At 48.0% G+C, this 144,179-nt stretch overlaps 2 protein-coding genes and 1 long non-coding RNA gene across 5 annotated transcripts in view; 2 read left to right on the top strand and 1 right to left on the bottom strand.

Annotated features, from left to right (window-relative positions):
• Positions 1-5,966, bottom strand: part of ccdc117 (coiled-coil domain containing 117) — a 21,067-nt gene extending 15,101 nt beyond the window's left edge. The window contains exon 1 of one of the 2 annotated variants that reach the window (XM_038792280.1): positions 5,846-5,966. The gene's annotated coding sequence lies outside the window, so the exon portion shown is untranslated. The remainder of the gene's footprint in view (positions 1-5,845) is intronic. The other variant, XM_038792305.1, reaches the window with a different exon arrangement.
• On the top strand, positions 5,941-16,800 carry LOC119963333. Its single transcript, XR_005460081.1, has 2 exons — positions 5,941-6,078; positions 16,287-16,800. It is a non-coding gene; the product is annotated as an uncharacterized LOC119963333 (long non-coding RNA).
• Positions 16,801-49,800: 33,000 nt separating this feature from the next.
• Positions 49,801-105,634, top strand: tcn2 (transcobalamin II). 2 transcript variants are annotated; one of them, XM_038792255.1, is made up of 10 exons: positions 49,801-49,946; positions 57,931-58,006; positions 72,367-72,553; positions 76,673-76,815; positions 79,187-79,318; positions 81,294-81,490; positions 94,332-94,503; positions 97,240-97,435; positions 99,767-99,888; positions 105,052-105,634. In XM_038792255.1, the coding sequence occupies exons 2-10, from the start codon at positions 57,949-57,951 to the stop codon at positions 105,111-105,113; spliced, it is 1,269 nt and encodes a 422-aa protein (XP_038648183.1). In that variant the 5' UTR covers positions 49,801-49,946; positions 57,931-57,948; the 3' UTR covers positions 105,114-105,634. The 2 variants fall into 2 exon arrangements, with proteins under 2 accessions (XP_038648183.1, XP_038648194.1); XM_038792266.1 differs by having other exon boundaries at positions 49,938-50,146.
• Positions 105,635-144,179: the final 38,545 nt, after the last annotated feature.

Here is a 144,179-nt window from a genome sequence, read left to right as displayed (position 1 = left end):
CCTCACTATCCACTGGTGTAGTACCGGATGATTGGAGGGAGGCGAATGTTGTTCCCCTGTTAAAGAAAGGGAATAGGGAAATCCCTGGGAATTACAGACCAGTCAGTATTACGTCTCTGGTGAGCAAAATACTTGAAAGGATTCGAAGAGATAGGATTTATGATTATTTAGAGAAACACAGTTTGATCAAAGATAGTCAGCATGGCTTTGAGAGGGGCAGGTCATGCCTCATAAGCCTCATTGAATTCTTTGAGGATGTGACAAGACACATTGGTGAAGGTCGGACAGTGGATGTGGTGTATATGGATTTCAGGAAGGCATTCGATAAGGTTCCCCATGGCAAGTTCATTCAGAAAGTCAGGGGGCATGGGATACAGGGCAATTTGGCTGTCTGGATACAGAATTGGCTGGCCGAAAGAAGACAGCAAATGATAGTGGATGGAAAGTATTCTGCCTGGAGGTCAGGGACCAGTGGTGTCCCACAGGGATCTGTTCTGGAACCTCTGCTCTTTGTGGTTTTTATAAATGACTTGGATGAGGAAGTAGAAGGGTAGGTTAGTAGTTTTGCCAATGACACGAAGGTTGGGGGAGTTGTAGATAGTGTTGAGGGCAGTTGCAGGTTACAACAGGACATTGACAGGATGCAGAGCTGGGCTGAGAAGTGGCACATGAGAGTTCAACCTAGATAAATGTGAAGTGATTCATTATGGAAGGTCAAATTTGAATACTGAATACAGGGTAAAAGGCAGGATTCTAGGAAATATGGAGGAACACAGGGATCTTGAGGCCCATGTACATAGATCCCTCAAATTTATCACCCAGGTTGATAGGGTTGTTAAGAAGGCGTATGGCGTGTTGGCTTTCATTAACAGGGGGATTGAGTTTAAGAGCCGCAAGGTTTTGCTGCAGCTTTATAAAACCCTGGTTAGACCACACTTGAAATATTGTGTCCAGTTCTGGTTGCCTCATTATAGAAAGGATGTGGATGCTTTGGAGAGGGTACAGAGGAGATTTACCAGGATGCTGCCTGGACTGGAGGGCATATCTTATGAAGAAAGATTGAGGGAGCTAGAGCTTTTCCCAATGGAGAGAAGAAGGAAGAGAGGTGACTTGATAGAGAGGTACAAGATGATGAGAGGCATATATAGAGTGGATAGCCAGAGACTTTTCCCCAGGGCGGAAATGGCTGTCCCAAGGGGACATAATTTTAAAGTGATTGGAGGAAGGTATAGGGGAGATGTCAGAGGTCGGTTCTTTACACAGAGAGTGGTGGGTGCCGAGAATGCATTCCAACGGAGGTGATGGAGTCAGGGTCATTAGGGACATTTAAGCAATTCTTGGACAGACACATGATTGAAGGGGTGTAGGTTAGGTTGATCTTAGATGATGATATGTGGTTGGCATAACATAGTGGGCCGAAGGGCCAGTACTGTTCTATGCCGAATGCCTTCTTTACCACCATGTTCACCTGTGACTCCACTTTCAAGGAGTTATGAACCTGTACTCCTAGATCTCTTTATTCTGTAACTATCCTCAACACTTAACCATTAACTGAGTCGGTCCTGCCCCAACTCGATCTTTCAAAATGCATCACCTCACATTTATCCAAATTAAACTCCATCAGCCATTCATCGGCCCACTGGCCGAATTGATCAAGATCCCGTTGCAATCCCTTCTTCACTGTCCGCTATGCCACCAATCTTGGTGTCATCTGCAAACTTACGAACCATGCCTCCTAAATTCTGATCCAAATCATTCATATAAATAACAAATAACAGTGGACCCAGCACTGATCCCCGAGGCACATCGCTGGTCACAGGTCCAGTTTGAAAAACAACCCTTGACAACCATCCTTTATTTTCTGTCGTCGTCAAGCCAATTTTGTATCCAATTCAGGAAACAATTTGATTTCCAATTGATCATTGATCCAGCCGGGATTTGTAAATAGTTGGTCACATCTGTCAAACCCGCTGCTTGCTTGTTTATTTTTGAAGAAGTGACTGAAGTCGTAAACAGGGAATGTTTATCAATGTGATTTATACAGACTTCCAGAAGGAATTTGCTAAAGTCGCTCATAACAGATTGTCAGCATAAGCTGAAACTCATGCAGTCAAAGGCAAATTATTAACCTGGTTAGGAAAACTGGCTGACAGGCAGGAGGCACTCTAATTGGTAAGATAAAGTCATAGAAACATAGTAATTAGAAGCAGGAGGAGGCCATTCGGCTCTTTGGGCCTGTTCCATCATTCATTATGACCAAGGCTGATCATCAAGTTAAATACTCTTATCCCGCCTTCCCCTCATATCCCTTGATCCCCTTTAGCCCCAAGAACTATATCTAATCCCTTCTTGAAATTACATAACATTTTGACCTCAAGGACTTTCTGTGGTAGTGAATTCCACAGATTCACCAATCATTGGGTGAAGAAATTTCTCACCTCAGTCCTAAAAGATTTACCTCAAACTATGACCTCTCGTTCTGGACTCCTCCACCATCGGGAACATTCTTTCTGAATCTACCCTGTTTAATCCTGTTAGAATTTTGTAAGTATCGATGAGATCCCCTCTCTCTCTTCTAAACTCCAATGAATATAATCCTAACCGATTTAGTCGCTCTCCATTTGACAGTCACGCCATCCCAGGAATCAGCCTGGTAAACCTTTGCTGCACTCCCTCCATAGCAAAACCATTCTACCTCAGACAAGGACACCAAAACTGCACACAATACTCCAGGTATGACCTCATCAATGCCCTATACAATTGCAGTAAAACACCACTATTCCTATACTCACATCCTCTCGCTATGAAGGCCAACATATCATTGGCTTTCTTTACTGCCTGCTGTACCTGCATGCTTACTTTCGGCGACTGATGCATGAGGACACCAAGGTCTTGCTTGAGTATCCACCTCTCTCAATTTACACCCATTCAAATAATAATCGGCCTTCCTATTTTTGCTCCTGAAGCGAATAACTTCACATTTATCCACATTATACTGCATCTGCCATGCATGTGCGCACTCACTCAGCATATCCAAATCCCGCTGAGGCAGCTCTGCATCCTCCTTATAGCTCACCCTCCATATATATATATATATATATATATTTATTTATTTTTTAAATTTATTTTATAAATTTAAAGTACTCAATTTGTTTTTTCCAATTAAGGGGCAATTTATTGTGGCCAATCCACCTAACCTGCACATCTTTGGGTTGTGGGGGTGAGACCCACGCAGACAGGAGGAGAATGTGCAAGCTCCACACGGACAGTAGCACAGGGCCGGGGTTCGAACCTGGGTCCTCAGTGCCGTAGGCTGCAGTGCTAACCACTGTGCCACATGCCACCCTTGAATCATTAATATATAAGGCGAAGTTAGGTACCAGCACAGATCTGTGATACCCTGCTAGTCACTGCCTGCCAATTAGAAAAAGGCCCATTTATTCCAACTTTTCTTCCTATCTGCTAACCACCTTTCTAAGACACTACCCATAATCCCATGCACTTTAACTTTATATATTAATCTGCTATGTGAGACCTTGTCAAAAGTCTTCTGAAAATCTAAATAAAACACATCCACCAGTTCTCCCTGGTCAGCTCTAGTAGATTTGTCAAGCATGGTGCCCCACAAAACATCTATGTTGGAACATCAACTATTCACCATATTTGTTAACTGCTTAGATGATGGAACAGTAAACCAAGTATTTAAATTTGCTGATGACAAAAAGATAGGCAGAATACAATCACAATGATATTGGTTGATTATGTGTATGAAATTTACTTTCCATACTTTTGCCTCATGTGGGCAAATGTGAGGTCACCCATTTTGGACCCATAAAGAAAATGGTGAATAGCTAGAAACAGTGGCGGTATAAGAGACTTGGGGGACCAGGTGCATAGATCATTAAATTGTCATTTTCAGTGACAGAAACAAATCGAAAAGGCGAATGGAATTCTGGCTTTTATATCTGAAGGGTATAAGTCATACTGCAGATGTACAAAGGGCTAGTTACACCACATCTGGAGTACAAGTGGGCACCATATCTTAGATATGATAAATTGGCATTGGAGGGACTATGGGGTTGATTTAGAATGACACCGGGACTTCAGTTTAAATTACAAAGAGAGATTACACAAATCTGCCTTTCCTGGAGTTTCAGAAGTTGGGGATGCTCGGATCAAAGCTTTCAAGACATTAAGGAAAAACAAAAACAAACTATATTAGGGAGCTTCCTCTAAGAGTTAGAGTCAGATCTTTCAGCAGTGAATTTTGGAAGCTTCTACACATCAAGGGAGGTAGAAATTTAGAATACTCTTCCACAAACACCAACCGATGCTAGTTAGTTTTAAAATATGAGATTGAGAATTTTTTTGATATCCGAAGGTAATAAGGATTATTGGATAAAAGCCAGTTTGCAGGTCAGCCATGGACTCACTGGATCGTGGAACAGACTGGAGGGGCTGAGCCGTCTACTCCGGTTTCCAATGCTTGCCACAAATCAGTGAAGTCTCCCAAATGCCTTTAGCCAGTTGTTATAACCTGCCTGCTTACCACTGGCTGGGGACTAATGACAATCCCACAATCCTGTGGGAGTATGAGGTTCCCCAATGAGAGGGGGGGCAGAGAAGTCATTAGCAGACTCCCTGCATAAATAGAGCTGGCCAGTTTGGATCCAACCAGAGAGAGGAGTGAGCAGCAAGGGAAGTTGCTGCTGCTGTTGTGTGTATATATGTTACTGTAAATAAATGTAATTTCTTTGTATCCTTAAAACTCGTGCTGGATTCTTGGGTGCCCTCACAAACCCAGTCAAACATTTGTTGAAAAACATAAAATATTAAAGCGCATCGGGAGCAAGACTGGACGAGATGACCAGGGGGAGAAAACTACCTCGGGTGTATACTTGGTAAACAGACCAAGTGATCGGATTTCTGCGCCGTCACAAGATGCTTTGAGGTCTGCCGCTCCAAAACTGTCCGCTGTCCCTTTAAACGCTAACACTACAGGCAGAAGGCTTGCGTTCTGGGTGACAGGGGTGCATTATGCGCATTAATTTCAACACAAACATCAAGTCAGTCATCTTTCACTAAGCGCCGATCCATAACGTGCTGATGGATCAAAGCGGCGTGAGAAATTGGTTTTAAAAATTGTCAAACGGGATGGATAGGGGGGGGGGGGGACACAGGAAAAAAGGGGGGGGACACAGGAAAAAAGGTGGGGGACACGGCGGCATTTTAAACGCCTTTTGCAAATGGGCGGACACCAGGGCGGCGGACACCGCCTTGCTCCAGAAACATCCAGACGTACCCCCACCCCTTCAATCTTGCACTATATCGCAGCAGATGGAGGGGGAAGCAAAACAAAACTGAATTTAATGAACGTAAAACCACACACGCAATCAGCCATCCGGTTGCTCAAAAAAAAATACAACTTGCGCTGCCATGCCAAACGGCAGTTTGCCAGCAGGGCTTTCAGGTCGGTGGAGATCAACGTGTTTTGGCATACATTGGAATATAAACTAAAACAAAATGACGAGGAGCGGAATTCTTAAAAAGTGCACAGAAAACCGATCAACGGGAACTGTTGTACTGCCAGGGCCACACGTGTTCTCAGGGTAGTTGCTAATTGATAATAGTGTTTGCAGACAGTGCAGATCCGCACAGTCTCCGGATGTGTCAGGAACCAGCCGGGAGGCAGCAAACGCTGCAGCGGCAACCGGCGCGCGCCAGCAGCCCACAAGTCCCCGGAACCCGCGCGACGGTCTCAACCGTCACTTCAAACACCTGTGGCCTCAAGCGACCGCGGTGCCGTCGTCGTCCCCTTCTCCGTGTAATTGTATTTTTAACCTACCTCACCGCCCGCTCACCTAGACATGGACTCGAACTCCGATTCCCGTCCTCGGTTTATCTCGCCGTTTCGCCTTGACCTTCACGTCGTCCCGTCATCGCAGGAATGATCCGAGACGTAATTGAGTGCCCGCATGCGCAGCAGCAAACCCGAGGCCCGTTCTGGAGGGGATGTATTCGCCATCTTTGTTAGGGGCAAAGCAAAGGCTAACATCGCGGGGAATGACGGCAGGACAGGTAACAGGTATCACAGTAGCACCATTGATGGCATTTACAATGGCAGCTGGTCTGGACTTTGATGTCTAAACTGGTCTTCTGTGCTCGGGTCATGAAAGTTCACTTTTTTTTTTAAGAAGGAAAGACCCAAGGCCCCAAACGCCTAACTATACTGAGGGAACACCAGGTTTTTAAAAAAAATGTCTTAAGTTCAGGGAAAATCAGTTTTTATTTTAAACCAGGACACATTGGTGAACAACAGATTTTATTTTAAAGCAGGGCAAATTCATTCAGTGAACATCAATTTTTATTTTAAACCAGGACATATCTGGGAAAAACAGATTTTGTTGCAACAACCACAGGTTTACACCCCATTTGGGACGTAGAGGGTGGACAGAAGGACACTGAGAGTAAGAGACATGTAAGTGGCATAGGGAAACTCACAGAGAGGCTCCAACTCCCCAAAGGGAACAAGCTCGGGTACCTACAGCCCTGCAATTTTCTTCTGCACGTGTTTGGGTTGAGGGGGCGAAACCCATGCAAATACGGGGAGAATGTGCAAACTCCACATGGACAGTGACCCAGAGCCGGGAGATCGAACCTGGGACCTTGGTGCTGTGATGCAGCAGTGCTAACCACTGTGCCACCGTGCTGCCCTGTTTTGTGTTACCTATACATAATAATATAGTGTCACTGAATATTGTTGAAGTAAGGTGACTGTAGAAGTAAGTAAGCATGCAATCTGTAAAATTACAGCACAGTGAAGCAGTATTTAAATTGTGTCTTGAAGGTTTGAAGTGTGTTCCAGGGAAGAGATATATTGGGTTAAAATTAAACTGATTGTGCACTTCTTGGTGACTTAAGATCTGCAGTCTTAGGTTCTCAACTCTGGCTGGACATATTCTAGGACAGTAATGTACTGCTCAGGTTCCTCTTCCTGCTCTGATCCATAATGATCTACATTCTCGAGGCCTTTTTCCAAGCAATAGACAATATTACCACTGACGCCCACGGCCGAGAGAGTGAGGGGATGGGTGAAGGAGCCAAACATGGAATAGGTGAGGATGGAGAAGTTCTTCTGTACAGGAACGACCCTTTGGGTCCTTACCATGACAGCACTCCTATCCCTGCCAGTAAAACACTCAACCAGCCCAGTAGTAGGAGCGACACCGAGAACCTGGAACCAGATGAGGCAGCACTTAGGTCTGACCAAAGTGTCCATCATGGCCCCCATCTGCGCCAATCTCAAGTTTCCACTAACCATGCTCGAGGCCAACTTTAAAGAGGTGGAGATCAGACAGGGAGACACTGACAGTTAGAGACTTATACACAGGAGACAGACTGGCGACTCTAGAAGAGCTGACTGAGATACTAGAACGACTGAACGGACAGGAATTCCGACATCTGCAAATCAAGAATTTTCTCAGCAAGGAGATAACAAAGTTAGGGGTAGCATGGTGGTTAGCACAAATGCTTCACAGCTCCAGGGTCCCAGGTTCGATTCCCGGGTTGGTTCACTGTCTGTGCGGAGTCTGCACATTCTCCCCGTGTGTGCGTGGGTTTCCTTCAGGTGCTCCGGTTTCCTCCCACAGTCCAAAGATGTGCAGGTTAGGTGGATTTGTCATGCTAAATTGCCCTTAGTGTCCAAAATTGCCCTTAGCGTTGGGTCGGGTTACTGGGTTATGGGGATAGGGTGGAGGTGTGGGCTTGGGTAGGGTGCTCTTTCAAAGAGCCAGTGCAGACTCGATGGGCCGAATGGCCTCCTACTAAACTGTAAATTCTATGAAAGTACCCAAGGGTCCCGAGAGATGTAATGTTCGAGGGGTTTCTGGACATGGACAGTGTGGTAAAGGGGAACTGCGGGGCCATGGCCATATACGGACGACTTTTAGAAATGACACACTCCGCACTGGATGAAACAAGGGAGGAAGAGCTAGGGATGGAAATAGGGTGGGGACTCCAGAGCAAAGTACTGAACAGGGCCAACTCTACCTTGTCCTGCACAAGGCTAAGCCTTATGCAGCTAAAAGTGGTGCACAGGGCACACCTGACAATAACCCGAATTAGCAGGTTCTTCCCGGAGGTGGAGGACAAATGTGAACTGTGCCAGGGAGGCCCGGCCAACCCCACCCACATATTCTGGGCATGCTCGAGACTTGTCGGGTTCTGGACAGCCTTCTTTGAGACAATGTCCAAGGTTGTGAGGGTGGAGCCGTGCCCGAGAGTGGCATCTTGAGTGGCCTGTGAATATCAGGTAAGTTCTTCCTTTCTTTTTCTTGTTTTATCTCGAGGGGATGGCAGGGAAGGCAGTGCAATGTTCCTCCTGCAGAATGTTTGAGGTGAGGGATGCCGTCAGTGTCCCTGTTGATTTCATCTGTGGGTAGTGCAGCCATCTCCAGCTCCTCAGAAACCGTGTTCTGGAGCTGGATGAACTTCGGATCATTCGGGAGGCAGAGGTGGTCATAGATAGAAGCTTCAGGGACGTAGTTACTCCGAAGAATAAAGATAAATGGGTGACGGTTAGAGGGGCTGGGAGGAAGCAGTCAGTACAGGGATCCCCTGTGGTCGTTCTCCTTAGTAACAAGTATACCGCTTTGGATACTGTTGGGGACGACGACTTACCAGGGGTAAGCCATGGGGTACAGGTCTCTGGCACAGAGTCTGTCCCTGTTGCTAAGAAGGGAAGGGAGGAGAGGAGTAGAGCATTAGTCATTGGAGATTCCATAGTTAGGGGGATAGATAGGAGATTCTGTGGGAACGAGAGAGACTCACGGTTGGTGTGTTGCCTCCCGGGTACCAGGGTCCGCGATGTCTCGGATCGTGTTTTCAGGATCCTTAAGGGGGAAGGGGAGCAGCCCCAAGTCGTGGTCCACATAGGTACCAACGACATAGGTAGGAAAAGGGATAGGGATGTAAGGCAGGAATTCAGGGAGCTAGGGTGGAAACTTAGATGTAGGAAAAACAGAGTTATTATCTCTGGGTTGTTACCCGTGCCACGTGCTAGCGAGACAAGGAATAGGGAGAGAGAGCAGTTGAACACGTGGCTACAGGGATGGTGCAGGAGGGAGGGTTTCAGATTCCTGGATAATTGGGGCTCATTCAGGGGTAGGTGGGACCTCTACAAACGGGATGGTCTACACCTGGACCAGAGGGGTACCAATATCCTGGGGGGGAAATTTGCTAATGCTCTTCGGGAGGGTTTAAACTAGTTCAGCAGGGGATTGGGAACCTGAATTGTAGCTCCAGTATACAGGAGGTTGAGAGTAGTAAGGTCGTGAGTAAGATTTCAAAAGTTGCAGGAGTGTACCAGCAGGCAGGAAGGTGATTTAAGGTGTGTCTACTTCAATGCCAGGAGCATCCGGAATAAGGTGGGTGAACTTGCGGCATGAGTTGGTACCTGGGACTTCGATGTTGTGGCCATTTCGGAGACATGGATAGAGCAGGGACAGGTGTGGTTGTTGCAGGTGCCTGGGTTTAGATATTTCAGTAAGCTCAGGGAAAGTGGTAAAAGAGTGGGAGGGGTGGCATTGTTAGTCAAGGACAGTATTACGGTGGCAGAAAGGGCGTTTGATGAGGACTCGTCTACTGAGGTAGTAAGGGCTGAGGTTAGAAACAGGAAAGGAGAGGTCACCCTGTTAGGGATTTTCTTAGGCCTCCGAAAAGTTCCAGAGATTTAGAGGAAAGGATTGCAAAGATGATTCGAGATAGGAGCGAAAGTAACAGGGTAGTTGTTATGGGGGACTTTAACTTTCCAAATATTGACTGGAAATGCTATAGTTTGAGTACTTTAGATGGGTCCGTTTTTGTCCAATGTGTGCAGGAGGGTTTCCTGACACAGTATGTAGATAGGCCAACGAGAGGCGAGGCCATATTGGATTTGGTACTGGGTAATGAACCAGGACAGGTGTTAGATTTGGAGGTAGGTGAGCACTTTGGTGATAGTGACCACAATTCGATTACGTTTACTTTAGTGATGGAAAGAGATAGGTATATACCGCAGGGCAAGAGTTATATCTGGGGGAAAGGCAATTATGATGCGATGAGGCAAGACTTAGGATGCATCGGATGGGGAGGGGAAACTGCAGGGGTTGGGCACAATGGAAATGTGGAGCTTGTTCAAGGAACAGCTACTGCGTGTCCTTGATAAGTATGTACCTGTCAGGCAGGGAGAAAGTGGTCGAGCGAGGGAACCGTGGTTTACTAAAGTAGTTGAAGCACTTGTCAAGAGGAAGAAGGAGGCTTATGTAAAGATGAGACGTGAAGGTTCAGTTGGAGCGCTCGAGAGTTACAAGTTAACTCGGAAGGACCTAAAGAGAGAGCTAAGAAGAGCCAGGAGGGGACATGAGAAGTCTTTGGCAGGTAGGATCAAGAATAACCCTAAAGCTTTCTATAGATATGTCAGGAATAAAGAATGACTAGGGTAAGAGTAGGGCCAGTCAAGGACAGTAATGGGAAGTTGTGCGTGGAGTCCGAGGAGATAGGAGAGGTGCTAAATGAATATTTTTCGTCAGTATTCACACAGGAAAAACACAATGTTGTTGAGGAGAATACTGAGATACAGGCTACTAGACTAGAAGGGCTTGAGGTTCATAAGGAGGAGGTGTTAGCAATTCTGGAAAGTGTGAAAATAGATAAGTCCCCTGGGCCGGATGGGATTTAGCCTAGGATTCTCTGGGAAGCTAGGGAGGAGATTGCTGAGCCTTTGGCTTTGATCTTTAAGTCATCTTTGTCTACAGGAATAGTGCCAGAAGACTGGAGGATAGCAAATGTTGTCCCCTTGTTCAAAAAGGGGAGTAGAGACAACCCCGGTAACTATAGACCAGTGAGCCGTACTTCTGTTGTTGGCAAAGTCTTGGAAAGGTTTATAAGAGATAGGATGTATAATCATCTGGAAAGGAATAATTTGATTAGAGATAGTCAACACGGTTTTCTGAAGGGTAGGTCGTGCCTCACAAACCTTATTGAGTTCTTTGAGAAGGTGACCAAACAGGTGGATGAGGGTAAAGCAGTTGATGTGGTGTATATGCATTTTAGTAAAGCGTTTGATAAGGTTCCCCACGGTAGGCTATTGCAGAAAATACGGAGGCATGGGATTCAGGGTCATTTAGCAGTTTGGATCAGAAATTGGCTAGCTGGAAGAAGACAAAGGGTGGTGGTTGATGGGAAATGTTCAGACTGGAGTCCAGTTACTAGTGGTGTACCACAAGGATCTGTTTTGGGGCCACTGCTGTTTGTCATTTTTATAAATGATCTGGAGGAGGGCATAGAAGGATGGGTGAGTAAATTTGCAGATGACACTAAAGTCGGTGGAGTTGTGGACAGTGCAGAAGGATATTACAAGTTACAGAGGGACATAGATAAGCTGCAGAGCTGGGCTGACAGGTGTCAAATGGAGTTTAATGCAGAAAAGTATGAGGTGATTCATTTTGGAAGGAATAACAGGAAGACAGAGTACTGGGCTAATGGTAAGATTCTTGGTAGTGTGGATGAGCAGAGAGATCTCGGTGTCCATGTACATAGATCCCTGAAAGTTGCCACCCAGGTTGAGAGGGTTGTTAAGAAGGCGTACGGTGTGTTAGCTTTTATTGGTAGAGGGATTGAGTTTCGGAGCCATGAGGTCATGTTGCAGCTGTACAAAACTCTGGTGCGGCCGCATTTAAAATATTGCGTGCAATTCTGGTCGCCGCATTATAGGAAGGATGTGGAAGCATTGGAAAGGGTGCAGAGGAGATTTACCAGAATGTTGCCTGGTATGGAGGGAAGATCTTATGAGGGAAGGCTGAGGGACTTGAGGCTGTTTTCGTTAGAGAGCAGAAGGTTAAGAAGTTACTTAATTGAGGCATACAAGATGATCAGAGGATTAGATAGGGTGGACAGTGAGAGCCTTTTTCCTCGGATGGTGATGTCTAGCACGATGGGACATAGCTTTAAATTGAGGGGAGATAGATATAGGACAGATGTCAGAGGTAGTTTCTTTACTCAGAGAGTAGTAAGGGTGTGGAATGCCCTGCCTGCAACAGTAGTGGACTCGCCAACACTAAGGGCATTCAAATGGTCATTGGATAGACATATGGATGATAAGGTAATAGTGTAGATAGGCTTTAGAGTGGTTTCACAGGTCGGCGGAACATTGAGAGCTGAAGGGCCTGTATTGCGCTGTTATGTTCTAGTGGCAGTCTTCGTGGTATAGGACCATCCAGAACTTCATATGAGGAAGAGGGCTGACACCTTTGCCTTTGCTTACCTAATTGCCCGCCAGAGAATTCTGCTTGGTTGATGATCAGCAGCACCATCCACAGCTGCAGGCTGGCTGGCAGACCTATCAGAATTTCTCCACCTGGAAAAGATTAAGTTCACCAACGGAGGGCCGGAAGATGGCTTCCACAAAGCGGGGGGCCCTTCACCAACCTGTTCCAAGACCTGTTTGAAGCAAACACGGGGATTGGAACCAGAGCTATGGATCAGAGGATAGGGTAGCTGTTGAACAGGCAGAAATAGTATGCAGCAAGTCTGTGAGGAAGGATAGGCAGTTGATGGGGCAAAGTTGCACTCAGTGGAATGGGCTAAAGTGTGTCTGTTTCAATGCAAGGAGTGTCAGGAATAAGGGAGATGAACTTAGAGCATGGATCAGTACTTGGAACTACAATGTTGTGGCCATTACATAGACATGGATTTCACAAGGGCAGGAATGGTTGTTAGATGTTCCGGGGTTTAGATGTTTTCAGAAGAATAGGGAGGGGGGTAAAAGAGAAGGGGGAGTAGCACTGTTAATTAGGGAGTGCATCACAGCTGCAGAAAAGGAGGTAGTCGAGGAGGGTTTGTCTACTGAGTCAGTATGGGTGGAAGTTAGAAACAAGAAAGGAGCAGTCACTTTATTGGGAGTTTTCTCCAGACCCCCCCCAAGCAGCAGAGAGATGGAGGAACAGATTGGGCGGCAAATCTTGGAAAAGTACAGAAGTAACAGAGTTGCCGTCATGGGTGACTTCAACTTCCCTAATATTGACTGGAACCTCCTTAGTGCAAATGGTTTGGATGGAGCAGATTTTGTCAGGTGCGTACAGGAAGGATTCCTGACTCAATATGTAGATAGGCTGACTAGGGAAGAGGCCATATTGGACTTGGTGCTGGGCAACGAACCAGGTCAGATATCTCGGTGGGAGAACATTTCAGTGACAGTGACCACAACTCCTTGACTTTTACCATAGGCATGGAGAGGGATAGGAACACACAGTATGGTAAGGTATTTAATTGGGGGACGGGAAATTATACTGCTTTTAGACAAGAGTTGAGGAACATAAAGTGGGAACAATTGTTCTTGGGGAAATGCACAACAGTAATGTGGGGATTGTTTATGGAGCACTTGCTGCGAGTGCTGAATTGATTTGTCCGGCTGAGACGAGGCAGGAACGGTAAGGTGAAAGGAGACTTGGATGACAAGAGAAGTGGAGCTTCTAGTCCAGGGTCTAGTCTAGCTCCAGGGTCCCAGGTTCGATTTCCGGCTTGGGTCACTGTGCGGAGTCTGCACGTTCTCCCCGTGTGTGCGTGGGTTTCCTCCGGGTGCTCCGGTTTCCTCCCACAGTCCAAAGATGCGCAGGTTAGGTGGATTGGCCATGCTAAATTGCCCTTAGTATCCAAAATTGACCTTTGTGTCCCGTGGGGTTACTGGGTTATGGGGATAGAGTGGAGGTCTGGGCTTGGGTAGAGTGCTATTTCCAAGAGCCGCGCAGACTCCTTGGGCCGAATGGCCTCCTTCTGCACTGTAAATTCTATGATCTAGTCAAGAGGAAGAAGGAAGCTTACGTAAGGTTGAGGAAGCAAGGATCTGACTCGGCTCTAGAGGGTTACAAGGTAGCCAGGAAGGAACTCAAAAATGGACTGAGGAGAGCTAGAAGGGGACATGAAAAAGCCCTGGCGAGAAGGATTAGGGAAAACCCAAAGGCGTTCTACACTTATGTGAGAAATAAGAGGATGATTAGAGTGAGAGTAAGGCTGATCAGGGATAGTGGAGGCAACTTGTGCCTAGAGTCTGAGGAGATGGGGGAAGCCCTAAATGAATACTTTGCTTCAGTATTCACTAGAGAGAGGGACCTTGAAGCTCATGAGAACAGTGTGAACCAGGTTAATAGACTCAAACAGGTTGATATTAAGAAGAAGGATGTGCTGAAAATTTTGAAATGCATCAGGATAGGTAAGTCCCCTGGGCCTGACGGGATATACTACGGGAAGCGAGGGAGGAGATTGCTGCTCCGTTGGCAATGATCTTTGCGTCCTCACTCTCCACTGGAGTAGTACCGGATGATTGGAGGGAGGCAAATGTTGTTTCTTCATGTTCAAGAAAGGGAATAGGGAAATCCCTGGGAATTAAAGACCCATCAGTCTTATGTCTGTGGTGAGCAAAGTACGGGAAAGGATTCTGAGAGATAGGATTTATGATTATTTAGAAAAACATAGTTTGATTAAAGATAGTCAGCATGGCTTTGTGAGGGGCAGGTCATGCCTCACAAGCCTCATTGAATTCTTTGAGGATGTGACAAGACACATTGATGAATATCAGGCAGTGGCTGTGGTTTATATGGATTTCAGTCAGGCATTTGACAAGGTTCCCCATGGTAGGCTCATTCAGAAAGTTAGGGGGCTTGGGATACAGGGAAATTTGGCTGTCTGGATACAGAATTGGCTGGCCGAAAGAAGACAGCGAGTGGTAGTGGATGGAAAGTATTCCGCCTTGAGTTGGTGACCAGTGGTGTCCCGCAAGGATCTGTTCTGGGACCTCTGCACTTTGTGGTTTTTATCAATGACTTGGACGAGGAAATGGGAGGGTGGGTTTGTAAGTTTGCCGATGACACAAAGATTGGGGGAGTTGTAGATAGTGTTGAGGGTTGTTGCAGGTTACAGCAGGACATTGACAGGATGCAGAGCTGGGCTGAGAAGTGGCAGATGGAGTTCAACCTAGATAAATGTGAAGTGATTCATTTTGGAAGGTCAAATTTGAATGCTGAATACAGGGTTAAAGGCAGGATTCTTGGAAGTGTGGAGGAACAGAGGGATCTTGGGGTCCATGTACATAGAGCCCTCAAAGTTGCCACCCAGGTTGATAGGGTTGTTAAGAAGGCGTATGGTGTGTTGGCTTTCATTAACAGGGGGATTGAGTTTAGAGCCGTAAGGTTTTGTTGCAGCTTTATAAAAGTCTAGTTAGACCACACTTGGAATATTGTGTCCAGTTCTGGTCGCCTCATTAGAGGAAGGATGTGGATGCTTTGGAGAGGGTGCAGAGGAGATTTACCAGGATGCTGCCTGGACTGGAGGGCATGTCTTATGAAGAAAGGTTGAGAGAACTAGGGCTTTTCCCAATGGAGTGAAGAAGGCGGAGAGGTGACTTGATAGAGGTGTACAAGGTGATGAGAGGCATGGATAGAGTGGATAGCCAGAGACTTTTCTCCAGGGTGGAAATGCCTGTCACGAGGGGACATAATTTTAAGGTGATTGGAGGAAGGTATTGGGGAGATGTCAGAGTCGGTTCTTTACACAGAGAGTGGTGGGTGTGTGGAATGCACTGCCAGCAGAGGTGGTGGAGTCGGAGTCATTAGGGACATTTAAGTGACTCTTAGCCAGACACATGGACAGCAGTAAATTGAAAGGGTGTAGGTTAGGTTGATCTTAGATTAGGATAAATGGTCGCCACAACATAGTGGGCTGAAGGGCCTGTACTGTGCTGTACTGAGAGCTGGTGGTGGGGGGGTGACACAGGGAAGCCACTGGGACCACAGAAAGCAGACGGAAACATGAGGGGGAGAAACAGGGGAGGAGAGAACGAGGAAACAGCAAGGGGGAACTCGAGAGAGAGACCGCGATGGAACCAGAGGGCCCAACACAAGACCACATGAAAAGTAACCCCCAAAAGACAAGTAGATAACAGGAGGGGAAGAGCAGAAAAGAAGGGAGGGGAGGATAAGCGACAGGGAGAGGGAAAGGAGAAGGAGGGCACTGCCCACAGGCAAACACCAAACAACCACCCACAGGTGAACCCGGAAGGAGCGGAAACAACCCGGAAACAGCAGAAATGGGGGAGGAGGGGAAGGGAAGAGGGGGTGGAGGGGTTGCCGAAAAGAAACAACATGTCAACTGTAATCGTTTCATCTATCTTTATGTTCAGTTTAAAGTTGTAAACTTTAATAAAAATATTTTTAAAAATATATATTCTAGCAGTGTTTTTCAAACTTTTTTCCCAGGACCCACTTTTGCCAACTGGTCAACCTTCGGGACGCAAGCCAGCTGACCTTCGGGGCCCACACCTGGTGACCTCAGGACCACGCCAACCCAGTCTATTCTAATTCAAGGCGGTGTTTGAGACGCTACAGTTTTCTTGCCCCAGGCAAGGTGGGGGGGGGGGGGAATAAATCATCTAATTTTCCTGTTCTTATTCACTATCCAGTAGCCTCTGGTGTATTGCATTTATGTCAACATTGAATGAGGACCGGATCATTTATGTCTGTGATGTCCTCCCATCTATAAAAGTTTACTGTTCAGGGTCACATGTTACGCATGAGAGACACCGGAGTGCAGCCAACAATTGTTAACCTGCATTGAGTGTGGGACACTGCCTTGAGCAAACAAAGAAGGGAAGGAAGAAGACTGCGGTATGGAGAAGAAAGAACAGATATCAGTGTGAGAGAGCCACATGTGGTAAACAAAACAGCTATAAATCTGAAGATAGTGATATTAAATCTTGATTTATAATTGCCTTAAATGCAATAAATTATTTGATGCAAGTTTATTCAACTTCACCGATATTGATGAATCCTGACCCAAAGACAACGGACAAACTAACTGTTCTGGTTGTCATTAATCAGACAAAGTTTCCTCAAATATTCATTATTTTCTCAGGTATTCAATCATGGCATTGTGATGTGCACATGTCTCCCAACCAGATGAAAATCCATTGTAGTCACTTCACGGAGACAATTGTCTCCAATAATGGCAGTCGATTCCCTCCTACTAAATGTGCCTCCATGCCGTCGCTGTCACACACACTTCTGGCCCCTCAGCAGCAGCCACACTGCAAGAAGATCTGCAGAAGATTTTCAAGCTATTTGTACGGAGACGTTACACACACATACACACAGAGGTCCCCTGTCCAGGTTTATGCTCACTCTCCAGGGGCTCTGACACATTCTGGCTCTTGGATCTGCTGAACTTGGCTGTGAGTTCTCTGATGGTCTCCTTCTGTTTCATCGAATCATCATAGAATTTACAGTCCAGAAGGAGGCCATTCGGCCCATTGAGTCGGCACCGGCCCTTGGAAAGAGCTCCCTACCCAAGCCCACACAGCCACTCTATCCCTGTAACCCTAACTAATCTTTTTGGACACTAAGGGCAAATTACCATGGTCAATCAACCTAACCTGCACATCTTTGGACTGTGGGAGGAAACCGGAGCACCAGGAGGAAACCCATGCAGACATGGGAGAAACGTGCAGACTCCGCACAGTGACCCAAGCTGGGAATCGAATCTGGGACCCTGGAGCTGTGAAGCAATTGTGCTAACCACTGTGCTACCGTGCTGCTTCTTTCTGCTGCAAGATGGTCTCCACGAGGGGTTTATGGTCCCCTTGATGTTGTCCACCGGACCACTGTTCTGCATTGGGGTAGAACAGAAGGGGTCCATGTCCAGTGGGGATGGAAGTACAGATGGGATACGTCTGGGTGAACTCTTGGGCCACAGCTTTGACCAGGAGAGGTCGAGGAATCTGCCAAACATTTCACTATGCATGATTTTCGAAGCAGAGCAGAGCCAGGAAGGGTTTGCTGGCGGTGGGTTGGAGGGAACTGCGAGGCTTACAGGAACTCTGTCATACACCTGCTCCCTCTAGAGGACTGATGTGGCATTTTACGGAATATCTTCTCTGCTGGCTTTTGAATGCTGACTTTGGGAAACTGCATTAGTAGCTGATGGATTCTGAACACTACGACCCTTAGCTCCGCAATTCTTCCGATACCCAGGTCCGTGGCACCATGAAGCAGCAGTGCTAACCACAGCGCCACCATGCCGCCCTCCGATTGTCGGGAAAGATTAATCTTCAACAGTAAGCATAAGGAAATCAACTTTTTTTTTTACATTACATTGGGGTTTTGATTGGGTTATCAATGCCAAATTAGTCTATTGATTTAGTTGCATATTGATTGGCGGCACATGATGGCGCAATGGTTAGCATTGCTGCCTACGATGCCGAGGACCCGGGTTCGATCCTGGCCCTGGGTTACTGTCCGTGTGGTGTTTGCACATTCGCCCCTGTCAGTATAGGTTTCACCCCCACAACCCAAAGATGTGCAGGGTAGGTGAATTGGCCATGCTAAATTGCCCCTTAATTGGAAAAAAAATAATTGGATGCACAAATTTTTTTTAAAAAGTGAGTTTGGGCTTAAAGACTTCAGGTCCCGATATTTGTCTTGATATTGGGGATACGTGTTCCAACTTGTCTATGGAAAGACACTCTAAATCACTATGGGCTGCACTCATTCAGCAAGCGGCGAGTATTCCACTACACACTTGATTTGTGCCTTGTAGATGGTGGACAGACTTTGGGAAATCAGGAAGCGAGTTACTCACTGCAGGATTCCAAGCCTCTGATCTGCTCCTGTAGCCACAGTATTTATATGGCTGGTCCAGTTGAGTTCCTGGTCAATGGTAACCCCGCCTGGATGCTGAATGTGCAGGATTCAGCATGTGTGATGTTCCAGCTATTAATGTGGTCAGGAAACCATCTGTGATGTGCACTTGACTTTCCAACTGTGTTCCTAGTCAAGGAAGCTCCCACTAACAGTGAAAAATCAGATGGATTAATCTACTATAATTGTTGAAGCATAGGAAGGAGCTTGTCGGGATCTGTATATACATAAGGGGTTAATGTATAGTCATAACAGCTAAGTGATCACTAGATGGCAGGACTAACAAAGGGTATAAAGACAGACTCAATCTGAGTTCCCGCCTCTTCGTGTGCATGGTGACGAGTGCAAGTGTAGTTAATCATAGTTTATTCTTATTCAATCTTGTTTATTTAATATCTAGTAAAAGTATTGGAGACAGAGCGAACTCACAGTTTATTTGTTCCAGTTACTCAATAAATTATTTGCTTTCATTGGACAACTAAGAGTGTTAATCAACATCGAGTTTAAGAGCATCTTGGTATGAAACAAATGAGTAACATATATTACAGTAAGTAACATAACAGAGCTGACTGAAGTGACCTGCTGAAATTGAGTGCAGATTGATTCGGGAAGCAAGTGCGGTCTGTGTTATCACATCACTACTTCCTACCCCTGGATTTGGTGCTGTACTTGGAGAACCTGTGGGAAATCAGTGAGAGCATGAAATATGCCCTGCAAAATGATCAATCTGGACATAATGGATGTTGACGGGAAGGAAATATTTCACTTGTTGAAAGCTTTGCTCAGCCACCTCTTCCTTGTTTTCTCTTGTTTTATTGCTTTAATTTCCTGTCCCTGATTGCTATCCAGTGATTCCATGCTGATAAGTGAGCATCTGTGGATATTGGGTATGGACAAGAATGAGCTCTTCTGTGATGCGTGCCAAGTTGAAAAGCTTGGTGATAATGCATTGGCTCCCAAATGGTAAATAGTTGTTTATATCCAGTGCAGACATCTCACTGCCTCTCAATCCAAATTGTGTGGGAGGTGGATAAAAGAGAATGCACATTGTAACAGTGGATGCCTCTAGAAAGGGGCATTGCTGAGTGATTGCTAATTTCCCACTTTGATATAGTACGCATGCTGACTCTATGTTCTGGGGAGTGTCGACTTGGTACTAAAGAAGAGGGGAGTAGATCCCTTACCTTCATATCTATAATGTGGAGATGCTGGTGTTGGACTGGGGTGAGCACAGTAAGAAGTCTTACAACACCAGGTTAATGTCCAACAGGTTTGTTTCAAACACTAGCTTTCGGAGCACTGCTCTTTCCTCAGGTGAATAAGGAACTTCCTCACCTGTGGAAGGAGCAGTGCTCCGAAAGCTAGTGTTTGAAACAAACCTGTTGGACTTTAACCTGGTGTTGTAAGACTTCTTACTGTTCATATCTATAGGTTTGGATAACAAACCAGCCAACAAACAGGATGCATAACAGCACAAGCAGTTCATATTCCTATGAGCCATGGATGCAGACCTTCACCTTCTCAGGTTTACAGAAAACTTGTGCTGTATTTGTACTGCTACCTCAGCTGCACAGAGACAAATATTGTTTGTGTTATTATTTATTCACTTGTAGCTGACATTTATTGTCCAATCCTAATTTATCTTGAAGGTTGGGTGAGGTGCCTTTTGAACTACTACATGTGATGTATACCTAGAGTGCTGGTTGGAAGAGAATGCCAGGAACAGTGAAGAAATGACAATATAGCTCCAAGCCTGGGTGGTGTGTGACTTGGAGGGGCAGTCCAGGTGGTGGTGTTTCCATGCATCGTCTGCCCATGACTTTCTAATTGGTGGAGATTGGAGGTTTGGAAGATGCTGTCGAAGTATTCTTGCTAAGTTGCTGCAGTGCACCTTGTAGATGGCACTATGTTGTAGATAGTAGCTGCCACTGTGTGGAGGGAGTGAATGTTTAAAAGTGGTGGTTTGGGTGCTGAATGGTGTTGAGCTTCATCAGTGTTGTTGGGGCTACACTCAGCCAGGCAAATGGAGAGTATTCCAGTACACTCCTTGTAGTATAATGGTATTTGGCATAGCCAGGGTTAATATGGGACTGGGAAACAGTATGGGAAACAGTATCACCCACAGTGTAATGTGAAGAGATGCATTACCTGAGACAATAGTCAGTGTGCACTGACAGAGACCTGTGTAGAAGCAAGCATGGAGTTAGCTCATAGCTTGGGTTATACTTTATTTTTGTACATAGTTTTGTGTTATCAATAAACACTTAATGTTCAACCCAAAAAAAGATCCACAACCTCTGTGAGATTGACCAAAAATAAAACATACAATACTCCTGACTTGTGCTTTGTCAGTCAAATAAGCTAGACACCAAAAAATCCAATAGGGAATTTAGAAGTAACATCTTCACCAAAGAGTAGTGAGAATATGGAACTTGCTACCGCAGGGAGTAGTTGAAGTGAACAGTACAGTTGCATTTTAGGGGAGGTTAGACAAGTATAATGGGGAAAGGAATAGCGGGTTATGGTGATTCATTTAGATGAGAAAAATGGGAGGAGGATCAAGTGGAGCAAAACGTTGGCCTGGACTGGTTGGGCCAAGTGCTATATATCCTATGTAAAATATCTTCAAAGGCACTATTAAGAAGGAGAAATGTAGTTGTATTTTTCATAAGTCAGGTATACTACATAGATGTCAGACAATAGCCCAGATCATTCATTCTTTGGATAAACAGAAACCAGACGTACCCCACCGAGATGCGTAACAAGATTCCCTCGAAGTCCCAACACAATGATTCCCTGGGAGTTGCTGGGGAAGTTTAAACTTCCAATGGACAATTCCTCAGCTCCTTGGGACCCTCTCAAAAAGTCTCTTCCATTTGGAGACTTCAACTTATGTGTGTTAGGAAAACAATGGTAGTTTTAAGGGATATTTATTATTAATGGCAAATATTAGAAATAAGGTATAGTTTTCAGTGTGTTTAATGTGATGGCTGCTGTTGTAGACAGAGACAAAGACTCCACGAGAGGCCAGGCTGACATGGTCCAACTCACCCCACACTTCACAGGGTCTCATTCCTCAAACTGCTTCATATTCTGTGGAGAGCTCCTCCAATTAGGAGGGAGCTTCCCCCCCCCCCCCCCCCCCCCCCCCCCAAGTCGCCTGAGTAGCTCATTCTCAGGTGTGTGTAAGAGGGGAAGTGGATGTTATACAGCTCTGTCCCTGGAGGGTGTCGTAACAGGCTCGATTCTCCAGAAAGATTTCTAAGTGTGGTGGCGAGCAGGAAGACACCTGGACGTAGCGGTAGAGCTGAGAAACTTAAGCACGTTGAGGATCACTGACACCTGTGACACATTACAAACCTTTGGGCATAACCAGTATGACACCTCTGTCACTTTCTTCCACTATGACCTGACCCATCTACCAACGTACTCCCTTACCCACATACCTCACCCACCCTAACCACTCACCGACTCACCTTCTTTCCGTAGCGTTTCAAAGCACCTTGGGACATTTGCACTTGGTAATTACCAGAATGCAGCAACTAGTGCTGTCAGAAAGAGCATGGCTTCTGTGAAGGTTCTCTTTGCTGATATCTCTTGAGGTTTCCTGAGTTGAGTCAGTTTGGAAGGATTCCCCATCGGAAATTTGTCCAGAAAAATTGGGGAAATAAATGTGTATTTATTTTGCCCAGCCAGAGTCAGAAATATGGGTTATGACCGCAAACACAAGATTTGGGCCACTAAAGCCACAGCTTTGGACGCATCCCATTGAGTATGCAAGGTGTGGGTGAAGGTATCTACATTCGAAGGTTGCCTGCCGGTGAGTACATCATGTCGAGATAAAACAAACAAAATTCCACACTGAGAAGGGAAATCAATCCAAGCAAAGATTTTTCCCATCAGATTTCCTCAGCATGAATTACAACACTCTATTTACTCCTATTAAAGGGTGTGTATATGACAGGTGGTTACCTAAAATACTACCAGGTAATCAATTGTCATTTACCTGAGATTTTGTTGGGAAAATTGACAGTTGTGAAATCCAATCCCCAGAAAACAGAAATATTTGTGGAATCCCAGGATTAAAAACATGGAATTTTCTCTGTACGCAGATGACTTATTGCTGTACATTATGGACCCGGACTCATCGGTGACGGACATAATGAGAAATTTGGGGCGTTTTTGGAGTATAAATTGAATTTAGGGATGAATAAGTATTTTGTCGTGTCTCTTTCAGGTGGAGGGTCGAGAGTGGATGGGTTATCAGTGAGGGGAGCGACAACTCACTTTAGGTACTCGGGGGTGCAGGTAATGCAGGACTGCGCACCACTCCATAAGCTGAATTTAATGAGACTGATAGGGAAGGTGAAGGAAGATTTGTGACGGTGGGATAGTCTCCCTTTGTCGTTGACAGGTCGAGTGCAGGCAGTCAAAATGGATATTTTGTCACTGTTTTTGTTCGAGTGACTACCAGTCTTTTTGCAAAATACATTTTTTCGAGGGGTGGATAGGCTGGTCTCGTTTGTGTGGGCAGTGAAAGTTGCGAGGATAAGGAAGACGGTGTTCAAAAGGGACAACAGTCTGAGGGCTTGGCTCTTCCGAATCTGTTGCACTATTACTGGGCGGCGAGTGCGGGTCTGGAGGAAGGAGACGGAAGCTTTGTGGGTGTGGATGGAGGTGGGGTCCTGTAAGGGGTCGGGGCTGCTGGCAACATCGGCGCTGCCGCTAACCCCAGGGAAGTATTCTGGGAGTCCAGTAGTGGTAGCCACGGTGAGGATCTGGGGGCAATTTTGACAGCATTTCAAGTTGAGGACGGGGTCGAGGGTAATGCCAATATGAGGGAATCATGGGTTTGAGCCGGGGAGGATAGATGAGAGGTTCCGGGGATGGGAGGAGAAAGTTGTAAAAGAGATGAAGAATCTGTTTCTGGAGGGGAGCTTCACAAGTTTGGAAGAGTTGGGGGTGAAGTATGGGCTGTAGCATGAGGAGGGCTTTAGTTATATGCAGATGTGGATTTTCACAAGAAAGGCTTTCCTGAGTTTCCTGATGGCACCATCCTCCTCAATTCTGGAGGAGGTGCTATTGGTGGGGAGTGTTAAAGAGTGGGGACATCTCAGGGGGGGGGGGGGGGGGGGGGATTGGGAACTGTTGGTGTAAAAATGTTAACTTGTTGAAAACGTCGAATAAAAATATTTTTTTTCTTATTCAGACACTATACATGAGTGGTTAATGGGAAGTTTCTCATAGAGTGCCATGAATTGGCACTTGCTTTTGCCATATCAGTGAAAATCATCAAGGGTTAGGGTTAGGGTTTACCTTCACAGTCAGTTCACGGACATTACCTTCACTAATAAGCAGACACCTGGAGAGATAATTATGCATAGTTCCTACTCACCTTTATCATCTTTCTTATCATCTTGAAAGTCCAAAAGGTTGCTGCCTAAATTCTTGCACATATAATGCTCCTATACACCTCAACAGCAATGACATCTCTTTGTGAAATCCAGCAACTTATATTTATATAGCATGTAGTAAATCATCAAGATACTTTACAGGAGTTAGTAAACAAAACTTAACACCAAGCCACATAAGGCAGCTGAAGGTGCAGCTGTCAATGGTATAGCACAGTGATTCTCAAAATGTGGCTTCCAGGAAGTCTGTGGGCTCCACCAAAATGCACACCCCACATGATGCCACACTCCACTTGCATGGAAGGAGGTCCTATAAGCACAAGCAATAAAGGTGTTGTTTAGAAGCAAGATTTATGTTACGGCATGCAACTGGGAGAACGATTTTCAACACTGAAAACAGAGGAATCAGCTGAATGTGGTGCCCAACATGAGACTGGAGCTCTCCAGCTTTGCGGGCAGCACAGTAGCATGGTGGTTAGCATAAATGCTTCACAGCTCCAGGGTCCCAGGTTCGATTCCCGGCTGGGTCACTGTCTGTGCGGAGTCTGCTCGTCCTCCCCGTGTGTGCGTGGGTTTCCTCCGGGTGCTCCGATTTCCTCCCACAGTCCAAAGATGTGCGGGTTAGGTGGATTGGCCATGCTAAATTACCCGTAGTATCCTAAAAGTAAGGTTAAGAGGGGGGTTGTTGGGTTACGGGTATAGGGTGGATACGTGGGTTTGAGTAGGGTGATCATTGCTCGGCACAACATCGAGGGCCGAAGGGCCTGTTCTGTGCTGTACTGTTCTATTCTATTCTTTAAAACAGACATCACCTCAAAAGCCGCACTATTCTCCTCTTTAATTCTGATGAGTTTTTTTGTGGAAGCAAATGAAAATGGGTGGGGTAGGAGCATTATGTGATCTGTGGAGTCTTCTGTTCCACCCAAGTGGTGTCACACTGATATAGTGAAAATAGAGCACATCAAAATTGAAGGGCAAAGACATTTGATGGGTGGTAGGGCTGGAGGTGGTTAATAGACATATGGGGGTGGGGGGCAATGGAGACATTTAAAAATACGGATGAGAATTTTAATATTAAAGTGTTGCTGGACTGTGAGACAATGTAGGTCAACAAGCGCAGACCATTAGAATAATTGAGTCTAGGTCACAAAAATATGACTGACTGAGGGGTTCAACAGAAGTTAGGTTAAGGCAGGAATGGAGATGGGTGATAATTGAGATAGAGTTAATTATTTGTAATGGAGATGATAAGGTGTCGGTAACTCAGCTCAGGATCAAATAGGATACCAATGTTGAGAACAGTGGGGCAGAACCACAATTACAAAGAAAGGAGAGGAAGAGAGGATCGGCAACAGTAACAACATGTTCAGAGTATGGTCAAGCTTGCAGGGCCTCCCAAGGTAGAAAAGAAGGAAAATAAGAGTGAAAGAAACAGACCAACCTGAGCTGATAACAACACCTACCAGTGAAGAGGAGAACAAGCCACTCAATCAACAAGAGGGTGAAACTCTCTCCCCACCCAGAGGGAAACAACAAGACAACCACCAAGGCTCAGAACCCGTACCCCAAGCTCCTGTGCACCAGAAAGACAAGGAAACAAAACCCAACCTTGCAGGAACCCCGCCCAACACCCTCTGAGAGGGACATCCCGAGCCCTTAGGGGCAAACCCACAGTCCAAAGATGTGCAGGTTAGGTGGATTGGCCATGATAAATTGCCCTCGGGGTCCAAATTGCCCCTTAGTGTTAGGTGGGGTTTCTGGGTTATGGGGATAGGGTGGAGGTATGGGCTTGGGTAGGGTGCTCTTTCCAAGAGCCAGTGCAGACTCGATGGGCCGAATGGCCTCCTTCTGCACTGTAAATTCTATGAAAAGGATCACAGCCCAGCCCCAACTGACACATAAAAAACTTTACCCCAGGGCCTCCAGCACACCCCAAAAAAACCTGCACTCCCATCAAACCTGTTCCTTTTCAACCTTGTGCAGGGCAATGCACCACAAGAGGGTGATTATTCCAGCCCCAGCTGAGAGGGCTCCTGCCTGAGAAGAAGAAGAATTGTCAAGACACCAATAATTAGGCGCCCTGGGAGGGAAGGCTGATCCCCTCCTCCCCTGGCACTAACACACAAACCCCCCCCAAAAACAACGGGCCAGATCAAGATAAGAACCAACACACTGCTCACCCAGAATAAGAAGTAAAGGAGACAGGAGCCCCCAGAAAGGGCACACCCAGCCTAGCTCAAATGGCCACTGTCACAGAAAGGATATCCAGAGTAACCTCCCTCTTCAACAACACAGCCATCGCAATAGCCCAGGGGAGAAACACAAAGAGAAACCTAAACAGAGGTAAGGAAAATCTCAATCTCAAAAAGGAGACAGAAGGAACCCAGTCCTCCCCAGGATACGAGTCTGCCAGGCCAGAGAAGGATGAAGACACGGTTCTTAATTCAAAGAATATACAGATCCACTTCTGGTGATGGCGGGCGGGAAGTAGCCGCACACTGGAGGGCTCCCGTTCGGGAATGGCATTTTTGGGGTTTAACGCCCGGTCCCAGGGGCAGTGGAGGTGGCAAAAGCAGGGAGAAGGCACAGTGAAGGGAAATGTTGAAAATAAGTTTTAAAAAACGGCCGTGAAAAAAGTGGCTGAAAGTCCGTCGAGGAGTGGAAAGGTCACCGCGGAGACGGCAAGGAAAGTGGAGGCTGGGGCAGCAGGTGAGGCCGCATTGCCCACGGCTGAAGAAATGACTAAGGTGATGGCCGCGGAACTCGAAAGGCAGTTCACAAAACACATGGAGGCGATGAGGAAGGAGATGGGGGCAGTATTGAAAGTGCTGGTGGAGGAGGCGATTGCCCCGGTGAGGGCGGCGGTATTGAGTGCAGTGGCGGAGGTGCGGGAGCAAGGTGAGGCGCTGAAGGAAGTGGAGGAGACATTATTGCAGCACAGTGATCAACTTACCTCGATGTGGAAGGAGATGTGGAAGGTGATAGAGATCAACAAGGGTCTGCAAGCCAAAATGGACGACTTGGAAAACAGATCCAGGCGACAGAATCTGAGGATTGTGGGTCTGCCCGAAGGAGTGGAAGGCACGAGGCCGATTGAGTATTTTGCCACAATGCTGGCGAAGCTATTGGGAGAGGGGGGACAATCCCTCCCGATATGAACTGGATCGGGCTCATCGGTCGTGGAGGCCTGTACCAAAGGAGGGTGAGCCGCCAAGAATAGTGACTCTGGGTTTCCGTAGGTACAGTGCGAAGGAGAAGGTCCTGTGCTGGGCAAAGCAGAAGCGGGTGGTGCAGTGGGCTGGAACTGATATACGCATATATCAGGACTTTACGATGGAGCTGGCGAGGAGGCGGGCTGCCTTCAGCCGGGTGAAGAAGGCACTGTACATTAGCAAGGTGCAGTGCGGCATAGTATACCCAGCTAAGTTGAGGGTGACCTACAAATCCAAGAACTTTTATTTTGGGACGGCGGAAGCAGTGTGGAGTTTGCAAAGGCAGAAGTACTGTGGCTGAATTGAGAAGTGGTCATGTACTGATGTAGCCTCATGTAACTGCATTTTTTCACTGCGTGCTGGTGTATGTGCTAAATGAGCCAATGCTGTATATATTTGGACAAGGAAAGAGATGGGACTTTCACTTGCAGTGATGGTTCTTTGGGGTGTGGGTGTGTATGCGGGATTTGTGTGCTAAAGGGGACTTCTGGATTTTCCTGGGGTCGGGCAAGGGGGAAAGAGACCCGGGTGGGGGCCTCCACGCTGACCGGTTTAAGCCGGCCAGTGAACGGGAGTGAGGTGGGGGAAGGGACTGCGGCCATTGGTGCCTGGCAGAAGTCTAGCCGGGGTGGAAAGTTGGGGGGAAGGAGCAGAGGTTGGGGGGAGAGGTTTATAAGAGGAAGTGGAGGGGAGGAGTCGGGGAGGGGGGTTTACAGTTCATGGGTGTCATTTACGATACTCTTTCGGGGATTGAATGGTATTGAATGGGAGGGGGAGGAGGGTGGACTCGATAGGTCAATGGTGACCATAGGCGATTCCTGATTACTTTTTCTTTTTTCCATTGTTTTTCCCACCATGGGAAGGTATGTTTTATTTGATGCTTATATTGTCAGGTGGGCCATTGTTTGGGGTGGTGGGAGGATGGGATCGTTGTTGTTGACAAGGGGATTGAATTTGTATTTGTTACCATTTACAGCTTGTTGGTGGGGTGTAAATTCTGAAGAAAAATGCGAAAATGGAGAATAAAAATATTTTACAAAAAAAAAATACAGATCCAAAAGAACAACCCGAAACGGATTAGCTCTAACTGGGGGGGCTATCCTCAATTTCAGTGAGACTGAACTAACCTTACCAACCATACCCACCCAACCTTCACCCATCCCAGCTCCACTCGTCCTCTTCATAAACGAGATGGAATGACAAAAAGGACTCCCATCCCCAAACATAAGGATTATAGATATAATAACCAAAAGGAGTAAAACTGCACAAATCACAATTTCCATAACTGACTCAAAATGATCTTGCTAATACTGGATAACAGAATTAGGATAATCAATGGTAGAGGCCATCATGCCCACATTCCCCTACAGAAAAAAGGACAACAAGAAAAAGTCAATAACATGATCAACAGCAAGTAACGAAGAACCATAGGGTAAATTGCAGGGAAAAGACATCTTCCATGTCGCACGAGAAGGTGAAGATAAGACAGGATCAATGAGCACCCCCCAGGATCTCTGAAAGATTCCATCGATCTAAGCACAAGACACCATCACTTCCATAATGCCATTTCGCTGACGCCCAGGCGGTCTACCACCTAGGCCCCGGCGGAAGGGGCGGGGAATGATTCTATCTGCTCTGCCACCTCCCTACACAACGAGCATCGAGACAGGACGAAATAGAGCCAGTGATCGGTGGACCCTAACGTACCCCTGACCTCACAGATAGTTGTGTTCCATCGAATATTCGATCCAGCCTCCAAATCAGGATTACCGAAGCATGGCAGCCAATTCTCGAACTCATTCGGGAAATCATCTCCCATCTCTCACCAGGGACAGACTCGGGACATCCCGACCGCCCCCCCACCTCCTGAACCTGTCGCGATGATCGACACACCATGCAGCAGGATATGAAGGTGACCTCTAATCAGGACAGTGCTCTTTCAAGTGCAAGAACCCTCTCATGTGCCTCCACTGCTTTTCTGGAAGGTACCTGCAATCCCTCGAAGTGAGCTCCAACAACCTGCACCTCAGCCAGAATTCTCAGCCAAGTCAACATCTTCGATGGCGGCCATCATCCAGTGTACACAGCACCCCAAGGCGAGTGACCAGTACCAGCTTGCCCCACCCCAACCTACTCCAAACACCAGGAACAAATGAGGATTTTAGCATTTTGTCTCGGCTCTTTCTTGCATAGAGACCTATCAGGAACTTCGAAGGGCATGGCGCAAGCCTTGTAGCCCAAGAAAAAACAAGTATGAAATGTACATTGTCTAAAAGACGAGCAAGGCCAGAGCTTGCTGAAATGCAACCATTTCCACGTTCACATCACGTGACCCCCCCTCAGGAGAGCTTGCTTAATGAGAGAAAAACTCTGATACAGAGAGGTGGCTGCAAGCTGCCAGTCCTGTTGTTCTGACACTAGCCTGAGCACCTTTATTTCACTTGGTGAGCAAATTTGTAATCACAGCAAGGTGAAAGAACCCCATAGTGCTCAAGGGTCATGCATTGTTTCATCAAATCTGTGGCCTCATCTGCACCCCAATATCCTCGTCCCCTACCACGGACGGTTGTGTTTTCAGCTGTCTGAGTCTGAAGCACTCAAATTTTCTCCCTAAACATCTGTGACTTTCTCTGCTCCTTTAAGCCTTATTTATTTGGCCTAGCTTTTGCTCAGCTTCGTGTCTTGATGTCACATGTTGTCTGAAAGAACCCTTGTGACATTTCACCATGTTAAAAGTGTCATATAAATGCAAACTGTTGTTAAAGCTCATTAAAATTGGATAAACATAAAAACATTTGATGAGCTGATCTGATTAAAACAATTTAGCATACCAATGCAAATTAAATATTTTGGTTTTGAAATGCAGTGGGAGTTGTGGTGATCTTTGTGAGGTTGACTTCAGGATGGAAAGCGTAGTGTTCACAAAGACACTTGAAGTTCTTTTCATGAACTAAACTAATTTTATTTACACCACTTGATTTAGAGTTTGACACATTCCCATGGTAACCAAATATATTATTAAACCACACTCACTAACACTATCTCTACATTCTACCTACAATTATACTCTATCTTACTAGCTCTACAATGCACTTTACTCTAGTCTCCTCTGAACTCTAATCTACCCTTTCCAGCTCACTCTCCCAGAAATCTAAGAGTCAGTGCAATTTATAGTACTGTCCCTTAGCTCCCTCTAGTAGCTAGTTTTAACATAACATTAACTCTTCACATGCTGTACATTTGTGTAATGTCACAGGGGTTACTGGCTTTTAGTCATTCATCCAAGTACTTCTAGGAGGAGACAGGGACATCCCCCCCCCCCCACCGCCCCTGCCCGCCCCCTAACCTCACAATGTGGAATTTCAGGACTATTGTAATAATGTGCTGGTTTGCTTATGCTTCTGGATTACTTCCCATCTTAGTAAGAACAAATTCACAATTTTTAGCTTCAACTATAAGATCTGCCAGTGAGATGTTGCCATCAGTTGGGAGATCAGGAATTGCTGTATCTCACACTAGCTGTAGTGCATGCGCTAAATTGTGAAACAGTTAGCTGTTTTGCCCAGAAGCCGCTGTCCTAGATCGGCACATCCAGAATCAAACCTTGATTTGTCAGATGCAATCCAGGATAAATCTTGGGTTGCTGCAGAATAGAGTGGTGAGGTCTTGAGTTAAGGTATCAATTAAACTACAACAAGTGACATTCATGATGGAGTAACTCCATTAAATTTTGAAGCAACCATGAAAAAGGGTTATAGGCATGGCTGAACTGAACAGTCATCAGAATGTGCACGTGAGAATCACAAAGGAAATGCGGACACAGAACTAATACTGTACAACATCTAGCTCTGTCACTGTGGTCAATAAAGGTAGATCATAAGACATAGGAACAGAATTAGGCTACTTGGCCCATTGAGTCTGCTCCGCCATTCAATCGCGACTGATTTTTTTCTTATCCCCATTCTCCTGACTTTAGGGGTCGGTTTAGCACAGTGGGCTAAACAGCTGGCTTGTAATGCAGAACACTGCCAGCAGCGCGGGTTCAATTCCCATACCAGCCTCCCTGAACAGGCGGCGGCGGAATGTGGCGTCTAGGGGCTTTTCACAGTAACTTTATTTGAAGCCTACTTGTGACAATAAGTTATTATTATTATTCTCCCCATAACCCCTGATCCCCTTATTGATCAAAAACCTATCTGTCTCTGTCTTAAAGACACTCAGTGATTTGGCCTCCACAGTCTTCTGCGGCAAAGAGTTCCACAGATTCACCACCCTCTGGCTGAAGAAATTCCTCCTCATCTCTGTTTTAAAGGATCTTCCCTTTAGTCTGAGATTGTGAACTCTGTTTCTAGTTTTTCCTACAAGTGGAAACATCCTCTCCACGTCCACTCTATCCAGGCCTCGCAATATCCTGTAAGTTTCAATAAGATCCCCCCTCATCCTTCTAAACTCCAATGAGTACAGACCCAGAGTCATCAACCATTCCTCATAAAACAAGCTCTTCATTCCAGGGATTATTCTTGTGAACCTCCTCTGGACCCTTTCAAAGGTCAGCAAATCCTTCCTTAGATACGGGGCCCAAAACTGCTCACAATACTGCAAATGGGGTCTGAGCAGAGCCTTATATAGCCTCACACGTACATCCCTGGTCTTGTATTCTAGCCCTCTCATCATGAATGCTAACATTGCATTTGCCTTCCTAACAGCCGACTGAAACTGCACGTTTACCTTAAGAGAATCGTAAACAAGGACTCCCAAGTAACCAATCACTATTTGTTGATGTACTATTAGAACATAGAACAGTACAGCACAGAACAGGCCCTTCGGCCCTCGATGTTGTGCCGAGCCATGATCACCCTACTCAAACCCACGTATCCACCCTATACCCGTAACCCAACAACCCCACCCCCCCTTAACCTTACTTTTTAGGACACTACGGGCAATTTAGCATAGCCAACCCACCTAACCCGCACATCTTTGGACTGTGAGAGGAAACCGGAGCACCCGGAGGAAACCCACGCACACACGGGGAGGACGTGCAGACTCCACACAGACAGTGACCCAGCCGAGAATCGAACCTGGGACCCTGGAGCTGTGAAGCATTTATGCTAACCACCATGCTACCGTGTTGCCCCTACCGTGTTGTCAATGTACTCTGTCGATTATTCTTTTGTCTACTGTGTACGTTCTCTTGGCTGCAGAAAAATACTTTTCACTGTACTTCGGTACATGTGACAATAAATATCAATCAATCAATCAAGTCCCTTTGTGCTTCTGATTTCTTAAGCATCCCCTAGTCCAGTGGAAAGAAGACATCTAAAAAAAAATCAAAACAATTTGAGTAATCACCAGTTTGACAACTGGGCACTTGAAGACTTTGGGAAAGGTTTTGGCCCGTATTTAATGACAATCAATAAGGATAATCTTTGTGAGAGCTAGTATGTCTATATGTTTCTGTTAAGGCAAATTTAAATCCACAAACCTCACTCGTAATACCCAATGTGGAAGGTATGAAAGACATAAATAATGCATATAAAGGCTAGCAACAGAAGTTCATGAAAATTTATTTTTCCCAATCACACACTTGTGACTGTCCTTCAATGATGCCTTGTTTGAGCTTCAAATCTGCATCTTTTGCGGAATAAAAACAGAAAATAGTGGGAAATGCTCAGCATGTGGAGAGAAAAGAAGTTAACGTTTCAGATTGATGGCCCTTCATCAGGAGAAAAAATAGAAATGTAATAGGTTTTAGCAAGTCAAAGTGAGAGAGAAGGAAGAACAAAAGGGAAGGTCTGTGATGGGGTGGAGGGCAGGAAGGATTAAATGACAAAAGGTTTCATGGTACAAAAGTCAAAGGGAGTGGTCATGTGTATAATAAGGAAACAAAAGATCTGTCCAGATGAGGTGTGAATCGCTGGATAACAGTCATCTGACTACAAAGTGAAAGGATAAAGAAAGAAACAAGGGAAAAAACAAACCAGCAAAAAAAGACTAAGATGGAGACAGAGGGACTGATCTAAATGTTGAATTCAATATTGAGTCTAGAAGTCTAGAGTACCAAGTCTATAGAGGCTCTGTTGCAGGAGCTTGCTCCTTTAGCTTCATTGGAATACTGTAGCAGGCCAAGACAGAAATATCAGAGTGGGAATAAGATGGAATTGTGAACTGACAAGTGGCTGGAAGCTCAGGGACTTATTTACGGATTAAATGGAGAGTTCTACATTTCAGTCTGCATTTGTTTCAGCTTGTATTTGTTCTCCCTAATATCGAGCAGACAATGTTGTCGGCAACAAATATATCATATGAAACTGAAAGAAGTATGTCGCTGTTTCACTTGCAAGGTGTGTTTGGGCCATGGATGGTGAGAAGGGAAGAGATAACAGTCAGGTGTTGTACCTCCTGTGCTTGCAAGGAAAGGTGTTGGGGGTGACAGGAGTGGATCAGAATGTTCTGTTCAATGGTCTGTTCAGAAAGCTGAAAGGGGAGGGCAAGGATATTGAAAGCCTTTTGCATACTTACTGGCCTAACAACCTCTCCTAATGAGAATAATTTATATATTGCATTATGCGCACCCATCACCAAGTCATTGGTATTGTTCATCTGCAATTAAGGGCTCGGTGAGTGGTCAGTCCAGAAAATTGATTCGTGTTAATGAGTTTTTCTGCTGAATTAATCAACTTCCAAGATCACTTTCTTTAACCAGCAAGTAACTCCCTGGTGATCCTATTGTTCATTTGTGACAAGCAGTTATCCTCCGTAGTATCCAGCAGCTAGTGATCCACTCTCCAACTCCATAGAACATAGAACATTAGAGATCATAGAACATTACAGCGCAGTACGGGCCCTTCGGCCCTCGATATTGCGCCGACCTGTGAAACCATCTGAAGCCTATCTGACCTACACTATTCCATTTTCACCCATATGTCTATCCAGTGACCACTTAAATGCCCTTAAAGTTGGCGAGTCTACTACTGTTGCAGGCAGGGCGTTCCACACCCCTACTACTCTCTGAGTAAAGAAACTGCCTCTGACATCTGTCCTATATCTACCACCCCTCAATTTAAAGCTGTGTCCCCTCATGTTGGTCATCCCCATCCGAGGAAAAAGACTCTCACTGTCCACCCTATCTAACCCTCTGACTATCTTTTATGCCTCTATTAAGTCACCTCTCAGCCTTCTTCTCACTAACGAAAACAACTTCAAGTCCCTGAGCCTTTCCTCGTAAGACCTTCCCTCCATACCAGGCAACATCCTAGTAAATCTCCTCTGAACCCTTTCCAAAGCTTCCACATCCTTCCTATAATGTGGTGACCAGAACTTCACGCAGTACTCCAGGAGCGGCCGCACCAGAGTTATGTACAGCTGCAGCATGACCTCGTGGCTCCGAAACTCAATCCCCCTACTGATAAAGGCTAGCACACCATATGCCTTCTTAACAGCCCTATTAACCTGGGTGGCAACTTTCAGGGATTTATGTACCTGGATGCCGAGATCCCTCTGTTCATCTACACTACCAAGAATCTTGCCATTAGCCCAGTACTCTGCATTCCTGTTACTCCTTCCAAAGTGAACCACCTCACACTTTTCCGCATTAAACTCCATCTGCCACCTCTCAGCCCAGCTCTGCAGCTTATCTATGTCCCTCTGTAACCTATAACATCCTTCAGCACTATCCACAACTCCACCGACCTTCGTGTCATCTGCAAATTTACTAACCCATTCTTCTACACACTCTTCCAGGTCATTTATAAAAATGACAAACAGCAGTGGCCCCAAAACAGATCCTTGTGGTACACCACTAGTAACTGAACTCCAGGATGAACATTTCCCATCAACCACCACCCTCTGTTTTCTTTCAGCTGGCCAATTACTGATCCAAACCGCTAAAACACCTTCAATCCCATATTTCCGTATTTTCTGCAATAGCCTGCCGTGGGGAACCTTATCAATTGCCTTACTGAAATCCATATACACCACATCAACTGCTTTACCCTCATCCACCTGTTTGGTCACCTTCTCAAAAAACTCAAAAAGGTTTGTGAGGCATGACCTACCCTTCACAAAACCGTGTTGACTATCGCTAATCAACTTGTTCTTTTCAAGATGATTATACACCCTATCTCTTATAACCTTTTCCAACATTTTACCCACAACCGAAGTAAGGCTCACAGGTCTGTTGGGGGCAGCACGGTAGCATGGTGGCTAGCATAAATGCTTCACAGCTCCAGGGTCCCAGGTTCGATTCCCGGCTGGGTCACTGTCTGTGAGGAGTCTGCACGTCCTCCCCGTGTGTGCGTGGGTTTCCTCTGGGTGCTCCGGTTTCCTCCCACAGTCCAAAGATGTGCGGGTTAGGTGGATTGGCCATGCTAAATTGCCCGTAGTGTCCTAAAAAGTAAGGTTAAGGTTAGGGGGGGGGGGTTGTTGGGTTACGGGTATAGGGTGGATACGTGGGTTTGAGTAGGGTGGTCATTGCTCGGCACAACATCGAGGGCCGAAGGGCCTGTTCCATGCTGTACTGTTCTATGTCTATGTCTATAATTACCAGGGTTGTCTCTACTCCCCTTCTTGAACAAGGGGACAACATTTGCTATCCTCCAGTCTTCCGGCACTATTCCTGTCGACAAAGAGGACATAAAGATCAAGGACAAAGGCTCTGCAATCTCCTCCCTGGCTTCCCAGAGAATCCTAGGATAAATCCCATCTGGCCCAGGAGACTTATCTATTTTTACATTTTCCAAAATTGCTAACACCTCCTCCTTGTGAACCTCAATCCCATCTAGCCTGGTCGACTGTACCTGAGTATTCTCCTCGACAACATTGTCTTTCTCCAGTGTAAACACTGACGAAAAATATCCATTTAACGCTTCCCCTATCTCCTCTGATTCCACACACAACTTTCCACTACTATCCTTGATTGGCCCTAATCTTACTCTAGTCATTCCTTTGTTCCTCATATACCTATAGAAAGCCTTAGGGTTTTCCTTGATCCTATCCGCCAATGACTTTTCGTGTCCTCTCCTCGCTCTTCTTAACTCTCCCTTTAGGTCCTTCCTGGCTAACTTGTAACTCTCAAGTGCCCTAACTGAGCCTTCATGTCTCATCCTAACATAAGCCTTCTTCTTCCTCTTGACAAGTGCTTCAACTTCCGTAGTAAACCACGGTTCCCTTGCTCGACAACTTCCTCCCTGCCTGACAGGTACATACTTATCAAGGACATGCAGTAGCTGTTCCTTGAAAAAGCTCCACATTTCGATTGTACCCATCCCCTGAAGTTTCCTTCCCCATCCTATACATCCTAAATCTTGCCGAATAGCATCATAATTGCCTTTCCCCCAGCCATAATTCTTGCCTTCTAGTATCTACCTATCCCAGCCCATCGCTAAAGTAAACATAACCGAATTGTGATCACTATCACCAAAGTGCTCACCTACATCTAAATCTAACACCTGGCCGGGTTCATTACCCAGTGCCAAATCCAATGTGGCATCGCCCCTTGTTGGCCTGTCTACATACTGTGTCAGAAAACCCTCCTGCACACACTGCACAAAAACTGACCCATCTATAGTACTCGAACTATAGTATTTCCAGTCAATATTTGGAAAGTTAAAGTCCCCCATAACAACTACCCTGTTACTCTCGCTCCTGTCGAGAATCATCTTTGCTATCCTTTCCTCTACATCTCTGGAACTATTCGGAGGTCTATAGACTACTCCCAACAGGGTGACCTCTCCTCTCCTGTTCCTAACCTCGGCCCATACTACCTCAGTAGACGAGTCCTCAAACGTCCTTTCTGCCGCCGTAATACTTTCCTTGATTAACAATGCCACACCCCCCCTCTTTTACCATCTTCTCTGTTCTTACAGAAACATCTAAATCCTGGAACCTGCAAAAACCATTCCTGTCCCTGCTCTACCCATGTCTCCGAGATCGCCACAACATCGAGATCCCAGGTACCAACCCATGCTGCAAGCTCACCCAACTTATTCCGGATGCTCCTGGCGTTGAAGTAGACACCAAAACCCTCCCTCCTGCACCATCCCTGTAGCCACGTGTTCAACTCCTCTCCTTATTTCTCACTTCGCTAGCACGTGGCACGGGTAACAACCCAGAGATAACAACTCTGTTTGTTCTAGCTCTCAGCTTCCACCCTAGCTCCCTGAATTTCTGTCTCAATTCCCCATCTCTCTTCCTACCTATGTCGTTGGTACCTATGTGGACCACGACTTGGGGCTGCTCCCCCTCCCCCTTAAGGATCCCAAAAACACGATCAGAGACATCACGAACCCTGGCACCTGGGAGGCAACATACCAGCCGTGAGTCTCATTCGTTCCCACAGAACCTCCTGTCTGTTCCTCTAACTCTGGAGTCCCCAATGACAAGTGCTCTGTTCCTCTTCTCCCTTCCCTTCTGAGCAACAGGGATAGACTCTGTGCCAGAGACCTGTGCTCCGTTTCTTACCCCTGGTAAGTCCCCCCCCCCCCCAACAGTATCCAAAACGGTATACTTGTTATTGAGGGGAACGACCACAGGGGATCCCTGCACTGCCTGCCGGTTCCCTCTCGTTCCCCTGACAGTAACCCATCTATCTTCTTCTTTTACTTGAGGTGTGACTACCTCCCTATAACTCCATGTCATGAAAGTTTCTGTTATTCTATACATTAATTTGGAGACAAAGGGGATTCTTATCCTAGCTTCTTAGAGCTAGAAATTGTTCCATGTGTCACATTTATCCCACTCGCAAATTAATGGATTTGCTAATAATAATAATCTTTATTATTGTCACAAGTAGGCTTACATTAACACTGCAATGAAGTTACTGTGAAAAGCCCCCAGTCGCCATTCTCAGGCGCCTGTTCGGGTACACAGAGGGAGAATTCAGAATGTCCAATTCACAAAACAAGCACATCATCTTTTGGGACTTGTGGGAGGAAACCGGAGCACCCAGAGGAAACCCACACAGACACGGGGAGAACGTGCAGACTCCGCACAGACTTCATCTAAAGCCCCCTAAACATGAACAATCTAATAAATTGCTGAATTCAAACCCATTGTCGTTGATACTGGGCAAAATAAGTTACAACACATAAACATCCCGGGAAACACACTTCCCAACTGTCAACTATACAGTTTGTACAACTTTCCCCCCCTTTTTCACCCTCCCCTCTCGCCCCTCCATCCCCACCTCCCCCTGCGATGAACAACTCCTCACACACGGTCTCAAACATCCCCCACCTTGTCTCAAACCCGTCTGCTGAGCCCCTTAGCTCATATTTTATCTTTTCCAGCCACAGGAAGTTGTACAGGCCGCCCCGGTGATGATGCCGACCGTCACTCCAGTAAGATCCATCGACAGTCAATCAGGGAGGCAAAGGCCACGACATCAGCCTTCCTCCTCTCCATGAGCTCCGGCTTCTAAACCCCAAATATCACCACCAAAGGATCTGGCTCCACCTCCTCCCCCACTACCCTCGCTGAGGCTGCGAACACTCCCAACCAGAATCTCTCCGACTTTTCACTTCACCAGAATACATGCTCGTGATTTGCTGGTCCCCGCTCGCACCTCTCACACTTATCTCCCACCCCCTGGAAGAACCCACTCATTCTTGCCTGAGTCATATGTACCCTATGTCCCACCTTGAACTGTATCAGGCTCATCGTTGCGCACGAGGAGGTTGCGTTTACCCTACGCAATGCCTCACTCCATACTCCCCAATTGATCTCCCCTCCCAACTCCCCTTCGTTTCGGTTCCTCTTCGTATTCAGATCACTCCCAATCTTCAACCCCAAATCCTTCTTTACCAGGGTCGATAAGTTAATCATGGCCTTCGTCTGGGATTGGGGGTGGGGGAGTTGTGGCGATATGCAAGGTCATCCTACAGTGAAGGCGAAATGTGGGAGGCCTGGCACTACCGAACCTCCTATTCTACCACTGGGCGGCAAACGCAGAGAGGGTGAGGGGGTGGCTAAAGCAGCCGGAGACAGACTGGGTCCGAATGGAGGAGGCTTCCTGCACGGGGATGTCTCTCCAAGCACTTGCCTCTGCACCACTCCCGGCTCCCCCCCACACACACTCCAGGAGCCAAGTGGTAATGGCCACACTAAGGACATGGAATCAGTTCTGGTGTCATTTCAAGCTTGGCAAGATGTCAATAGAGACCACCATCTGCAACAACCACAGGTTCACACTGGCAAGGACAGATAACCACATTTGGGACGTGGAGAGAGGATTGAAGTACACTGAGGGTGAAGGCATGAACATGAGCGATAGACTGGTGACTCTGGGGGAATTCTCAGAGTGGCTCTAACTCCTGAGAAGGGAATGAGTTCAGATGCCTGCAGCAGCACGAACTTCTCAGCAAGGAGGCAAACTTTCCCCCAGAGCCCGGACACACATTTCTGGACACAATAGTAGGGCTGGGCTGGCTAGGGGATGACAAATATGGCGACATCTACGGACGACTCATAGGAAAGGTCAGGACCCTGTGGTGATCTTTGTGAGGTTGACTTCAGGATGGAAGGTGTGGTGATCACAAAGACACTTGAAGCTCATTTCATGAACTAAACTAATTTTAATTTACACTACTTGATTTAGGAGTTCGACACTTATTCCTATGGTAAACAAATAGATTATTAAACTACACTCACTAACACTATTTCTATAAGCTAGTTATTACTATATTCTATCTTCTCCAGCTCTACAATACACTTTACTCCAATCTCTTCTACCTCTACTCCCCTCTCCATAGCTCACTCTCCCAGAAGCCTAAGAATCAGTGCCTTTTATATTACTGTCTCTTAGCTCCATCTAGTGGCTAGTTTTAACATACCATTAACTCTTCATATCCTGTACATTTGCATAACGTCACTGGATGAGACAAGACGTAAATGGGAGGAGGAGATTGGCATGGATATACGGGGAGGACTCTGGATCGAGGCGCTGCATAGGATTAACTCACCTTCCTCCTGCGGGCTGAACCTGGTGCAGCAGAAGATGGTGCACAAAGCATACCATACTAAGACACGCATATAGAACATAGAACGGTACAGCACAGAACAGGCCCTTCGGCCCTCGATGTTGTGCCGAGCAATGATCACCCTACTTAAACCCACGTAACCCGTATACCCGTAACCCAACAATCCCCCCATTAACCTTACACTACGGGCAATTTAGCATGGCCAATCCACCTAACCCGCACATCTTTGGACTGTGGGAGGAAACCGGAGCACCCGGAGGAAACCCACACACACACAGGGAGGACTTGCAGACTCCACACAGACAGTGACCCAGCCGGGAATCGAACCTGGGACCCTGGAGCTGTGAAGCATTGATGCTAACCACCATGCTACCATGAGGCCCCCTGCACACAAAACATATTCATGAGCATGAGTGGGTTCTTTCCGGAGGTGGAAGATAAGTGTCAGGAGCGTCAGGGGGGCTCGACCAACCACATCCACATGTTCTGCTCCTGTCCCAGACTTGGGGTTCTGGACAGCCTTTTTCAAGGCCATGTCCAGGGTTGTGGGGGTCAAGGTGGAGCCGTGCCAATCTGTGGTGGTCTTCGAGGTGTCAAGAGCATCCAGAGCTCTGGACAGGGAAGGGGGCATACGCCCTGGTGTTTGCCTCACTGATTGCCAGGCAGAGATGTCTGCTAGCTGGAAGTCGACAGCGCCACCCAGGGCCTTGGAGTGGCTCTCATACCTGGCCGAGTTCCTGAAACTAGAAAATATAAAATTCTTGATAAAGGGGTGAGGAGAAATTCCACGAAACGTGGAAGAAGTTAACAAATCTCTTCGCAGACCTATTTGCAACCAATTAGGTGGGGGGAGCGGCAGATAGAAAAGGAGGGGTGGGTGGGTAGGAAGGGTGGGGCAGTGAGCACCGCCTGGATAAACGGGACCTCGCGTAAGCAGAGAAGAAATGGGGAGGAAGGCCACTTGCAGGAGGGGGCACGGATCCCTCCCACACGTGTCAAACCAGGAAGGCAGACCATCCTAATCTCCCTCGAGAACTCGGGGGGGGGGGGGGGGGGGGGGGGGGTGGAACAGGACCTCCCACCCCAGCATAATCGGAACAATATAGAGAATCCTGGCAATAACTGGAAATATGTATGAAAGGTTGTGTATAATTCTTATTGATGAAAGGTAAAAGTTCCAATAAGAACACCTTTAAAAAAAACTCTGAGACACATTAATGCAAATAAGAACATAGAACATTACAGCGCAGTACAGGCCCTTCGGCCCTCGATCTTGCGCCGACCTGTGAAACCCCTCTAAAGCCCATCTACACTATTCCCTTATCGTCCATATGCATATCCAATGACCATTTGAATGCGTTTAGTGTTGGCGAGTCCACTACTGTTGTAGGCAGGGCATTCCATGCCCTTACTACTCTCTGAGTAAAGTACCTACCTCTGACATCTTTCCTATATCTATCTCCCCTCAATTTAAAGCTATGTCCCTCGTGCTAGACATCACCATCTGAGGAAAAAGGCTCTCACTGTCCACCCTATCTAATCCTCTGATCATCTTGTATGCTTCAATTAAGTCACCTCTTAACCTTCTCTCTAACAAAAACAGCCTCAAGTCCCTCAGCCTTTCCTCATAAGATCTTCCCTCCATACGAGGCAACATCCTGGTAAATCTCCTCTGCACCCTTTCCAATGCTTCCACATCCTTCCTATAATGTGGCGACCAGAACTGCACGCAATACTCCAAATGCGGCCACAGCAGAGTTTTGTACAACTGCAACATGACCTCATGGCTCCGAAACTCAATTCCTCTACCAATAAAAGCTAACACACCGTACGCCTTCTTAAAAACCCTCTCAACCTGGGTGGCAACTTTCAAGGATCTATGTACATGGACACCGAGATCTCTCTGCTCATCCACACTACCAAGAATCTTACCATTAGCCCCGTACTCTGTCTTCCTGTTATTCCTTCCAAAATGAATCACCTCACACTTTTCTGCATTAAACTCCATTTGCCACCTGTCAGCTCAGCTCTGCAGCTTATCTATGTTCCTCTGTAACTTGTAACAGCCTTCCGCATTGTCCACAACTCCACCGACTTTAGTGTCATCTGCATATTTACTCACCCATCCTTCTACACCTTCCTCCAGGTCATTTATAAAAATGACAAACAGCAGCGGCCCCAAAACAGATCCTTGTGGTACACCACTAGTAACTGGACTCCAGGCTGAACATTTCCCATCAACCACCACCCTTTGTCTTCTTCCAGCTAGCCAATTTCTGATCCAAACTCCTAAATCACCCTGAATCCCATGCCTCTGTATTTTCTGCAATAGCCTACCGTGGGGAACCTTATCAAATGCTTTACTGAAATCCATATACACCACATCAACTGCTTTACCCTCATCCACCTGTTTGGTCACCTTCTCAAAGAAAGGTAGGGAAAGATAGGGGCTACTGTCACAGACACGGTGGGCAGTGTGGGTTATCTGTCTTGGTGGTGTTATCGTTTTGGTTACTATTGTTTTTATATTGTTCTGCAAAGTTTTGATATTTTAAAAAAAATAATTTAAACCATGAGTGGAAATGCCTATCATTGGGAAACTAGACCCATTTGCCCAAGGAGTTTTGTCATGGAGTCAGTACATCAAACAACTCTGTTTCTTTTTTATCATGCACTAGATCTCAGGTCAGGACAAGCAGAAGGTGACACTTCTGACAGTTTGCTGGACCCAGGCCTACAATTTGATTTGGAACCTCACGTCCTTGGAGGCACCCGATTCGAAGACCTTTGACCAGATAGTGAAATTGAAACCCTAGGCCCTCGATTATCCTCCAATGTTATAAGTTCAACTCTGCAGTGAGGGACTATGAAGAATCTGTCCAAACGTTCATCGCCAGGCTTCACCAGCTTGCTGAGCGCTGAGTTTGGAACATTTGTTTGGCCTGTTAAGGGAAGATAAGCCCATACCGCCCATCACCTCAGGTGCAGCTTTGGGCTCTGCTGTTGACCGTTTACAACCATGCTTTTCAACACCAAACTGGGACACAAATTGCTAATGGGGATGTGTTAAGTCGCCGGCCCGACCCAGGAGCATTCTGCCACCACCAGTCCCCCAGGATATCATTCTAGCTCTAAACATCCGAGACACCCTGCCAGTGTCCACGGGGTGCATGCATCCACAACTGGACTCAGAGAACCTATTCTTTCAAAGTCAAACAAATGATACAGTCTGGCTGGCGAAACGAGAAAGCTAAACTGCTGAGGGCCTACTTCACTCGTCAAGACGAGTTGACATGTGAAAACAGTGTGATTCTCTGGGGATCATGTGGTTGTCCCACCTCAGGTAAGGGGGCTCCTCTTCCAAGAGCTACACAGCAGCACGCAGGGCAGACAAAAATAAAAATATTGTACACCACAGCTATGTCTGGTGGCCAGGATTAGACAAGGCCATTGAAGAGCTTGTGCCACACTTGCCAAATGCTGCAATCTTTGTCTCCTTATGCCACACTTCACTCTTGAGCATGGCCAGGTAGCCCGTGCACCAGGGTCCATGTGGAATATGTGGGCCCATTTTTAGGTAAGATGTTTTTTGTGCTATTAGATGCCTACTCGTACTGGTCATCAGTTCAGGAGATGGGGACCATCACCTCGGTGGCCATGGTCGCGGCTTTGCGCTGTGTGTTTGGCATTCATGGGCAATCATTTCAGACAATGGCACCCCGCAATGACTTCCAGCATTTTGTGAGAGTCAATGGCAAACGACACACAAGGATAGCCCCCTATCATCCAGCCTCGAACGATCTGGCAGAGTGGGCCATTCACATTTTCAAGAACACCATGAAAAAGCAGTCAGGTAAACCACTTTGGCAGAGGTTGGCTAATGTTTAGCTGTTGTACAACCTCATTCTACCACAGAGGTTGCAGGAGCTGAGTTGCTCATGGGGTGTAAGTCGAAAACCCAATTGGACCTTGTATTTCCAAGTTTGGTGGGAGGGTGGAGGGACATCAAGCCTCCCAGAAGAGTCAGCGGTCAGAGCAAAGAGAGGACAGGTCATTCCAGGTGGGAGGCCCAGTTTTGGTACCCGTCGGTGGTCCAGTGTTTTGCCTTTTACATGTCACACAACTTTTTACAGGTATTTATTTACAGGTACATTTCATAATGAAGCTATTAGTCGATCGGGGGCCCTGGTGGTCCTCTGTGATGGTCGCAGATTCGACGGTGATGCAGGCGCCGGCTCGGGCATCCGTAACTCCGGGAGCGTGGCTTCTTCAGCTTCATCACCCCTGGGTGAGACCAGTGGAAGGACCAACCCCCCTGGGAAGGCGGCAGCCGTGGGGTGTGCCGGTGGGAGGATGGGTGGGGTTGGTGAGGGGGGTGTGGGTGGGGATCCAGCGGGCGCCAGGTCCCGGAGGGAGACCATATCCTGCCGGCCGTCGGGGTATGCCACATAGGCGTACTGAGAGTTAGCATGAAGGAGGTGTACCCTCTCAACCAGCGGGTCCGACTTGTGCGCCTGCACATGTTTGCGGAGCAGAATAGGTCCAGGAGCTGCCGGCCAGGTTGGCAGCGAGGTCCCGGAGGACTTCCTAGGGAAGACAAGGAGACGTTCAAGAGGTCTTTTGTTCGTCGTGGTACACAGTAATGATCGAATGGAGTGGAGTGCATCAGGGAGGACCTCCTGCCAGTAGGAGACTGGGAGATTCCTGAACCGTTGGGCCAGTAGGACCTTCCAGACCGTTCCATTCTCCCTCTCCACCTGCCCGTTTCCCCGGGGGTTATAACTGGTCGTCCTGCTTGAGGCAATGCCCTTGCTGAGCAGGAATTTATGAAGGAGGAACCCCTATCACTGTGGACATAGGCGGGGAAACCGAACAGAGTAAAGATGCTGTGGCGGGCTTTAATGATAGTGGCAGCGGTCATGTCAGGACAGGGGATGGCGAACGGGAACCGGGAGTACTCATTAATCACGTTCAGGAAGTACGCGTTGCGGTCGGTGGAGGGAAGGGGCCCTTTGAAGTCCAAGCTGAGGCGTTCAAAGGGGCGGGAAGCCTTCACCAGGTGCGCTTTCTCTGGCCGGTAGAAGTACGGCTTGCACTCCGCGCAGATTTGGCAGTTCCTGGTGACGGTCCTGACCTCCTCGATGGAGTAGGGCAGGTTGAGGGTTTTGATAAAATGGAAGAAACGAGTGACCCCCGGGTGGCAGAGGTCATCGTAAAGAGTCCGGAGTCGGTTCATCAGGAGGCTCGTTTAGCTTCCCGGGACGATACAAGATCTCGTAGTTGTAGGTGGAGAGCTCGATCCTCCACCGTAAGATCTTATCGTTCTTTATCTTGCCCCGCTGTGCATAATCGAACATGAAAGCTACCGACCGTTGGTCAGTGAGGAGCGTGAATCTCCTGCCAGCCAGGTAATGCCTCCAATGCCGCACAGCTTCTACTATGGCCTGGGCCTCCTTTTCAACGGAGGAATAGCGGATTTCGGAGGCATGGAGGGTGCGTGAGAAGAAGGCCACGGGCCTGCCCACTTGGTTGAGTGTGGCCGCCAGAGCTACGTTGGATGCGTCACTCTCGACTTGGAAGGGAAGGGATTCACGATTGCGTGCATCGTGGCCTTTGCGATGTCTGCCTTTATGTGACTGAAGGCCTGGCGGGTCTCTGCCGACAGGGGGAAGACCGTGGATTGGATTAGTGGGCGGGTCTTGTCTGCATAATTGGGGACCCACTGGGCATAATATGAAAAAAAACCCAGGCAACGTTTCAGGGCCTTGGAGCAGTGTGGGAGGGGGAACTCCATGAGGGGGCACATGCGTTCGGGGTCCGGGCCTATGACTCCATCGTGCACTACGTAGCCGAGGATGGCCTGACGATCGGTGCTGAATACGCATTTCTCCTTGTTATAGGTCAGGTTAAGGAGACTGGCGGTATGGAGAAATTTGTGGAGGTTGGTGTCGTGGTCCTGTTGGTCGTGGCCGCAGATGGTGACATTGCCGAGGTATGGAATCGTGGCCCGCAAACCGTACCGGCCAACCATTCGGTCCATCTCCCGTTGGAAGACCGAGACCCCATTTGTGACACCGAACGGAACCCTTAGGAAGTGGTAGAGCCACCCATCTGCTGCGAATGCAGTCATCCGGGCGAATGGGGAGCTGGTGGTAGGCGGATTTGAGGTCCACCGTCGAAAAGACCTTGTATTGTGCAATCTGACTGACCAAATCAGATACGCGGGGGAGAGGGTACGCGTCGAGCTGCATATACCTGTTGATGGTCGGACTATAATCGATGACCATCCTGTGCTTCTCCCCGGTCTTTACAACCACTACTTGAGCTCTCCATGGGTTGTTGCTAGCCTCGATAATGCCTTCCTTCAGTAACCACTGAACTTCCAACCTAATGAAGGTCCGGTCCTGGGCACTGTACTGTCTGCTCCTGGTGGCGACGGGTTTGCAATCAGGGATGAGGTTTGCAAAGAGGGAAGGCGGGTTAACCTTGAGGGTTGCGAGACTGCAGACAGTGAGGGGGGTTTTGGGCCGCCAAATTTAAAGGTTAAGCTCTGGATGTTACATTGGAAGTCCAATCCCAGGAGTGTGGCAGCGCAGAGGTGAGGGAGGATGTAGAGTTGGCAATTCTTAAATTCTCTTCCCTGGACAGTGAGGTTAGCTATGCAGTACCCCTTGATCTCTACAGAGTGAGACCCGGAGGCCAGGGAGATTCTCTGGTTAACTGGGTGTATTGTGAGGGAGCAGCGCCTTACCGTGTTGGGGTGTATAAAGCTCTCTGTGCTCCTGGAGTCGTACAGGCAGGATGTCTTGTGTCCATTGATGAGTACAGTCGTCATAGTGGTCGAAGAGTTCAGGGCCGAGACTGGTCCAGAGTCACCGAGGCGAGTCATGGCAGAAGCTGGTGGGATTCTCGGGCGGTGTGCGGTCATCCGAATCGGGGTCTTGAGACTCCAGCCAAGATGACGGCGCCCACAGGTCGCACATGGCCGGGGGGGGGGGGAAGATGGCAGCACCCATGAATCGCACATGGTCTCTGGGGAACAAGATGGCGGCGCCCAGGGTCCGCACGTGGCTCGCGGGATCGAAGTTGGCGGCGCTCATAGGCCGCACGTGGCCTGCGATGAGAGTAATGGCAGCAGTCCCAGTTCGCCCCCGGAGACAGCGGCAACCACCCGGGCCTGGCATACCGCCACAAAATGCTCCTTTTTTCCACAGCCCTTGCAAGTTGCAGAGTGGGTCGGGCAGCGTTGCCGGGGGTGCTTTTCTTGCTCACAAAAATAACATCGGGGCCCCCGGGGTTGTCTGGCAGCCACGCGGCACACGCTTGTGGGGGGTTGGGGGATGCGTCGGAATTGGCTGCCGGAGGGGTCCACGCTGCCCATGGGGCTGCCCCGCGGTCCGGGACATACGCCCGGATGTTGCGGGAGGCTACGTCTAAGGAGCTTACGAGGGCCCGTGTCTCCTTGAGACTTAACGTCTCTTTTTCCAGCAGCTGCTGGCGGATCTGAGAGCACAGCATACCTGCAACGAAGGCGTCCCGGATTAAAAGTTTGGTGTGGTCGTTGGCTGAAACATGCGTACAGTCACAGTTCCTACCTAGTACCAGCAGCAGTAGAATTCGTCTAGCGATACCCCCGGAATTTGTCGTCTGGTAGCTGGAAGATGTCGGGCGTAAACCTGATTTACTGGGCGGATGTAGTGTCCTTTCAACAGGGCCATCGCAGCCTCGAAACCGTCCGCGTCTTCGATGAGCGTGTAGATTTCTGGGCGCACCCTTGAGTGGAGAACTTGCAGTTTCCGGTCCTCCGTGGGTGTAGTTGTGGCCGTCCTGATGTATCCGTTGAAACATGCCAGCTGGTGTTTAAAGGTCGCCGCTGAGTTTGCCTCGTGGGGGCTAAATTGCAGACACTCTGGCTTGATGCGGAGCCTCATTCTTCAAATCTAGTTCAATAAATTGATGCACGATCAATAACTCCCGAAGCGAGATTGTAGGACAATTGAAGGCTTTATTGAACTAGATGTTTCCCCAGCAGCGCAGGTACAGAATGCAGCAGCTAGGGAAACACAGACTCTTATACTCCGCCTCACTGGGCGGAACCAGCAGGCAGGCTTCACCAATCATCTTACAGAATCAGGTACCTCCAACGCCAATGATCTTACAGCATCAGGTACCTCCAATCTAGGTACCGTAATACTCCTAATAATGACTACCACATCCACCATTCTCACCAGGCCTACATGTGACTCCAGACCCACATGATGGTTTTGGGTTCATCAACTAAATAGATGAACAGAATTGGGGCAGCATGGTGGTGCAGTAGTTAGCACGGCTGCCTCACGGCGCCGAAGTCCCAGGTTTGATCCCGGCTCTGGGTCACTATCCGTGTGGAGCTTACACATTCTTCCCGTGTTTGTGTAGGTTTCGCACCCACAACTCAAAAGATGTGCAGGGTGGGTGGATTGGCCATGCTAAATTGCCCCTTAATTGAAAAAAATGAATTGGGTACTCTAAATTTAAAAAAACTCCAGATATTAACCAAGGGACAAATTAAAAGGGGGCCGCTCCCAGTAGGAACTTAGCCCAAAAATAACAAAAGAGAAACAGAAACTTGAGAACAACAAATCAAAATGTGCAGAGAAGGGTAAATAAAACAATCCAACCCCTGAAGTGCCCACCGAGCAGGGAAGCTTCAGTTGCGCCGTGGATACCGCATGCTCACTCTCCAGCGACACCCGACCCGCATGCGGTCCGCCAAAGGTCTTTATGCGGCCCACCAAGTCATTAAAAGAAACACATTTTTAAAATGTTTTTTTTTTTTTTTAATTTTTTTTTAAAGGTTAATGGGGGGGGGGGGGGGCTGTTGGGTTACTTACTGGTATAGGGTGGATACGTTGACTTGAGTAGGGTGATCATTGCTCGGCACAACATCGAGGGCCGAAGGGCCTGTTCTGTGCTGTACTGTTCTATGTTCTATATGAGGCGCCCAGAATCATAACCGGGTGAAGTAATTATTTTACTTAATATACTATGCGGCCCTTTGTGAATTGTGAATTTCTGAATGCGGCCCTTGCACGGAAAAGTTTGCCCACCCCTGGTCTAGTCGGACGACCCCTCGATCGCCCGCTGCCTGGACCTGTTAAAGTCTCGCCAGGCCCAGGTTCACGGGGAGGTCCTGATTCCAGACCCACAGAATGTGGTTGATTCTTAAGGTGTCCCATAAAAGAATATTAAAAAAGAAACGGAGACTTCAGACCTACAGCACTATTGTTGAGATTGTTGAGTCTTAAGGGCAATAAATACCGTCCTTGTCAGCAACACCCACATCCTATGACTGAATAATAAAACACATTACAAGTGTGTGCAAAGCCGTGGATACAATTTAATATTGCAGGTTGGAAACTCCGTGTACTTTAAACTCCTATTGACACAAACTCTGCAGGTCAGTGCGGATAGCGGATTATTGTTGCGGAATCAACAGCAAAGCCCCATCCCCCACTTGTCTGGGCTGCGATCAGCTGAGAGCTCACATGATACCGATTGGGAACCAGACAGAAACGCACCATTTCATACTCTGTCTTCCAGCACAGAAAGAGGCCATTCGGCCCATCGTGTCTTGACCGCTGGCTGGTAGGGTATTGATTGACTTTTTTGCTTTCGGGTACAGGTACGGTGCTGCGTCGGTTGCCCATTGCTGGACGGTCGGTGATCCTTCCCGTTCACAAGCAGCTTTGGGCAGCCGGGGATCAGTGCTGTATTCCGGCTTCCTGTCTCCTCTCCGGTCCGGGCTCCGATTCCTGTGGTCTGGCTGCAGGCTGATTTGTGAATTAGTGAGTTGGATAACTTTCTAGATCCAGGATCGTGGTGGAGAAAGCTTTCACAGCAGAAATAGTGAACTATATCTTTTCAATGGGTTCATATCAGCTCTTTAACTCGTTTTTTCCCAGCCCTCAGATATTTAAAATCGAATATCTTCCTTCCTGGCTGTAATCGCGCCTTTAGTGCAGCGATAGCCCCAGAGTGCGGAGGTTTAACGTCAACAACAGGAGCATGAATTGAATTTAAACTCTTGGGACGTAGAATTTGCTTTATATCTTTAATTCGAGTTTCACATTCCCTTTTTTTTAATTAAGAAAGCCAATGTAGTTTGACAATGGAAAATTATCCAAATGGAGCTGAGAGCTTGCAGTTGAACTCAGAAGATTTTCAGCCATAAATGTTGACTTGAGGGCAGGACAGGGTTACCCACAGTTATTTCCTGGTAGGACAATGCTATCTTTAGTAAATGCCCCTGTCCTTATAAACGACTAAATCATCCACATTACAGATTGTTTGATTAGGGACCTGCTACTGAGAGGTTTGTCGTGTCATCAGAGGTTGAGTAAATTGGGTTTACATTCTCTGTAGTTCGGAAGACTCAACGAAACATTCAAGATTATGAAGAGGCTTGACAGGGTGGAGTCTGAGGCGCTCGTTGGGAAATCTAGAACAAGGGTCACCATTGTGGGATAAGGGTCAGAATGTTTAGGTGTCCGAAATACTCTGGCATGGAATCGATGGGCCGAATGACCCATCCTGTGTCACAGTGACTCTACAACGGAGATGAGGAGAGATCTCTTCAGTCAAAGGGTTGTGAATTGTTGGAATTCTCTACCCCAGAGGGCTGTGGACAGACTGCAACAGGCAGAATTTCTGTGTCTCAGGGAATTGAGGAATATGAGGAGTGGAGTTGAAGCCCAAGATCAGCCGTGATCATGCTCAACGGCGGAACAGGCACAACTTCCCTTCTGGTCTTCTGCTCTGATCAGTATTGTTAACTCTACTTGAAATGAAGTGGGGATGATGTGGGAGTGCCCCTGGCATAATTTTCAGGTATCCTGTAGATACTGCCTTAGAGTTCAGTCTGTGCTGCCCTCTCACTATGTACAATTTGCACTGTGCCATTTGAGGGGAGGGGGGAGAACTAGTGTGGGAGGGGATAGAAAACACTGGACAATCTCAGCAGGTCTGACAGCATCTTGTCAACTTTGACAAAGAGTCATCGAGACTCGAAACGTTAGCTCCTTTCTCTTTCCACAGATGCTGTCAGACCTGCTGAGGTTGTCCAGCATTTTCTGTTTCTGTTTCAGATTCCAGCATCCGCAGTAATTTGCTTTTATCTTAGTGTGGGAGGGGAGTACGAGTGTGAACACAATCATAGCACAACAAAGATGATGGTGGGGTGAGGTGCGAATCAGCATCACTTATTTTACACCATCGCCTAAAGTTCAGATTACCACAGGCTTCCACCCCATATGCCAGTCAGGAGAAAATAATGATGAATTGGTATTGCTGTCCATTTATTTTCCTAATGATTTGGATCTTGGGGTTTTGATGTTGTGCTCCTTACACTTAAGATCTTCACAAACTGGTTCAAGTGTGTTTTGTGCAATTACCACAAAGAGGTGAGAAGTAAACACCGCACTAATACCGGATTCCAATCCTGGTGGTCATGTGTTGCCTGATTGCTGTATTTCTACTGAAACAAGAAGCCAGAGTTCAATCGGGTATAAACAGTGGGTGGGATCAGATGACTAAAGGTGGGAAAGTGACTGAATTTTGGCTGTTAGCTGGAAGAACCTAGTTAATGTGAGGTTATTGAATAAATCTATTTTGTGTTCACATATTACAGTGTTGGTGTTTTGAATAATTATAATTTGTCATTAATGTTCAAAATGCAATTAGAATTATTGGTCTTGCATTAGTTATTTTTGTCCTTGGAGATTTTTTTTGCAACTGAATTTTCGATCACACTAATAGGTCAGTCCCAATTCCTCTGCCTTGTGTCGGTATCCTAAATCTGCTCGTGATTGTTAGCATCGTAACTCTGCTCGTGATTGTTAGCATCGTAACTCTGCTCGTGATTGCGAGCATCGTAACTCTGCTCGTGATTGCGAGCATCGTAACTCTGCTCGTGATTGCGAGCATCGTAACTCTGCTCGTGATTGCGAGCATCGTAACTCTGCTCGTGATTGCGAGCATCGTAACTCTGCTCGTGATTGCGAGCATCGTAACTCTGCTCGTGATTGCGAGCATCGTAACTCTGCTCGTGATTGCGAGCATCGTAACTCTGCTCGTGATGCGAGCATCGTAACTCTGCTCGTGATTGCGAGCATCGTAACTCTGCTCGTGATTGCGAGCATCGTAACTCTGCTCGTGATTGCGAGCATCGTAACTCTGCTCGTGATTGCGAGCATCGTAACTCTGCTCGTGATTGCGAGCATCGTAACTCTGCTCGTGATTGCGAGCATCGTAACTCTGCTCGTGATCGCGAGCATCGTAACTCTGCTCGTGATTGCGAGCATCGTAACTCTGCTCGTGATCGCGAGCATCGTAACTCTGCTCGTGATTGCGAGCATCGTAACTCTGCTCGTGATCGCGAGCATCGTAACTCTGCTCGTGATCGCGAGCATCGTAACTCTGCTCGTGATCGCGAGCATCGTAACTCTGCTCGTGATCGCGAGCATCGTAACTCTGCTCGTGATCGCGAGCATCGTAACTCTGCTCGTGATCGCGAGCATCGTAACTCTGCTCGTGATCGCGAGCATCGTAACTCTGCTCGTGATCGCGAGCATCGTAACTCTGCTCGTGATCGCGAGCATCGTAACTCTGATCGTGATCGCGAGCATCGTAACTCTGCTCGTGATCGCGAGCATCGTAACTCTGATCGCGAGCATCGGACGTCCGGTGGCGGCCATGGAGTGAGTGGTCGCACATTTGGTGGCTCCTGCTCGTGGTGGAATTTTTTGGTCCTTCCCCCACCTGATTTAGGGGCTGTTTGCTGGTGTGAGGTGCATGAGCACTGAGGGATTGCAATATTCCACTGGTGGGGCCGGTTTATGGCTTACCAGACGAGGAGTGTAACAAGAAACATGCAGCAGCTTGACCGTGAGCATATTCGAGGTGCGACACAGGAAAAGATGGCAGAGGGTGCTGGGGAGTCATTGTCCACCCATTGGTTGACTGAACAGCTTATGAACTTTTTGAACTCTTTAAGTTCAAGTAACAGAGGAAGGAGGACTCGAAGGACCTGGCGAAGGTGGTGGAGCCGCTTAGGGCGGCTATCGAGAGTATGGAGTAGAGGCTGCAGGTGCAGGGTCTAGCGCTCCAGAAAATGGAGGAGTCAATGGGCGAGCATGAGGACCGGCTGGCCTTGTTGGAGGCAGAGATGATGCTAGTTGCAGAGAGCCGTAAAAGTTTGGGAGGGAAGGTGCAGGACCTCGAGAACCACTCTAGGAGGCAGAATCTCTGGATCGTTTGGTTGCCTGAGGGATTGAAGGAATGCAGGCTGCAAAGTATGTGGCGAATATGCTTGAGAAGTTGGTGGGGGGTTTCGTCACCCGAGGTGGATCGAGCACACAGGGCACTGAGGAGGAGACCAAAGGCGATGGTGGTGAGGCTGCATTGCTTTATCAATGAGGAGAAGATAATGAAATGGGCAAAGCAAACGATAAAGTGAATGTGGGCAAGAAATGTGCTGAGAATCTACCAGGACCTGGGTGCGGAGTTGGCCAAGTGGCGGGCCAGTTATAATTGGATTAAGGTTGCCCTCGACATGGAAGGGGTGAAGTTTGGGCTGTTGTATTCTGCTCGTCTGTGGGTCACACCAGAATCGGGAGTTTTATTTTGGTATGCCAGCGGAGGTGAGTAGGTTTATGAGAGACCATGGGTTGGGAGGTGTGTGAGGGCACTGACTTTCGGAGATGTTAAAGTGGGGAATGTGAGTGCCCATGACGGGGAGATTGGTGTATTCAATGAATATGCATGTGGAGTGGGTGAGTGTGCTTTCTTTCTGTGTGGGGAGATGTGGGTGCGGGCCTGTTATGGGGAAGGGGGGTCGTCAGAGGGTGGCTGGGTGGGTGGCTAGTTAACAGGAGTGAAGTAGGGTGTCGGCTGGAGAAGGCTTGCTTTGTTTTTGGTTATGGGGGGATGTGGCATAAATTGATTGTGGGGATGGCAGTGGACATCTTGGGGAGGGCCCAAGGGAGATTGAGGCGTGGACTGCGGGAGCAGGCACAGGAAAAGGGTATGGCTGACCGGCAAGGGAGGGGAACAGGGAGCTCCCGACCGGGTTGATTGCATGGAATGTACGGGTTTAAATGCTCCAGTGAAACAGTCACAGGTATTCGCACATTGAAGGAGTTTGAAGGCGGATGTCGTGTTTCATAGAATCATACTATCCCTACAGCGCAGAAGGAGGCTCTTCGAAAGACCATCCCACCTAACCTTTGTATACGAAGGGACAATTTAGCATGGCCAATCCACCTAACCTGCACATCTGAAATTGAAATGAAAATGGCTTATTGTCACGAGTAGGCTTCAATTAAGTTACTGTGAAAAGCCCCTAGTCGCCACATTCCGGCGCCTGTTCGGGGAGGCTGGTGCGGGACTGTGGACTGTGGGAGGAAACCGGAGCACCCGGAGGAAACCCACGTTCTTCAGGAGACACATCTGAATCTGGGGGACCAGACACTGCTGAGGAAGGGTTGGGTGTGGCAGGTGTTCCACACGGAGTTGGATATGAAGATGAGGTGTGTGGTAGTGCTGGTTAACAAGAGGGTGGCCTTTTTTTAGGTCGGCAGCATTGTATCCGATCCTGTGGGTAGGTTTGTGATGGTTAGTGGGAAGTTAGAGGGAACGTCTTTGGTACCCGTGATTGTTTATATCCCAAATTGGGATGACGTGTATTTTCTGAGGCACATCTTAGGTACGATTCCGTACCTGGACATGCACCGACTGGTTATGGGGGGGATTTCAACATGGTTCTGGATCCTAGGTTGGACCGGTCATGTCCTAGGTCCCTGAAGGTTTTGGTTATGGCAAAGGAGTTGATCAGGTTTGTGGGGGGCGAGGGGAGGTGGGGGGATAGGAGCAGACCTGTGGCAGTTTGAGAGACCAAGGTAAAGCATTTTTTGTATTTTTCACCCTGCACTGGGTGTACTCCTGGATTGATTTCTTTGTGTTAGACAAGGTGCAGCTGGCAGCGGTGGTTGGATCTGAGTTTCGGCGATTGTGGTCTCTGACCACGTGCCGCGCTGGGTGGATCTGCGGATGGTACAGGGGGAGGCTCAGTGGCTGTAATGGAGGTTAGATGTGGGATTACTGGTGCACCAGGGAGTATGTGGGAGGGTGAGGGCGGCCATTCAAAAGTATGTGGAGCTGAATAATTCAGGGAAGTTCACAGCTTACACATGTGGGAGGTGCTGAAAACGGTGGTAAGGGGTGAATTCATATGAATTTGGGCGCACAGAGAGAGCGGAATGGGTGGAGATGCTGAGGTTGGTTGAGGACGCCCTGAGGGTGGACCGGAGATATTCAATGGTGCTAGAGGAGGCTCAATGTGGAGTTTAGGCTGGCATCCCCTGGCAAAGCGGTAAAGCAGTTACGGAGAGCCATAGGGATGACTGATGAGTATGGGGAGAAAGCGAGTAGGATGCTTGCGCACCAGTTGAGGAAGTAGACAACGGTGATAGAGATCAGGAGGGTGCAGAATGAGAGGGGCATGGTGGTATCGGAGCCGGAGGGGGTGAATTGGACTTTTGAGGCCTTCTATCGGAGGTTGTATGAGTCGGAGCTTCCGCTGGGGGATGAAGGAATGAGACAGTTCTTGGACGGGGTGGAGTTCCTGAGAGTTGAGGAGGGGAAGGTGCAGGGATTGGAGGCCCCAATTGGGTTGAGGGAGGTGATTGGACTGTGTGGATTTGATGCTGTTACAGGCTTCTGTATCGTTCACTTTAAAGAAGGATAAAGACCCGGCCGGGTGCTGTACAAGGCGCCTAAGGTCAGTGTTCGGACAAACAAGATTGCTTTGGACTGCACCGGGAGATGAGGGAAGGGTGCCCACTCTCCCTGCTGCTTTTTGCCCTAGTGATAGAACAGTTGGCAATGTTAAGGCGTCGATGGGGTAGAGAGGGATTGAGCGGTGTGGGGTCAAGCACAGAGTTTCTCTGTATGCATATGACCACCTGTTGTACATTTCAGACCCGGTTGGTAGTTTTGATAGGATCATGGGGATCCTGGGTCAGTTAGGCTGCTTTTCGAGGTATAAATTGAATATGGGGAAAAGTGCGCGTTCCCAATTAATGGTAGGGGACTGGAGAGGAGGCGGGGGAATTGCCGTTTTGGATAGTGTGGGTGAGCGTTTGCTATCTTGGGATGCAGGTGATGCAGAGTTGGGCTCAGATGCATAAACTGAAGTTGACGTGACTGGTGGAAGGAATGAAGGTGGATTTCAGGAGGTGGGATGTGCTGTCTTTGTCTTTGGTGGGTGCAGGTGCAGACAGTGAAAATGACGGTGCTGCCCAATTTCTGTTCATATTTCAGAACCTCCCCATTTTTGTTCCGAAGTCCTTCTTTGGAAAGGTGAATGAGCTGATCTCCAGGTTTGTGTCGGCGGGGAAGGCCCTGCGGTCGAGGGGGTTGTTTCTGGAGACGGATCGATGAGGAGTGTTCAGCTGGTTTTGCATCGTAATGGTTAGGAAATGGGTGGTGGGGCGGGGTCGGTTTGGTGGCAGATGGTGGCGATGGTGTCGGGCGCCAGCTTGGGGTCATTGTTGTTGGCGCCCCTCCCATTCTCCCTGGTTCGGTACTCCACGGACCCGGTGGTGGTATCGGCATTGAGAGTTTAGAATCAGTGTAGGCAGCACTTTGGATTGGAGGGTATGTCGCTGTGGGCGCTGCTTTGCAACAGTCATAGGTTTGTGCCTGCGGGGTGGGGTTGGATGTGAGGTTCCGGGACTGGTAGCAGATGGGGATAGAATACTTTCGGAATTTTTTAATGGGAGAAACGTTTGCGGGCCCAGAGGAACCCAAGGAGACGTATCAGCTACCAAAGGGAAATACGTTTGATATTCTGCAGGCTAGGGTCCTTTCTGGGCATGTCCAAGGTATGGGTGAGTGACATGGTAGAATTTCTGCATCTGAACAAAGTTGAGTTTGCTATATGTGGAGTGGAAGAGGGGTTCATCCTGAGGTGGAAGTTGTTTATTGACTTCTTTGAGGAGTATTGAGTTGTCAGCATGTGGGAGGGTGGGGGAGGCCTTCAATAAAATGTGATTGCAAGTGCTGTAACTATGCTCGTGATTTGCAAGCTCTGTAACTCTGCTAGTAATCCAGGTATTGTACTGAGAATAATGAACAGAATTGCCTTTCAGCTGATTGCATAATTCCAACAATTAAAAACAATTTTATGATCTTCCCTTGTCTTCAATAAACAATAGCATATCACAATTTCAATTATTATGAATCCCTTCTTGGAGATCTAATTATTCTGGTGCTGTTCTCTGACTGCTCTCCAATGTTCAATCTGTTAGTCTTGAAGCAAGGATTACCAGAACTAAACATGCATTTCTAAATGCTAGAAACTACATCAGAAATAGCCTATTTTAACCAGCAATAAAATCCTCTTGAGGCAGTTTCTGGTGGATAATCAGCCTTGTCAACGATAGTTCCCTAATGACTAGGTATTTTAAGTGAATGGTCAATAATGGTCCCTTTTATCTATTTCGTTTCTTGTTTATCAATGGAAAACTTATCCATCTTTAAGTGATTTCTCTTTCTGTGTTTTCTGAAACAGGTATTTTTCCTGAACATTATGCAGCCCAGATGGTTGCTGTTGATATCCTGCATGCAGGCTCTCTTCCTCACAGTCAGTAAGTATGATGGGAAGAATACAAAATGAGTACACGAGAGTGATTGCAGAATGCAGTGGTACAGAGGGATCTGGGTCCACAAATCACCAACAGTTGGTGCAGGTTCAGCAAGTTATTAAGAAGGTAAATGGTTGGGCAGCAAGGTGACGCAGTGGGTTAGCCCTGATACCTCACAGCGCCAAGGTCCCAGGTTCGAACCTGGCTCTGGGTCACTGTCTGTGTGGAGTTTGCACATTCTCCCCGTGTTTGCGAGGGTTTCACCCCCACAACCCAAAGATGTGCAGGCTGGGTGGATTGGCCACACTAAATTGCCCCTTAATTGTAATAAAAAATGAATTGGGTACACTAAATTTATAAAAAAAAAAGGAGATACATGGAATGCTGCCCTTTATTGCAAGAGGAATTGAGTATAAAAGTGGGCACGTTTTACTGCAGCTGTACAGAGCCTTGGTGAGACCACATCCGGAATATTGTGAAGAGTGTAGGTCGCCTTATGTGAGAAATGATATTATTACATTAGAAGCAGTTCAGAAAGTGTTTGCTTGACTCATTCCTTGGATGGAGAAAGGTTGAACAGGTTGGGCCTTTATCCCATTGGAGTTTAGAAGAATAAGAGGTGATCTGACTGAAACAAATAAGATTCTGAGCGAATTTGATAAGTTGGACTTACTGGGAAGATATTTCCTTTTGTGAAGGAGACCAGAACTAGGGGGAACAGTTTAGAAAATAAAAGGGTCGCCTTTTTAAGACGGTGATGAGGAGAATTTTCTCTCTCTGAGTATTTAGTGTGCAAAATTCTCTTCTCCAGAAGGCTGAGTTTGCAAGATTTTTGGAAGACTTGGGGAGTGAAGGATTATGGGAGACAGACCGGAAAGTGGAGTTAAAGCCATAATCCGATCAGCCGTGATCTTATTGAATGGAAGAACAGTGCCGAATGGCCTACATCTTTTCCTATCTTCCTATGTCACTCTAATTCGAATATTTTCATGGTCAGTCTCTGAGCTCAGACCTTGCGTAATAATCCTTGTTGGCTGTTTTACTCAATAGGCTTTTAAAAAAAATATACCTTTATTAAAAAGTTTTTCATAATAGTCAATACAACCCAAAACAATCAGACAGGAAAATAAAAGCAAAACATCACAATCAAAAAAGGGGAAACAACACACAACACCTAATTAACTTAAATGCAAAAACTAATCTAAATCCCCTCATAGCTGATGGTGACTAACTCCTTTTTTCAAAATAAATGAGGAATTAATTTTTTTTCAATTAAGGGGCAATTTAGCATGGCCAATCCACCTACCCTGCACATCTTTGGGTTTGCGGGGGGTGGGTGTGAGACCCACACAGACATAGGGAGAATATGGAAACTCCATACAGACAGTGACCCGGGGCCGGGATCAAACCCGGGTCCTCAGTCCCGTGAGGCAGCAATGCTAACCACTGTGCGACCGTGCCGCTCTGACAGTGAATAACTCCTTCAAAAAAATGGTTGCCATCTTAGAACCTCTCCAACAACTCTGAACCAATATTTTGCCTCCGTTTTCACGGTAGAAGATAAGAAAATAAATTCAAAAACTACAGTTAATGCACAGGAACTTGGTGCAATAAACACCACTAGGGAGACGGTATTGAATAAACTGATAGGATTAAAGGCAGATAAGTCTCTGGGACCTGATGGTCCGCTGCCTAGGGTATTAAGGGAGGTGGCTGCAGAGATAATGGATGCATTGTTTTAAAAAAAAAAAAAATTAGAGTACCCAATTAATTTTTTCCAATTAAGGGGCAATTTAGCATGGCAAATCCACCTACCCTGCACATCTTTGGGTTGTGGGGGCGAAATCCACACAAACACGGGGAGAATGTGCAAACTCCACAAGGACAGTGACCCAGAGCCAGGATTGAACTTGGGACCTCAGCGTCATGAGGCAGCAATGCTAACCACAGTGCCACTGTGCTGCCCCTGGAAGCATTGGTTATGATAATTCAGAATTCTCTGGATTCTGGAAGGGTCCTGGTGGATTGGAAAGAAGCTAATGTGATGCCCCTATTCAAAAAGGGCAAGAGCAAAAAATAGGAAACTATAGACCGGTTAGATTGACCTCTGTGGTGGGTGGTTGCTGGAATCAATCATTAAGGAGGAGATGACTGAACATTTGGAAAGACAAAGCTCAATCCATCATTGTCAGCATGGGTTTATGAAGGATAAGTCACGCTTGACAAACTTGCTTGAGTTCTTTCAGTGCGTAACCAGCAAGGTGGATAATGGGGTACCTGTGGATATGGTATATCTAGACTTCCAGAAAGTGTTTGACAAGGTGCTGCATAATAGACTGATCCAGAAGTTGAGTAGGGGATTGGGGTATAGTACTAGATTGGATTGAGGATTGGCTGACTGACAGAAAGCAGAGGGTCAGGATAAATGGGTCCTTCTCTAGCTGATGAACTATAACTAGCGGGATGCCACAAGGGTCAGTCCTTGGGCCTCAACTGTTTACAATCTATATAAATGATCTGCAAGCAGGGACAGAGTGTAACATAGCAAAATTTGCTATTTGATACTAAATTAGGTGGGAAAGCAGGCAGTGAAGAGGAGTTAAAGATTTTACAGTCGGATATAGATAGGCTAGGAGAATGGACCAAAATTTGGCAGATGGAGTTTAATGTAGATCATTGTGGGGTTATCCATTTTAGCCGTAAAAATAGAGCCAAATTATTGGAAAGCAGATTCAAAATGCGCCTGGGCAGAGGGATCTGGGTGCCTTTGTTCATGAATTGCAGAAAGACGGTTTGCAGGGACAGCATATCATTAAAAAGGCAAATGGAATGTTAGCATTTGTTGCAAAAAGACTGGAGTATAAAAGTAGAGAAGCGCTGTTGCAATTGTATAGGGTGTTGGTGAGACTATATCTGGAGTATTGTGTCCAGTTTTGGTCTCTTTATTTGAGGAAGAATGTGCTGGCATTGGAGACAGTTCAGAGGAGGTTCACCAGATTGATTTTGGGGCTAAAGGGTTGCCGTATGAGGAGAGATTAAACAGTTTGGGCTTATACTCACTGGAGTTTAGAAGGATGAGAGGGGATCTGATTGAGGTATATAAATGCTAACAGAGATTGATAATTAAACGTAGTCTAAATGTTCTCCAATTGTGGGACTATCTAGAACCTGAGGTCTATCTAGAACACCCCCCCCCCCCCGAGACCCCCCAATGCCCGATGTTGAACTGAATGGCGTTAAGTCACCCAGCCAAGCGAAGGACGAGATGAAGTGGGAGACCTCTAATCAAGCAATATTTGCCTCCGAGCTATCAATGAGGCAAAGGCAAGGACCCCAGACTGTACCACCGGCGAATCCGACAACCTGAAAATGGCCACCAGCGCACGCGGATCCAAATCTATGTGAAGTATCTCTGACATGCTGTTAAAGAATGAAGCCCAGAAACCTATAGGTTTGGGGCAGGACCAGAACATATGTGAATGGTTAGCCAACCCAAGAGAACAGTGCTCTGACCTATCCTCAATACCAGAGAAGAACCGGTTCATGGTAGAGCGGCACGGTAGCACAGTGGTTAGCTTCACCGCTCCAGGGTCCCAGGTTCAATTCCGGCCTTGGGTGACTGTGCAGAGTTTGCACATTCTCCCCGTGTCTGCGTGGATTTCCTCCGGGTGCTCCGATTTCCTCCCACAATCCAAAGATGTGCAGGTTAGGTGGATTGGCCATGCTAAATTGCTCTTGGTGTCCAAAAAGGTTGGGTGGGGTTACGGGGATAGGGTGGAGGGTGAGGTCCAAGGGCCGATGCAGACTCGATGAGCCGAATAGCCTCCTTCTGCAGTGTAAATTCTATGAAGTTGATCCTTGCCCTGGTCAAGTGTGTCCTATGCAGTACCTTAAACTGAATCAGGTTCAGCCGAGCACATGAAGACATGGAGTTGACCCTATGAAGGGCCTCACTCTATATCTCACCATTAAGAATGGGACCCGGGAAAATTACAAACGCTTCAATAAAGTATTTTCTAAAAACAAAAGAATGGGACCCGGCAGCCCGGTGGCACAGTGGTTAGCATTTCTGTCTCACGGCGCCAAGGTCCCAGGTTCGACCCCGGCTCTGGGTCACTGTCCATGTGGAGTTTGCACATTCTGCTCGTGTTTGTTAGGGTTTCGCCCCCACAACCCAAAGATGTGCAGGTTAGTTGGATTGGCCCCGCTAAATTTCCCCTTAATTGGAAAAAGTAAGATGGGCATTCTAAATTTAAAAAAAAAATAAGAAAAAGAAAATAAATTTAGAGTACCCAATTTAAAAAAACAAAACAAGAATGGGACCCAACTCGCCCTCCCATTTACTCTCCCACTACTCAACGGGGCAAAACCCGTTGAAAGGCTGTGACCATGTAGGCCCGAAATAGACATCTCAGTAGACGTAACACAGTGTAATTTCCATAGGATGGAATGTTAAAAAAAAAGTGCAATAACTGTTCTATATCCTGGCTCTGGTAGTGCAAATATAGAAGAGGTCTTGTCATCAATACTGAGTTTAGGATATAGGAGGGGAGAATTCTGACCATCAGTGTCCCTATTATAGAAAGGTATATACTATAGCTCTTTAATTGGACCCGGGAGACCTGTCCTTCTGATCAGGCACTGATTCCATTGACGTACAAATTTAATTCCAGTATGGTAGCATCTTCTCAAACTGAGCAGCAGTATTTCAATTTCTTGCACTTGCTTCAGAACACATGGCTGCTGCACACTGTTTTATTAAAAGTCACCATGGCCAATTGAGGTGAGAAGGAATCTGAGGGTTGCGAGTCTTTGGAACTCCTTGCCGCAGAGTCCTTACGTTTGTTTAGATAGATTCTTGATCAGTAAGGGAATCGAGGGTTATGGGCAAAGGGCAGCGAAGTGGGCATGAGGAATATTGTATCGGCCATGATCCTATTGAATGGCGAAGCAGGATTGAGGGGCCGAACGGCCTACTCCTGTTCCTATTCCTTATGGTCGTATGGCCTCACCCCTAAGGCATGTGTTTCACAAAAACTGTTTTACTTTGTATTTCCCACTCTGACTTATGCTCCTATTGGGATCCAATCTGCATCCACACAGTTTCTCAGCTTTAAGGTGGAAGGTCCTAGGGTGTTATTGGGCTTTTTAAGGAAGTTGATGGCATAGTGGGAATGTCACTGAACTAGTAATCCGGGGACCCAGTCTAATGATCTGGGCACCCGGGTTTGAATCCCTCTGTAGCAGTAAGTGGAAGTTGAATTGAATCCAATAATAATCTGAAATTCTAATGATGACCATGAAACCATTGTTGTAAAAATCCATCTGTTTCACCAATGTCCTTTTGGGAAGGAAATCCGGTGTCCTTACCTTGTCTGCCTACATGTGACTCCAGTTGCACAGCAATGTAGCTGACTTTTAAATGCCCTCTCTGAAAGCGAGACATTCCATTCAAAGGGAAATTAGGGATAGGAAACAATTACTGGCCTTGGCAACGAGTTCCACATCCCATGGGAGAATAAAAAGAATTGGGGGAAGGGGGGAGTTGGCTGTATAACAGATGATATCTTGACATATCAATATTTGCCCATAGGCTGCTCTTTCTATTTCTCCCCCTCCCTCTTTTTTTTCTTGTTTTCTACTCCCTCTTGTCCCCTCCCGCCGCCCCCGAATCTGCGTCTCCTCTTTTTCCCAACACTTGAGGTTGAGATGGGAAATAAAATGTTAGTTGAAATAAAAATACTTTTGTTTGATTTTTACTAAACTTTCCAATGTTCTTCCTAATTTTACGTATATGAATTGCCACGCTTTGAAAGTATTTATCTTCATTCTCTCTCACAGTAATTAAGGGAAGCAAGGAGAGAGACTGCTAAGTGATATTTCACATTATAAAGTGTTTTCCGTTTAAAAGGAATAATAATCCACTTGTCAGATGTTTTGCTCACAAGAGGTGGGGGAGCGGAAAGATTTCCACTCTGCTGCGACCTTGAGTTTTGACCAAAGGCTATTATAAATTTGCTGACTTCAACATTCACTTTCTGCTGAGCTTGACATATAACTCCACAGGCCAGGGAAACAAACTGCTTCAAAGTCTAGCATAATTTTCTGGAAGTTTTACAACACATTGTATTGTGTAATTATAAATGGGGGATTATTTATGTATGTAACTGTGAGATAGGGGCAGCACGATGGCGCAGTGGGTTAGCCTTGCTGCCTCACGGCGCTGAGGTGCCACGTTCGACCCCGGCTCTGGGTCACTGTCCGTGTGGAATTTGCACATTCTCCCCGTGTTTGCGTGGGTTTCGCCCCCACAGCCCAAAGATGTGCATGTTAGGTGGATTGGCCACGCTAAATTGCCCCTTAATTGGAAAAAGTTAATTGGGTACTTCTAAATTTAAAAAAAAAAAGTAACTGGGAGATTACACGCTGAATATTTTGAGTGTTAGTCTATATTTGCTAGGGTTTGTTATAAATCCCTCCATGTCACAGCCTTCTGTGATCTTCCAATTCTGGCCGCTTAAAGTGCATCCCTGGTTATCATCACTTCGCCATTGCATGCATAGGCCTTAAAATGTGGAATTTCATCCCTGAGCTCTCTGCCCCTTTCCACCATTAAGATATGTCTTAAAATCTACCTCTTTGATCAAATCTTTCAGTCACATGTCCTGATATCACCTTGCGTGGCTTGCTGTTGCACTTTGTTTTGATAACATTTCTGTGAAACTGTTTGGGATTCTTTTACCCAAGGGCTTATAAAAATGCAAGATTTCTGTTGCTTTCGCATGGAATACTCAACAATAACTTGCAATTTTCCATGCCCTTTCACACTGCATGGAGGGGCTTCCTGTAAGGGCTGCTGCTGCACACCCTTCACTTCCTTGCCCTTGCCAGTCAGTCGGACCAGTCTTGGCGTGCCTGGTTGCTGTCCAAGACGGAGGCCCCACTGGAGGTTCCTCTACAGAGAATCTTCCCCCTTCAATTCGGGGACCTTGGATGAAGGGTGTTGCATGCAGCAGTCCTATGCAACCGTAGACTGCATCAGTTCACGGACTCCCAAGATGCCTGCCTTTTGTGTGGCCTTTTGGATTCTGTGGCCCAGCAAGTTGCTTTAGGCTGCAATGCCTTTTCAGTTTCTTGAAAACTTTTTGTTAAAATTCTGATTGTACTTTAGCGCAACGCTCCTAATTTACAGGCACCAGTCCGGAGAGGGGCTGGAGGGAGGAGGACCTCCTCATAAATCTGGTACTGGCCAAACTTGCCATAAACAGGTCCAGGCAGCAGGCGACCGAGGGGGAGGGTCATCCAACCTGACTATCTGCCCTTTACCTCGGCTACAATCGCAACCTCGTGTCCCTGGAAAGGGAGCATGCAGTCTCCACGGGCACCATTGAGGCCTTCCATGCCCGCTGGGTACAGCAGGTCTGGGGTGCTTCATTGACCCTTTTAATCACATTTTAGTTTGTTTTTTTAAGTCTCAATTATGGGGCGAAATTCTCCGACCCCACGCAGGGCCGGAGAATAGGCGGGAAGCGGCGTTTCCGCTCCCGCAGGTTTTTCAATTCTCCCGCCGGTCATAAACCGGCGTTGTGCAAATCCCGCCGGCAGCCTGTGAAAACAGCTGGCGCCGGCGGGATTTCATTTTTTTAAAAACTTACCTCAAATCTCCGGCCCGGATGGGCCGAAGTCCCGCCGCTGGGAGGCCTTCTCCCGCCGCCGAGGTTTAAACCACCTTGGTGGCGGCGGGCTCAGCGGCGCGAGCAGGCCCCCGGGGTCCTGGGGGGGCGGGGGGCGATCGGACCCGGGGGGGTGCCCCCACAGAGGCCTGGCCCGCGATCGGGGCCCCCCGCTCACTCTGCGGGGCAGTGCCGTGGGGGCACTCTTTCTCCTTCCGCTCTGCCACGGCCTCCGCCATGGCGGACGCGGAGGAGAACCCCGCATCGCGCATGCGCCGACCGCCGAAAGCCTTTCGGCCAGCCCCGCTTCCGACGGCGCCGGGTGTTTGCGCCAGTCTTCTGGTGCAAACTGCTCCGGCGCGGGGCTGGCCCCCAAAGGTGGGGAGAATTCCCCACCTTTGGGGAGGCGCGACCCCTGAGTGGTTGGCGCCACTCCCCTATGCCGGCACCCTCCGTCACGCCGGGTAGGGGAGAATCCAGCCCATGATTTGTTTTTGATTAATGCAGTATCTCAAGAGGCTGCACCTTTTAATTTGAACCTCAGTTTATTTAATTTAGTTTGGTTTGGTCCTCATCAAAATAGTTGGAGACCAGGATACAATGTAGTTAGAGAGTACACGGGTAAGATGGGCTTAGTACTGGATAAGATCTGAGTTTTGAATGTGCTGATGTTTATGGAGCATGGGAAATTGGTCAAAAGACCATTGGAGTAATCAAATTTGAAGGAATCCATGAGCATTTCATGGCAAAGAGGTGGATTTAGGGGCATAGGTAGGCAATGTTTCAGTGGTGGGGGTAGGCTTTGTCCTTTTTCCCCCTTGCTGCTCCTCCTCACCAGCTGCCAAACGCCTGCCGATTGACCCTCGGACTGTTTCTCCTGCGTTGGTTTGGTCCACTATGAAGTGGGAGGTGCGGGGAGCAGTGATGTTGTTTGGCTGCCTGCTACCTCACTCTTTCCTTTTATCTTGTCTTCCGCTTCATCCTCCATTGTCCTGTTTTGCCGGCTGGAGGTTTGCACATCTCCTTGGCAGTAGTCAGGCTGGCCGTCCCGTCTGCTTGGCCATCCTTTGCTTTTGATGTCTGTGTGCAAGTACGGTCATGTTTGGGACAGATCTTGTAGAGATGGGCTGCTCCACCACACAGGTTGCAGTCCTTTATCTGATGTCCTTCCTGCTTGAAATTCCTACGGATAGAGCACTGAATTGGCTGCTGCATGGCCAGATTTTCCGCAGGATCGACAAACTTTGGGCTGCCCGATGTAGATGAGATAACCACGCCTTCCCCCAATCCCGAAGCTGGAGGGAGGGTGGAGTCTTTACGGTCACCTTGACCTGGTGTTTGCTAGCCCAGATTCTGAAGGCGTCCTTGACCTCCAAGCAGTTGCCAACCTTGTCGACGTACCTCACGAGGGTGGTGAGCAGATCTACGACTGGAACATGGGGGTTGTGGAGGTGCACAGCTGCCACGCGGTCCCGTTGAGATGGCAGATTAAAGAGAGGCTCTGCTTTGAGGATTCGCAAGTGGGCAGGTCTCCCTTCTCCTCGAACACTTAGGCAGCAGCATTTTTGAAGGTCACATCAAAGTATCCAGCGCTGGGGAAGTCCTGCAGACAATAGATATCAGCTTCTTTGAATGCACAGGAATCAAGAAGGATTCTCTTAATGAAGAAGGCACGGTCAATGGGTGTATCTCCTTCACTGTCTTTCATCACCACCCTAACAGTGCTACATCCACCTGGCTTTGGAGCTCGACTGGCTGCAGTCAGTCACTGGAGCCCCTCCAAGAACAACAACCACCGAAGAGCTTCCAAGGCCAAAAAGCCTCTGCTGAAACTCCCTGATAAAATAAATAAAGCCCACAAAATTTAGCACTCGCACAGAGGGAAGCATGATCAGAGTCCTAGGTGAACCACCCTCAGCATCGTGGTTTCACCCCTGATCATTAACTCTCCCTGTCCATGTCTTCCAAAGGCCATCCAGCGAATCCCGTCAGGTCTGTCAGCAGATTCCAGTGGGTGGCGGGGGAGGGTGACTCACTTTATCATCGAGGGATCCAACATCATATATAGATATATATAGTGTGTGCATATATATCAATCATATATTGGTACGTGAGTAAAGTTGATTCATTTGGAGATCTTCTGCCGTTTTCAATACATCCCAAAAAATCCATGTTGATTGGCAAACCAGAAGACAGACAGGCATGAGTTAGAAGATCATCTCCATCGTCACATGTTGTGGCATTATGCTAACGTATTCCCAATTCTTAGAAGCTATTGTGAGGACCATTGTAAGGGGCTTCATCTTTGAGAATGATCCTCAAGTATAATTATTTGGATTCCTATCTGAGATTAAAGCACCACAATTCTCACTTGGCATGATTCAGCCAAGAGTGTTCAAAGTGATAGGGCAGCAAGGTGGCGCAGTGGGTTAGCCATGCTGCCTCACTGCGCCGAGGTCCCAGGTTCGATCCTGGCTCTGGGTCACTGTCCATGTGGAGTTTGCACATTCTCCCTGTGTTTGCGTGGATTTCACTCCCACAACCCAAAGATGTGCAGGCGAGGTGGATTGGCCACGCTAAATTGCCCCTTAATTGGAAAAAATTAATTGGATACTCAAGAGAGTGTTCGAAGTGAAGAGCTTCATGTTCTGACACAATGGGGGAGGCAATGGTATAGTGGTATTGTTGCTGGACTAGTAATCCAGAGATTTCGATTCATGCTCTTGGGTTCAAATCCCACCATGGTAGATGGCAAAATTTAAATTCAATTAAAAATTATCTGGAATTAAAAGTCGAAAGGTGACCATTGTCGATTGTTGTAAAAACCCATCTGGTTCATTAATGTCCTTTTAGGGAAGGAAATCTGTCGTCCTTACCTGGTCTAGCCTACGTGACTCCAGATCCACAGCAATGTGCTTGACTCTTTAAATGCTCTCGGGGATGGGCAATAAATGCTGGCCCGGCCAGCGACACCCTTATCTCGTAAATGAATAAAAATAAATAAATTATTGGAGCAACTGACTGAAATTAGTTAATTGGGATAAGAGCTAGAAATTAAAATTGAATTTTAACAAGTCAAGCCCAATATGGCTCTTCAGAAGAAGAGTTGTTCTTCGATCCAAATAAGTCATATTAGACTCTGAACGTTAACTCTTCTCTCTCAACAGAAGCTGCCATACCTGCAGTGTTTTTCCAGCACTTGCTGGTTTTTATTTCAGATCTCTAGCATCCACAGTATTTTGCTTTTCTTTTAGTGTTAAAAAGGGACCTTGGAATCCAGGGCAGAGATCCTGCAATGTGAATAATTATTTGTATATTTGTTCAGCACCCAACTATTCATGTGGCTTCCAGAGAATGGCACAGAATATATGGCACAGAATATATGGCACAGATATAGGGCATTTGACCCAAGCATTATGTGATGCTCTTTACAAGTCTCCATCCATTTCATCTACCTCACTTCAGCTGATCAGCATATCTTTCCATTCCCTTTTCCTCCATACACTTGTGGTTATTGGAAACAGAAGGGAGCTGTGCTGGGGGATAGGAGTCTTGTTGTTGTGGCTCTTTGTTCTGAATGAAGAATACAGTTGGGGTTGATTAGCATGTTCATCCCACACCTTTGAGATGCTGATGTTACTGTGGTGAAATTGGCTTTCCTCAAAGGGCACAATGATTCTCAGGAAAAGGATGAATGGTGGGAGACAGGTGACAACAGCACCATTCATTCAGCTGCTCTGAAAGTCTCATCATATCCCACATGGCCTGTAAATGCTGGCCATCACACACACAATGCACAGCACTGAAACAGGCCATTCAGCCCAACTAACCCATGCTGGAATGTAATGCTCTTCCTATCCTTCCTCTTTCCAACTCTGTTTCCCTTCTCCCTTATTTGACTATCTAGCTTCATCTCAGCCACTCCCTCTAGTAGCACGTTTCATGTCCTCTTTGTAAAGAAGGTTTTGGATTTTCTATTTAATTTCTTGGTAACTATTTTATATTGATGGCCTCTAGCTGTGCTGTTTGATGCAGAAAGAATATTCTCCCTGAATGCACTCTGTCAAAAGTTTTCGTAGTTTTAAAGACCTTAATTGAATCATCCCTCTGATCATCCATCAGGCCTACTCATTTCAAGTGAAAAGAGAACCAGCCTGTTCATCCTCTCCTGATGAGTGTAACCTCATATTTCCAGTATCACCTTTGTAAATCTTTTCTGCATCCTCTCCAGTGCCCCGTATCCTTTTTTTCATCATATGCTGACCCCAATTGGACATGCAGAGAATACTCCACATGGTCCAGACATATTCAATACAAATCAAGCATAACTTATTTATCAATTATATCCCATTTAGAAATAAACCTCATAAGTACTCTTGTGAAGACCTCCTATCACTTTAAAACTGTGTTCCATCCACATTTAAAATTCCAGCTAGTAGAATTCCAAAGTAAATTATGAAAAAAGTCAATAGTCACATAAGATATTAGTTTAGACTAAAAAGGATTCCATTCCGAAGACCTTAATCATACTGATGACAGAGAATAAATTCCTAGCATACACAAGATGCCAAGAGCCTGACTTCACCTTTATTCACTGCATCTTTTTCTGATTTATTTCTGCTTCTCTTCATTGTTACGTTTTTAGTTTTCTTGCCTTTGAGTTCCGAAATACGTTTTTCTAGGTAAATCCTTTGAAATAAAAAATAACAGACATTTATCTGTGCTGTGATTTTTGGGATATTGCCTTGTGAATGTGTGAGGAACCAGATTGTACATCAGCATATGATCAGCCATTTAGTAGTGTAGGACTAGCAACTGTTGCGGAGGCTAGGAATAATGGTTGCTAAGCCCCTAGAGTACAAAATTTAGTGCAGCACAGCAGAGGCATGTGTATGGAAACTCTGGGAAGCAGAGAACACTTGGCAGAACAGTGTTTTTTGGGATAAAAGAGGTGGTGAATGGGAGCAGTGAGCCAGGCCAGAGTCATGCTGCAAAGTCAGTTTTGAATTGGTTAGAAAAGTTGCAGGACGGTTGAGTTGTCCTTGGGTGCCATAAACCTGTGCAAAAGACAAATATGTGAAACAGGAAAATAAAGCCACTAGATTGAGTGTGGCAAAAACTTCCATAAAAGGGGCAGAGAATTTTTTTTAAAAATGCAGCTGCATTACTGAATCACTCTACAAAATGGAGAGGATTGTAGCAATCCTGTATAATACGGGCGTGTTTGTAAAAGAAACAGGGAGGAGACCACCAACTCTCCAGGAGGAATAGAAAGTCCACAGATGTCCTATCCTAATTTAGGTGTTTTGAGCAAAGGATGGAATCCTGGTGTTGGGTTTGTCTATCTCCGAATTGGATAAATGAGGGGTGTAAATTCAGATAGCGATTGGAAGCATAGAATCAGTACTGGGCCTGTCTGAGAAGTATCAGAAGGCTGTGCGCACATGGCTGTGTTTGTGTTCAGGGTGGACACGGGGCTGTGGCTGTGTGCAGGTGGCTGTGTCTGCGTTCAGGGTGGGCACGGGGCTGTGTCTGTGTGCATGGGCTAGTGTCGGCAGGCACGAGAGTGTGTGGGACTCTTTCATGCTTATCTGTGTGAGCGGCCATGTGTGTTTCTGTGTGCGCCCACATGAGGCGGTGTGCGTGCGTGCATATCTGTGTGCGTGGCTGTGTGTTCCTGTGTGCACCTCTGCGGAGTGGTGTATGTGTCATGTGAGAGTACCTTTTAAGAAATGGGTGTTTACTACTGCAGTGATGTCAGAGAGTGGGTGGAGCTGGGCTGTCTTTCAGCTTTTTACTTTCATTTTTGAGCAGGCTGCAGGGTGTGGTTTTAGTTTCGTTTTCAGTGTTGGAGCTAAAGCCAGACCAAGCAGGTGCACTGCTGTTCTCTCTGCCATCAAAAGACTATCTCTTGATCATTTGGTGAATTCAGAATTATAAATGTTTTCAGTAGTGACTTTAACCTGATGTGCTTCTGATAAAGGTTTTGTTTTTAAGTCGTATGGATGTTAAAAGGAAAGCTTAAAAGTATAACTTAGTATTGTGGTCTTTGGGGATTGAATTTGAATTGATGGTTGCTAAGATGTTCACTGGATGTTTTAAAAAGGTTAACTTGAGTTCATGGAACAAACATTTGTTTTGCTTTTAAAAAATACTTTTCCATTTCTGCTGTACTACACCTGTAGAGTGAGCCTTGTGCTCCCCATACCACAATCTATTAAAAGTTGTGGGTCAGGTGAACTCCATGATACATGAAATGAAAATCGCTTATTGTCACGAGTAGGCTTCAAATGAAGTTACTGTGAAAAGCCCCTAGTCGCCACATTCCGGCGCCAGTTCGGGGAGGCTGTTACGGGAATCAAACCGTGCTGTTGGCCTGCTTGGTCTGCCTTCAAAGCCAGCGATTTAGCCCTGTGCTAAACAGCCCCTTTTGGGCACATTTTGGGGTTCTCTAAACATTGGCCCATAACAAATGCATGTGTTATAAAAGGGCTATGCACAAACTGCATTCTCTTGACTTGTGGTCATGTGTCAATCTTAAAGAGGAACATGTGCAAGAAACTCACTGCGTACAGTGAAGGAAAATTGGAGCGTAGGTAGGTTTATTGCATGCTAATTGAGAGAAATTAATCGCTATTAAGTCCATTGAATATCCCCGTCTTGTGTCCTCTTTTTTTCTGTTTCAATCAGAGCTACACGGCAATTCAGAAGAGACCATCACGTCCCTCAACACACGTCTCCTGCAATCCACGACCTCAGCTTTGCCGGCCAATCCCAGTGTCCACATTGCTCTCCGATTATCGCCGGAGTACAACCTGCAGGATGTACAGGGATACCTACAGAGACTGAAAATTGACCTTCAAAGAAAATTGGCCAGGTAATCATTCTCCCAGACCCCAACCCAAAGCTTCAAGTAGCTGGGCTCATTCTATCGCCAAAAATACTACAAACTAGTCCCTTTCCTTGTTCTTGAGCTTCTGCATACAAAGGGAGAAAGTTAGAGAGGGGTAAGAGGAACCAGGATTGTTCAATGTAGCTGCTGTAGAATTATACATACAGTGAAGAAAAATGTCATTCAGCCCATCTGATTTATGCTTTGTTTCATCAGCTGCTGAAACTCTTAGCCACATGCCTTTGTTATCTAGAATTGACTATTCTGACGTACCCAATTTGCACCTTCCAAAAACTTGAGGTCAACGAGAACTCCACTGTCAGTGTCCCAACTCAGAACAATCCTGTTCACCCTTTGCTGACTAATTTAGATTGGCTCCAACTCCAGCGGGTACTTGATTTCTAAAGTTCCCAATGTTATTTTCAAATCCCTCCATGGCCTCACCCTCCCAGTCTCTGGAACCTCCTCCACCCCAACAACCCTCAGATATTTATGTTGCTTTAATTCAGGCCTCCTGAGTATTCCTGATTTTCTTCTTTCAGCGCTTGGCAAATGTATCTTCAGCCACCTAGGCTCCAGGCTCTGGAATCCCCTGCCTAAACTTCTCTACCTTTCCATTCAGTGTAAGATGTTATTTAAAGCCTACATTTTTTTTTAAATTTAGAGTATCCAATGCATTTATTTTCCAATTAAGGGGAAATTTAGGGGCAATTTAGCGTGGCCAATCCACCTAACCACATCTTATTTTGGGTTGTGGGGGTGGGGGCGAAACCCAAGCAAACACGGGGAGAATGTGCAAACTCCACACGGACAGTGACCCAGAGCCGGGATCGAACCTGGGACCTCTGCGCCGTGAGGTCTGTGTGAAGTTTGCACATTATTCTCTTTCGCCTCCACAACCCAAAGATGTGCAGGGTAGGTGGATTGACTACACTAAATTGCCTCTTAATTGTAAAAAAATTAATTGGGTACTCTAAATATAACAAAGACTCAAATAAAAATCATGGGCGGGATTCTCCCCTACCCGGCGGGACGGGGGGTCCCGGCGTAGCCAAGTGACGCCAACCACTCCGGCGTCGGGCCTCCACAAAGGTGTGGAATTCTCCGCACCTTTGGGGGCTAGGCCCGCGCCGGAGTGGTTGGCACCACACCGACTGGCACCAAAACCGGCACCAACGGCCTTTGATGCCTGCCACCCGGCGCCGGAGCTGGCCGAAAGGCCTTCGCCGGTTCGCGCATGCGCGCTGGGGGATTCTCTACTGCCTCTGCCATGGTGTAGACCGTGGCGACGGCGGAAGAGAAAGAGTGCCTCTACGGCACTGGCCCGCCCGCCAATTGGTGGGCCCCGATCGCGGGCCTGGCCACCGTGGGGGCACCCCCTTGGGGTCCGATCTGGGTAATGATGCTTGTCCTAAGTTCCCCATTGGATTTATCAGTGCTGAGCTATTATTTAGAGCTCCTAGTTTTGGATTCCCCATCAGCGGAAACATCATCTCTATATCCACCTTACCAAACCCCTTTATCATTTTAACAATGTCTATTATGTCATGCTTCAGCTGCCTTGTTTCCAGGAAAACGATCCTCCGTCTATTCAGTCATTCCAGGTAGATATGTAGCAGAAAACGAGGGGAGCACATTTTCCTGTTTTTGCACTTTGAGCTATTGGTGCAGGGAATACAGGGAATGAGTTAGAAAGGAGTTTATAATCCTGCTGTAGCCCGCCTTGCTATCCATCCATGCACCTTTCATATATTGATAACTTGAGGGTTGCCAAACTCTGGGCAGATGGGACTGCGAAAGGGGCTTCCTAAAGGTAGAAGGTGTGACATGGCATCTATATTTAGAAGGAGACGCCTATGTTTGATGTTAGGAAATTCCTGATAATCTGTAATAGTCTTCTCATGCGGCGCAGCAAAAACATCAGGGTTCCCCAAAAGGAGTAGTGTGGTAAGGTAGGATCATTGCAGGGCAATGTAAAGTGACTTTGTCAGGAAAACTCATTTCGGCTATTTTCTGCACAATCCCTGGCACATCTTTTTGAGGTGAGAACATACAGTGCAGAAACAGGCCATTCGGCCCATCGAGTCTGCACCGACCCACTTAAGCCCTCACTTCGACCCTATTCCCCTAACCCAATAATCCCTCCTAACCTTTTTGGACACTAAGGGCAATTTAGCATGGCCAATCCACCTAACCTGCACATCTTTGGACTGTGGGAGGAAACCGGAGCACCCGGAGGGGACACTGGGAGAACGTGCAGACTCCGCACAGACAGTGACCCAGCAGGGAATCGAACCTGCGAACCTGGAGGTCAGTGAGCACAAGGGTGATGCGGTGAAGGGGACTTGGTATTAGTTGTGTCACATGCAGCAGGGTTTTAGATGCGTCTAAGTTTAGTTGGGGGAGACCAGCAAGGAGATAGTTGGAATGGTTAAGTCTAGAGGTAATGAAAGTTTGAAAAAGGGTTTTTGCAGAAGATGATCTGAGGGAGGGCGATTATTACAAAGGTAGGAAAAGGTGTTCTTTGTGATCAGAATAGATTTAGGCACTAAATTATTCCCTGCATTCCCCTGACTGAGGAATTATTTTGGTTCTAAGGAGTTGGCAGTCTGCAGCTCGCTGCTGGCGCATAAACCTGCCCTAAGTTCCCAGAAGGCCAGCATCTCCTCTGCAGAACACCAGTCCAACATCGGTACATTAGTATTTTTTTTAAAAAATGTATTGTATTATGAACATGTATCTAAACAGGATATAGCAAATAAATGCCCTAGGAAAGATACTTCCCAACAATCAACTATACAGTCTCTACAGATTTTCCCCCCCATTTTCAGCTCCCCAGCCCCCCTGCGATGAACAGTTCCTCAAACATGGTCACAAACAACCCCACCTTTCCTCAAACCCCCCTGTAGAGCCTCTTAACTCGTACTTTATTTCACTAACCGCAGGAAGTTGTACAGTCACCCAACCAGCCATTACCCCCAGTGGCGATGCCGACCGCCACTCCAGCAAAATCTGCCGCTGTACAATGAGAGAGGCGAAGGCCACGATATCGGCCTTTGTCCTCTCCATGAGCTCCAGCTTCTCTGAAACCCCAAATATCACCACAAAAGGGTCCGGATCCACCTCCACCTCCTCCAGTATCCTGGCTAAATAAGACGTCTTACAACACCAGGTTGAAGTCCAACAGGTTTGTTTCAAATTACTAGCTTTCGGAGCACTGCTCCTTCCTCAGGTGAATGAAGAGGTATGTTCCAGAAACGTATATATTGACAAAGTCAAAGATGCAAGACAATGCTTTGAATGCGAGCATTTGCAGGTAATTAAGTCTTTACAGATCTAGAGATGGGAGTAACCCCAGGTTAAAGAGGTGTAAATTGTCTCGAGCCAGAACAGTTGGTAGGATTTTGCAAGCCCAGGCCAGGTGAGGGATGAATGTAATGCGACATGAATCCAACGTCCCAGTCAACCAGTTTTGTAAGACTTCTTACTGTGCTCACCCCAGTCCAGCGGCAGCATCTCCACATCATATCCTGGCTAAGACTGCGAACGCTTCCGTCCAGAATCTTCCCAATTTTTTGTAACCCCATAACATGTGCACATGATTATTTTGTGTTCATTCTTGGGATGTGAGCGTTTATGGAAAGAACAGCATGGATCGGCCACACTTAGCTCCCTGTGAAGGTGGTGTTAGGAGGCCTTCTCCTTGAGCCATTGATGGTTGTTAGCTACAATTGAGTAGCTTGCTCGGTCACTTCAGCTCTGCTGTTGACTCTGAAGTGCAATCTGGTGTGGGACACCTGGGCCAGGTCAGGTAAGGATGGCAGATTTATTTCTCAGGATTTTTGGTGAACCGTTTTACTAGTGCCTAGTTTTGAATTCTCCAGGTCCCACTGGCGGATTTAAGGTCACGTTCTCAGAATTATTAGTCCAGGCCTCTGGATCATTGCTCGAGTAACACAAACATTTCACTGAAACAGCGGAAAGGTTCAAATCGTCTGGAGACAGTGGCGCTGAGTAATTGGAATCTCACTGAAGTGACTTTAAAGGTTTGTGCTTAACAATGAGGGGAAAGACTTAACAAATTTTCATCATTCTTTCCATTAGGTCCCCAGGATTGCGACCCTCCACAGGTCTGGTAGCCCTGTACCTGCTGGCCCTGCGAGCATCCTGCGAGGACCCTGATAGTCTACAGGAGGCTCTGCCATATCTCAAAAACAAACTGAGAGCTGAGAAAAGCCACACAAACCGTATGTAGTTTCAGCCCTTTCACAGTGTGGTTTCTTCCGCGTGTGTGTGTGTATATATGTGTTTGGGTGTGTGGGAGGAGGGGCGGGGAGGCTAGGAGTTCTGTGCTTTGGGGACATTAGAAGTTGTGCGTGTATATGTGTGTTTGGAGGGTGCAAGTGTGAGAGTCTGTGTGCTCTCTGTCTGCACAGTGAAGCTTGTACCCTGCTCTGCCACTAGGTGGTACTGTTTAGCATAATCATAACTGCTGCCACCTGCTGACGGGGATCGGCTATGCAGAATCACAAAGTGTTGCGATTGGTGTGCACAAAAACCTGTGTTTCCACAGGTGCTGTTTTTTTAGTTGCCCTCACAGCTATTTCTGGCCTTGTGGATCATACGGTTTTTGAAGAAACTGTCCAATTTCTGGAAATGTCACACTTCATGCTTCACAGAGAAAGGAGCCTTGCATTTATAAAGCACCTCTCTGAACTTCAGGACTTCCCAGAGCGATTTACAACCAGTGCTGTATTTTAGAATTGTAGCTGCTGTTATCGGACAGAAAACGCATCATACAATTTGTGCACAACTAATTCTGGGCTTTTTTAAAATTTAAAATAGCCAATTCATTTTTTTTCCAATTAAGGAGCTAGTTTAGCACAGGACTAAATCGCTGGCTTTTAAAGCTGACCAAGGCAGGCCAGCAGCATGATTCAGTTCCCGTACCAGCCTCCCTGAACAGGCGCCAGAATGTGGCGACTAGGGGCTTTTGACAGTAACTTCATTTGAAGCCTACTTGTGACAATAAGCGAGTTTCATATCATTTTTCATTTCATTTAGCGTGGCCAATCCACCTACCTTGCACATCTTTGTGTTGTGGGGGTGAGACCCAAGCAGACACGGAGAATGTACAAACTCCACATGGACAGTAACCCGGGGCCGGGATCGAACCCAGGTCTTTAGCACCATGATGCAACAATGCTAACTATTGCGCCACCACGCCGCCCTGCATTCTGGTCTTTTATGGAGTTACTTGGGGTGACCTACATTATCCATTCTTGGCCAATTTCAGCCCACAGATGACAGACAGCCAGAACCAAACTGGGAATTTCCAAATCATTTGGGGTATTTGAATAGTGAGCCTATTCTTATACTGGAGATTCAAATCGCCTGGAATGGTTAGGGCAGAATGCACATGTGAAGGCTATAACCTCCAAGTCATGTACTAACCTGACTTGGAAACATATCACTGTTCTTTTTTTTTGTTGCTGGGTCAAAATGCAGGAACCCCCTCCCCAGCAACACTTGGGGAGCACTTTACCCACATGGCCTGCAGTAGTTCAAGAAGACCAACGACCATCTACTTGGGGACAATCAGCAATGGAAAGTAAATGCTGGCCTTGCCAGCGATGTCCATTTGCAGCGAGGTGACGTTCCTCTCTGCCACCTCTGGTTGGGTGTTTTATACAGAGCCCAGTCTGTGTCATGGTGCCATGCCTCACCTCCACTCAGCGCCTCCCCACAGTATCTGGTGAATCATATATGCGCACACTCCCATGCCAATGTTCACTACTGAAATGGGTGTGCAGTAGCACTGCTGTCGCCTCAGTAAACGTGCTTTTGTGTCTGTCTGATGCCAACAGTTGTAGTCGTGCCTCGTTGGAGTAAAATGACTGGGAAGAGAGCAAAGTTATACTCAACTTTCTTGTTACCTCTCTTCATTTCCCTGACGGTTGTTTATCCTGAAAGCAGCAAGGGGCGTGGGGGCGGGGTCACATGTTCCCAGTGTCAGGGAGAGATTGGGAGCTTATCAAAATGGTCGCACTTTGACCTTTCACCTCTTGAGGTGTCTTCCTATTTATGATTTTTAAAAATATTACTATCTTCAGCATGTTCAATTGGTTGGGAGCTTTGGGAAAGGTAAAAGAGGAGGTTAGGAGAGGACACCCAAGTAAACCTTGAAATGAATAGGGGGGGGGGGGGTCAAGCAGCCAGTGATGTAAGAAATGTGCTAAGTGTGGTACAGTGTATGTGCATATTATAACGTGTGATGTTGTATGTTAAGAGTTTGTAACATATATAGTATTGTCATAGAGCATGTGAGGGGATTTTGAGCATTACATTTGAGCATGTTGTGGTGACAGCATGTGTCATAGTATACATTGGATATTATTGTAATGGAGTATATCCTGCCCTTGTACACGATAATATTATTGTGTTTTCGAGATATGTGAAGGCAGCTTTAATTGGTTCTGACTCATGTAAATTGTATTTCAGCTGGGCCAATGCAATAGGAACACTTACAAACCCCGAGTCCAGATGGTTAAGCAGTTCTTCCACATCAGTCACTGTTGATGCTGTAAGACTAATGTCTGTTTCATTTTGTGATCACAGATCATAATGTCCCTCTGACCAACCTTTACCAGTACAGTCTGGGTGTGCTGGCACTGTGTGTGAATAATGTGCGGGTAGATCACAGCGTCCTGTCTGGATTGATGCCACATGAGCACCACCATCACTGGATCGGTGAGCTTTTCCTTTTTGACTTTCGTTCTCCAAAGTGTTATTTTTGAGGACATAATAATTCATTCTAAAATTGGTTCTATTGGCCATGGATTTCTGTCCTGTTTTTTTACTGAGTTAGTAGATTGCAGTTGAAGTGTTACAATTGGAATTTGTGCCCTAGGTGAGGAAGATGTGGTTTCCCTCTTCCTGATTGCTGTCCAGAAATCCCTCCATCAAAACGTGTGTGTAAAACCATTGGGAAAACCTCAATGTTATCCCATGGAAATAGCAAGGAACTAACATTTATGTAGTGGCTTTCAATCATCCCGAAATGTTTTACAGCCAAAGTCAATAAAAGTACATTCAAAATGCATCACAGTTGTAATATGGGAAAGACAGTGGCCAATTTGCACTTTGCTACGTCCCACAAACAGCAATGAGAGAATGACCAGATCATCTGTTTAAGTGACATTGGTTGAAGGAAGGTTAAATATTGATCACAGACAAATCTTCTGCTCCTCCTCGAATAGTGTAATGAGAGCTTTACGTCCAACTGAGAAGGCAGACCGAAGCTCTGTTCTTATCCGACAGTGCAGCACTCCCTCGGGATGACGCTGGAGTGTCAGCCCAGATATTGTGCCCCAGTCCCTGGAATGGGACCTGAACCCATAACTCCCTGACTGAGAGATGAGAGTGGTCCCCACTGCCCTGTCCACACATGATGGAGGAACACGTTGGCGAGATACAATAGGGCAACCAAGTCATGGAGAATAATGCCAACGTGGTTAAAAGCTGTTCCCTATACCGACTCTTACAATGATTGAGATTAGTATCTTTACTGATGAGCAGCTTCAATCAATAAATATAAAGAGCAAAAGGATCAAAGTGTGACTGAGAGCTCTCTTCTGGATTCAGATGGGATTAGATTTCACATCCTATTCACTCTATGTACATTCATAGATGTCTTTAGTCACTCGGTGAAAGAAAAACACACGTTTTTACACAGTGGTATATTGTACCTTTCAGATACATCACAAGGTAATTTTAACAATGGTGTAAATGAGCTGGCGTCCAATAAGTGTCCATTATATAGACATCGAATTTACAGTGCTGAAGGAGGCCATTTAGCCCATCGAGGCCGCACCGGTGCTTGGAAAGGGCACCCCACTTAAGCCCACACCTCCACCCTATCCCAGTAACCCCACCAAACCTTTTGTGGAATTAAGGGCAATTTAGCACGGCCAATCCACCAAATCTGCACATCTTTGGACTGTGGGAGGAATCCGGAGATCCCGGAGGAAACCCACGCAGACACAGGGAGAACGTGCAGACTCCGCACAGACAGTGACCCAAGCCAGGAATTGAACCAGGGCCCCTGGAGCTGTGAAGCAACAGTGCTAACCACTGTGCTACCGTGCCACCCCAACCTCTCTTGATTTTATTTTTCTATAAACTCAATTGAAGCTCTTTTGCACGTATATGATCCAAATAACTTAAATGAGGAACAATGGGGTGAGTTATTTTTCTGAGGTTCTTTGAGGAAGGACCATTTGCCAGGGCACTGGAAGGAACTCTCAGTTCATCACCCAGTTCTGCCTTGGGTCCTTGAACCACTGAAGCACACAGATTTGAACTTTAAAAGCTTACCTGGAGGATCGAACCTCTGGCAGTGCAGCACTCCCTCGATACTGTGCTCCATCACCCTAGATTAAATATTCAATTCTTGGGAGAAGGGTGTGAACTTCCAGTGCTGTTGAATGAGCCAGGCTGACATCTGGATCGGCGCAGGCTTGGTGGGCCGAAGGGCCTGTTCCTGTGCTGTAATGTTCTTTGTTGTATTATAATTGCAACACGTGGTTAAGGGGGTTCGTTAATGACCTCAGGATGGGGACAATGTGAATTTGCCTCTTGTCTCATGTGTGAAATCTCTGACAAGAAAGATCTGCTTTCTTTAGTAGTTAAACAGATGGTTAATCTGGCTCTGTTCTAACAATAGACACAGAAGCAATGATGGTTTTGGCGCTTAAATGTGTCCATGAATCTAAAGTGCCTAATAACGATACCTGGATGTACAGCGATGTCAGAAGAACCAAGGTGCAGGCAGCAATGAGCAATCTGATACAAAAGATACAGCATCGGCAGGCAGAAAATGGCAAAATTGGGAACATTTACAGCACATCAGTGGCCTTACAGGTATTCTCTTTAAAAGCTTTGATTCCTGTATTTGATGTGCTAAAGTTCTGAGTCTACGGGCAGAATGATAATGATGCAGGATCTGTGGCCTGTACACACAACCCACTGACCATTGAGATTATGAATAACATTCTTTGTGATTGTGACCATGGCTCATTGTCTGTTCTTGTTCTCCAACTAATCACACTACCTTCCCTCAGCACCTCATCATTGTTTAGCTTGCTGGAATTACCTTCATACTTGGCTTCCCTTGAACTCGTCTAGATGCAACCAGAGTCTTTTCCCCAGGGCGGAAATGGCTGTCCCAAGGGGACATCATTTTAAAGTGATTGGAGGAAGGTATAGGGGAGATGTCAGAGGTTGGTTCTTTACACAGAGAGTGGTGGGTGCGTGGTGTAGCCACCTGGGTTGACCACTTCCTCACATAAGATGGAAGAACGCAAAGGTTACAGGGAAAAATGGACAGTTTCAAAGAGACAAGCAGTTTGCAGAATCCCCTGTGTATTCTAGCTGCGAAAGAAACCAGACAGCATTGTAACTAATGAGCTGCGCATATTAAGTGAGTGATTCCCGTTGATTCCCAGGCACAATGGACATAACAATTAGAAGAGATTGAAACGTTCTATAGAAAGTCAGACATCCCGGCGCCAGTGGAGTCTGAAACAAAGGACACAAATAAGGTGGAAAGAACCGCCCAGTGATCGAGGAACAGCCCTGTTATTGGGGAAATTCAAATCAATCGATTGGGAAGAGACCCAATCGATTGCAAGTTTATAGAGGGTCCGCCCAGAAGGGCGCGAAGCCCCTGGGACCTATAAAAGTCAGGTCCCAGGACTGATTCTTTCTTCTTGACCAGCCGGCCCTCCCAACAGAACACCTTCGCAGCAGAAGACCTTTAGAAGGAGAGGCCTGGCCAGCAGCCGCCATCAAGTAAGTGTCATACAACGCACGCTACGAGAGTAGATACTCCTGACCCCTTTAATCCACACCAACTGGAAGCCTGCGGATCCAGGACAAAGCAAGAGGCCATTGTTCCCTGATCCGGCAGTTCCCTTATTCCAGATAAGTATTGGCCTGAGTAGTGGTAGGAACAGTTTAGTCTTAGTTTATATGCATGAGTAGCAAATAACTGTAATAATAAACGTGTCTTGTTTGAACTTACTAACTGGTGTATTGAGTCATTGGTCTGAACTTGAACTTGAATCTTGTGGCGGCATCATAAGGATACCTGGCGACTCTAGAGCTAAGGAATAAAACGGAGCCAATTGAGGGTAAAGCACACTCACCCAGAACGAGCAACAGTGGAATGCACTGCCAGCGGAGGTGGTGGAGTCAGAGTCATTAGATTTGATTTGATTTATTGTCACATGTACTGAAGTCCAGGGAAAAGTATTTTTCTGCGGCTGAGGAACGTATACAGTACGTACATAGTAGACAAAAAGAATAATCAACAAGGAGCATTGACAAATGGTACATCGACAAAACAGTGATTGGTTACAGTGTGGAACAAGGGGCCAAACAAAGCAAATACATGGGCAAGAGCAGCATAGGGCGTCGTGAATAGTGTTCTTACAGGTAACAGATCAGTCCGAGGGGGAGTCATAGAACATAGAACATGTAGCTGTGGGGAAGAAGCTGTTACCATGTCTGGATGTGCGGGTCTTCAGACTTCTGTACCCTTCTGCCTGATGGAAGGGTCTGGAAGAAGGCAATGCCTGGGTGGGAGGGGTCTCTGATAATGCTGTCTGCCTTCCTGAGGCAGCAAGAGGTGTATACAGAATCAAGGTGGGGGTGGCAAGATTGTGTGATGCATTGGGCTGAGTTCACCGCAGTCTGCAGTTTCTTGCGATCTAGGGACATTTAAGTGACTCTTAGACAGGCACATGGGCAACAGTAAATTGAAGGGGTGTAGGTTAGGTTTATCTTAGATTAGGATAAATGGTCGGCGCAACATCGTGGGCTGAAGGGCCTGTACTGTGCTGTACTGTTCTATGTTCTAACTGTTATCTTTCTCCCTTGGCATGAGCCCCATCTTGCTCTTCCGGCCACTGCCACAGGGCAAGAAGATTGTTTGCAAGCTCCTCCTCCTATTCAACTCTGAGGTGAACTTTGTCCACTCTATTACCAAGGTTAACCCCTTCGACCTCCGTAACATCACCTGTTTTAAACCCTTATCTCGGCTTTTAATGCCTCCAATTCTGGTGCTATTCTCTGGCTTCCAATTCCCCACCTCCAAAACTGTTGAACTGGAGAGACCAGGTGAAGACATTGCAGTGTAGAAGAAGAGGTTCTTCATCTGGTCATTGGAGATGCTCACAACCCTGAGGTTAGGTAGTGATTTAGATTTGGTTACTGGTCAGGAACTTATTTACTCAAGCAGGTAAGGGAACCACAGAAAACAATGATGGAGGAGAACAGCCTTCACTATTGTTCAACAGGTTTGAAGGTTTGCTACTAGCGTAGATGAGAACAAAGACGAGAAGGATGAGTGAATGGACCATTGGTACAGGAGACCATGGTGGGTAGGGGAGTGAAAATGAAAGTGGTAGGCTTCCAGTTGTGACCATGGAGTGAGTGGTCACATACAGGGCTGCTCCTGCTTAAAGGCACAGAAAAGGGCTCTTTTCGCACAGATCTGGGTGGGATTTTGATGAAAAGGCGTAGGTGAATGTTAGAGGAGTAGTTTACCCCTGGAATGGTGTGTCTCCTGATCGCCAAATCCGGCAGAAAACAGTGAGAAATTTGGCTGGAAAGTTGAAACAGTCTGGTGCTGCAGCAACAGCCTCTTCCAGGAGGGGGAGGGGCAAGCTGGAAAGCCCCAGATACAGGAACTGATTACTTTTATCAAGGAGGAATTCCATAAGCAGAGGAAGGAAATGCGTGAGGATCATGCAAAGGCCTTTGCAGAAGCTGTAGCACCCCTTTGGAGCGGATGGAGAGGTGTTTGGAGGTCACAGATTCGAGAGATTGAAGGAGTGATCTCAGACCACAGCGATCGTGTGGTGGCTCTGGAGGCTGGGGTGGGGCTCCTAGGAGACCTTTGTAAGACGTTGAGGAGCAGCAAAATACCTCGAGAAGACAAACCTGCGAATAGTGGGCCTGCCTGAAGGAGTGGAAGGTGTAAGTGCCACGAGGTACGGCTCGAGGATGCTGGCGGGGCTGGTGACAGAAGGGGTGCTAGATAAGGCACCTGAAGTAGACCGAGCACATAGGTCCCTGAGGTAGAAGCCTAGAGCTGGGGAGCCCACCGCGGGCGGTGAGCGTGGGGCTCCATAAATTTGTGGAGAAAGAGAAAATTCTACGGTGGGCCAGGGAGAAGCGTAGCTGCGACTGGGAGGGAAATAACATCCGGATTTATCAGGACATCGGAGCCGAGCTGGCAAAACGGCGGGTAGGTTTCAACAAGGCCAAGGCGGTGCTGTACCGGCGGCAGATCAGGTTTGAGGTGCTCTATCCGGCGAAATGATGGGTGACGATCGGAGGCCGTGAGTATTATTTCAAGACCCCAGAAGCGGCCGAAGACTTCATTAAGGAGCATAAACTGGGGGAGAACTGAGTGGACAATGTTTGGGAACCGGGGTGCTGGCGCTATGTAATGGCCGGGAGCATGTTTGAAGTGGGTGTAGGGATTGGGGGATTTTCGCCTTTTTTTGTGGGGGGGGGGGTGTTTCTGTTCAGTGTTGAGATTGTAAGGAGTTGTAGGGGTAAAAAGTTTATGTGGGGATGGATGTTTCCATCCCCCCTCCTGGGACTGTTTGTGTTTAACATCTGTTTGTTTGCTTTTGGAGAAGGCTGCCTGGAGTTCAGGAGAAGTCCTTGTTTGGCATACAGCCTTCCTGGTAGATAGTCGGTCAAAGCTCGCCTGGAGTTCCTTCCTCTTTTCAACTGCGCTGGGTCCCTATCTTCTGCATACCTCCTGTCTACCTCCAGCATCTTGTCTATTACCTTCTGACGCTCCAACCTCTCCTCCTTGCCTAGCCTTGAACGAGATCACCTTACCCTCACCACCGCCTTTGAAGCCTCCCAGTCAACCGCCTTTGACACCTCACCCGTGCAGTTAAAACCTACATATTGCTCGATTACTTTTTCAATTTTGTCACAGAACCCTTGGTCCCCAAACAGTCCCGCATCTAACTTCCATCCTGGTCTCTGTACCATCCCTTTCTTCAGTACCATATCTTCCAAGTTCCAGTCCCCCCTCACTATCACTTTGTGTGTGTCTAAATCAGGGATGGCCCCAAACACCTTCTTCACGAATCCCACATTGTCCCAATTAGGACCATATACACTTACCAGCGCCAATAGCCTCCCCTCCAGCGCCCCTATCCAAATCACATACCTACCCCTCCTGATCTGCAACCACCTTCTCCATCCTTTTGCTGACCATTACTACTATTCCTCGGGCTCTTCCGTCAAATCCAGAGTGAAACACCTGACTAACCCAGCCCCTTTTAAGTCTCACTTGGTCCTTCACCCTCAGGTGAGTCTCCTGCAGCATTGCTACATCAGCCTTCAAACTTGTAATATGCGCAAGCACCCTTGACCTCTTGACTGGGCTCCCAGCACCCTCACGTTCCACGTGACTATCCAAACTGGGGGTCCCTTTTTATTTATAGAGTTGTTTTAAAATACAGTTTTTTGTCCAAGTTATGGACGCAGGTTTATGCCTTGCAAAGCAAAACACATAGGCTTGAGGAAATATACCCGGACAGGAGGGGGTCTTTCCTCCCCTCTCTTTCCTTTTTTACTGATCATCTAACTGGGCCATTACTCGTTTCCCCTTCCCGTTTTTCTTTGCGTTCTCTCGCCATGCTGCGGTTGCTGCCACTATTGTCTTCCCCTGTGCTCCCCCCCCCATTTTTGTTCTCTTATCTGTTCCCCATTCTGGTTCCCCTTTTTTGTTCCCCACCTCTCCCTACCTTCCCCACTTCTTCACTGCTGCTGGGTATTCATTTCCTTCTTGCTAAGTTATGCTGCCTCACCTTGCTCCCTCCCCCATCCGGGGTTCTCTCCTCCCCTCCGGTCCCCCCTCGCTTTCCTCTTTCTGACTTGTCTTGGCTATTCCTCTCTGGCTACTGCCGATTTATTTATTACAGGTCTCGGAACAGTCGGGTGAATGGTTCCCATGTTTTGTGGAAGCCCTCTTCCGACCCACGGATGGCGAATTTGATTTTCTCCATTTGGAAAAATTCCAATAGGTCGGACAGCCAGTCTGCAGCTTTAGGTGGTGCTGCTGACGACCAGCCGAGCAGGATTCTACAGCAGGCGATCAGGGAGGCAAAGCCAAGGGCGTCTACCTTCCTCCCCGTGAAGAGATCTGGCTGGCCCTGAAGACCACCACTTTCGGGCATGGCTCCACCCTTATCCCCACCACTCTGGGCATTGCCTCGAAGAAGGTTGTCCAGTACCCAGCAAGTCTGGGGCAGGACCAGAACATGTGGGTGTGGTTGGCCAGGTCTCCTTAGCACCGTTCACATCTATCCTCTACCTCCGGGAAGAACCTGCTCACTCGGGTTCGGGTCAAATGGGCTCGGTGTACCACTTTTAGTTGCGTTAGTTTGAGCCCCGCGCATGTGGAGATAGAGTTAACCCTACGCAGTGCTTCGCTCCAGAGTACCCACCCTATTTCGAACCCCCAAGTCTTCCTCCCATTTCCTCCTTGTGTCCAGTCCAGTGTCGGCCCTTTCTAGCAGTCGTTCGTACATGTCGCTACAATTCCCTTTGCCTAGGATGTCTGCGTCCGGTACCTCTTCTAATAGTATCTGTCGTAGTAGTCACGGGTATGTCCTTGACCCCTTCCGTAGGAGGTTTTTAAGCTGCAGGTATCTGAGTTTGTTGCCTTTAGCTAGTTGGAATCTCTGCGTCAGTTCGTCAAGATTTGTGACTTTGCCGTCAGTGTATAGGTCCCTGACTGTCAATGCCCCCCCGTCCTGTCTCCACTTTTTGAAGGTGGCATCGGTGAATGCTGGTGTGAACGTGTGGTTATTGCAGATGGGGGCTTTGTCAGACATTTTGGTCAGTCCGAATTGTTGTCGTAGTTGGTTCCATGTCTGGAGGGTGGCTATCACCACTGGGCTGCTGGAGTGTTTTTTGGATGGGGATGGGAGTGCTGCCGTGGCGAGGGCCCGGAGAGAGGTCGCTTGCAGGAAGCCTCCTCTGCGCGCACCCACTCGGCTTCTGGCTCCTTTGTCCATTGTGGTGGTATGACTAGAGGTATTACGGTAACTAGCAATGTCGAGACACCATTGGTGGAGAAGGCTCGCTGTTCATTGGCCCAATGGTATGTAACCTTAGTCACCCATTGGCTAGAGCTGTAAGGTAGCTCCGCCCTGTAAGGCGGGGTATAAGAGCCCGTGTATCCCCCACAGCTTCCTTTCTGTACCTGAGCTTCTGGGGAAACATCATGTCTATTAAAGCCTTCAGTTCGGACTACAACTTCGCTTCTGTGGTCAGTGATAGTGCATCAATTTAATAGACAAGTTTTAAAGGCTGGAGCTCCGCATCGAGCCGGAGAGTCTACAACTCAGCCCCCACGCAGCTAACGCAGCAGCAACCTTTAAGCACTGGTTAGCATGTTTCAACGGCTACCTCGGCACGGCAGAAAGCATGCCCACGAGGGAGCAGAAACCACAGATCTTGCAGTCGAGAGTGGGCCCGGACATCTACACGCTCATCGAGGACGCTACTGACTACGATTCCGCAATGGAACTACTCAAAGGACATTATATCCCCCCAGTAAACCAAGTCTACACCCGGCACCTACTGGCAACGAGACGGCAGAGCCCTGGTGAGTCACTAGACGACTTCTATCATGCGCTCCTCGTGCTAGGGAGAAACTGCAGCTGCCCACAAGTTTTGGCTAATGAACATACTGAACTATTGATCCGGGACGCTTTTGTTGCGGGTATGCAGTCCCCACAAATCCGCCAGAGACTGCTTGAGAAAGAAACTCTGAGCCTCGAGGAGGCACGGGCCTTCGCCGACCCGCTGGACTTGCCTCCCGAAACACCTGCGCCTACGCCCACGACTGCACGGCGGTCCTCTGGGCAGCGTGCAATTCCCCCTCAGCGGCCTCTGAATCGCCTCAGGCCTGTGCTGTGAGGCGCCCTGGCATCCCCGCGGGGCTCCGTTGTTATTTCTGCGGGCAGGCAAAACACTCCCGACAGCGCTGCCCAGCCCGTTCTGCAACGTGTAAGGGGTGCGGCAAAAAGGACCATTTCATGGTGGTCTGCCAGGCCTGGGCGGTCGCTGCGGTTCCGGGCGGCGAGTGCAGATCGCCGCTCCAACCCTCTCCACAGGTCCCGTACGGGCCACGAACATCGCCATCTTCCTCCCCCAGTGCCACGTGGGGCCTCCGGGCGTCGCCATCTTGCTCTGCCGACGCCACGTGCGGGGGATGGGCGCTGCCATTTTGTCCACCCTCAGCCATGTGCGACCAGTGGGCGCCGCCATCTTGGACCGGCTCCAAGGACCTCAGCGCGGGTGACCACACACCGCCCGATGATGATTCTGAGGGAAACACCAGCAGCTTCTGAGGGAAGGGGTCATCGAAGCTAGCAACAGCCCCTGGAGAGCTCAAGTTGTGGTGGTAAAGACCGGGGATAAGAACAGGATGGTCATCGATTACAGCCAGGCCATCAACAGGTTTAAGCAACTGGATGCGTACCCCCTACCCCGTATACCCGACCTGGTCAACAGGATCGCGCAGTACAAGGTCTTCTCCACGGTTGACCTAAAGTCCGCCTACCACCAGCTCCCCATCCACGCGAGTGATCGCACGTGCACTACGTTCAAGGCGGATGGGCGACTCTACCACTTCTTAAGTATTCCCTTCGGTGTCACAAACGGGGTCTCGGTCTTTCAGCGAGAGATGGACCGAATGATTCGACCGATACGGTTTACGGGCAACATTCCCGTATCTCGCTAATGTCAACATCTGCAGCCACGGCCAGCAGGACCACGACACCAACCTCCGCAAATTCCTCCAGACCCCAAAACTCCTGAACATAACGAATAATAAGGATAAATGTGTGTTTAGCACCAACCGTCTAGCCATCCTCGGCTACGTAGTGCGAAATGGAGTGATAGGCCCCGACCTGGAACGCATGCGCCCCCTGATGGAGTTCCCCCTCCCTCACTGCTCCAAGGCCCTGAAACGCTGCCTCGGGTTCTTCCCTTACTACGCTCAGTGGGCCCCCAACTACGCCGACAAAGCCCGTCCTCTTATCCAAACAACTACTTTCCCCCTGTCGACGGAGGCCCACCAGGCTTTCAGCTGGATCAAAGCGGATATCGCAAACGCCAAGATGCGGCCATCGATGAGTCCCTCCCCTTCCAAGTCAAGAGCGACGCGTCCGACATAGCTCTGGCGGCCACCCTCAACCAAGCGGGCAGACCTGTGACCTTCTTCTCCCGTACCCTTCATGCTTCCAAAATCCGCCACTCTTCGGTTGAGAAGGAAGCACAGGCCACAGGCCATAGTAGAAGCTGTGCGACATTGGAGGCATTACCTGGCCGGCAGGAGGTTTACCCTCCTCACGGACCAATGGTCGGAAGCTTTCATGTTCGACAATGCGCAGCGGGGCAAGATAAAGAACGATAAGATCTTGCGGTGGAGGATCGAATTATCCATCTATAACTACGAGATCCTGTATCACCTCGGGAAGCTAAACGAGCCTCCTGATGCCCTGTCCCGCGGCACATGTGCCTTCACGAGGACCTCGGCCACCCGGGGGTCACTCATTTCTTCCATTTCATAAAGACCCACAACCTGCCCTACTCCATCGAGGAGGTCAGGACAGTCACCAGGAACTGCCACATCTGCGCGGAGTGCAAGCCGCACTTCTACTGTCCGGAGAAAGTGCATCTGATAAAGGCTTCCCGTCCCTTTGAATGCCTCAGCATGGACTTCAAAGGTCCCCTCCCCTCTACCAACTGCAACACATACTTCCTCAACGTGATTGACGAGTACTCCCGCTTCCCGTTTGCCATTCCCTGCCCCGACATGACCACAACCACCATCATCAAAGCCCTCCACAGCATTTTTTCCATGTTCGGATTCCCCCCCTACATACAGTGATAGGGGGTCCTCCTTTATGAGTGACGAGCTGCGTCAATTCCTGCTCAGCGGGGCCATTGCCTCGAGCAGGACGACCAGTTACAACACTCGGGGTAACGGACAGGTCAAGAGGGAGAACGGAACGGTCTGGAAGACCATCCTGCTGGCCCTACAGTCCAGGAATCTCCCCGTCCCCCGCTGGCAGGAGGCCCTCCCAGACGCCCTCCACTTCATCCGGTCTCTGCTCTGCACTGCAACTAACCAAACACCGCACGAACGTCTCCTAGTTTTCCCCAGGAAGTCCTCAGGGATCCCGCTTCCGACCTGGCTGGCAGCCCCCGGGCCCATCGTGCTCCGGAAACATGTGCGGGCGCACAAGTCGGACCCGTTGGCCGAGAGGGTCCACCTACTCCATGCTAGCCCCCAGTACGCGTACGTGGAGGACCCCGACAGCCGACGAGACACGGTGTCCCTACGGGACCTGGCGTCCGCCAGATCCCCTCCCTCGCCCTCGCCCTCGCCACCAGCCCCCGCCCCCCCCCCCCACTGGTGCACCTCACTGTCGCCCCCTTCCCTGGACAACTGGTTTTCCTGCCTGCCCCCCCCCCCCCCCCCCCCCCCACCGCTGCACTCTACAGACGCTCCCTTCCCTGGTCAGTCAACCTCTCCACCAGCGCCAGCGAGAAGCCTGGACGCCCCCTCCTCGGGTGGGCCACCTTCACCAGCACCATCTAGGGGTGTTGAAGCCGCTACGGGGACTGGATCCACGCTCCAGGAGTCACAGACGCCTGCACCTCCACCGACGTCTCCGCCGAAGCTCCGTCGATCGCAAAGGACAACTAAGCCCCTGACCATCTGATTGAGTCACTATGAACTGTATATAGACTTTTAATGTGACATGTACATGGCCAATTGCGAAATTGTATACAGTCTTTGTAAATAGTTATGGGCCAGGGGGCAGACGCAGTACGAGAGTAGTGCAGTACCTCAACACTAGTCATATTACCAGTATGCCATTCAACCTGTGCGGACCACCAGTTATGGTCGGGCGACCAAGCCGCCACCACTCCCCCCGCCGGATTCTTTTTTTCAACAGGGTGTGAATGTGGTGGTATGACTAGAGGTACTACGGTACCTAGCAATGCCGAGACACCATTGGTGGAAAAGGCTCGCTGCTCATTGGCCCGATGGTATGTAACACTTGTTATCCATTGGTTAGAATTGTAAGGTAGCTCTGCCCAGTAAGGCGGGGTATAAGAGCCCGTGTATCCCCCCACAGCTTCCTTTCTGTACCTGAGCTGCTGGGGGAAACATCTTGTCTATTAAAGCCTTCAGTTCGGACTACAACCTCGCTTCTGTGGTCATTGATAGTGCATCATCCATCCCATCACTCTTTCCGTTGTCGCTGCCCAGTGGCAGAATTGTAGATTTTGGAGGGCTAATCCTTCCCTGGATTTTGTTTTCTGTGGAATCTTTTTTGTGATCCTAACATTCTTTCCCTCACATACAAACGCCATGATTAACTTGTTCAGTGAGTAAAAAAAGGCCTTGGGGATATAGATCGGGATGGATCTTAGTAGGAAGAGGTACTTGGGCAATCCGTTCATTTTGATTGTCTGTACCCTCCCCGCCAGGGAGAGTGTTCCATCACTGCAGGTCCTTTATGACTTCCTCTTTCAGACTGGTCAAGTTCCATTTGTGGATCCCCGTCCAGTCATGAGCGATTTGGATCCCCAGGTAGCGTAACTTGTGTCGGGCTTGTTTAAACTGCAGTCCCACTAATGCTGTCCCTCCCCCTTGCGGGTTCACCGGGAAGATCTCGCTTTTGCTCATGTTGAGTTTGTAGCCCAAGAAGGCAGCAAACTCTTTCAGGAGCACGATGATTCCTTCCATGCTGCTTTGTGGGAGAGCTCCCCATTCTAACCATACTGATAGAACTTCGCTCTCTGACCTATTGTGTCTCGGTTAAGTAACACCTCCATTTTGGGATCCAGAAACAGCTAACCCCTTGCCGAGACAAGTAGCAAGAATGATGCTCTAGGCGCACAGGCAGATGTGAGTGAACTGCTCCAACTTCACAGATGATGCCACTAAAGCTAAGAAGAAAAGGAGAATGAAAGAGCTGGCTATTTTTTTTAAAAAGAGAAGGAAGGGTAAGGGAAGAATCGAGGACACAGTTGGTTTACCGGGTAGCAGCTGTGATAGTGAAGACACAACCATCGGTAATAAGGCCAATATACAAGAACACACATGGAGTTGGAAGCATCGCTTTAATAGGCTGAAATAGTTGGTGACTCAAAGACCAGACAGAAAACCGGTCTTTCGAAAAATTAAACAAGATCACATATTCGGCCAATGTTCCGGCGACCAACAAGAAGATGTCATTAACGTGAAAGACTGAACGTGTAATGAACTGTGTAGAAGGGACACATTTTAAATTGTTATGCATATCATGTTTTGTAAAGCAAGGTTAGATTTGTTAAACGTTTATATTTCCAAAGGAAGGGGGATGTTGTGATATGCATCACAATGCATATAATTGGATATAAGACCTCCGACCAGCAGATGGGGAATGGTGCTCCACCATGTGACTCCACTGATCCACGACCTCTGACCAGCAGGTGAGGGGTCAGTGTTCCACCATTTGACTCGAGAGATCCGGCAGTTGGTAGTGAGTCGTACTGGAGGACTTAGAAGTACCTCCAGGAGAATTCACTTATTCGTTACTATTTGTATTATAGTTCATTAATTATCTTTCCGTGTGTTCATTTTGTTAATGAACTATCTTACAAGTCAATAAACTAGATGTGTGTGCATCTTTCCCATGGCCACAACACAGAATATAGCAGTCAGCATCCTTTTCCTTGGCAGTATAAATTGTTTTATCATTTTGAAATGTGACATTCATGCTTTTGTCCTGATAAGTGCAAGGGGAAATACTTTGGCAACATGTTTCTCCGTTCTGCAATATTCAAGTTCTTTCCTGCCAAGCGACTGTTTGTTAAGTAGAAAATTGCAGTTCCAATGATCAATTCAAGTGCTCAAGAGTGTGATATGGAGACCAGAACTGTACGCAGTTCTCCCAGAGCGATACAGAGACCAGATCTATACACAGTTCTCCCAGAACGATAGAGACCAGAACTGTACGCAGTTCTCCCAGAGCGATACAGAGACCAGATCTGTACGCAGTTCTCCCGGAGCGATAGAGACCAGAACTGTACGCAGTTCTCCCAGAGCGATACAGAGACCAGATCTGTACGCAGTTCTCCCGGAGCGATAGAGACCAGAACTGTACGCAGTTCTCCCAGAGCGATACGGAGACCAGATCTGTACGCAGTTCTCCCAGAACGATAGAGACCAGAACTGTACGCAGTTCTCCCAGAGCGATACGGAGACCAGATAGTGTCAAATGTTGGCACCCGTCGAGCAGTGATTTGCTTATTGGAGTGACTTGCTTGGTGGCCAGCACAGACACGATGGGCCGAAGGGGCTCTTTCTGTGCTGTAAAGCTCTGTGAACTCCTGGGAATTGAGCTGAAAGTTCTGAAGGGCTCAGAAATTGTAAACACTGTTGTTCCACAGCATCTGTTCTTTATTCTGTTCATACTTCAGTACGTGCTGCTTGTAGCCTGCTGTTCTCCTGGGCAGTCATTGTACCCCACTCTTACAGCCCACTGATGCCAGTATGCATTCTCTATATAATAGTTATTAGCCAAAACATATCCTCGTTTGTAAATTATACAATTGACATTAACACTGAACATTAATAATCTGTTGCTTGTAGGCTCTGTTGGCTGTGAGAGATAAAGCGAGGTGGCTTAAGGGAAAAGAGAAATTACTGATTGAGGCCCAGAAGGGAGCCTTTCATAATCCAATGGCACTGTCTCAACTGCTACCTGTCCTACATGAAAAAACCTACCTGGATATTGGCCAAATAGACTGCAGCAAAGAGCGTGGTAAGCAAAGGATGAGATTTTACTAAGATGAGCTGCTAAGAAAGATAGGGGAATCACTGAGGTAAACATTGCTTAGCTGCAGGGAGAGGGCAGCATGCTGCCAAGGTAACGTATTACATGGACTTGTAAAAGAAACGGAGCTTGAGGACTGATTCTCCTTCTCCACAACAGCCACAAAGTATGGTTTAGCCATTGCTTCTGCTATATTTTTATTCCTCCAGTATGATTTGGGAGCTAGATGTCTCTGTGTATATAAACTTTAGTTTAACAGACTGCCTTACAGCCTGTGTATGGAACTAACAATTCATAAGTCCACAGCATATGGTGTGGTTTGCAAAATATGTTTGATGAAACTTCAGTATTTGTATTTAAAGATACGATTATTTCAGACATCTGAGAACGACAAGATATAACATGGTGGCAGTGGGTGTCTGTGAGTAAAACCCAGGCATTATAATTGAAATAAATGCTGAATTAGATTTGAGAAAAATCAACCCAAATTAGTGACGGAGAAAAACGGGAGAAAACTGTAGAAACAAAATGGCCACCACAAGAATGAGAACACAGCTACTGGCAAGGATGAATTGAGAGGCTGATGATTTCCTCGAGGCGTTTGAGAAGTTTTACACTATGATACAAAGCTCGGCATATTTTGCATGCAAATTTAAAAATCAGTATAGTCCATTTCAGTCTTTCTTTCCCAACTTTAAACGTTCCATTCTTCTCTCATCTTAAAGTTATGATAAAGTATCTGCGATTACATTTTCTCTGCCTGCTCCATGTATAATTTTCAAGATAATGATCTTTATTATTGTCACAAGTAGGCTTACATTAACACTGCAATGAAGTTACTGTGAAAATCCGCCGGAATGTGGCGACTAGGGGCTTTTCGCAGTAACCTCATTTGTAGCCTACATGTGACAATAAGCGATTTTCATTTCAGTTTTTCATTTCCTCCCCTAGTCGCCACATTCCGGCGTCTGTTCGGGTACACTGAAGGAGAATTCAGAATGTCCAAATTACCGAACATGCACGTCTTTTGGGACTTGTGGGAGGAAACCGGAGCACCCGGAAGAACATAGAACATAGAACATTACAGCGCAGTACAGGCCCTTCAGCCCTCGATGTTGCGCCGTCCTGTGAAACCCCTCTAAAGCCCATCTACACTATTCCCTTATCGTCCATATGCCTATCTAATGACCATTTGAATGCGTTTAGTGTTGGCGAGTCCACTACTGTTGCAGGCAGGGCATTCCACGCCCTTACTACTCTCTGAGTAAAGAACCTACCTCTGACATCTGTCCTATATCTATCTCCCCTCAATTTAAAGCTATGTCCCCTCGTGCTAGATATCACCATCCGAGGAAAAAGGCTCTCGATGTCCACCCTATCTAATCCTCTTATCATCTTGTATGCCTCAATTAAGTCCCCTCTTAACCTTCTTCTCTCTAACGAAAACAGCCTCAAGTCCTTCAGCCTTTCCTCATATGATCTTCCCTCCATACCAAGCAACATTCTTGTAAATCTCCTCTGTACCCTTTCCAATGCTTCCACATCCTTCCTATAATGTGGCGACCAGAACTGCACACAATACTCCAAATGCGGCCGCACCAGAGTTTTGTACAACTGCAACATGACCTCATGGCTCCGAAACTCAATTCCTCTACCAATAAAAGCTAACACACCTTACGCCTTCTTAACAACCCTCTCAACCTCGGTGGCAACTTTCAGGGATCTATGGACATGGACACCGAGATCTCTCTGCTCGTCCACACTACCAAGAATCTTACCATTAGCCCAGTACTCTGCCTTTCTGTTATTCCTTCCAAAATGAATCACCTCACACTTTTCTGCATTAAACTCCATTTGCCACCCGTCAGCCCAGCTCTGCAGCTTATCTATGTCCCTCTGTAACTTGTAACATCCTTCTGCACTGTCCACAACTCCACCGACTTTAGTGTAATCTGAAAATTTACTCACCCATCCTTCTACGCCCTCCTCCAGGTCATTTATAAAATGACAAACAGCAACGGCCCCAAAACAGATCCTTGTGGCACACCACTAGTAACTGGACACCAGTCAGAGCATTTCCCATCAACCACCACCCTTTGTCTTCTATCAGGTAGCCAATTTCTGATCCAAACCGCTAAATCACCCTGAATCCCATGCCTCTGTATTTTCTGCAATAGCCTACCGTGGGGAACCTTATCAAACGCTTTACTGAAATCCATATACACCACATCAACTGCTTTACCCTCATCCACCTGTTTGGTCACGACCTACCCTTCACAAAACCATGTTGACTATCTCTAATCAAATTATTCCTTTCCAGATGATTATACATCCTATCTCGTATAAACCTTTCCAAGACTTTTCCCACAACAGAAGTCAACTCACGCAGACACTGGGAGAATGTGCAGACTCCGCACAGACAGTGACCCAAGCGGGGATCGAAACTGGGACCCTGGCACTGCGAAGCAACAGTGCTAACCACTGTGCTACCATGCCACCCATGGTGTGATCTAAGAAACTTATTCAATGAAGATCCAGCATTGAAATTTTAAAGGGTGATTATTTTGAACTTCTATGAATCGCAAGGTATAATAACTTCACACCACCCAATGGTGACAGACACATGATCAGTATGTGGGGCAAGGGTCAGAAATTCACAATGTGGTCTCTGTATGGTTTCATTTCAATGATACAACCTGTATAATTCTGCTTCTCTCTGAATAGATGGCCAAAAGCACAGTCACTCGGTTACCACTAGTCACCAGACTGAACCTAACTCAAACCGTCAGACTGGGTTTGTTCATCTCACAGTCAGGAACATAAACAGGGTTGTCATTTACACAGCCGAGCTGCCACTATATCAGAGGACGTCTCTCCTTGAAGTATTGAATGAAGCAAAAACGAATGACACAAATTTCAAGTAAGATCATAAATTTGTAGATGTTTCGGTGTATCCTGCAAAATTTTGCATAGTGTTTGCAACACAGAAACAGAAGAATTCCATCCCAGTATTATATTGGGAGGCACGGTAGCGTAGTTGTTTCCCAGCTCCAGGGTCCCATTTTCGATTCCCGGCTTGGGTCACTGTGACACGTTCTCCCTGTGTCTGTGTGGGTTTCCTCCGAGTGCTCCGGTTTCTTCCCACATGTCCCGAAAGACGTGCTGTTAGGTAATAATTTGGACGTTCTCAATTCTCCCACTGTGTACCTGAACAGGTGCTGGAATGTGGTGACTAGGGGATTTTCACAGTAACTTCATTGCAGTGTTACTTGTGACAATAAAAGTTATTAAAGATTATTAATATAATAATAATAAAGTGGAGGCATGGAAAATCCCGCCACAAAGCTCCAATGCAGTCTAACCTTATAGGTCACTGTCCATGTGGAGTTTGCACATTCTCCCCGTGTCTGCGTGGGTCTCACCCCCACAACCCAAAGATGTACAGGGTAGCCGGATTGGCCACGCTAAATTGCCCCTTAATTGGAAAAAAAAGAATTGGGCACTTGAAATTTTAAAAATAAATAAATATATCCCTGGCTAGTTTACGCTCCTTCTAGTTTTTTCCCTTTTCTAAATCAATGCTTTGCTAATCTTTAAACCTCTCCCAATCTTCAGACCTACTACTGTTACATTATAAGCCTCTTATTTTAACCTAAAATTACCCTAGCTTCCCCGGAAAGCACATGGATAGATGGTTTTTAATAAATTTATAGTACCCAATAATTCTTTTTCCCAATTAGGGGGCAATTTAGCATGGCCAATCTAACTAACCTGCACTTCTTTGGGTTGTGGGGGTGAAATCCATGCAGACATGGGGAGAATGTGCAAACTCCACACGGTCTGTGACCCGGGGCTGGGTACGAACCCAGGTCCTCAGCGCCGTGAGGCAGCAGTGCTAACCACTGCGGCACCATGCTGCCCGGGTAGATCTTTCTCAATGAGTGTTTGTTTTTAATGGCAGTGTGTATTTTTGTTGAACATTTAGAATTGTTTATTTATATGTTTCCCACTGTTTATTTGTCACCATGGGCTGGATTCACCACCCTGCCGTGCCACATTTCTGCCCCGACCCGCCAGCGAGATTCTCCATTACGCTGGCCGGTCAATGGGGTTTCCCATTGTGGGGCATCCCCAGGCTGTCGGGAAACTTCTGGGTGCCGTCAAAATGGAGAACCCCGACCCATATCTTTCAATCCACTTGCCCAATCAACCTTGGCCAGCCAATGGCGCAGTGGTTAGCCCTGCAGCCTCACAGCGCCGAGGTCTCCGGTTTGATCCCGGCTCTGGGTCACTGTCCGTGTGGAGTTTGCACATTCTCCCCGTGTCTGCGTGGGTTTCACCCCCACAACCCAAAGATGTGCAGGGAAGGTGGATTGGCCACACTAAATTGTCCATTAATTGAAAAAAAAGAAATTGGATACTCAAAATTTATTTTAAAGAAATCTTAGCCAGCTCTGTCCTCCTAGCCATGTAATTGAAGATAAATTTAAGATTCATGTTTTGGACTTGAATATGTCGCTACCAAACCTCAAACAGAATTCAATTGTATTATGAGCACCTTCTCCCAGAGAATCTTTCACTTTAACGCCACTAAATAACCCCACTTGGGAGTATTGCACAATACCAGATCTAAAATAGCTTCGCCCCTAGGTGGTTCCACAACTTGTTCTAGGATCCTGTTGCAAAAATGGGCTACAAACTCATCTTCCAGACTACCTTTGCCAATTTCATTTCTCCAATTTATTTGGAGATTAAAGTCCACCAAGATTATTACATTGCCTTTGTTACAAGATAATGCTCTGTCCAATGGTAAGGCATTCAAGCAGGGTTATAAGATAATCCAAGGTATACAGATAATTTAAATTACTGCACAAGGCCTAGCCACAGTTTGTAGTCACACAGGTACCTCCTAAAAGAGGCCACGGTCCAGTTATTAGGACCAGGAACCTTGGTCCTTTTTCTAAATAATGACACTGAGTTTAATGCTAGCATCCTCGCCACTGCATTGGCAGAGAATGGCCAACCTAGTGCCAACCTGGAGCCCTCTGATATGTAACAGCTAACACATGATATGTATACTCACTGGACTATGCAGAGAGTCTTAATTACATTCGGCACTGTTCTTCTCGACTCTGGTGCTGAGCATTTCTGGTCTTTGCTCTTTCAGGCGAGGAACTGGTCAATTGATGGAGCTTAATTCCTGCATTTCAGTAACCGTTAAAACATTTTGCTTCCTCCCTACTTCCTGTAGTTTTGAGACCAAGCAGACTCTGTGGGGACCTTTTCTGACCTCAGTACACCACCTAAGGGCACAAGATACAGCAAGAACCTATTGGCATCTGATTACAGGAGAGAACACCCCACTTAAAAAAGGTGAGAAATAATTTGGGCCAGTGATGGCTCAGTCCAATGGTAATATATTATATATATATAAAAAGCCCCCAATAAAAGCAAATTACTGCAGATGCTGAAATCTGAAACCAAAGAGAAAATGCTGGAAAATCTCAGCAAGTCTGGCAGCATCTATAGGGAGAGAAAAGAGCTCATGTTTCGAGTCCAGGTGACCCTTTGTCAAAGCAGTTCGTATTCTTCCAAGGTCACAGGGAACCTGATGGTCCATACCCCGTGATCCTCATGAGAGTTAACGCCCCCCCCCCCCTCCCCAACAAAGTCCGAAATGGTGTCTGCCACGATAGATTGCTGAGCTGGGCCGGCCTCTGGCCCTCTTTGCCCTGGGTTGGCACTTGGGCGTTGTCGGTGCAGGTCCCGGGCGGTGTGTACCGCTTAGGGAACTGTCATTTCTGAGTCGAGCGTCTCAGTTGTGTCACCGACGTCGGACGGACTTCCGTATCCTAGTCCTCAACAGCCGCTGGTGGCTGTCTCTCCAAATCAAGATCCTCTGCCTTCAACATTTTGGAGTCCTGGGAAGCTGGGACCTGTGGTGACGGTGTCAGTGCCAGCGGAGGTGGTGACTGAACAAACCGTGTTGGCTCATCCAAACGGGGGTTGACTGACGCTGGAGCTCTACTGCAGAGGTTATCCACATACCGATTTGACTCCAGATGTGCCACGTACAACACCAGTGTGTCAGCGTGACGATGACGTCTGTAATCCACGTAACTCCATCACCGAAATTTCAGACATGCACCACGTCGCCGGGTGAAAAACACCTGAGGTGCGCACCTGCCAGAGTCCGATAGCGACCATTTCTGCCCATTGCGGATGTACCGCCTATGTTCGGCAATGCAAGGCTCGGGCGTATGTGGAGGCACCACCCCATGATCAACTCTGAGCCGCCCCCTTGGTAACATGGGGTGTGGCTCTGTAACAAAAAGGAAAATGGGCCAAGCATGTCTCGAAGGAACCCACAGGCTGTTTTCTCATTCCCTGCTTGAACATTTGGACCGCCCGTCAGCCAAATCGCTGGAAGCTGGGTGACATGGCTCGGTGCGGACATGACCAATCGCATTCATCCCTAAAAACGGCCTAAATTCCACACTGGTGAACACTGTCCCATTGTTGGCAAAGAGGACCTCCAGGATGCCATGCGTACTAAATGACTGTCGGGGCCTGTCGATCATGGCTTTTGGGGTCGTCGACGGCATGCGGCAAACGTCCACCCATTTTGAGTGGGCGTCAACAAGGATCAGACACAATGATCCCTGGAAAGGGCTAGCAAATTCAATGTGGAGTCAAGACCAAGGTTGTCCTGGCCGCGCCCAAGGGTGATGGTATGCTGCCAGCAGAAGCTTCTGGCACAGGCTGGCTGCTGGACGGGTTCCTCGATCTCTGTATCGATGCCTAGCCACCACACATAGCTTTGGGTCAGCATTTTCATTTTAGAGGGTGCCCATTATGGGAGATCCCCCAAGATGGGGCAATGTCCGTTCTGTAGGACCACAACTCGAGTCCCCCACAAAAGGATACCATCTTCTGTACTGAACTCTGCGATCTTTCTTTGTGTGAAGGCTTTCAGGCCATCAGGCAAAGTGAGATGTTGGATCCCGTAGACGATGATGTTCCGATCACGGGCTAGTTGGAATTCCATCTGGGTTCAGGCATGTATCTGGGAAGCTGTGATGGGCAATGTGTCCATAAAATGTAAGACTACCTCCATGGCACAGGTGGGTGCCGGTGGCAGGGGAAGGTGACTCGAGGCATCTGCATGAGGGATCTTCATCCCGGGGCAGTGCTTTAACACGTCTTCGTAAGCTGCCAACAGTAAAGTCCATCTCTGGATCCGTAGGTGCGACGGGATGATTGCCCTAGCCTCTTTGAACAAACCCAACAGAGGCTTGTGATTTATCAACACCATGAATGTATGCCCATAGACTTATTAATAGAATTCTTTAACCGCAAATACCATGGCCAGTCCTACCTTCTCAATTTGGCAGTAATTTTGCTTGGCCATGGCAAGAGTCCAGGGTGTGAATGCGATGGGCCACTATGCTCCATCATCTATTTAATGAGCCAAAACCATTCCAATGCCGTAAGGCGAGGGGTTGCAGGTGATCACCAACTGCCTGGCGGGCTCGAAGTGGGTAAGCAGCTGTGAAGACGAGAGCTGATTCTTCACCTCTGTAAAGGCTGTTGCTCCATTTTGGTCCATGCTAAAACCAAGGTACGTGACCTCCCAGGTGTGGAACACTCATTTCTCATTCCGGAGCTGAACCCCAGCAGCCGAAAAATGGTGGAGTACTTCATTGAGATTTCTCAAACAATCTTGGTCTGATGTTCTGGTGACAAACACGGCATCAAGGTAGACTGTGACTCACTGTCCGTGTGGAGTTTGCACATTCTCCCTATGTCTGCGTGGGTTTCACCCCCACAACCCAAAGATGTGCAGGTTAGGTGGATTGGCCACGCTAAATTGCCCCTTAATTGGGAAAAAAATAATTGCGTACTCTAAAGTGAAAAAAAAAAGTAGACCGCAACATACGGTAAGCCCCACAGTATGTTTCCATCTCTCGCTGGAATATCGCACATGCAGATGGCACCCAAAAGACAATCGGGTATACTCATAAAAGCCCCGGTGTGTATTCACTGTTATGTATTTCCTGGACTCTGGGTCCAAAACCGCTGGAGGTAATCATGGCTCACATTGAGCTTCATAAAGGAATGGCCTCCTCTGAGCTTGGAATAAAGATCCTCGATTCTTAGTATGGGGTAACAGTCCAATCAGGAAACCCAATTTAGCATCATCTTGTAATCCTTGCAAAGTGTTATGGTGCCATCGGGAATGACAAGCGCTACACAATCTGCAAATTGTATGGGGTGGATGATGCCCAAACTCACGAGGCACGGAAATATCTCAGCTGCGCTGATGGATCAGTGCTAATTATCACCGTGGCTCCCTGAATGATGCCCAACCCCTTCTGGAAAACTTTGGGGTATTTTGCATGTTTGCCGGTTGGTCCATGTGAGCACATCTGAGAAAACCTGCCAGTGGAGGCGAAGACGCTTCAGGCAGTCTCGGCCCAGTCATCTAGGGCCACCACCTTGCAATGGCAAGCATGCAGATTATTGTCCGTATCCGACAGGACCATCGAAGTCCCAGCGATTTCCAACAGCTCTCCGGTAAAGGTGGCCAAAAAAGCCTCCATATCCTGCGAAGTGAAAACTGATATCCCTCACTGGATTCGATCTAAGGTGCATCGGCTGATGACAGAGACTGTTCCTGAATCTAGCGTCATCAAGATTGGGAGGAAAGCATGGTGGAGCAGTGGTTAGCACTACTGCCTCACGGCGCCAAGATCCCATGTTCGATCCTGGCCCTGGGTCACTGTCCGTGTGGAGTTTGCACATTCTCCCTGTGTTTGCGTGGGTTTCACCCCCACATCCCAAAGATGTGCAGGGTAGGTGGATTGAACATGCTTAATTGCCCTTAATTGGAAAAAATGAATTGAACACTCTAAATTTATATATTTCAAAAAAAGATTGGGTGGCCATTGATGTGCAGCGTGACTCGTTTCGGTGCAATGCTCGGTACAATGATGCAATTTAGTTGGCAATCCTCAGTAGCGTTGTCTAAACAAAATGCCCACAATCAGGGAAGGCAGCCATACCTGGCAGTGTGGTGGGTGGGCAGGCCATCTCCCCAGTGCCTCTGACCTTGGTCCAGGCAGCCAGGTTCATTGCTAGGTCTTCAGGATCAGGGTAAACCGCCCGTCTGGTATCTGGGCCCTTCTGACACGATCCACCCCTCGATGGCTGTGCCCCCCAGGATTGGGAGTTTGTGTCACCCAAATAAAAAGGCCTTTCTCTGCGGGAGGCTGAACACCCAAGGCTGAGAACATAGAAGATAGGAGTAGGAGGAGGCCTCTTGACCCTCCGCGCCAGCTCCGCCATTCATCACTATCATGGCTGATCATCCAACTCAATAGCCTAATCCTGCTTTCTCCCCATAGCCTTTGATCCCATTCTCCCCAAGTGCTATATCCAGCCGCCTCTTGAATATATTCAAAGTTTTAGCATCAACTACTTCCTGTGGTAATGAATTCCACAGGCTCACCACTCTTTTGTGTGAATAAATGTCTCCTTTTGCAGGATAGAGCTATTTCAATTGCCCTCTTTAGGTCTAGTTGCGGTTTGGTTAATAATTTTCTCTGAGTCGCTATGTTGAGGATTCCACAAACTGATCTATCTCGCAGCATTTCGGACAGTGAAACCCCAAATTCGCAGAAATCCGCGAGCTTCCACAGGTGAGCCAAAAAGTCTGTCACGGACTTCCCCGGGATCTGTTCGGTGGTATTGAAATGGTAATGATTATGGACCTGACCTGAGCTTGAAGTGTTCACCCACCAATGCGACCAAATCCGTGAAAGATTGTGTGTACGATGCATTGGGGTATGTCAGGTGCTTGATCATGTTGTACGTGGCAGCCCCGCAAGTTGTCAGAAGGATGACTGTTTGGCGCTCATCCCCAATAATGATATTGACATGAAAAGAAATTGCCACATATTGTGACCAGCCATCCGTACCAGCCTCAAGCTTTCCTTAGTGTGGCATGTCTGCCGTCGGTGGGAGGCCTCTTGAGGCCTAAATAAAAAAGGGGAGCTGAGGTCCGAGAATTCGGACCGCCTGCAGCTCCACTTACACTCGTCGCTCGTGTTAGATCCTGACAGAGCGGCCACATGGAAACAATGGTAAAGATTAACAATAAAGTCTCCACCCCTTTACCAGGGCAGTTTGTATTCTTCTGAGGTCACGGGGAACCTGATGGTCCACACTCTGTGACCCTCAGGTGGGTTACAACATTAATATATCTCAGAAAGTGGGCCAACCCTGGGTCATTTTAATGTGACCAATCCACCTACCCTGCATACCTTTGGATTGTGAGGGTGAGACCCACGCAGACATGGGGAGAATATGTAAATTCCACATGGACAGTGACCTAGGGCCGGGAGCGAACCCAGGTCCTCAATGAGATTGTATATTAATAACCTCTTAGATGCTGAATTAACTTGCCCCTCACTGCCACTCAAACAGTGACCCTTTATCTTTATTCATGCTGTGTTTTCAATCTTCTCTTTGCAGGGATTAAGGATTATCATCCTCAACCAGGAGAGCACATCCTCCTGCAGCTAAGTAATTTCTAGCAAAAGCACATTGAGCTGCTTTCCTTCACCTCAGCTGCCCACACGCCCGTGTCCAGTTTACTCAGTGACTGATTAATACTTCGAGCACTAAATAGAAGTTTAGCAATCAAGAATCTTTAACCTAATAAAAAATAATCATTAGCTTTTTGCATTCTGACATAACAACTGGTCCTAGATCTCAAGTAGCGAATGACATTGGCACTCCCAGCTAACCAGCTCCTGCCACAACTACAGATTGAGCAAGTGTCCGATTTATCTTGCCTTGTTGGCAAAGATTCCGATTGACCTTCACATTATCGTATCAAGCACACAGTTCACAATCTTTCCTTTTTTCTTAAGTTCATTTTTTGCTACCAAAGACTGTTAATGTGGGCGAAGTCTCCCTCCATTCACCTATATAATAATTTTTATTATTGTCACAAGTAGGCTTATTAATCATGCAATGATGTTACTGTGAAAATCTCCTAGTCACTGCATTCCGGCACCTGTTTCGGTGCACTGAGGGAGAATTCAGAATGTCCAAATTACCTAACAGCATGTCTTTTGGGACATGTGGGAGGAAACCGGAGCACCCGGAGGAAACCCAGGCAGATGCGGAGAGAACATGCAGACTCCGCACAGACGGTGACCCAAGCTGGGAATCCAACCTGGGACCTTGGCGCTGTGAACAACGGTGCTAACTACTGTGCTACCGTGCTGCCCACATATTGAGGAATATGCAGCCAACCAGATTTCCATGGACTTAGCAAGTGTATTATGGTGTGCCCTACTTTTCCAGAAGTGACGACTTGCTGGGATACAGTGCAATATGGTGATAAAGCATCTCAAAAAGTGCCATGGAGAACATAGCTTCATAAAACGTCTGGGAAAACGTAATGATATTGGCCGAGAGATGCTCGGAAGTGGAGGTAAAAAGCCAAGACAACTGAAAGCAGAGAATGCCATGTCAGCTTAAAGCGTCTTCTGAGTAACGGGCCTCTCGGGTAGTGCATCCAAAACTCCTGGACTGTGAACTGATCTCTCAAACTCGGGTGCAACAATCTGGGCGGTTACAGATCTCGGTGTCAGTTGTGTTGCTTTTTTGAAATTTGCTAACTTATTCCTGTCAAAAGGAACAAAAATATCTTGAGGAAAAACAGGAGCTGGCAAGGTTACTTGTAGTGAGAAAGAGACTGAGGAGGTGTTACTCTGAGGGAAGGATAGATTAAGATACTAGTTCCTTTTGTGCGAGCTGACTTCTTTTACCTACCTAAGTGATTGTTCTTTGCTTGGAAGCCCAGATAGCAAACGTCTGCTGGCTATTGAAATTCAGGGTGCATTGCCTCCTAGGCAGATATTGTCCTTGCTCATAAATAACACCTGAATGGTATAGCAGGAATCCCTGGTTAGTGATTCAGTGTGAATTCCTAGATTGTTTTTAATTAATATTTTGTTTCTGATCAGTTATTGGGACCAATTATTGCACTCCTACTCTGCATCAACTTAGCACAGATCAGTGATGGAAACCAAGATGTTCTGGTCTGCATGGCTCATGAGATGCTCCTACTGCAGAATTTTACACTCCACCCAAGGCAGATCCTGAGGCGTAAAATTAAATGGATGGGATTCTCCCCAGGAACATGCCTGCCCAAATCCAGCTGCAATTTCACGCTTGGGGAGTGCAGGGCCTTTCACCTATTAAGGCCCTGAAGTGGAACCCCTGGACCCCCATCCGAGCCAACACTGCAATCGGGCCCCTTCTTTCTCTATTCCCCCCTGAGTGTCCCCTTCCCCCTCCACCACTGGGACTTATTTTTTCAAAGGTCCCAGGACTTAGTCCCAGGAGAGCACTGCAGTATAGCATCTGGCCACTGTAGCACTGTGCCTGGCCCGGTTGAAGAGCTGTTGACCAATCTGATTGACCAACAGCACTCATGGGCGGGACATCTTTCCAAGGGCAGAATGGCAGTGGGAGTTAGAGAGTCGGCGGTGTCACGTTAGACGGCGACTCTCAGAATGGCCAACAGCAATCGCTTGACATCATTAAAATTCTACTCTTAAATATGTTATCCTTTCCCCACCAGACCAGGGTCGCACTCTGATGTTGCAAAGCTACCAGTTACATCTTGATACTGATGCTGTTTGACTGGTTTTGTTTCAGTAACCTGCTCTTCGGTTGATATTAGCAATTGAGTAAATAAACCTGGTTAATAGATAAATAGTTCCAGTAACCACAGGAGGCCTTGTGGTGCAGTGAGCAGTGTCCGTATCTTTGAGTTCCGCCCCAGGACTCAATGGTCAAGGAAGGTGTGTTCATAATGCAGCCAAACAGGTTGAGTATAAAGCTGTAAAGTCCTTTTTATTAGCCACTGGCAGGCAGTAAGAGCAGGAATGGTTTCTTGTCAGCTATGTGATGGAAAGAAAGTTGGTTCCTTGACCATGACCATCCATAGCTTCAGACCACAACATGTATGCGAAAGTGCATGTGCAACAGCATCTCTGATTTCCTGAGTGAACTGTAGTTGACCATGACATCAAGGAACATTTTGCTGATTGCATATTGTCAGGTGCAAGGGGATGAGGCAACTGGGAAATATCAACAATCCTTACCTCCATGTAGCCTGAGGTGTTGCAAACTGTTGCTAATATTGTAATCCTGTTTTTAAAAATTTTAATATTAAAAGTATTCATAACTTCTGCCTTCTTTTGTTTATGTTCTGTTCATGCAGTTATTCCTCAGCTAGTAGCACATTGTTGTCAATTTGTTCTCATGTTCCTACATCATGTTCCGTGTTCCTGCATCTACCTATGTTGCCATCGAGGTCATTACAATGGTTAGTGTAGTGTCCTTGGAAGGAAGAGGTGATTTTGGACCTATATCCAAAAGCAAATAGTACTGACGCTGGAATCTGAGGGGCAAAGAAGAAAATGCTGGAAACTCTCAGCAGGTCAGGCAACATCTGTGGAGAGAAAACCATTAGGTTGATTATCTTTCATCATGGATGTGTGGTACCGTAACCTCTCCAACACCAGTTTATTGCGTGCTATGCCTGGGTCTGTTGTCGACTAATTGATCACCTATGATTAAAGAGTAACTCCACTTAGGTTGTGTAATACAGCTGCCAGGTTGGTAGGAGGTAAAGTACCCTAGGTCTTCTCTTGACTAGCAGTTCCTATGATCCTAATGTATGGTTGGCGTCTTTCTTCTTTTGCAGAGCCTTCAGTCTGTTTAACATATTATCTCCATCAGATCTGCTTCTTGCAATCTTCAGGCTCTTAAAGCCTTGGTTTGATTTCACAAGGCATTTTCCCTACTCGACTTTCTTGTGCCCTGAACCTGGGTTTATTAAACTTCAAGAAAAAAATGCATAAGCGCACCCACAGAGTATCACACCAACCAGTTCCGGTGGTGTTTACTGTTATTAGCATTTTGTGTACGATGCTCGGATTACTAACCATCGGAGAGAGAATGGAACTCCCCTTAAATTGTCGCAGGCTTCCATCTCCCTGATATTAAAGAAGGATAAGGATCCGGAGCAGTGTGGGTTGTACCACCCAAATGTCACTACTGAATGTAGATGCCAAACTGTTAGCGAAGGTCTTGGCATCACAAATCAAGGACTGTGTCCCGGGGGTGAAAGGTGAAGATCAAACAGGTATTGTGAAGGGGAGGCAGTTGCCGTCAAACATGAGGAGGCTGCTTAATGTAATTGTGATGCCTTCGGAGGAGCAGGAGGTGGAGGGTAATGGTGGCGATTGACACTGAGAAGGTGTTTGATAAGGGTGGAGTGGGAGTATCTGCTGGAGGTGTTGGGGCAGTTTGGGTTCGTGGATTGGGTCCGGGTGCTGTATAAGGCGGCGGTTGTGAGCGTGTGGACGAATCAAGTGAGTTTGGGGTACTTTGGGCTGCACCGTCGGACGAGGCAGTGGTGCCCGCTCTCTCTGTTCTTCGCCTTGAAAATAGTCGCTGGCAATGCCGCTAACCGTGTCGAAGGACTAGAGAGGGATTGAGCGAGAGGGAGGAGGGGAGGAGGGGGGGGGGGGGGGGGCGCGTCGAGCACAGGGTCTCATTGTATGCGGACAACCTGTTGCTGTATATTTCAGACCCGTTGGGCAGTATTGGAGGCATCATGGGGATCGTAGAGGAATTTGGCCGGTTTTCGGGATGCAAGTTCAATATGGGGAAGAGTGAGGTGCCCCTGATTGAGAAGAGAGGGCAGGAAAGGAGGTTAGCGGAGTCGCTGTTTAGGGGATGTCATAGAGTCATAGATGTTTACTGCATGGAAACAGGCGCTTCAGCCCAGCTTGTCCATGCTGTCCAGTTTCTATCACTAAGCTTGTCCCACTTGCCTGCATTTAGCCCATATCCCTCTATACCTACCCTGCCCATGTAACTGTCTAACTGCTTTTTAAAGGAAAAGATTGTACCCACATCCACCACTGCCTCTGGCAGCCCATTCCAGATGCTCACCAACCTCTGTGTGAAAAGATTTCCCCTCTGGTCTCTTTCGTATCTCTCTCCTCTCACCTTAAACCTATGCCCTCAAGTTCTAGACTCCTCTACCTTTGGGTATCTACTTGACTATCTACCTTATCGATGCTCCTCATTATTTTAGAGACCTCTATAAGATCATCCCTTAGCCTCCTACACTCCAGGGAAAAAGAGTCCCAGCCTATTCAGCTTCTCCTTATAACTCAGACCATTGAGTCCTGGTAGCATCCTAGTAAATCTCTTCTGCACTCTTTCTAGTTTAACAATATCCTTCCTATAATAGGATGACCTGAACTGAACACAGTATTCCATGTGTGGTTTTACCAATATCTTGTACAACTTCAACAAGACATCCCAACTCCTGTATTCAATATGCTGACCAATAAAACCGAGCATGCTGAATGCCTTCTTCACCACCCTGTCCACCTGCGATTCCACCTTCAAGGAACGATGAACCTATTCTCCTAGATCTCTTTGTTCTGTAACTCTCCCCAACTCCTTACCGTTAACTGAGTAGGTCCTGCCCCGATTCGATCTAGCAAAATGCATCACCTCACATTTATCCAAATTAAACTCCATCTACCATTCATCGGCCCAATTGGTCAAGATCCTGTTGCAATCTTATATAGCCTTCTTCACGATCCACTATGCGGGGGTTGGTTGCGCGGTTTCGGGGGTTGCGGCAGGCAGGGATTGAGCAATTTAGTGATCTGTTTAAAGGAAACAAAATTGCGAAGTTGGAGGATCTGGAGGAAGAGTATGAGTTGCCCAGGGGGAACAGCTTTATATACCTGCAGGTCTCAGACTTTGTGAGGCGAAAGGTACTGTTCTTTCCTGGGCTGCCTCCCCAGAGGTTGAAGGACAAAGTGCCATCGCGGAATGAGATTGGTTGAAGGGGGGGGGGGGGGGGGGGGGGAGGTGTCCGATGTATATAAGGAGTTGATTGGGAGGGAGCCCTGATGGGGAAATAAAGAGTACGTGGGAGGAGGAATTGGGAGGGGAGTGGGGGCCGAGACGTGGGCAAAGGCCCTGAGGAAGGTGAACTCATCCTCGTTGTTTGCAAGGCTTAGCCTCATCCAGTTCAAAGTGGTACATGGGGTGCATATGACGGTTGCAAGGATGAGTAGGTCCTTTGAGGGGACAGAGGATAGGTGATGGCGGTGAATGGGGGGCCCCCGTGAATCATGTTCACATGTTCTGGGCATGTCCAGGATTGAGGGGGTTCTGGCAAGAGTTTGTGGACTTGTTGCCCGAGGCATTTGGTTTGGAGGTGGTCCCGAGTCCAGAGCTGCCGATATTTGGGGTGTTGGAAGATCTGGGGATCCAGGGGGTGAGAGAGGCTGATGTTTTGGCCTTTGCCTCCCTGATAGCCCGGACGTGGATTTTGCTTGGGCGGAGGGACTGCAAGCCGCTGAAAGTGGAGGTGTCTGTAAGCGCAGTGTTCTTCAAACGTTTTTTCCGGGGACCCATTTTTACCCACCAGCCAACCTTCGGGAGCCGACCTTCGCGACCCACGCTGGCCGACCTTCGCGATGCACGCCGGCCGACCTGCGCGACCCACGCCGGCCGACCTGCGCGACCCACGCCGGCCGACCTGCGCGACCCACGCCGGCCGACCTGCGCGACCCACGCCGGCCGACCTGCGCGACCCACGCCGGCCGACCTGCGCGACCCACGCCGGCCGACCTGCGCGACCCACGCCAGCCGACCTGCGCGACACACCATTTTATCTTACCTTGTTTGCTGCTGACAAAAATGGAGGAAATGGTTTTGGGTCCCTTTGGCCCTCCCCCCGAACTTGTAAAATTAATAAAATAAATGAAAAAAATAAAAATCAAATGAATAAAATAAATGAATAAAAGCCACTACAGAACTTGTGAAACAAAAAGCTGCAACCGTTTTTTAAAAAATAGCAACCGCACTGCGCATGCGTACCCGATTATCGACGTGCATGCGCAATGCGGCTGAATGTTTTTTACATGTTCAAGGAATGCGCATGCGTGCCGATCATCACGCGCAATGCAGGCAAATGTTTTTTTCACATGGTCGTGGCGGCTTGCAGCCGGTGTTATGAAAAGCCGGCTGCTGCGTGGGGATTTGCGCGATCGGGAGCGCCGTGGACAACGGCTCCGTGACCCTCCCGACACCCGCCCGTGCCCCATCCGCGGGTCGCGCCCCCGACTTTGAAGAACACTGGGTAAGCGAACTGACGGAATTCCTGAGGCTGGAAAAGGTCAAGTTTGTTTTTGGGGGTGGGGGGGAATCGGTGGATGGGTTCACTCGGAAGTGGAAGCCGTTTATTGATTTCTTTAAGGAGGTGTGGGGGGGGGGGCAGTAAGGGGGGTTAAAATAGGGAAGGCGGGATTTGTAAAGGAGGTTGGATTAGGGGGTGCGGGGGGGGGGGAGGGAGTAGGTGCTGGTTGTTTATAAAAGTTGTTTGCATGATCTGCTGCTTTTGTTTGTTTACATGAAAATGCCTTGAATAAAATATTTGTAAAAAAAAAAAAACAATTGCCGAAACCCTGACCTGGACACCCACCCACTCATCACATTGGGGTGGGGTGGAGGGGGGTTGGGGTGTGGGAGATGACTTTAACTGCGCATTGGATCCCACAATGGACAGAGCAAGAGCCATCAGAGGAATGGCTGGAGAACTAAACACCTTCATTGAGCAAATGGGAGGTGGTGGACCCATGGAGATTCAACTACCCGAGAGATAATGAATTCTTCTCCCGTGTGCACCAGGCCTATTCGTGAGTAGACCTTTTTGTTGTAAGGAAAATAACGCTTCCAGGGGTAACAAAGGCAGAACCCTTCGCGATTGTAATCCCCGACCACATCCCACAATACATAGACATGAGATTGGAAAAAGGTTCCCCCCCCCCCCCCCCCCCCCCATGGGGGCTGGATACAGATCTCCTCACTGATATGGAATTCTGCACTAAGATATCTCAAGCCGTCAACTGTTATGTAACCTGCAACGAAAATGCAGATTAGATTTTTTTTACAAAATCCCACATTTTGGGAGGCGGTGATCAGCAGTGAAATCATAGCCTTTAGGGCCCTTAGAGACAGGTAAGAAATGCAGTGGCTGATCAACTCCATGCAGGAGGTGAATTGGCGGGACTCCATGGCCCCAACCATGGAATAGCTGGCGGAGAGGCAGGCCAGTCCACCAGCTCCGCTGTGAAGATGGAGACAAGGCCAGCCGCATGCTGGCACACCAGCTAAGAAAACAAGATGCCACAAAAGAGAGCGTGCAAGTTAGGGACAGAAATGGTAGACCTGAACGAGGTGAACAAGGTCTTTGCAAACTTTTACCAAGGTCTGCATACCTCCCAGCTCTCGGAGGGGGACTCGGAGATGAAGCAATTCCTCGACATACTGGACATACTGGATTGGATTGGATTGGATTTGTTTATTGTCACGTGTACCGAGGTACAGTGAAAAGTATTTTTCTGCAAGCAGCTCAACAGATCATTCAGTACATGGTGGAGGAGGAGGGCAGAAACAGGGGCTGGAAGCACCGCCAGGGCTGGGCAAAATGAAATGGCCCCACACTTGGGGGAGATGATTCACTGTCGAAGGTGGCCCTGCCGCCCACGTTGGCCCAGGCCTCGATCTAACTGATCCCCAAAAAGGACAAAGACCCAAGAGAGTGTGAATCGTACAGACCAATCTCTATTAAACACTGATGCAAAAATTCTGGCGAGGTGCCAGGGAGGCTGCCTACCGGAAATGATCTCAGGGCAGCATGGTGGCGCAGTGGGTTAGCCCTGCAGCCTCACGGCACCGAGTTTCCAGGTTCGATCCTGGCTCTGGGTCACTGTCCGTGTGAAATTTGCACATTCTCCCCGTGTTTGCGTGGGTTTTGCCCCCACAATCCAAAGATGTGCAGGCTAGGTGGATTGGCCACGCTAAATTGCTCCTTAATTGGAAAAAAATGAATTGGGTAAACTAAATTTAAAAAGAAAAGAAGTGATCTCGTAAGATCAGACCGAGTTTGTCAAGCACTGACAACTGACAGTGAATATCAGACGCCTGCTGAATGTAATAATGCGCCACCCGGGGAGCAAACACAAGAAGGGATCGTCACCCTGGGCGCTGAGAAAACCTTCAATTGAGTCGATTGGAGGCTCCTCATGGAGGCAATTAAACGGTTTGGGTCTGGAGCAAGATTCATCGCATGGGTGAAGCTCCTGTACGGCGTTCCTATTGAAAACGTATGGACAAATGCCCAGTCAGGCTGGCAACTCCACTCAACGTTAATTGGTCCACTTAACAAGGCCTCACCCCAAATGAAGGCTCGCCAGCTGATTCGCTGGGACCGTGCTCGCCAGCCCCCGCTAACAAGGTCGAGCAGCTCTTAAGCTGCACTTGCTCGGCCAACCCCAGTCAGCTTGCAACAATGGCACCGTGGAGACCAGCCCCAGGATTCGGGGATGCTGACCTGGGGAGGCTCCTTGACATGGTGGAGGCCAGGAGAGATGTCATATTCCCCTGAGGGTCCCAGATAGCGAGCCACAAGGCAGCTAGTGCTGCCTGGGACGAGGTGCTGGCAGCAGTCAACTCGGGGCGTGTGACCCGAAGGACTGACCTTTAGTGCAGGAAGGTCAACGGGCAGCACGAGTGAGTAGATACCAATGCCCCCCCCCCCCACCTCATGACCTCTTTCCCCCCTCCTCCTTCAACTCCCCCAACCCTTTCTCCACCCTTTCACTCATAGAACTCCTCCTCATACCCCCCTCCCCCACACTGTGAACCACATGTGTGGCTACCGATGCCCTTTCTGTGTCTCCTTAGGACAAGCCCTCCCACAATCAGCAGGAGAGGGCCCAGACTGGCGGAGGGGTGCTGGACATCAGAAGCCTCACCTCCTTTGAGGAGCAGGCTCAGGTGGTGACTGGTGTGGCCAAAGATAGGGCGATCACTAACGTGGAGGCTGGCAGATGACCCAGAGGTGAGGAACCCGGGGGACCTGTCAAATGTGAGTTGTTATTGCCTTAATGACTCACCCATCCCTCCCACTGACCACATGTTCATTCTCCCACAGGTCCTCCATCCCGGGAGGCTCCCTCTCCTGACTCCAAGGAGAACACCCTGGAGGAGAGCTCCGAGAATGCAACTGTTACAATCGCGGCACAGCTGTCACCCTCCACCAGCGCAGATACACACACCTCGGTGGGACATGTTAGTGGACAGGCTTCTGGGGCACAATGTGGTGAGCATCACACTGCTGATGGTGCACATCTGGTGGAGGCAGGAACCCCCAGGCGAGACCAGCAGTTGGAGGGCTGCTGGGTCCCAGCCTGATGCTGAGCCTGTGGAAGTGAGTTAGCCGGAGCTGATGGGGATGATAGGGAGCGGCCAGGACTTTCAGAGGGAGATGTCAGTGTCACGACAGCAGATCCATAGCCGATTGGAGGAGTCCCAGATGCTAGGGGCACAGGGATGGCACTGGCAATGAGTGGCATCAAGGCCAACACTGCTAGTGTGGCGATCGCATGGCCATGGCTGAGGGTCTCAGCAGAATGAGCGCCACGCTGGGGGATGTCACTAGTCCAACCTTCATGAGCTTCTGTGGGACATGTCCCACTCCCAGGTGAGCATGGTCAAGGTACTGCAGAGCTTGTCCCAGTCACAGTTGGGCATGGCTGAGGCACTGCAGAGCATGTCCTGGTCACTGGGGGATGTGTCCCAGTCACTAGGGAGCACCGCTGAGGGTGTCGACACAATGGCATCGACATTGGGAACCGCCAGGGCTAGCAGATCCAGGGCTTGAACCAGCTGGCCTCTGCTCCAAGGTGAATGCCAGGGCCCTATGGGCACCGATTGGGAAAAGGGGGCACTGAGTGCCAGACCGGACCTGTCCCATGAAGTTTCAACGGTAGCCAACTGCTCCCCCTGAGTTTCACCCCTCTGAAGAGGCCGCGTCTCCAGTCAGCACATGGAACAGGGCAGTACGGCTGCAAATGTGCCGTCGCCAAGTGAGCTGGGGCCCTAGAACCCCAGGAGGATGTATGCCGGGGGCATCGAGGGCCATGGGACAAGATAAGCAGCTGGCTGTTGTGCTTCCTTGGGACACGCCTAGATGTAGTGGTAGAGCTAGGGGTGCCAGGCACATTGACGATCACTTGAGGGCACTGGGGGGTGGGTGTGTGGGGGGGGGAGGAATGGCACGGGGAGGGGACACTACCAGGAGTGGGATATTGTACATCACATAAAAATCCTTTTTACACAACCATTATGACGCATCTGTCACTTTCTTCCGCAATGTGGGCTGACCCCCAAACCCTTGGCCCATTGCTCCAGTCATTTCCCCAACCCCCGTCCCCATCTCCCTTCCTCCTCGTGGCACTCACCCATCCTCAGCCCGTGGACATGTCCGCAGAGCTGTGTCCCATCCCCTGGGTGTCGGGGTGTTGCATGTGTGGTGTTGCTTCCCTTAGTGTTCAGGCGCTAGGTGTGATTGGGATGCTAGGCAATGACTCCCACATGCTACCGAGCCGCCCACCCATGAGAATCAACTTGGCATCTGTGACGTGGTCACTTAAGCATTATTGCCAATTCCCTATGAGCAACAGCCTTCACCCGCGCAGCCAGAAGCCTCAGCAGTGGGTGGGGGTTACGGTTGGTTGTCGGGGTGGACGAGCAAAGACCAGGGTCACCGCCAGAATGGGTACACACGATCCAAGGGTGGCATGGTGGTGCCACGAGTGGTTGCGCCTCCCCCCCCCTCCCATGATGACCCACCCCTGACGAGGGTCCCCCACCCCCAGCCAAGATCCCCACCCCCCGCCGAGCACTGGGATGGCGCACCCAACATCCCCGGACTCTTTGCCTGTGAGCAAATATGGTTACTCACCTCCTCGGCTCCCCACGGAAGCCCTTCCCCCAGGTTCATGTTTTTCAAAATTACTAATCGGGCCAGTGTGAGCACTTGCTAGGGAGGCCACTGAATGATGGGAGGCTATTGGATATGGGGTTATTGTCATTAATAATTGTATGGAAATTGGGCTTAAGTGGTGATAATTGGTTTCTCGTCACGCCATGTGAGATTCCGAGCCGGTTGCATCGCAAACTGTTTTACTGCTTGGCGTATCTCACTTTTGGCCTCTCCTTCTATTCACTGGCCTCCTTACACTGAATAATAACAATATTTATTATCACAAGTAGGCTTACATTAACACTGCAATGAAGTTGCCCTGCAGCCTCACGGCGCCCTGGTTCCAGGTTCGTTCCTGGCTCTGGGTCACTGTCCGTGTGGAGTTTGCACAGTCTCCCCGTGTTTGCGTGGGTTTCACCCCCACAACCCAAAGATGTGCAATTAGGTGGATTGGCCATGCTAAATTGCCCCTTAATTGGAAAAAATTAATTGGGGACACTAAATTTTTTTTTAAACACTGCAATGAAGTTACTGTGAAAAGCCCGTAGTCGCCACATTCCGGCGCCTGTTTGGGTACACAGGAGAATTCAGAATTCTCAGCTGGTCTGAGAATTGAACCCGCATTGGTGGCCTTGTTCTGCATCACACACCTGCTGTCTAGCCCACTGAGCTAAACCTCCTTGAGCAGAGTGCAACGAGGCGGAGAATCGCGCCCTATGACTCTAAGGTCATTAATAATGACATCATTAGGCTGTTGAAATGGAATCCGTGCATTGTATGCATCCATAAGGACAGATAATTATTCCGTTTACCAAAATATGTCATTTATTGCGGACACTTGCCTGAGCGAGGCGACTCTCTGCAAGCTCTCCCCAACAGATCCATTTTTAACTTAATTTATACTCGTTCTAACCTTTTAAAAATTAATTCTAAAGCTAACATTATTACTATGTAGTTACATTGTATATCTTGTGTTGCCCTATTATGTATTCTCATGTATTTTCTTGAATTCTGTTTAATTCCCTTTTCTTCCCATGTACTGAATGATCTGTTGAGCTGCTTGCAGAAAAATACTTTTCACTGTACCTCGGTACACGTGATAATAAACAAATCCAATCCAATCCAATCCAATCCAATTCCATAGATTCACAACCCTTTGGGTGAAGAAGTTTCTCCTAAACTCAGTCCTAAATCAACTTCCCCTTATTTTGAAGCTATGCCCACTTTCTGCTTTCATCTTTGGGTTGTGGGGGTGAGACCCACACAGACATGGGGAGAATGTGCAAACTCCACACGGACAGTGACCCGGGGCCGGGATCGAACCAGAGTCCTCGGTGCCGAGAGGCAGCAGTGCTAACCGCTGCACCAACGCGCTACCTTCACACAGTTTTTTAAAAACATTTTTTTATCCAATGCACAGAGTGGATAGGACACCCCTTATTCCATCTCATTGCTTGCCCCAAAAAACAATTCAAATTCAAATGATCCAAATTCATCATCTCCACAAGAGAGATATCCAAAATCCAAACTGACAAGAAATGCCGTCATCTTGGGTTTGATCCGATGCTTGACCTTGGCCAAAAGGCCAAAAAGCAATGGTTTCACACGTTTTTTTTTTTTTTTTTTTTTTTTTTTTTTTTTTTTTTTAAATAATTTTTATTGAATTTTTCAAAATACAAACATTTTAACCCCCCCTACATTTACATTTCAATTATAACAAAACAAAGTCAAACCCCCCTACTTAACAAGAAAAAGAAAAAAAAAATCCCCCCCCCCCCTACCCGCGCGTCCCCCCCCCCCCCCCCCCCCCCCCCGCCGGCGAACCGACAGTCAGACCAACTTATCATTTCTAGCAGCGTCCTCGGGCAGGCCTTGCCCGTGCCACCGCCGCTACCGTACTTCCTTCGTCGTTGTCCCCCCTCCCCCCCCCCCCCCCCCCCCCCCCTCCCCCCCCCTCCCGGGTTGCTGCTGTCATGGCCTCAGTTTCTATCTCTGATCCAAGAGGTCTAGGAAGGGTTGCCATCGCCTGGAAAACCCTGCACCGACCCTCTCAGGGCGAATTTGATCCTTTCCAGTTGGATGAAGTTTGCCATGTCGTTTAACCAGGTGTTAACACTCGGAGGCCTTTCGTCCCTCCACTGAATCAGGATCCTCCTCCGAGCCACCAAGGACGCAAAGGCTAATATTCCAGCCTCCCTCGCCTCCTGTACCCCCGGTTCCACCCCAACCCCGAAGATCGCAAGTCCCCATCCTGGCTTGACCCTGGACCCCACCACTCTCGACACCGTCCCTGCCACCCCCTTCCAGAACTCCTCCAGTGCCGGACATGCCCAAAACATATGTGCATGATTCGCAGGCTTCCCGAACATCTAATACACCTGTCTTCACCCCCGAAAAACCGACTCATCCTTGTCCCCGTCATGTGGGCTCTATGCAGTACCTTAAATTGAATGAGACTTAGTCTCGCACATGACGACGACGAGTTGACCCTCTCCAGGGCGTCTGCCCATGTCCCGTCCTCTATCTGTTCCCCCAGCTCTAACTCCCACTTATCTTTCAGCTCCTCTACTGGTACCTCCTCCACCTCCTGCATAATCTTATAGATGTCCGAGATCTTCCCCTCCCCGACCCAGACCCCTGATAGCACCCTATCACTCACCCCCCTGTCGGGGAGCGCGGGGAACCCCGCTACCTGTCGTCTGGCAAATGCCTTCACTTGGAGGTACCTGAACGTGTTCCCCGGGGGGAGCCCAAATTTTCTCCTCCAGCTCTCCCAGGCTCGCAAACCTCCCCTCTATAAACAAGTCCCTCAGTTGTCTAATACCCGCCCTCTGCCAGCTCTGGAATCCCCCTCCTGTGTTTCCCGGCGCAAATCTGTGGTTCCCTCTTAGTGGTGCCCCTATCAGACCTCCCACTTCCCCCCTGTGTCGCCTCCACTGCCCCCAGATCTTGAGGGTGGCCGCCACCACCGGGCTCGTGGTATACCTCGTGGGAGGGAGCGGCCATGGTGCCGTTACCAGTGCCCCTAAGCTTATGTTGCCGCAGGACGCCCTCATCCATGCGCTTCCAGGCTGCCCCCTCCCCTTCCATCATCCACTTTCGTACCATCGATGTATTTGCCGCCCAGTAATATCCTGAAAGGTTGGGTAACGCCAGCCCTCCACTATCCCTACTCCGCTCCAAAAAGACCCTTCTAACTCTCGGGGTGCCATGTGCCCACACATACCCCATGATACTACTCGTTACCTTCTTGAAAAAGGCCCTGGGGAGGAAGATGGGCAGACACTGGAACAAAAACAAGAACCTCGGGAGGACCGTCATTTTAACTGACTGCACCCTCCCTGCCAGCGACAGCGGCACCATGTCCCACCTCTTAAACTCCTCCTCCATCTGCTCCACCAGTCTGGAAAAGTTCAACTTGTGTAGGGTCCCCCAGTTCTTTGCCACCTGCACCCCCAAATACCTAAAACTTTTAACTGCTCTTTTGAAGGGGAGCCTCCCAATTCCCTCCCCTTGGTCTCCCGGGTGTATTACAAAGACCTCACTTTTCCCCAGATTTAATTTATATCCCGAAAAGTCCCCGAACTCTGCTAGTATCCCCATTACCTCCGGCATTCCCCCCTCCGGGTCTGCCACATACAACAACAAATCATCCGCATAGAGCGAGACCCGATGTTCCTCCCCTCCCCTTGTCAGTCCTCTCCACCCCCCTGAACCCCTCAGTGCCATCGCCAACGGCTCAATCGCTAATGCAAAGAGTAAGGAGATAGGGGACATCCCTGCCTAGTACCTCGATGGAGCCCAAAATATTCTGACCTCCTCCCGTTTGTTACCACACTTGCCATCGGAGCTGAATAGAGCAGTTTTACCCACTTGATAAATCCCTCCCCAAACCCAAACCTTTCCAACGTCTCCCACAAGTATTCCCACTCCACCCTGTCAAATGCCTTCTCCGCGTCCAGCGCTACCACTATCTCCGCCTCCCCTTCCACTGCTGGCATCATAATCACATTTAACAATCTCCGGACATTTGTGTTAAGTTGGCGTCCCTTCACGAACCCCGTCTGGTCTTCATGGACTACCCCTGGCACACAGTCCTCTATCCTGGTTGCCAGGACCTTTGCTAACAGCTTGGCATCTACATTTAAGAGGGAAATAGGCCTGTAGGACCCGCACTGGACCGGGTCCTTGTCCCGCTTCAAAATCAAGGAGATCAGGGCCTGCGACATTGTTGGAGGCAGAACCCCCCCCTCGCGCGCCTCATTGAAGGCTCGCACCAGCACTGGACCCACCAAGTCCACAAATTTCCTGTAAAACTCCACCGGGAACCCATCCGGCCCCGGCGCCTTCCCCGCCTGCATCTGGCCTATCCCTTTAATTAGCTCCTGCAGCTCTATCGGCGCCCCCAACCCTTCCACCAGCTCCTCCTGTACCTTTGGGAACCCCAATTTGTCGAGAAAGTTCTTCATTCCCCCTCTCCTCTTCGGCGGTTCAGACCTATACAATTCCCTATAGAAGTCCCTAAAGACCCTATTCACCTCTTGCCCCTTCTGCACTACATCCCCACCCCTCTCTCTCACTCCCCCAATCTCTCTGGCTGCATCTCGCTTACGAAGCTGGTGCGCCAGCATCCTGCTCGCCTTTTCCCCGTACTCATACGCCGCACCCTGCGCCCTTCTCCACTGCATTTCCGCCTTCCTAGTGGTCAGTAGGTCGAACCTGGCCTGCAAGCTACGCCGCTCCCTTAATAGCCCCTCCTCTGGCGCCGCCGCATATTTCCTATCTACTTCTAGGAGCTCCCCCACCAGCCTCTCCCTTTCCTGCCTCTCCTTCCTCTCTCTGTGTGCCCTTATGGAGATCAGCTCTCCTCTAATCACTGCTTTCAAGGCCTCCCAGACCGTCCCCACCTGCACCTCACCTGTGTCATTCGTACCCAGATAGTTCTCAATGCCCGTTCTCACCCTTCTGCACACCTCTTCGTCCGCCAACAGCCCTACATCCAGGCGCCACAACGGGCGTTGGTCCCGCGCCTCCCCCATGTCCACGTCCACCCAATGTGGTGCATGGTCCGATATCGCAATGGCCGAGTACTCCGTGTCCTGCACTCTCGGTATCAGCCCCCTGTTCAATACGAAAAAATCGATCCTAGAGTACACTCTGTGGACGTGGGAGAAAAAAGAATACTCCCTCGCCCTAGGCCTACCAAATCTCCATGGGTCTACCCCTCCCATCTGCTCCATGAACCCCCTTAACACCTCTGCCGCTGCCGGCCTCCTATTCGTCCTGGAACTCGATCTATCCAGCCCAGGGTCTAACACCGTATTAAAGTCCCCTCCCATGATCAGGCCCCCTGCCTCCAGTCCCAGGATGAGGCCCAGCAGGCGCCTCATAAAACCCGCGTCATCCCAGTTCGGGGCATACACATTTACCAGTACCACACTCTCTCCCTGCAGCCTACCCCTCACCATCACGTACCTGCCCTCCTTGTCTGCCACCACCTCTGCCGCCACAAACGACACTCTCTTTCCCACCAAAATCGCCACCCCCCCGGTTCTTGATATCCAAGCCTGAGTGGAACACCTGTCCCACCCACCCCCTTCTCAGGCGGACCTGATCTGCTACCCTCAAATGAGTCTCCTGCAGCATTGCTACATCAGCCTTCAGTCCCTTCAGGTGTGAGAAGACCCTTGATCTTTTGACCGGCCCATTCAGCCCCCTTACGTTCCACGTGATCAATCGGGTCGCAGAGCGACCCGTCCCTACTCCCTGTCGATTAGCCATGTCTTGTCCCTTGCTCGCCCCGGGTCATCCCTTCTTTTCTGACCCGCTTCCCATAGCGATGGCCCCCCCCCCCCACCCCCCCCGGCTCTCCCCTTCTCGTCCCTGGTCTTTCTAGCAGCAACCCGGTGTCCCCCCCCAGTCCCCCCCCCCCTTCCCCCCCCCCCCCCCCCCCCCCCTGGCTAGGACCCCTCCTAGCCGCGATGTACCCCACATCGTACTCCCGAGAGTCAGCTGGTCTCCGCTGACCCGGCTGCTCCTGCCACATTCCGACTCCTCCCGGTTCACCCCATCTGCGCCCGTGAAAGATCCCCTTAAAACCCCCGAGAAAGACCCGCATAGTCAACCCGCTCCCCCCCGTCCCGTCTCCCCAACTTAACGATATAAATACAAATACCCAATGGCAACTAAATACATAAATACTTAACTACATACTTAAATAACAAAATAATTAACTAACTATCAACTAACAGTGTGCCCAACCATCACCCTCCATCAAACAGTATAAATAACCGCAGATAACCATAACCCGAAAAGAAAAAAAAGAACAAAAAACCCCCCCAAGCACCCAAAGAAAAAGGGTAAGAGGGGTAAATAACTAAGGGAAATTGGAAACGGGAAAAAACACCCCATAAGAAGCCAACGACCCACAATAGAGATTTCAACAGTACAAATATACAGAAACACCCAACAACTCGAAACCTTCAAAATATTCAGAAAAGTCAACCGTTCGAGAAAAAACACCCCAAACACTCCACGAAACTGTTACCCAGTTCCGACCTGGCCTGAAAAAGAAAATGGCCACTTGCACAATCCAGAGTCCCCCGGCGGCTACGACCGCCGGTGCTCCCAGGTTTTAGTTCGTGTCCAACTTTTCCTCTTGTACAAAGGTCCAGGCCTCCTCTGGGGACTCGAAATAATGATGTTGGTCCTTGTAGGTGACCCACAAGCGCGCCGGTTGCAACATTCCAAATTTGATCTTTTTCGCGTGTAGCACCGCCTTTGTCCGGTTGTACCGGGCCCGCCGCTTTGCCACCTCCGCACTCCAGTCCTGGTACACCCTTACCGTCGAGTTCTGCCACTTGCTGCTTTTCTCCCTTTTAGCCCACCTCAGGACTTTCTCTCGATCACTTAGCCGCTGGAACCGCACCAGCACCGCCCTCGGGGGCTCGTTTGCCCTAGGCCTCCTGGCCATGACCCGGTATGCCTCTTCCAATTCCAGGGGCGCCGGACCGGCCCCTTCCCCCATCAGGGAGCTCAACATCTCCGCCACATATCCCGGGAGATCCGACCCCTCCAGGCCTTCTTCCAGGCCCAGGATCCTCAAATTTTTCCTCCTCATCCGAGTGTCCAGCTCCTCGAAGCGGCTCTGCCACTTCATGTGGAGTGCCTCGTGCACCTCCACCTTTGCCCCGATGACTGTGGCCTCCTCCTCCCTCGCGGCCATCTCCTGCTGCAGATCTTTAATCGACGCCTCTTGGATCGCCTGGGCTCCCACCAACCTGGTGGCCGTCGCGTTCATGGACTCTAAGAGTTCCACTTTCATCTCCGTGAAAAAACGGAGGAGAGCGGCCTGCTGCTCCTCCGCCCATTTCTTCCACTCCTCCGGTGCACCGCCGGCCGCCATTTTGATTTTCTTCCCCCGCTTTTTTTGGGGAGCTGCTGCCGTTTTTCTTGCCGCTCCACTCCGGGTACCGACCATAAAATCGGTCTAGTTCTCCTCAGGGGACCTTCCCCCACCGGGATTCGTTTTTTCAGCGCCGTTGGGGCCCTCCAATTGGCCCAAAAACACCTTTGTTGCAGGAGCTTCCAAATGTGCGGCTTAGCTAGTCATAGCCGCAACCGGAAGTCCTCGGTTTCACACGTTTTATTAGGATATTTATAGTTTTATAATAATAACAATAACAACAACATAAACATAGTATATAAAACATTTCCAACCCTGACACGTTTCTCACCCCCCCCAAAAAAGAAAAAATAGCCTAAAGCCCCCCTAGATTTCTGCCTCAGCTGACATTTAATTTTCCTAGAAAAAGTCGACAAACGGCTGCCACCTCCGGACGAACCCTAACATTGACCCTCTTAGGGCGAACTTTATTTTCTGAAGACTGAGAAACCCAGCCACGTCGCTAACCCAGGTCTCTGATTTTGGAGCTTCGAGTCCTTCCACATTAACAGTATCTGTCTCCAGACTACCAGGGAGGCAAATGCCAAAACATCGGCCTCTCTCGCCCCCTGGACTCCCAGCTCTTCCAACACTCCAAAGATCGCTACCTCTGGATTCGGCACCATCCTTGTTTTAAGCATCGTGGACATGACATCAACAAAACCTTGCCACAATCCTCTAAGCTTTGGGCATGCCCAAAACATGTGGACATAATTTACTGCCCCCCCCCCCCCCCCCCCCCCCCCCCGTACACCTCACACACCTGTCCTCTATCCCAAAAAACTTGCTCATCCTAGCCACCGTCACGTGTGCCCGGTGGACTACCTTAAATTGTATCAGGCTAAGCCTGGCACATGATGAGGATATGTTAACTCTGCCTAAGGCATCCACCCACAAACCCGCCTCTATCTCTCTCCCCAGCTCATCTTCCCACTTGCCCTGTAGCTCCTCTATCTGAGTTTCCTCTGACTCCATAAGTTCTTTGTAAATATCTGATATCTTCCCCTCTCCCACCCCCGTTCTGGAAACTACCCTGTCCTGTATCTCCTGTGGTGGCAGGAGCGGAGACTGGATCCCGAGAGAGTGGGAAAACTAGTGCCCTCCGGCTTTATAGTGGTCGTATCCTGTCTGGTGATTGGCTGCTGTGTTCTGTGTGTTCACTGGTCATCCTGTGTGTCAATCACTTCCTGTCTGTGCACCATCATATACCTGGACGTATATTATGACAGTCAGAACCTGCCTTCTCAAAAAATCCCATACCTGCAGATACCTAAACCCATTCTCTCCTGGCAGTTCAAATTTCTCCTCTAAATCCTTCAAACAGGGGAAGCTCCCATCTGTAAATAAATCTCCCTTCCTCTTGATCCCTGCTCTCTGCCATCGCCGAAATCCTCCATCCAGCCTTCCCGGTACGAACTGATGGTTATTGTAAATCGGGGCCCAGACTGATGCCTCTTCCGCTATCCTGTAATTCCTCCACTGCCCCCAGACTCTCAGGGCCATCACCACCACCAGGCCTGTGTAGTAGCGGGCCAGCGAGAACAGCAGCGGTGTCGTTATCAGTACCCCCAGGCTTGTCCTTGCGTGATGCTGCCTCTGCACGCTCCCACACCAACACCCGGTCCCACTACCCACTTCCTAATCATGGCTATATTTGCCGCCCAGTAGTAGTTACAAAGGTTCGGCAGCGCCAACCTCCCTCCTCCCGGCTACGGTCCAGCAACACTTCACTCGCGGGGTTTTACACGCCCACACAAAGGCTGTGACTGCAGCTATCCAGCTCTGAAAATGAAACAAAACACACCCTACAGCAAACAACCTAAAACTAAAGTAAAAAGCTTACAGACAACCCAGCTCCACCCACACTCTGACATCACTGATAAACAGCCATTTCTTAAAGGTACATTTCTTAAACACCTATTTCTTAAAGGTACTCTCACATGACACCTCCCCCAAGAAAAAAAAAATAAAGCACGAACTTCAAGATGGTTTAATTTTTTACCTTTTCACTATCCTTTAAGAAATGCACACAGTAAATATACTTTTTTGTTTAAAAAAAAAACACGCAAACAGATATAATAATATAGTCCATTTTCTTTTCGTTCTTCCTCCAACTGAAATTGCTTCCGTTCAACACATTCGTGACAAAGCATCGGCTATCACGTTTTCTCATCCTGCCTCATGTACTATTTTAAAATGAAATGGCTATAACCATAAACTCCAGCGAAACAGCCTTGCATTGTTATTCCGGAATCGCTCCAAAAACATCAACGGATTATGATCAGTATATATGATGGTGTCAGACGGATTGCTGGTCACATAAATATGAAAATGTTGCAAAGCCAGCACCAAACTCAACGTCTCCTTCTCAATCATTGAATACTTTTTCTGGTGAGAATTCAATTTCTTTGAAACATAACCAATAGGCCGCTCTAGCCCTTCATCGTCGTCTTATAGAAGCACCGCACCTAAGCCCACTTCACTCGCATCAACTGTCACTTTGAATGGTTTTGTATAATTTGGGATGGCTAACACAGGAGCAGTAGTTAACACAGAAAATGCCTGTTGACACTCCGCTGTCCACTGGAATTTGTTACGCTTCTTGAGCAAGTCCGTCAGTGGAGCGACCACACTGCTGAAATTCGGTACAAATTTCTGGTAAAATCCACTCATACCAAGAAACCGCATTATTTCCCTTTGTGTCAAGGGTATTGGAAACTCCCCAATAACTTTTGTTTCCACATCCCATGGGACCATTCGACCCTGTTCGATTGTATGGCTAAGGAAAGTGACTTGGGCTTTTCCAAATTCACTTTTGGCTAGGTTTATCACCAAACCCGCCTGCTGAAGTTGATCTAATAACTCCATCAGATGTTTCAATTGTTCTTTCCATGTCTGGCTGAAAATTACCAGATCGTCGATGTATATTGCACAATTGGGTAATCCTGAAACAACTGCGTTAGTTAACCGCCGAAATGTGGCTGGGCATTTTTCACGCCAAATGGCATAACTTTGAATTGCTATATACCATCTGGAGTCACAAAAGCTGAAATCTCCTTCACCCTTTCGGATAAAGGTACCTGCTAGTAACCTTTAAGTCAATCCAGTTTGGAAATAAAAGCTGATTGTCCCACTTTCTCAATGCAATCCTCCAAACATGGGATAGGATAAGAGTCCGCTCTTGTAACTGCATTAACCTTTCTATAGTCCACACACAACCGTTGGATACCGTCTGGTTTTGCTACCATCACTATGGGTGAGCTCCATTGGCTGCAACCCACTTCAATTATGCCATTTTTAAGCATACTCTCAATCTCTTTGTTAACCTGTGCCAATTTTAAAGGGTTAAGTCTGTATGGATGTTGTTTGATTGGAACAGCCTTTCCCACATCTACATCATGTATAGCCATTTTAGTACTTCCCAATTTATCTCTACAAACTTGCCCATGTGATATCAATACCTCTTTCAGGTCAGTCCGTTTTTCCTCTGGAAGGTAATTCAACAATTTTTAAAAACATCCTCGTTTTCCAATTTACTTTGAGGTATGTCAAATTCACAGTAATCTAGATTTGGTTCGTCACTTTGAGTTAGAATCATTAAAACCGCCTCCTTTTTCTCTCCCCTTTCAAAGTACCTTTTAAGCATATTCACATGACACACTCGGTGAGTCTTGCTTCTATCTGGTGTTTGTACCACATAATTCACCTCACTTAAGTTCCTTTCAATCTGATGATGTCCACAAAACCTTGCTTTTAAAGGTTTACCTACCACTGGTAACAACACTAAAACTTTATCTCCACTGGCAAAAGTACAAACTTTGGATTTCTTGTCCACTACCTGTTTCATCACATTTTTTGCAACTTTTAAATGTTGTCTCGCCAATTCACCTACTCTATTTAACCGTTCCCTAAAATTTGACACGTAATTCAATAATGTAATTTCCAATTTCTCACTCACCAATTTTTCCTTAATCAATTTAAGTGGTCCTTTTACCTCGTGACCAAAAATTAGTTCAAAAAGACTGAATTCGGTTGACTCATTAATGCAACCCTGATTGCAAACAGCACAAATGGAATTCCTTTATTCCAACCATCTGGATAACTTTTACAATAAGCCCTCAACATTGTCTTTAATGTCTGATGCCACCTTTCTAACGCTCCCTGTGATTCTGGATGGTACGCAGTTGATTTAAATTGTTTTATTCCTAAGCTATCCATAACATCATTGGGGCAGCACGGTAGCATTGTGGATAGCACAATTGCTTCACAGCTCCAGGGTCCCAGGTTTGATTCCGGCTTGGGTCACTGTCTGTGCGGAGTCTGCACATCCTCCCCATGTGTGCGTGGGTTTCCTCCGGGTGCTCCGGTTTCCTCCCACAGTCCAAAGATGTGCAGGTTAGGTGGATTGGCCATGATAAATTGCCCTTAGTGTCCAAAGTTGCCCTTAGTGTTGGGTGGGGTTACTGGGTTATGGGGATAGGGTGGAGGTGTTAACCTTGGGTAGGGTGCTCTTTCCAGGAGACGGTGCAGACTCGATGGGCCGAATGGCCTCCTTCTGCACTGCAAATTCTATGTAAAAAATAACTTCTTTGAATAACCTTGAGATAAAATTTGATCCTTGATCCGATTGTATTTCTGTGGGTAGTCCATGTCGAGTAAAGAATTTAAATAATTCCTCCACAATATTTTTAGCTGTAATATTACGTACTGGAATGGCCTCTGGACACATCCATTAAAGTCAAAATATATTGACTCCCACTTTTCGTTTTAGGAAGCGGTCCTACGCAATCAATTAGGACCCTTGTAAAAGGTTCCTCAAATGCTGGAATGGGTATTGATGGTGCTGGTTTTATCACTGCTTGAGGTTTCCCTATCACTTGACATGTGTGACATGATTGACAAAATTTAACTACATCTTCATGTAGTCCAGGCCAATAAACATGTTTTTGGATTTTAGCTTGAGTTTTCCTTATTCCCAAATGACCTCCCACTGGTACCTCATGTGCAACATGCGGGCTAATATTTTGGGTTTGGTGGGAGGATGGGATCGTTGTTATTGATATGGGGATTGACATATTTGTTACTGATTATTGTTTATTGTTGGTGGGTGTAAATTTGGGAGAAAATGTGAAAAAGGAGAATAAAAAATATTTTTAAAATAACACTGGTATACGCGCAGATTCCTCTTCCGTGTATGCTTTCTGATACATCCATTTTATTTCTACATCTTTCTGTTGTAACTCCACCAATTTTCCTGAACTAAAATTATCTGCCTCATCCTCCACCTGTTCTTGTTCTTTTTCAACCATCTGATCAAAAATCGTTTCTGATAATTGCACTTCAACTTTATCTTCACTCTGATATCTCCTTTTTTCTTAACCTGTGACTTTGCAACCTTGTTACTACACAATCCGGAAAAATCCCAGGATATTTGTCCTTCAACACTTCAGTTGTATGATTTTCCACTGGCTTATCCACCACAGTAGGCATCACTCCCACCTGCGATCCAGCTGTATCATTACCCAAGATAAACTGTATTCCTGGACAAGATAGTTTCTCTATTACTCCTACTACCCCTTCACCACTCTTCACTGGACTTTCCAACCTTAACTTATATAATGGAACACTACTCTCACCCTGAATTCCACATATTACCACCTTTTCTGGCAATATTCTTCCCAAACTACATAACTCCGAGGCAGCACGGTGACTCAGTGGGTTAGACCTGTAGCCTCACGGCGCTGAGGTCCCAGGTTCGATCCCGGCTCTGGGTCACTGTCCATGTGGAGTTTGCATATTCTCCCTGTGTTTGTGAGGGTTTCACCCCCACAACCCAAAGATGCAGGCTAGGTGGATTGGGCACGCTAAATTGCCCCTTAATTGGAAAAAATTAGTTGGGTACACTAAATTTATTGTAGAAAACGACATAACTCCTCATCTCTTACCATCAAAGATTGACTAGCTCCCGTATCTCTTAAAATTGTGACTTCTTTACCTGCTTCTCCTGATACACATGAGTAAACTTTACCCACACAAGGAAATTCTTTCAAGAGATCTGGCACCTTCTTATCAATCATCTCTTGATCAGGTTGTACAATCTTTTGCACCTTCCTTTACCACTTTAACAAACCCCACTGGTTTACCCTGTTTTACCACATCAGCCTTCCCAGTGCTTTTCTTCAACCACCAACACTGTGACTTTACATGGCCTAGTTTATTACAGTGAAAACATTTGAAACTTTTCATGTCTCTTCCACCCTCCTGGGTTTCTTTTTTAATCTGAGGTACAATCTCCTTATTATCTCCCATCAGATCCCCTTTACCTTTACCACTTGAGTATCTCTCACGTCCCCAGTTTCTATCCCTCACAGGCTGAAACTGATGTTGGAAACCAAGCTTTGATTTATGAACTAATTCATAATTTTCTGCCATTTCTGCTGCTAATCTCGCAGTTTTAACCCTCCGTTCTTCCACATGAGTTCTCACTGCATCAGGAATTGAATTTTTCAACTCCTCCAAAAGCATAATTTCTTTGAGAGCTTCATACGTTTGGTCTATTTTCAAACCCTTATCCACCTATCAAAATTACTCTGTTTGATCCTTTCAAACTCCATGTATGTTTGACCAAATACTTTCCTTAAATTTCTAAACTGTCTGTAAGCTTCAGGCACTAGTTCATATGCACCTAAGATGGATTTTTTTCACCTCCTCATACGTCCCAGATACCTCCTCCGGTAGTGATGCAAACACTTCGCTAGCCCTACATAGAACATAGAACAGTACAGCACAGAACAGGCCCTTCGGCCCTCGATGTTGTGCCGAGCAATGATCACCCTACTCAAACCCACGTATCCACCCTATACCCGTAACCCAACAACCCCCCCCCCCCTTAACCTTACTTTTTAGGACACTACGGGCTATTTAGCATGGCCAATCCACCTAACAATCTACCTGCCAGCTTTGTTTGAATAAGTAATACCCACATGCCTGTGGCCATTTCCGGTACTCTCACATGACAGTACCCTCCCCTTCAGTGACACCGGGAGCATGTCCCATATCCTAAAGTGCTCCTTCATTTGCTCTACAAGCCAGGACAAGTTTAGCTTGTGCAATGTCTCCCATTCCCGTGCCACCTGGATTCCCAGATAGCGGAAACTCCCTTCCACCGCTCTAAACGGCAGCTCTCTCAGTCTCCTCTCCTGCCCTCTCGACTGGATCGTGAACAATTCACTTTTCCCCATATTCAATTTATACCCTGAAAACCGACCGAATTCCCCAAAGATCCACATAATCTCCCCCATCCCCCCTAACGGGTCAGAAATATACAGGAGCAGGTCGTCCGCAGTTTGGCATCCACATTCAATCGGGAGATTGGCCTGTATGACCCACAAAGCTCAGGGTCCTTCTCCCGCTTCAGCATCAATGAGATCGAGGCCCCGCTCCCTTGCCTCATTAAATGCCCTCACCAGCAGTGGGCCCAACATTGAACATACAGTGCAGAAGGAGGCCATTCGGCCCATTGAGTCTGCACCGACCCACTTAAGCCCTCACTTCCACCCCATTCCCGCAACCCAATGATCCCCCTAACCTTTTTGGTCACTAAGGGAAATTTATCGTGGCCAATCTGCCTAACCTGCACATCTTTGGACTGTGGGAGGAAACTGGAGCACCCGGAGGAAACCCACGTAGACACGGGGAGAACGTGCAGAGTCCGGACAGACAGTGACCCAGCAGGGAATCGAACGTGGGACCCTGGTGCTGTGAAGCTACAGTGCTATCCACTTGTGCTACCTTGCTGCCCTCATTATCGTTCATCTCCGAGAACTTCTTGTAAAACTCCAGTGGGTAGCTGGCCGGACCCAGGGTCTTACCTGACTGTATGGCCTCCAGCCCCTCCATTATCTCCTCAATTTCAATTGGGGCCCCCAACCCTTCCACCAGTCCTTCCACCACTTTTGGGAACTTCAACTGACCCAGGTACTGTCTCATCCCCTCCAACCCAGCCGGGGGTTCTGACTTGTTTAGCTTGCTGTAAAACTCCTTAAACACCCCATTCACCCCTACTGGGTCCAGGATCACGTTCCCACTTCTGCCCTTTACTCTCCCTATCTCCCTGGCCGCCTCCCTTTTCCTCAGTTGATGTGCTGGCATCCTACTGGCCTTCTCCCCCCATACTCATACACCGCCCCCCTCGTCTTCCTCAATTGCTCCACTAGCCGCCCTGTAGATAACAGCCCAAACTCCATCTGCAGCCTCTGCCACTGCTTCAGTAACCCCGCCTCCGGGGCTTCTGAATATCTCCTATCCACCTGGGGTATCTCCCCAACCAGCCTATCCATCTCTGCTCGTTCCATCTTTTCTCTATGGGCCCGTATCGAGATTAACTCCCCCTTAACCACTGCCTTCAGAGCTTCCCACACCATTGCTGCTGAGACTTCCCCCCTGTCATTTATTTCCAAATAGTTCTGGATGGACTTGCTCACCCGCCCGCACACCACCTCATCTGCTAATAGTCCCACATCCAACCTCCATAGCGGGCACTGCCCTCTTTCCTTACTCACCCGGAAATTCACCCAATGTTGTGCATGGTCTGACCCAGCGATCGTCGAATACTCGACTTCAACCACCCCCGCCAGTCACGCCCTGCTCAGGATAAAAAAGTTGATCCGAGAATATACTTTGTGCACATGGGAGAAAAGAGAAAACTCCTTCACTCTTGGCCATCCAAACCTCCATGGATCTACCCGCCCATATTCTCCATGAACCCCTTTTGTTCCTTTGCGATGGCTGGCACCCTCCCTGTCCTAGAGTTTGACTGATCCAACCCAATGGCCGTATTGAAATCTCCCCCCATGTTTAGCTTATGTGACTCTAGGTCCGGTATCTTACCAAACACCTGCCTCATAAATTCCACATTGTCCCAATTTGGTGCATATATATTAACAAGTACCACCCACATCCCCTCAAGCTTCCCACTCACCTGATGTACCTTCCCCCTATCCAACACAATTCTCCCTGCCTCAAATGCCACCCGTTTGTTGATCAGGATCACGAGCCCCCGATCTTAAGAGTCCAGCCCTGAATGAAATACTTGACCAACCCACCCCTTCCTCAGTCTAAGTGTCTGGTTTAGCACAGTGGGCTAAACAGCTGAATGTAATGCAGAACAAGGCCAGCAGGGCGGGTTCAATTCCCGTACCGGCCTCACCGAACAGGCGCCGAAATGTGGTGACTAGGGGCTTTTCAGAGTAACTTCACTGAAGCCTACTTGTGACAATAAGAAATTATTATTATTATAGTCTGGTCTATAACCTTCTGGTGTGTCTCTTGTAACATTGCCACTTCCGCCTTCAGTCCCCGCAGATGTGCAAACACGCGATCCCTCTTAACCTTGACGATCAGCCTAGTTGGGGGGGGGCTTCCCATGCCCCCCCCCCCCGCTAATCAGCCATCACCCTTCGTAGGCCAGCCTCCAACTTGTGTCCCTCACCTCCTCAGGCCAACTCGGGCATCTGCCATCCTCAACCTCCTTTTCATCCCCAAGCAGTAGTTCCTCCCCTGTCAGCAGAGCAGCTACCCCCCCCCCCCCCCCCCCCCATTAGCAGCACCACAATCCCAACCCCCCATGTCAACCTTATCACCTGCTAACCCCCCACTGCACTTTTGTGATTTAGCTCGCCTGGTAGCTCCTGCCCATGGCGCTGGACATTCTATCTCCCTATTGGTCTCACCCCCCCCCCCCCCCCCCCCCCCCAATTCGGACAAACATATTCAGAGTCTCATAATCCCCAGTAAACAAACAATAGAAAAAATCCCTCCACCCATCACCCACCAGAACAAAGTTAAATTACATTTCTGAGCAACAGCTCAAACATCTTAACAAAACAAAAACCAAAGAAAAAGGAGGGGCAAAAAACAAGAATAATCCCTTGTTGCAGAGAGCACTGCATATCCAGAACATCACATAAATAACTTTAAGCCAAATTGACCCCACAATGCCATTCTCCCAAGGGTCAGTGTCCTTAGACCCCTACAAGCCTTTTGTCCTTGATAAAGTTCATTGCTTCGTTCCTGGCCCTCAAAAGTGACCTACAGTGTCCCCCTTGCTCTTCGCGCTGGCAATTGAGCCCCTGGCCATGGCATTGAGGGAGTCAGGGAACTGGAGGGGCATGGTGCGGGGGGGGGGGGGGGGGGGGAGGAGTATCGAGTGTCACTGTACGCGGACGACCTGCTGCTGTATGTGGCGGACCCGGTGGGGGGGATGCCGGAGGTGATGAGGATCCTTGGGGAATTCGGGGGTTTCTCGGGGTATAAGCTGAACCTGGGCAAGAGCGAGGTGTTTGTGGTGCATCCGGGGGATCAAGAGGAGGGGATTGGTAGGCTCCCACTGAAGCAGGCAGGGAAGAGCTTCAGGTACCTAGGGGTCCAGGTGGCTGGGAGTTGGGGGGCCCTGCACAAGCTCAACCTCACAAGGTTGGTGGAGCAGATGGAGGAGGAGTTTAAGAGGTGGGATATGTTACCGCTGTCACTGGCGGGGAGGGTGCAGTCCGTCAAGATGACGGTACTCCCGAGGTTTTTGTTCTTGTTCCAATGCCTCCCCATCTTTATCCCAAAGGCCTTTTTCAGGAGGGTCAACAGCAGTATCACGGGATTTGTGTGGGCGCATGGGACTCCAAGGGTTCGAAGAGTGTTCCTGGAACGAGGCAGGGATAGGGGGGGGCTGGCGTTGCCCAACCTCTGTGGATACTACTGGGCGGCCAACGCAGCGATGGTGCGTAAGTGGGTAATGGGCGAGGAGGGGGCAGCGTGGAAGAGGATGGAGGCGGCGTCTTGTGTGGGCACGAGCCTGGAAGCGCTAGTAACGGCGCCGTTGCCGCTCCCTCCAACGAGGTATACCATGAGCCCGGTGGTGGCGGCTACCCTCAAAATTTGGGGGCATTGGAGACGGCACAGGGGAGAAATGGGGAGCTCGATGGAGGCCCCGATACGGGAGAACCATCGGTTCGTCCCAGGGAGCATTGATGGCGGATTCCGGGGCTGGCACAGGGCAGGGAGGTTGAGGGACCTGTTTGTGGAGGGGAGGTTCGTGAGCTTGGGGGTGTTAGAGGGGAAGTTTGGGCTCCCCCGGGGAACATGTTTAGGTACATCCAGGTGAGGGTGTTTGCCAGGCAGCAGGTGGAGGGGTTCCCCTTGCTGCCTCCACGGGGGGGGGTGTGGTATAGGGTACTCTCGGGGGTGTGGGTCGGAGGAGGGAGGATCTTGGACATATACCGGGTAATGCAGGAGGTAGACGAGGCCTCGGTGGAGGAACTGAAGGGTAAATGGGAAGAGGAGCTGGGTGAGAAGATTGAGGAGGAGACATGGGCGGATGCCCTGGAGAGAGTGAATTCCTACTCTTCCTGTGCGAGGCTTAGCCTCATAAAGTTCAAGGTGCTGCATAGGGCCCACATGACTGGGACGAGGATGAGTAGGTTTTTCGGGGGCGAGGACAGGTGTGCTAGGTGCTCGGGGAGCCCAGCGAACCACGCCCATATGTTTTGGGCGTGCCCAGCGTTGGGGGAGTTTTGGAAGGGGGTAGCAAAGATGGTGTCGAGGGTGGTGGGATCCAGGGTCGAGCCAGGCTGGGGACTTGCAATTTTTGGGGTGGCAGTGGAGCCGGGACTGCAGGAGGCGATAGAACTGTACACATGGGTTTGTGGAGGGTGCTATCTCTCTCCTTGTTTTCTCTTTTCTCTGTCTTTTGGTTTCTGTTTTTTTTTTGTTTCCTTTTGTTTGAAGTTGCTCTTGCAGTTTGGGGGCATTGTTTACGGGGTGTTACCGCGGGTGTACGTTAATAGAGTTATGATGTTTATATTTTGTATTTTGTAAAAACTTCAATAAAAATTATTTATAAAAAAAAAGTGACCTACAGACGCGCTAGATATAACATCTCGAACTTGACCCCCTTCTTGAAGAGGGCCGATTTTGCACCATTAAATCCAGCCTGCCTTTGGCCAGTTCCGTGCCCAGGTCCTGGTAGATGCACAACTCACAGTTCTCCCACTTGCAGCTCTGTATTTGCTTGGCCTACCGCAAAATCTGTTCCTTGTCCAGGAACCGGTGTATCCACCATTGCCCTCGGCGGTCCGTTTGCTCACGCCTTCCTTGCAAGAGCTCTATGCGCTCTATCCACCTCTGGGGGTCGTGTAAACGTCCCCTTTCACATCAACTTTTCCAGCATACTTGCCACACATGCCCTCGCATCTGATTCCCTCACTGCCCTCCGGGAGGCCTACAATCCTCAGGTTGTCTCCTGGACCTGTTCTCCAAATCCTCCACCTTCTCCTGCAGCCTTTTCTGGTGGTCCTTCATCAGCCCCACCTCAGCCTACAACAAGGTTAGATAGTCCTCATGCTCGGACACCTTTACCTCCACCTTCTGGATCGCCCGTCCATGGGCTTCTAGCCCCTGTTCCACCCGCTCAATCGATGCCTTAATCAGGTCTAGCGTATCTTCCTTTAGCTTGGTGAAACTCTCCTCAAAGAACTTCACCAGCTGTACCGTCGACCACTGTGCCACCGCACCAGGATCCTGCGCCTCTGCCATGCTTTCCTTTGTTGCCGGTTCTGCACATGCCACCTTTGCTCAACTATGTCTCCTTGTCTCCTTCTAGTCCACTGCTCCATATACTGGTGGGGAATTTCTCCCCACTGTCTCACTCTCCACTAATTATTCCAATAAAATTCCGAAAAAAATCAGAAGAAAAGGTCCAAAAGTTCCGACACAAGCGGAAGCTACCAAATGGACCTCCTACTCCATGGCCGCCACCGGAAAACCCCTGTTTCACACAGTTAACAGTACTTTAAAACTGTTCCAAAAGATCTCAACTTAAACTAACCTCGGAGCTAACTTTTCCTTTCCTGTTTGCCAACAATCCTTATAGATTTTTAAATCTATATAGTAAGGACTGGTTTAGCTCAGTGGGCTAGACAGCTGGTTTGTGATGCAGAACAAGGGTTCAATTCCCGTACCAGCTGAGAATTCTGAATTCTCCCTCCGTGTACCCGAATAGGTAACTCCCTGAACGTGTAACTTCATTGCAGTGTTAATATAAGCCTACTTGTGACAATAAAAAGATTATTATTATTATTCAAGTAATTTTACCAGGCCTTGCCCTTTTGCTCTTGGGGTGCCCTCTGAGGGCACGTCTGGCCTTGTTCACACTGTCTTCAGGGAAAGCTGACCAGCTACCAAGCTGTCTTCTAGATCTAAGCAGCTACCCCCTCACGCAGGCTTCTTAAATGCGCTCCTTCCCTTTGATACTTCTATCCTCTATTGTTTCATCCGGTCTCTCAAAAGTGTCATTTTGCACAGAACTGATCAAACTCCTTTCTTTAGCTCCTATGTTTTAAAAAGTAAACTTACCCTGTCTTTGTCTCACTTACTTACACTTTTGCAACTTGTATATGTTCCCCTTTGAACTAAAGCAACCCACTGCAAAACTACTTATTTTACTGCCTCATTAACATATCAAAACCACTTCTTACTGTTGTTTTAGAGCCTTGCAGTCCCTCTCTTAACTTCCAACAATCACATCCCCACCAGCCTGCTTTCCAGTACATGAGAAATGTGAGCGATATTACCAAAATATTATAATTCCTCGTTTTCCTGACACACGTTATGAAGACTGCAGGCTTGGTTGTCAACCTGTGCTGAATCAATTTAAGAAATGAAACAAAATAGTATCTATTTTGCATTATTCACAACCTTGGGGCATCCCAAACAGTTTTAATGTTGGTTAAGCGTATGGTTATTTGCAGGAAATGCAGTAGTCAATTTTTGCACAGTAAAATCCCACAAATAACAATGTGATCATGACTGGATCATCTCTTTCTTGGTGCTTGTTGAGGGACACCAGGGAAAAAGTCCTATTCTTCTTTGAAACAGTGTCACAGGATCTTTTATGACCAGAAAATAATGCCTCATCTGAAACATGGCATCTCTGACAGTTCGGCACTTCCTCAGTACCGCCTGGATGTTGCACTCGTTTTGTAGAATGGGACTTGAATGCATGACCTTTGACTCAGAGATAAAAATGGCACCTGTACTGAGCCAAGGTTGAATAGTCTAACGCCGTTCATTCACTGACTCATGTGATATACATGAGAACAACTGGCCTGAGGAAGAAAGCCAGCGTATTCATGGAAGAGAGAATCTGGCAGGTGGGTGGGTGTGGGTAGTTGGCAGCCAAGGTTGAACAAAATGTGGGAGTACCTGGAGAGTTATCTCTCAATGGCTGAAGAGTAGGGTTAACAACTTGAGTTTGAGATATTCATGGAGGTTTGATCATGTGGCCACCCTGCCTGGCAAAATAGACTTCTTTCCAAATCCTCAATATTCCCATAACTAGTCCTTTGGTAGCACAGAACCTGCTAAAAAAAAAGAGATGTTTTTGTTGAAGCTTTTCATCTTGCACTCATCAGGACATTCGCAAGAATATAATGCAAGGGAAATCAAGTGAAGAGCGCTGATTGATTGGCAATCTGGTTGGTGGAGGTGTTACCTTGGAGACTGCACCAGTTGGTGGTGACTGACAGTTAATTGCCAGGCAACGTTTGAAATTTGAACCAGGCAACTTGACTTTGATAGGTCAGTGATAGCGTGGCATGGCAGTACAGTGGTTAGCACCGTTGCTTTACAGCGCCAGGGACCCCGGTTCAATTCCAGGCTTGGGTGACTGTGCAGAGACTGCAAGTTCTCCCCGTGTCTGTGTGAGTTTCCTCCGGGTGCTCCAGTTTCCTCCCAAAAGTCCCGAAAGACATGCTGTCAGGTGAAATTGGACATTCTGAATTCTCCCTCTGTGTACCCGAACAGGCGCCATAGTGTGGCGACTAGGGACTTTTCACAGTAACATCATTGCAGTGTTAATGTTAGCCTACTTGTGACACTAATAAAGATTATTATTATTAATGCATCGCCCTGAGGTCTGAACCAGTGAATACCTGTCACTTATTTTGTTTCGTTGAAACAGGCACACGCACAATGTATGTACCCATGTTTTTGTGTGCAAAGAGCAGAGCCCTGTGTGTTTATATATGTTGCTTCCAGTACAGGCAAATGTGCCACGTTGCGAGTCCGACTGATGATCTTAAATTGGTTGTCAGCACAACTCTTAGCACACTGAGAATTCCCAATTGCAGAATCACATCTTGTTTTTAAATTTATAGTCGCCAGTTCTTTTTTTTTCCAATTAAGGGGCAATTTAGCGTGGCCAATTCACCTGCACATCTTTTTGGGTTGTAGAGGTGAGACCCATGCAGACACGGGAAGAATGTGCAAACTCTATGCGGACAATGACCCAGGGCCGGGATCGAACCCAGGTCCTAGGTGCCGTGAGGCAGCAGTGCTAACCATTGCACCACCGTGCCACCCTGTGGAATCACATCTAATATTGAACATTGTGTTTTGAATTTTTGCAAGCACGGGTCTGTTGCGAACCGCGGCTGAGACAAGCTGTTTGATATGATCTGCCAGTGTTTGGGACCTAAATGCCTGGCATCACACTTGCACTGAAATTCAGACACCACGGCCGCGCATACACCGGCGCAGATACAGCCTCCGCGCGCATGGGCAGACCCTTGTCGGCAGTGCAGGGTCGCGTATCGCGCCAGCGCTGCGTGCAACACCCCGCTGCCGTGCTGGCCCCCTGTCGGCCACTGAGTCGCTGGGCCAAGAGGCATTGACGCCGGCATGAAACACTTGGTGTTTACACCCGTGTCAACACTTAGCCGGGATTATGGAGAATCCCGGCCCACATTACTCATTTGTGTGATAGGGAGAATGTCTATTTGGATTGATGGCAGCATTGTGTTAAGAAGTGAAAACCACTCCTGTTGCGACTACACAGTAGCAGCTTGAAACAGTGCCAGGCTACAGGGAAAAGGCAAGGGAATAGCACTTGGTGGGTTGCTCTTGCCGAGAGCCAGCATGGACAAGATGGGCTGTGACTATTCCATAACCCTATGACTGGAAGAGCTTGCACCTCCTTCCATTCAACAGCAGAGGGTGCTGAAGCACAGTCTACAGGCTTCAATGAGCCGTCACAGAGATCGGGACTGAAGATGAAGGGCCCACTGTGTTTGGACAGTTGCAGGCACTTGGTGTGTGTCCTGGACATTTACACTCCCTGATGAATTTGGATATTTGTTTGTTAGAAGTCCATTAAAGACTTATTTGGATCCTCAAGTGGGAACCATCTGGACAATCCCACAGCCCAGTAAACACAACCCACCCTGATAGCATTAACTACAATCCCCTGCCTTCCGTCCCGAATTCCACTGAGCAATACATTGCTGAGAGTACAGGCAAGCTCACCTTACAGTGTTGTCCTGTAACCTTCCCCTTCGTATCTGCCTCTCCCCGGCAGAGCAAGATCAAGCACATTAGGGCAGAATTTTACATTTCCTATGCGGATGGGTTTGCAGACCGTGGGGATGGGAGGGGAGGGGAGGCCTGTACAATTCCTCAGATAGCTTCCCAGCCGCCCTCCGGCCCACCCTGACCTCTCTGCAACTTTAAGATGTTACGGGTGTGACCTGGGCTGGCACCCCACGCTCTTGCCCCAATTGAGGCCCTTAAGTGGTCAATTAATGGCCTCCTGAGGGCCGTTATCCATGTAGCCTCAGTTTTCAGGCTCATGGAAGGAGTTTGGGGGGCCGGGGATTTACAGAAAGTGCTCAAATCTGGGGTGGGAAATGTGGGCACCTCCATTAACAGCCTCCTTTTAACATGGACGCCCCCTCCCATCCTCCCCACCAACACCCCCAACACCTTGCACACATCCCTGGGTCCCACCTCACTACCCCGCTGAGACCCCCCACATTGGTCCTGGGCTCCCAGGATATTAGGCTCCGGGTTCTGCATGCAGTCCCAGAGCTGTCCGCTGGGCCTCTGGACGCTGCTGAAACTAGAGGGCTGCTGGCTAATCAAATTGGCTGACAGCTCTCAAATGTGGAATTTCCTGCCGCTTGTTTGAGGGTCAAGTGGCTACGTGGTAGCCGGTATCAGCAATGGAGCATTTACCGTTGACTGTTTGGACAGCAGAAGGGGAACCCTGCCAAGCTAAAAATCTTGGCCACGGGCAGGTGCAGACGTTCAATCAGTTGATGCAGCTGTGCCCTTGTGCCCTTGAGCTAGCTTGCTGATCCTTACCATGAGCCAGTATGGTACCATGACATCAGACTGAGAGCTCCATCACATTCCTGACTGACCGGTTGGGCCATTCTGGTAATTGCTCCTTTAAGCAGAGTTAGGGTCCCTGGGTTGGGGGACCAATTGGGACACAGAGTGGCTAATCGCCCAGGGGCTGGAGCCCTCTCTTAGGGGGGGAAACATGCAGGGGACTAGGTGCAGCCGAGTGGCCGCTGTACCACTGTACAGTTCTTCTTATTAATAAATCCTTCTGTATTTCTGTCAAAGTTTCACATTGATTTGCTTTCACATGAATCTTGATGAAGCAGAACTGTTTTTAGGCATTGATGGGATGTGGGCATCGCTGGCGAGGCCAGCATTTGTTTCTCATCCCTAATTGCCCTTGAGAAGGTGCTGGTGAGAATTCCTTGGTGAGTTGCTGCAGTGAATCTTGTAGATGGTGCCCATTGTATGTCGATGTGGAGGGAGGGACTGTTTAAGGTGTTGGGTGGGGTGCCATCAAGCTGGTTGCTTTGTCCTGGATGGTGTCGAGCTTGTCCAGGCAAGTGGAGAGTATTCCCTCACACTCCTGATTTGTGTCCAGTAGAAACTGGACAGGCTTTGGGGAGTCAGGAGGTGAGTCACTCACTGCAGAATTCCCAACTTCTGACCTGCTTTTGTAGCTACAGTATTGCATTTATGTGGCTGATCCATTTCAGTTTCTGATCAATGGTAATCCCCTCTGGATGTTGATAATGGAGGATTCAGTGATGCTTTTGCTAGCAAATGTCAAGGTGATATGGTTAGATTCTCTCTTAGAATGGCCATTGCCTGGCACTTCTGTGGCATGAATGTCATTTCTGACTTACCAATACAAGATTGAATTTTGTCCAGGTCTTGCTGCACATGACTATGGACTGCTTCATTATCTGAGGAGTTTCGAATGAGATAGAACCATGATTATCAATATTTCTGACCTTATAATGGAAGAAAAGTCATTGATGAAGCAGCTGAAGATGGCTGAGCCTAAGACACTGTCCTGCAGTGATGTCCGAGGATTCAGATGATTGACATCTAACATCTGCAACCATCTTCCATTGTGTTGCGTATGGCTCAAAGAGTGGAAATTCTCACCACCACCCCCCAATTAACATTGACTTTCATTCTACCAAAGCTCCTTGATGTAGTCAATTGCTGCCTTGAGCCAAAAGGAAGACACTCTCCCATCTCACTCTCACCTCACATCAGTTAATTCATTTCACCCATTATCCCTGTTCTCGCAAATCCCGCTCTGTCGATGTCTCCATTTTAAATTTGTCATCCTTGTGTTCGAACCCATTCATGCCCTTGCTTCTATCGATCTCGGAAACCTCCTCCAGCCCTACAGTGTTCCGGGATCTCTGTGTTCCTCCATTTGGCCTCTTGTGCAGCCATATAGTCATGCTGCACGTGCCAGCAAAGATAATAAGTCCTGGGAATGGTGGGTTGAAACATGAGGAACCATCATTGCGTGACAGATACAACCTTCACCCAGTCAGCTGTGGTTCGATGCAAAGGCCTCTGGTTTTTGAGTCAGAAAGGTGCAGGATGAAGCCCCACTCCATAGAGTTGAACTGAAGATGTTTTCTGTGCAGCGGTGAGGGACTACCTCCTTTCGAGAAGGCGTAAACACCGATAAATATAAAAGATCCTATGGTGCGGTCTAACGATGAGGAAGGGAGTTCTATCTGACGTCTTTGCTGGCCAATCTTACCCCACACCCAGCAGATTCTCTCTGTACTGTTCGTGGGTCCTTTCTGTGTGTAAATTACAGTTGAGGTTCCCATATTACAACCTTTCATTGATTACGTGTTTAAAGTACTCCATTGGCGTTATGGTGTTACAGGATGGCTTGAGGTTTTGAGTGGAGCTATATACATGTAAGTTCTTTCTTTACTATTTAAATATCATATTCTTACACATTTGGAGAAAGGCATTGCTCTTTCTGCCTGTAAGTGACATGACTGTGAATTGTTAGATATACCTGTTGGAGGGCAGCACGGTGGCCTAGTGGTTTGCACAACCGCCTCACGGCGCTGAGGTCCCAGGTTCGATCCCGGCTCTGGGTCACTGTCCGTGTGGAGTTTGCACATTCTCCCGTGTCTGCGTGGGTTTCGCCCCCACAACCCAAAAATGTGCAGAATAGGTGGATTGGCCACGCTAAATTGCCCCTTAATTGGAAAAAATAATTGGGTAATCTAAATTTATAAAAAAAAAAGATATACCTGTTGGACATCGCAATTTATTGACCAGTGGACCCACAGCGACAACATTTCAAAATACCTATTAATTACAAATGTTTTTTTCACTGGTCCATTTTTACACTCAGAGTTAAACGGCCCCTTATTTTGGAGCCTGAACTGCCCACTCAAGCATTGTCTATCCCAGAGTCCACTGCAGGAGGGTGCAGTGCCCCCCCCCCCCCCCCCCTTCACCCCCACCCCAATCCCTCCCAACCTCAGAAGTGTAAAACAATGCCACCTTGATAAGTAACTTTACCGGAATACAGTTTGTGACGTTACATGAGTAATTTGGTTTGGAAGGAATTGAAATAGTCACAATTTTCCTCTCAGTAAAGTAAGGGTTAACAGGAGTTAAACCTGTAACAGCATTTATTGCTGGAGTCTCGTGGACAGGATGATCTAAATGCTGATGAATGTTGATCCGTTTCAGATGGGTAATACACTGAGTTCCCCAGTCTTTGTTGCATAGTGCTACATCCCTTTGTACTTCTTCATTCTGCCTCTTTCACACACCTTGGGAGGTTTGTCGCTGTTAGAGGCATTTTGTAAATTCATGTTATCTGTCTTTATCTGAGTGTTTTGATATGTGTGTGCATGACTATAGATGCACGGAGGAGGATTGCTGCATGACTGTGTCACATATAGCTCTGTATGAATGCAGGATCTGTATCTCTGTGTGACTGAGGGATCTGTATCTCTGTGTGACTGAGGGATCTGTATCTCTGTGTGACTGAGGGATCTGTATCTCTGTGTGACTGAGGGATCATTATCTCTGCCTGACTGAGGGATCTGTACCTCTGAGTGACTGAGGGAT

This window comes from Scyliorhinus canicula, chromosome 1, assembly GCF_902713615.1.
Source record: "Scyliorhinus canicula chromosome 1, sScyCan1.1, whole genome shotgun sequence".
Classification (NCBI taxonomy): domain Eukaryota; kingdom Metazoa; phylum Chordata; class Chondrichthyes; order Carcharhiniformes; family Scyliorhinidae; genus Scyliorhinus; species Scyliorhinus canicula.
The sequence above is the reverse complement of the archived record's forward strand: the minus strand, read 5'-3'. Positions and strand labels throughout refer to the sequence as shown.

Bases quoted from the DNA above. Each gene is read 5' to 3' on its own strand.
- tcn2 (XM_038792255.1), top strand. From the start codon at position 57,949: ATGCAGCCCAGATGGTTGCTGTTGATATCCTGCATGCAGGCTCTCTTC. The intron at 76,816-79,186 runs GTATGTAGTTTC...TTGTGATCACAG, and splicing joins TGAGAAAAGCCACACAAACC to ATCATAATGTCCCTCTGACC. The intron at 99,889-105,051 runs GTGAGAAATAAT...TTCTCTTTGCAG, and splicing joins GAACACCCCACTTAAAAAAG to GGATTAAGGATTATCATCCT.